Raw genomic sequence first — 105,000 nt, forward strand, 5'->3', positions numbered from 1 at the left:
GGAGTTCTATCCATGCTGTCATCCATCTGGAGATGAGAACCTCACCGCTGGCTCACCCACCGCACAGTAGACAGATGCTTCCCAGGTCACGTCTCAGCTAGCAAGCATTGTATGGTCGACTGGTCGGCCCACTGGTCAGGCACTACTCCTTGCCTACAACCACTGTCTGACAGCTCCACTCTCAAACCAACCTGGACTCATCGGAAAAGCCTGGTTAGAGCCAGCCAGACAGAGGCTGGCCAGGGGACAGAGGGCCTGGGTTGCCTGGCTGTTGGTGTCTGACTAGGCCTGCCCTTGAGCCCCATCACCCTGTTCAAATGGTAATTTACATGGCCCAGGAAGCAGGCTATTATGGCCGGTGTGATGAGAGGTGTAGCTGTGGGTCGCAGAGCAGACCAGCCAGGCAGGGAGCAGTGAATTAACTGTCTGGGAGTTAAAAATGGATTTTACTGCTGCTCCAGAGACCTAATGGCACTTCCCAATGAGGTCTAATGCATTTATGTATTTGTGGATTTATTGCAATTCAGCTCAATAAAACAGAGAAACATAAGGGCAGAAGTTTTCTTTGGAAAGATGATACATACATGTAGAAACCACAAGACATTAAAATTAGAAACGAATGAAGTTTTCCTTGCTTTCAGCCTCAAGACGCTAATTGATCAAACATAATTCCGGCAACTGACCCACACATTGAAAGACGATGCAACTGCAGTGAAAAGCATCAGTTTGAACTTGAAAGTTGAAAGTAAATTGGTCTGTCAACTTTTTATTTTATTTTCACAAATAGCTTGAAGCATTCATTTGACTTGCTGTGTTTGTCTTAATTTTTTTTCTTGAATTTTCTCCCTCTTTCCAGCATAAGGTGCTAGTCGATTCAGGCGCAACTGGGAACTTTATGGATTGCGGACTCGCCTGTAAGATGGGAATTCCACTGGTGCTGATAGATCCCCCCCTTCCCCATTAGGGTCAAGGCTGGTCAGGGAGGCCACGGTTCCACTGGCCACGGTTCCACTGGACATGGTAACGCAGGGGAATCATAAGGAGCGGATTAGTCTCTTCTTTATCGATTCACCTGTGTTTCCAGTGGTGCTGGGGGTTCCCTGGCTGGCCAGTCACAATCCCAGGATTTCGTGGAGACAGGGGGTTCTCCAGGGGTGGTCAGAGGAGTGTTCAGGTAGGTGTATGGGAGTTTCCATCGGTGCCTCGTCGGTGGAGAGTCCAGACCAGGTGTCCACTGTACGCATTCCCTCTGAGTATGCCAATTTTGCTATCGCCTTCTGTACAAAGGGGGCGACTAAATTACCACCCCATCGACAGGGGGATTGTGCGATAAACCTCCAGGTAAATGCTGCACTTCTCAGGAGTCACGTGTACCCATTGTCACAGGAGGAGACGTTGGCTATGGAGACATATGTCACGGAATCTCTGCGACAGGGGTACATTTGGCCCACCACGTCACCCGTCTCCTCGAGTTTCTTTTTTGTGAAGAAAAAGGAGGGAGGTCTGCATCCGTGCATTGATTATAGAGGTCTCAATTCCATCACAGTGGGGTTTAGTTACCAGCTACCTCTCATCGCCACGGCAGTGGAATCATTTCACGGAGAGCGTTTTTTGGTGCGTATTCGGGGAGGAGACGAGTGGAAAACAGCATTTAGTACCACATCAGGTCACTATGAGTACCTCGTCATGCCGTATGGGTTGAAGAATGCTCCAGCCGTCTTTCAATCGTTTGTAGACGAGATTCTCAGGGACCTGCATGGGCAGGGTGTGGTTGTATATATCGATGATATTCTGATCTATTCCGCCACACGCGCCGCGCATGTGTCTCTGGTGCGCAAGGTGCTTGGGAGACTGCTGGAGCATGACCTATACGTTAAGGCTAGGAAGTGTGTGTGTTCTCCAAACGAGCCGGCGGTGCGTTTACGGTGGTTGGCAGAGGCTGACAGAGCCTTCAATCGGTTGAAGGCACTGTTCACTGATGCGCCCGTGATGGCGCACCCGGACCCCTCTTTGGTGTTCATAGTGGAGGTGGACGAGTCCGAGGCTGGGATTGGGGCCGTGGTATCACAGCACTCGGGTACGCTACCGAAACTCCGCCCCTGCGCTTTCTTTTCGAAGAAGCTCGGTCCGGCGGAGCGTAACTATGATGTGGGGGACTGGGAGTTTTTAGCTGTAGTCAAGGCCCTGAAGGTGTGGAGACACTGGCTTGAGGGGGCTAAGCACCCTTTCCTCATCTGGACTGACCACCGTAATCTGGAGTATATCCGGGCAGCTAGGAGACTGAATCCGCGTCAGGTAAGGTGGGCCATGTTCTTCATCTGGTTTAGGTTTACTATCTCGTATACACCGGGATCCCTTAACACAAAGGCCGACGCGCTGTCTCTATGACATGGAGGATCGGCCCATCGATCACATTCCTTCCAGCTTCTAAGCTGGTGGCGCCGGTGGTATGGGAGGTGGACGCAAACATTGAGCGGGTGTTATGGGTGGAACCTGTGCCTCCGAAATGTCCTACAGGTCGTAAGTACGTGCCGCTTGGTGTCCATGATCAATTGATTCAGTGGGCTCACACACTACCCTCTTTGGGTCATCCTGGGGTGGCGAGGACAGTGCGGGGTCTTAGGGGGAAGTACTGGTGGCCCACCTTGGTTAGGGACGTGAGGTTCTATGTCTCCTGTGCCTGACTCCGCACCCACTACGCTTAAGTGCATCACACCCATAATGATGAAGCCACTTGTTTCTCCTTGATTTACATTTACAACACAATTGTATTGATGTGTTATAATCTCTCACCCACAGAATTTAATAGACTAAACAAATAAGTAATTTGAGATTCCAGACAGACTTGACTAATTTGCAGGCTTTCCCTGACTCAATCTTTGGTGTACCTCTTTGATCGAACAGTCTATTGTTAAGCTGTCAGAGCACCACAAGTTAATTTAACTTCAAATAGAGATATAGGGCCATGATTACTGGATGTGGTACAAGATTTAAGGAAATAATTATTGTGGAGGATGTGAAATAGTTGATTGTGAGTTCACCCATCACTGGGTGGCCCTCTTTGTGGTCCTTCGAACCAGATGGTCTTATCCTGCCAGAGCAATACACAGAAACATGGAGCGGCTCACTCCCCTATTGAATGACTCTTGAGTGTGTGAGGGTTCACATACTGTATCATGTAGGCTACTGCTCAGTTCATGATATCTGTGCACCTGAGTTCCATTCAAATGATCTGTTTCTTTATTTTTCATTGACCCCCCCCCCCCCCCTGTAGCAACCAGGTGGGGCTGATAGGGTCACAGTCTGCCTTGTCATAGCAGTGTCTGCTGTGCCAGAGAAAAAGAGTGCTGTGGGGGGGTTAAACCCTGAGATCAAAGGCCCAGTGATGGACCAATAGGCTCTGCTAGATCGTCAGTGCGACCTCTGTGCATCCATCAGGCATAAGGGTTATGGATTGTGGCTAGAAGTGGACCGTTTGGTGAGGTTGGGCTGGGGGGGACTAGGACCAGCATAAACAAGAGGGGAAAACTGTGAGGAGGAGGAGGAGGAGGAGGAGGCAGAGGAGTGTTGGATTAAAACCCAACCATCCTTTCACTTCTACGAAACCACATGACGTTCATGTCCAAAGCCCTACATATTCAAAGGCATGGACTCCAGCCAGCTCCAACCCTGTGACACAGATGGAGACCGAAGTATACAAGTGCAGGCCGACCGGTCTCTCTGATGTTGCCATCGGTGTGGTGTGCTCTGCTGACAGAAGGAGTTAGCCATCAATCCTCTGAAGATAGAGATAGATACTGTAAGTCCACTCCTATTTACATTCATACGGTACACTGCCAACGTGCTGAACCAGACAACGGCTGTGAATCAGAACGATGTCTGTTATCCTAAACGTATTGATGGCAGGGGAACCTTGTATTATAGTGGATCAGTTGTCCTGTCACCCAGGATAAGAGTTAAATGGTGAGATGACACAAACCTCCTCTATATTAAAAACAAAAGCAAAGTTTTAAGTGCCAAGTAAGTATTGGTATTCATGAGCACCACAATGTGTACTTCACCAATGCCCTGGTGTGTCTTTGGCTATGCCGGATTAAGTGATATGACATGCTATTCTATAAAACAATTTCTCCGTAATTAATATTACCCGATTGAGCTAATCATGTAAATGTAATTAACTAGAGAGTTGGGCACCATGAAAGAATATTTATAGAGCTGATCTTCTGAATAAACTCTTAAAGACCTAGTAACATTTTACATCAATAGCAGTCAATATTAATCGTCATCTTAATTCAGTCTCATCTGAAAGTTGTAAATTCTTGGTTATCTGCACGAACCCTGGCTAACAAGTTGAATCAGCAATACAAAATTGGGTTTAATTATTTATTTACTAAATACCTAACTAATCACACAGAATTACACATACACATAATTAAATCATTACTTGATTACAAATGACGTCATAAAAGAAAACGTCCCTAGCGGGCAGAACAGATATGACAGCTTGTTACACAAAAGAAAAGGGTCTGGGTTTGAGTGAAAGAGCGGGAAGACTGAGGAACAAAGGGAGAAGCGGTGCTATCGTAAATACAGTGTCTTATGCATTCTAAATTACCGCCCATTTGGAAAATGCAATAAATATTTACTCTGAGCTGCTGGTGCCGACATGGATAACAATATCCCTATACTCTCTGCACTCGTCAGTTTTAGCCTTAGCCAGCACCATCTTCTGTTTGTAGCCCTGCCCCCTGGTAAACAGTGTATGATCGCTGGATGATACTTTTTAAGTCTAATACTGTGGGTAATGGAGTCGCCAATGACTAGGGTTTTCAATTTTTCAGAACTAATGGTGGGAGGGTTCGGTGTCTCAGACCCCGTAACGGGTGAAGGAGAGACCAGAGAAGGCTCGGGCCTCTGACACCGACTCGTTGCTTAATGGACAGAACCGGTTGAAAGTTTCTGTCAGCTGAATGAGTGACACCGGTTGAGGATTCCTACAGCATTTCCTTCCAGAAGCCATGAGAAAATTGTCCAGTTGCAGGGACTGTGCGACGGGATTTATACATCTGTACTAATTTGTGGCACAGACGCTATAAAACGGTAATTAAAAAGTACAAATCATGAACTTGGCAGGTAGCAAAGTAATGCTGGCAGCAAAACGCACAGCAGTATGTAAACAAGTCCAAGTTGTGACAGGAAATTATGTAATCTCTAGGGATTACTTGTCCACCAGGTAGTGATGTAACCCATCAGGATGCTCTCAATGGTGCAGCTATAGAACCTTTTGGGGATCTGAGGACCCATGCCAAATCTTTTCAGTCTCCTGAGGGGAAATATGTTTTGTCGTGCCCTCTTCACGACTGTCTTGGTGTGCTTGGACCATGTTAGTTTGTTGGTGATGTGGACGCAGCTCTCAACCTGCTCCCCTACAGCCCTGACGACGAGAATGGGGGCATGCTCAGTCCTCCTTTTCCTGTAGTCCACAATCAACTCCTTTGTCTTGATCACGACGAGGGAGAGGTTATTGTCCATGCACAACACGGTCCGGTCTCTGACCTCCTCCCTATAGAATGTTTCGTCATTGTCGGTGATCAGGCCCACCTTTGTTGTGTCATAAGCAAACTTAATGATGGTGTTGCAGTCGTGCTTGCCATGCAGTTATGAGGAGTCCAGGAGGGGACTGAGCACACACCTCTGAGGGGCCCCTGTGTTGAGGGTCAGCATGGCAGATGTGTTGGTACCTACCCTTACCACCTGGAGGCAGCCCGTCAAGTCCAGGATACAGTTGCAGAGGGAGGTGTTTAGTCCCAGTGTCCTAGCTTAATAATGAGCTTTGATGGCACTATGGTGTTGACCACTGGGCAGTAGTCAATGAATAGCATTCACACATAGGTGTTCCTTTTGTCCAGGTGTGAAAGGGCAGTGTTGAGTGCAATAGAGATTACATCATCTGTGGATCTGTTGGGGCTGTATGCAAATTGGAGTGTGTCTAGGGTTTCTGGGATAATGGTGTTGTGAGCCATGACCAGCCTTTCAAAGCACTTCATGGCTACAGACATGAGCGCTATGGGTTGGTAGTCATTTAGGCAGGTTACCTTAGTGTTCTTGGGCACAGGGACTATGGTAGTCTGTTTGAAATATTTTGGTATTACAGACTGGGAGAGGTTGAACATTTCAGCAAAGACAATTGCCAGTTGGTCAGCACATGCTCGAGTACAGGTCCTGGTAATCTGTCTGCAGGGTAATCTGTCTGCAGGGCATTACCTTCTGAATGTTGACCTGTTTAAAGGTCTTACTCACATCGGCTGCGGAGAGCGTGATCACACAGTTGTCCGGAACAGCTGAAGCCATCAAGAATGTTTCAGTGTCATTTGCCTCGAAGCGAGCATTGAAGTAATTTAGCTCGCCTGGTAGGCTTGTGTCACTGGGAAGCTCTCAGCTGTGCTTCCCTTTGTAGTCTGTAATAGTTTGCAAGCCCTGCCACATCCGACAAGCATTGGAGCCGGTGTAGTACGATTTGATCTTAGTCCTGTATTGACCCTTTGCCTGCTTGATGCTTCATCGGAGGGCAGAGCAGGATTCTTATAAGCTTCCGGGTTAGAGTCCCTCTCCTTGAGAGCAGCAGCTCTACCCTTTAGCTCAGTGCGGATGTTGCCTGTAATCCATGGCTTCTGGTTGGGGTATGTACGTATGGTCACCGTGGGGATGACGTCATCAATGCACTTATTGATGAAGCCAGAGACTGATGTGGTGTACTCTTTATGGTCAGATTTGCCAAATGGAGGGCAAGGGAGAGATTTGTGTGTGGAGTAAAGGTGGTCTAGAGTTTATCCCTTGGGTTGCACAGTTAACATGCTGATAGAAATTAGGTAAAACGAATTTAAAGTTTCCCTGCATTAAAGTCCCCGGCCACTAGGAGCGCCTGTTTGCTTATGGCAGTATACAGCTCATTGAGTGCGGTCTTAGTGCCAGCATCAGTCTGTGGTGGTATGTAGACAGTTTAAAAATACAGATGAAAACTCTCTAGGTAGATAGAGTATCTCATGACAAGCTGTAGACCACACCATCTCAGGCGAGCAAAACCTCAAGACTTCCTTAGATATCGTGCACCAGCTGGTGTTTACATGTAGTCTGCCACCCCTTGTCTTACCAGAGGGCGCTCTTCTATCCTGCCGATACAGAACATAACCAGCCAGCTGCATGTTGATTATGTCATCGTTCAGCCACGACTCCATGAAGTATAAGATGTTACAGTTTTTAATGTCCTGTTGGTAGTTTAATCTTCTTCGTAGTTTGTCAATTTTATTTTACAATGTTTTCATGTTAGCTAGTAGAACGGAAGGCAGGGGGTTTTATTCGATCGCCTACGAATTCTCAGAAGGCAGCCCGACCTCCGTCCTCTTTTTCTCTGTTGTGTCTTCATGCAAATGACGGGGATTTGGGCCTGTTCCTGGGAAAGCAGTATGTCATTCACGTCGGGCTCGTTAGACTCGTGAAAGGAAAGAAAAGCTTATGCCAGTTCATGGTGAGTAATCACTGTTCTGATGTCTAGAAGTTATTTTCGGTCATCAGAGACGGTAGCAGCAACATTATGTACAAAATAAGTGAAAAAAATAAGTTACAAACAACAACAAAAAATTTACATAAAAACACAATCGGTTAGGAGCACGTAAAACGTCTGCCATCTTCTCTGGCGCCGTCTTACAATTGTTCCATGGATTGTGTATGTGTGCCATTCAGAGGGTGAATGGGCAAGACAAAAGATTTAAGTGCCTTTGAACGGGTTAAGGTAGTAGGAACCAGGCACACCGGTTTGTGTCACGAACTGCAACTCTGCTGGGTTTTTCACACTCAACAGTTTTCTATGTATATCATGAATGCTCCAACACCCAAAGGACATCCAGCCAACTTAACACAACTGTGGGAAGTATTGGAGTCAACATGGGCCAGCATCCCTGTGGATGCTGTCAAATTGAGAAGGTTGTGAGGGCAATAATGTATGTTATTTTAATAGAAGGAAACTTTAAAGTCCATTATCCCTCTGAAGAGTATGAATTAGGCTGGTTGAGAAGGTTTGAATCCCAAGCAACCTCGCTACACAATGTTGGAAGTACAATAGACCAACATAGCCACTGTAGTAGTACAAAGCTGTGTGCTGGAAAACCTTGGTAGAGCATGGGTGAAATACTTATTGTGGTGCTCATGATTTTCCTTTCTTTTTCGGCTTCAGACCAGTGCCAACTTCTCATTTAAAACGTTGTTTTTTCATGTTTTTAATTTCCATGGTTTTGACACCGGACAGTGATTATGCAACATTGTAATACAGCATAACACAGCAATAAAACCACACAATAATGACAAATGGCAACAGAAATAATTTGTAGTTATTCGTTTTAATGTCATTTCCCACACAACATACATAGGTGCTACTGATAGTGTGCCATGTACTGTGTACATATGGATGAGCGTGTCGTTTGTCAGTTCCAAGTGGACCAACTTGTCAAATTTAGTAGCTTCTCACATGACAGAAAGTGGCGCCTGAAAAGGAGAAATGTTTACAACCTGTGCAACTTATGGCATGCATTTGTACCGTAGGGGCGGCTTGCAACTGATGGATGAGGGCAAAGACATGAGGGCGAAGACTTGAGAGTTTGAGAGCTATCTGTGACTGATCTCTCCACTGCTCTCTCTTCCTTAGTAGAAAGACGCACACACTAGTACTAGTACACGTCACACTCCCTGTCCCTAGCTAGCTAGCAAGCTTCTTTTTCCTTCTCATCCAACTGGTGTAAGCTAGACAGACAAAGGCAGGGAAAGATGATGCTCAGTACTGGATTTTACCCACCAGCGTACACAGGCAGGCAGACAGACAGACAGACAGACAGACAGGGGAGGATGATATTCAGTACTGGAGTTGACCCAACTCTGCACACAAGCCACTGTCTACTCCAACACAGCAACAAGGCAATGGCATGTAGCGCTGTCATTTACAATACTTTCTAAATAAATGTATATTTTTTTACTGTTTCTGAGTGCGAGTTGAACCGTTGTGAAAAGTACCTCATTGAAATGATTGTAAAGTCTGATCTCTTCTCACAGTTGGCAGATCCTTTCTTAGCTTGGTGACAACATCTTGAGTGCTCTGAAAGCTAACCAAAACGTTCAAAATGCAAAACATTTTCCAAATGTCCAAGGAATTGGGCTGTGGGGTATCGAGTTCTGTGGTCTCAGCTGTGTAGCACATTGATGTTTTATCAATTGAGAACAGATCACTCAGAGCATGGCATTCTGGGCCATTTTCATGTTTCCGGCTTGGAACAGGTTTGTAAATGCAAGAAAACAATGCTCCTCTCTTTCTTCAATTCTCTCTTTATTATTCCCGCAAGAGGATTATTACCATTGACAAAATGGCGTTTGCTTTCTTGTGTTTTACATGCCTGTTACTGTTCAAACAGTCACCGATAAGTTCCAAAGCATTTTGTCCTCTGTTCCTTTTGAGGAAAAGGGTCCAGTTTCACATTGAAACTTTCAATGAATGTGCTAAGAAAAGCTGTGAACGTTTTCTCTGACTTTTCCCTAGGTGGAGTCTGCTTTTAGAACCCCAACCTCACATAATCAAAAAAAATATGCTTGGAAGAAAATATCCTCAAGGAAAAGCCGTGGCCTAGTCAACCACCGGACACCGAGACACACTGCACAAAGAGCATGTGGGCTGTCTTCGAACTCTCCCCACCATTGTCTCCATGTAGAAACCCACTTCCCTATGTGATCTGTCTGTCTGTCTCTGAAAGACACACACTAATTCATTCATAGCAACACACATACATTGAACCTTTATTTAACTAGGCTAGCCAGTTAAGAACAAATGTATATTTACAATGACAGCCTACCCCGGCCAAACCTGGATGACACTGGGTCAATTGTGCACCACCCTATGGGACTCCCAATCATGGATAGATGTCATGACACCTCTTGCACTGAGATGCAGTGCCTTAGACTGCTGCGCCACTCAGGAGCCCATACAGACACTCATACATAAAGTACAGACACTAAGAGTTAACCAACAATTCAGTTTTAAAACAATTACCTAAAAAAGTAAGAAATTAAAGTAACAAATACTTAAGAGCAGCAGTAAAGTAACAATAGCAAGGCTATATACAAGGGGTACCGGTACAGAGTCAATGTGTGAGGGCACAGGTTAGTCAAGGTAATTGAGGAAATATGTGGATGTACTGTAGGTAGAGTTATTAAAGTGACTATGCATAGATAATAACAGAGAGTAGCAGCAGCGTAAAAGAGGAGATGGGGGGTAGGGGGAGAATACAAATAGTCTGTGCAGCCATTTCATTAGATGTTCAGGAGTTTTATGGCTTGGGGTTGAAGCTGTTCAGACGCCTCTTAGACCTAGACTTGGAGCTCCGGTACCGCTTGCCGTGCGGTAGCAGAGAGAACAGTCTATGAATAGGGTGGCTGCAGTCTTTGACAATTTTCAAATCAAATAAAATTCAATTTTATTTGTCACATACACATGGTTTGCAGATGTTAATGCGAGTGTAGCGAAATGCTTGTGCTTCTAGTTCCGACAATGCAGTAATAACCAACAAGTAATCTAACTAACAATTCCAAAACTACTGCCTTATACACAGTGTAAGGGGATAAAGAATATGTACATAAGGATATATGAATGAGTGATGGTACAGAGCAGCATAGGCAAGATACAGTAGATGGTATCGAGTACAGTATATACATATGAGATGAGTATGTAAACAAAGTGGCATAGTTAAAGTGGCTAGTGATACATGTATTACATAAGGATGCAGTCGATGATATAGAGTACAGTATATACGTATGCATATGAGATGAATAATGTAGGGTAAGTAACATTATATAAGGTAGCATTGTTTAAAGTGGCTAGTGATATATTTACATGATTTCCCATCAATTCCCATTATTAAAGTGGCTGGAGTTGAGTCAGTGTCAGTGTCAGTGTGTTGGCAGCAGCCACTCAATGTTAGTGGTGGCTGTGTAACAGTCTGATGGCCTTGAGATAGAAGCTGTTTTTCAGTCTCTCGGTCCCAGCTTTGATGCACCTGTACTGACCTCGCCTTCTGGATGATAGCGGGGTGAACAGGCAGTGGCTCGGGTGGTTGATGTCCTTGATGATCTTTATGGCCTTCCTGTAACATCGAGTGGTGTAGGTGTCCTGGAGGGCAGTTAGTTTGCCCCCGGTGATGCGTTGTGCAGACCTCACTACCCTCTGGAGAGCCTTATGGTTGTGGGCGGAGCAGTTGCCGTACCAGGCGGTGATACAGCCCGCCAGGATGCTCTCGATTGTGCATCTGTAGAAGTTTGTGAGTGCTTTTGGTGACAAGCCAAATTTCTTCAGCCTCCTGAGGTTGAAGAGGCGCTGCTGCGCCTTCTTCACGATGCTGTCTGTGTGAGTGGACCAATTCAGTTTGTCTGTGATGTGTATGCCGAGGAACTTAAAACTTGCTACCCTCTCCACTACTGTTCCATCGATGTGGATAGGGGGGTGTTCCCTCTGCTGTTTCCTGAAGTCCACAATCATCTCCTTAGTTTTGTTGACGTTGAGTGTGAGGTTATTTTCCTGACACCACACTCCGAGGGCCCTCACCTCCTCCCTGTAGGCCGTCTCGTCGTTGTTGGTAGCCTACCACTGTTGTGTCGTCCGCAAACTTGATGATTGAGTTGGAGGCGTGCGTGGCCACGCAGTCGTGGGTGAACAGGGAGTACAGGAGAGGGCTCAGAACGCACCCTTGTGGGGCCCCAGTGTTGAGGATCAGCGGGGTGGAGATGTTGTTGCCTACCCTCACCACCTGGGGGCGGCCCGTCAGGAAGTCCAGTACCCAGTTGCACAGGGCGGGGTCGAGACCCAGGGTCTCGAGCTTGATGACGAGCTTGGAGGGTACTATGGTGTTGAATGCCGAGCTGTAGTGGATGAACAGCATTCTCACATAGGTATTCCTCTTGTCCAGATGGGTTAGGGCAGTGTGCAGTGTGGTTGAGATTGCATCGTCTGTGGACCTATTTGGGCGGTAAGCAAATTGGAGTGGGTCTAGGGTGTCAGGTAGGGTGGAGGTGATATGGTCCTTGACTAGTCTCTCAAAGCACTTCATGATGACGGAAGTGAGTGCTACGGGGCGGTAGTCGTTTAGCTCAGTTACCTTAGCTTTCTTGGGAACAGGAACAATGGTGGCCCTCTTGAAGCATGTGGGAACAGCAGACTGGTATAGGGATTGATTGAATATGTCCGTAAACACACCGGCCAGCTGGTCTGCGCATGCTCTGAGGGCGTGGCTGGGGATGCCGTCTGGGCCTGCAGCCTTGCGAGGGTTAACACGTTTAAATGTCTTACTCACCTCTGCAGTGAAGGAGAGTCCGCATGTTTTCGTTGCAGGCCGTGTCAGTGGCACTGTATTGTCCTCAAAGCGGGCAAAAAAGTTATTTAGTCTGCCTGGGAGCAAGACATCCTGGTCCGTGACTGGGCTGGATTTCTTCTTGTAGTCCGTGATTGACTGTAGACCCCGCCACATGCCTCTTGTGTCTGAGCCGTTGAATTGAGTTTCTACTTTGTCTCTGTACTGACGCTTAGCTTGTTTGATAGCCTTGCGGAGGGAATAGCTGCACTGTTTGTGTTCGGTCATGTTACCAGTCACCCTGCCCTGATTAAAAGCAGTAGTTCGTGCTTTCAGTTTCACGCGAATGCTGCCATCAATCCACGGTTTCTGGTTAGGGAATGTTTTAATCGTTGCTATGGGAACGACATCTTCAACGCACGTTCTAATGAACTCGCACACCGAATCAGCGTATTCGTCAATATTGTTATCTGACGCAATACGAAACATCTCCCAGTCCACGTGATGGAAGCAGTCTTGGAGTGTGGAGTCAGCTTGGTCGGACCAGTGTTGGACAGACCTCAGCGTGGGAGCCTCTTGTTTTAGTTTCTGTCTGTAGGCAGGGATCAACAAAATGGAGTCGTGGTCAGCTTTTCCGAAAGGAGGGCGGGGCAGGGCCTTATATGCGTCGCGGAAGTTAGAGTAACAATGATCCAAGGTTTTTCCACCCCTGGTTGCGCAATCGATATGCTGATAAAATTGAGGGAGTCTTGTTTTCAGATTAGCCTTGTTAAAATCCCCAGCTACAATGAATGCAGCCTCCGGATAAATGGATTCCAGTTTGCAAAGAGTCAAATAAAGTTTGTTCAGAGCCATCGATGTGTCTGCTTGGGGGGGATATATACGGCTGTGATTATAATCGAAGAGAATTCTCTTGGTAGATAATGCGGTCTACATTTGATTGTGAGGAATTCTAAATCAGGTGAACAGAAGGATTTGAGTTCCTGTATGTTTCTTTCATCACACCATGTCTCGTTAGCCATAAGGCATATGCCCCTGCCCCTCTTCTTACCAGAAAGATGTTTGTTTCTGTCGGCGCGATGCGTGGAGAAACCCGCTGGCTGCACCGCCTCCGATAGCGTCTCTCCAGTGAGCCATGTTTCCGTGAAGCAAAGAACGTTACAGTCTCTGATGTCCCTCTGGAATGCTACCCTTGCTCGGATTTCATCAACCTTGTTGTCAAGAGACTGGACATTGGCGAGAAGAATGCTAGGGAGTGGTGCACGATGTGCCCGTCTCCGGAGTCTGACCAGAAGACCGCCTCGTTTCCCTCTTTTTCGGAGTCGTTTTTTTGGGTCACTGCATGGGATCCATTCCGTTGTCCTGTTTGAGAGGCAGAACACAGGATCCGCGTCGCGAAAAACATATTCTTGGTCGTACTGATGGTGAGTTGACGCTGATCTTATATTCAGTAGTTCTTCTCGACTGTATGTAATGAAACCTAGGATGACCTGGGGTACTAATGTAAGCAATAACACGTAAAAAAAACAAAAAACTGCATAGTTTCCTAGGAACGCGAAGCGAGGCGGCCATCTCTGTCGGCGCCGGAAGTAACAGGGCCTTCCTCTGACACCGCCTGATATAGAGATCCTGGTTGGCAGGAAGCTTGGCCCCTGTGATGTACTGGGCCATACGCACTACCCTCTGTAGTGCCTTGCGGTCGGAGGCCAAGCAATTGGCATACCATCAATCAATCAAGTTTATTTATGAAGCCCTTTTTACATCAGCCGATGTCACAGGGTGCTATACAGAAAACCAGCCTAAAACCCCAAACACCAAGCAATGCAGATGTAGTAGCACGGTGGCTAGGAAAAACTCCCTAGAAATGCAGGAACCTAGGAAGAAACCTAGAGAGGAACTAGGCTCTGAGGGGTGACCAGTCCTCTTCTGGCTGTGCTGGGTGGAGATTATAACAGTACATGGCCAAGATGTTCAAACGTTCATAGATTACCAGCAGGGTCAAATAATAATAATCACAGTGGTTGTAGAGGGTGCAACAGGTCAGCAACTAAGGAGTAAATGTCAGTTGGCTTTTCATAGCCGATCATTCAGAGTTAGAGTCAGCAGGTGCAGCAGAGAGAGAGAGTCAAAAACCTCAGGTCCGGGAAAGGTATCACGTCCGGTGAACAGGTCAGATTTCCATAACCGTAGGCAGAACAGTTGAAACTGGAGCAGCAGCACGACCAGGTGGACTGGGGACAGCAAGGAGTCATCGGGGAAGGTAGTCCTGAGGCATGGTCCTAGGGCTCAGGTTCTCTAAGAGAAGAGAGAAAGAGAGAAAGAGAGAAAGAGAGAAAGAGAGAAAGAGAGTAAGAGAGAGAGAAAGAGAGAATAAGGCAGGAGAAATACTCCAGATATAACAGACTGACCCTAGCCCCCCGACATAAACTATTGCAGCATAATTACTGGAGGCTGAGACAGGAGGTGTCGGGAGACACTGTGGCCCCGTCCGACAATACCCCGGGATAGGATATAACCCCACCCACTTTGCCAAAGCATAGCCCCCACACCACTAGAGGGATATCTTCAACCACCAACTTACTACCGTGAGACAAGGCCGAGCATAGCCCACGAAGTTCTCCCCCATGGCACGAATCCGAGGGGGGCGCCAACCCGGACAGGAAGATCACGTCAGAGACTGAACCCACTCAAGTGACGCACCCCTCCTAGGGACGGCATGGAAGAGCACCTGTAAGCCAGTGACTCAGCCCCCGTAATAGGGTTAGAGGCAGAGCAACCCAGTGGAGAAAGGGGAACCAGCCAGGCAGAGACAGCAAGAGTGGTTCGTCGCTCCAGTGCCTTTCCGTTCACCTTCACAGTAAAACCTTGAAATCAGCCCTAGCCTAACAGAAAGCCAGTGTAGAGAGGCTAGCACTGGAGTAATATGTTTACATTTTTTGGATCTAGTCAAGATTCTAGCAGCCATGTTTAGCCCTAACAGAAGTTTATTTAGTGCTTTATCCGCGTAGCCGGAAAGTAGAACATTGCAGTAGTCTAATCTAGAAGTGACAATAGCATGGATACATTTTTCTGCATCATTATTAAACAGAAAGTTTTGGATTTTTGCAATGTTACGTAGAGGGAAAAAATACATCTTTGTAACAGTCTTGATATGTATGAGGTCAGGTTCCAGAGTAACGCCGAGGTCCTTTACAGTTGTATTTGAGACGACTGTACAACCATCAAGATTAATTGTCAGATCTAACAGAAGATCTCTTTGTTTCTTGGGACCTAGAACAAGCATCTCTGTTTTGTCCGGGGTTAAATGTAAAAATGTTCCGCCATCCACTTTTTTCTGTCTGAAACACAGTCTTCCAGAGACGGTAATTTTGGGGCTTCACCATGTTTCATTGAAATCTACAGCTGTCTATCGTCTGCAAAGCAGTGAAAGTTAACATTATGTTTCTGAATGACATCACCAAGAGGTAAAATATAGAGTGAAAACAGTAGAGGTCCTAAAACAGTACCTTGAGGAACACCAAAATTTACAGTAGATTTGTCACACGAAAAACCATTCACAGAGACAAACTGGTATCCTTCCAACAGATAAGATCTAAACCAGGCCAGAACTTGTCCGTGTAGACCAATTTATGGTTTCCTAACGCTCCAAAACAATGTGGTGATCGATGGTATCAAAATTAGCACTAAGGTCTAGGAGCACGAGGACAGATGCAGAGCCTTGGTCTGACGCCATTAAAATATAATTTACCACAGCTATGATGGGGTCTAAAACCAGACTGAAGCATTTCGTATACATTATTGGTCTTCAGGGAGGCAGTGAGATATTGCGCAACAGCTTTTTCAATTTTGTTTGAGAGGAATGGGAGATTTCAGCAATTGAGTTGTGAGACTCTACTGTAGAGCTCACCCTTAACTGTGAGGGGGCCAGATACAATTACTCGATGCCGACACATCTGTTTTGCTGATTTACACACTGAGGCTATGTTGCGCTTGGTGACCTCTGACTGTTTCATCCTAATATCGTTGGTGTCGACATGGATAACAATATCCCTATACTCTCTACACCTGCCAGTTTTAGCCTTAGCCAGCACCAGCTTTAGATTAGCCTTAACGAGGGTAGACCTGCCCCCTTGTAAACAGCGTATGATTGCTGGATGATTCTTTTCAAGTCTAATACTGCGGATAATGGAGTCGCCAATGACTAGGGTTTTCAATTTGTCAGAGCGAATGGTGGGAGGGTTCAGTGTCTCAGACCCCGAAACGGGTGGAGGAGAGACCAGAGAAGGCTCGGCCTCTGACTCCGACTCATTGCTTAATTGTGAGAACTGGTTGAAAGTTTCTGTCAGTTGAATGAGCGACACCGGTTGAGCATTCCTACAGCCTTTCCTTCCAGAAGCCATGAGAAAATTGTCCAGCTGCGGGTACTGTGCGAAGGAGTTAATTAAACCATCTGTACTAATTTGTGGCACAGACGCTAGCAACAAAACGGACAGCATCACGTAAACAAATCCACAAGTTATGACAGGAAATTACATAATCTCCAGGGAAAACCCGTCAGGATGCCCTCGAAGGTGCAGCTATAGAACCTTTTGAGGATCTGAGGACCCATGCCAAATCTTTTCAATCTCCCGAGGGGGAATACGTTTTGTCGTGCCCTCTTCACGACTGTCTTGGTGTACTTGGACCATGTTAGTTTGTTGGTGATGTGGATGCCAAGGATCTTGACGCTCTCAACCTGCTCCACTACAGCTCTGTCAATGAGAATGGGGCCGTGATTGGTCCTCCTTTTCCTGTAGTCCACAATCATCTCCTTTGTCTTGATCACGTTAAGAGATAGGTTGTTGCTCTTGCACCACACGGTCCGGTCTCTGACCTCTTCCCTATAGGCTGTCTCGTTGTCGGTGATCAGGCCTACCACTGTTGTGTCATCGGCAAATTTAATGATGGTGTTGGAGTCGTGCTTGGCCATGCAGTTATGAGGGAACAGGCTGTACAGGAGGGGAGGGGCCCCTGTGTTGAGGACCAGGGTGGCAGATGTGTTGTTACCTACCCTTACCACCTGGAGGTGGCCCGACAAGGAGTCCAGGATACAGTTGCAGAGGGAGGTGTTTAGTCCCAGGGTCCTTAGCTTAGTGATGAGCTTTGATGGCGCTGTGGTGTTGAACTCTGAGCTGTAGTCAATGAATAGCATTCTCACATAGGTGTTCCTTATGTTCAGGTGTGAAAGGGCAGTGTTGAGTGCAATAGAGATTGCATCATCTGTGGATCTGTTGGGGCGGTATGCAAATTGGAGTGGGTCTAGGGTTTCTGGGATAATGGTGTTTATGTGAGCCATGACCAGCCTTTCAAAGCACTTCATGGCTACAGACATGAGTGCTATGGGTCAGTAGTCATTTAGGCAGGTTACCTTAGTGTTCTTGGGCACAGGGACTATTGTGGTCTGTTTGAAATATTATATTACAGACTCAGACAGGGAGAGTTTGAAATTTTCAGCAAAGACAATTGCCAGTTGGTCAGCGCATGCTCAGAGTACAGGTCCTGGTAATCTGTTTTGGCCCTGCTGCCTTCTGAATGTTGACCTGTTTAAAGGTCTTACTCATATCGGCTGCGGAGAGCGTGATCACACAGTCGTCCGGAACAGCTGGTGAGCTCAAGATTGTTTCAGTGTTACTTTGCTCGAAGCAAGCATTGAAGTAATTTTGCTCATCTGGTAGGCTTGTGTCACTGGGCAGCTCTCAGCTGTGCTTCCCTTTGTAGTCTGTAATAGTTTGCAAGCCCTGCCACATCCGACAAGCGTAGGAGCCGGTGTAGTACAATTCGATCTTAGTCTTGTATTGACCCTTTGCTTGTTTGATATTTCGTCGGAGGGCAGAGCAGGATTCTTATAAGCTTATAAGTTAGAGTCCCGCTCCTTGAAAGCAGCAGCTCTACCCTTTAGCTCAGTGCGGATGTTGCCTTTAATCCATGGCTTCTGGTTGGGGTATGTACGTACAGTTACTGTGGGGATGACGTCATCGATGCACTTATTGATGAAGCCAGTGACTGATGTGGTGTTCCCCTCAATGCCAGCGGAAGAATCCTGGAACATATTACAGTCTGTGCTAGCAAAACAGTCCTGTAGCTTAGCATCTGCTTCATCTGACCACTTTTTAATTGACCGAGTCACTGGTGCATCCTGCTTTAATTTTTGCTTGTAAGCAGGAATCAGGAGGATCGAATTATGGTCAGATTTGCCTAATGGAGGGCAAGGGAGAATTTTTTACGCGTATCTGTGTGTGGAGTAAAGATGGTCTAGAGGTTTTTTCCCCTCTGGATGCACAGTTAACCTGCTAATAGAAATGAGGTAAAACAGATTTAAGTTTCCCTGCATTAAAGTCCTCAGCCATTTGGTGCACCTGTTTGCTTACGGCGGTATACAGCTCATTGAGGGGGGTCTTAGTGACAGCATCGGTCTGTGGTGGTATTTAGACAGCTTTGAAAAATACAGATGAAAACTCTAGGTGGATAGTGTGGTCTACAGTTTGTCATAAGATACTCTATCTCAGGCGAGCAAAACCTTGAGACTTCCTTAGATGTCGTGCACCAGCTGTTATTTACAAATATACAGTACATAGACCGCAACCCCTTGTCTTAACAGAGGCTGCTGTTTTTCCTGCCGATACAGTGTAGAACCCGGCAGCTGTGTGTTATTCATGTCGTCGTTCAGCCACGACCCGGTGAAACACAAGATATTACAGTTTTTAATTTGTCGTTAGTAGGATATACAATCTTTTAGTTCGCCCAATATATTATCCAGCGATTGTACAATAGTATGGAAAAGGAAGATTAGCCACTACTCACAACGCACCCCGATCTCCTTCCGCAAAATGTATATTTCTCCTGCGAATGACGGGGATGAGGGCCTGTTCGGGTGTCTGGAGTAAGTCCCTCTAGTCCGACTCAAAATTCTGCGTCCAATTCAAGATGACAAATTGTTTTAATTTAAATTTTATTTTTTTTATTTTTTTTACACCTTTATTTTACTAGGCAAGTCAGTTAAGAACAAATTCTTATTTTCAATGACGGCCTAGGAACAGTGGGTTAACTGCCTGTTCAAGGGCAGTTAACCCACTGTCCAGAAGCTCTTTTCGGTCATAAGAGATGGTAGCAGCAACATTATGTGCAAATTAAGTTACAAACAATGCGAAAAAAATAACAAAATAGCACAGTTGGTTAAGAGCCAATAAAATGGCAGCCATCCTCTCCGGAGCCATCACAGCAAAACTCCTCGCCATTACAAATGTCCTCATTTCTCTGAATTGTTGTTGATTTACTATTCTTGTGAGGACTTCTGGTACGCACAAGTATCGTAAACGTGTACACACACACACACACACACACACACACACACACACACACACACACACACACACACACACACACACACACACACACACACACACACACACACACACACACACACACACACACACACACACACACACCCATCTGCTCAGCCTGGAGTTGGACCCATCCCATCATGTAAGAGTACTGATGCTCTCCTAACTGTAGCTGTGGGGCCTGACTGAAGTGATCACCATATAAGTATTAACCTTGCCTGTATTTTACGAGCACCGCTTACCGCCCCTGTCCAACATAAACAGGTGTGCTGGCAAAATGACTCCCTAGGCTAATGTCTCATCTCCACATACAACATTCTCATTCACATTATCTATTCATCTGAAATGATTAAAGTTTCACTTTCGTATAGTTAGTAAATATCAATTGTCTAACACATTTACCCTGAAGAATATGAGTAAATCATCTCTAACTAATACTGCTGAAAATTCAATGAATAAGCAGGTGTGCTCAAATTTGTCACAAACAAATACATCAACATTTGCTTGTAAATTATGTCCCCTATCTTTGTCTTTGTTAGTCTCAATAAGGTAGTGATTAGGTAGTGATGATTAAGAATGAATATGCAACTAATAGATATTGGTTAACCATTTCCTGGAATTATGCAAATGTTATGTAGCCTCCTGAACCGGCCTCTAACAAGTAATGTGTGTTAAAGTTAAAGTTTGAAGCCAAGAAGACTACATATAGTAAGTTGTACTGTTGAATAAATGAAGGTAATTGGAATCATTCTAAAGGGGGGAATCCAAGGTGAATCCCATAGATGAAGACTACACCAATACAACAATGTAGAAGATGCAGGGTAGTGGGTAGTCAGGTATACTGAACGCAACATACAACAATTTCAAGGATTTTACTGAGTTACAGTTCATATTAGGCCCTAATCTATGGATTTCACTTGACTGGGCAAGGGTTCAGCCATGGGTGTGCCTGTGAGGGAATAAGCCCATCCACTTCGGAGCCATGCTCACCCACCCGGGAGCCAGGCCCGGCCAATCAAGATGAGTTTTTCCTCACAAAAGGTCTTTATTACAAAAATAAATACTCCTCAATTTCATCAGCTGTCCAGGTGGCTGGGCTCAGACAATCCCGCAGGTGAAGAAGCCAGATGTGGAGCTCCCGGACTGGTGTGGTTAAACATTACATTTACATGTAACCTTTATTTAACTAGGCAAGTCAGTTAAGAACAAATTCTTATTTACAATGACGGCCTACACCGGCCAAACCCGAACGACACTGGGCTAATTGTGCGCCACCCTATGGGATTCCCAATCACAGCCAGTTGTGATACAGTCTGGAATCGAACCAGGGTGTCTGTAGTGACACGTCAAGCACTGAGATGCAGGGCCTTAGACCGCTGCTCCACTCGCATGGTCTGCAGTTGTGAGGCCGGTTGGGCATACTGCCAAATTATCTACGACGTTGAAGGCGGCTTATGGTAGAGAAATGAACATTCAATTATTTGGTAACAGCTCTGGTTGACATTCCTGCAGTCAGCATGCCAACTGCATGCTCTCTCAAAACTTGAGACATCTGTGGCATTATGTTGTGTTACAAAACTGCATATTTTGTCCCCAGCACAAGCAGCACCTGTGTAATGATCATGCTGTTTAATCAGCTTCTTGATATGCCACACCTGTCAGGTGGATGGATTATCTTGGCAAAGGAGAAATGTTCACTAACAGGGATGTAAATACATTTGTGCACACAATTTGAGAGAAATAAGCTTTTTGTGAGTATGGGAAATTTTTCGATATCTTTTATTTCAGCTAATGAAACATGGGACCAACACTTTACATGCTGCGTTTATATTTTTGTTCAGTATATATTTAAGAAGTTTCTGACTGGGGTCTGATGTTTACGATCCCGGCTTCGCCATGCGGTCTATGATGTCACTCAGGCCTCTGCCTTTGAATAGCCATGTGTTCCTCGCCACTAATATCAAACAGATGATGCGAAACCTCAAAATGACGGTCTTTCAATAAGACGAGCAGTCAAAACAATGTAAAATAACTGATGAGAAACACCATTCTAACCTAACAGCAGATAAAAGGCCATGTGATTTTGGAACTGGGTACAGTACTGTGTTGCAACCTTTGATGCACTAGAGGAATAGGTCCTGTTGACTTGGCAAACATAGTTTGCACCTATTTTCTATTGATTCCATTTACTGGAAGAACACTTCATGAGTTTTGGTGTGTTGTTCTTAGATCACAGAAAAGGATAACATGCATTTTAGAAATAGATTTTAGAGCCAATAGAGATCCTTGAACATCAGCTGATTTACCTCTCAGGAACACTGAAGTCAGACTAAGCGACATATTCAACCTGTATGGCGTTACAGCGTGGTTTAAATGTAAAGACAATGTTCCTGCGTTAGCAGTAAATGCCGGCTCAATCGTAAATTACCGTAAAATGTATAATACGCAGTCTGTAACGCTTTAGCGATACAGATTGAATAGAGTCTAAGATTACAATCAAATGACATTTTATACTGTAAAAATTCTTACATCACGTTACAGAGTGCTACCATACCAGGACAGACGGTTTCAGCAGCACAGTAGTGCCTCAGGACTTTCTGATCAGCTCATCAAAAGCCATCCTCCCACTGGGCAGAGACGTCAATTCAATGTCTATTCCTATCACGTTCTGACCTTTATTTCCTTTGATTTGTATTTATTTAGTATGGTCAGGGCGTGAGTTGGGGTGGGCAGTCTATGTTTGTTTTTCTATGATTTGGGGATTTGTATATTTCGGCCTAGTATGGTTCTCAATCAGAGGCAGGTGTCATTAGTTGTCTCTGATTGAGAATCATACTTAGGTAGCCTGGATTTCACTGTTTGTTGGTGGGTGATTGTCTATGTTGATTGCTTGTGTCATCACAGTTCTCATTTAGCTTCACGGTCATTATAAAGCTTGTTTTCGAGTTGCTGTGCGTTTTGTTGCTAACCTGTTTTGCTACCTGACAACTTTACGGTTTTCACTTTTTAATTACCGTTCATATATTTATTTATTTTTTCCTCAACTTTTTCACTCCGGACGCTTTATCTGGTCACGATTCGTCAGGACCTCCAACAGCCGAAGCTAAGTAGTAACATTAACATGATGACTTCTAATTGCAGCCGCTGTACTCGGCTTACGGCGAGGATAGCTGTGCTGCAAGCCCAGCTTCAGACGCAATCGTTAGGCAAGGGTAATTTCAGTGTAGGAAAGGATGAAATAGCGTCTGTGGCACCAGTAAGTACAGATAGTAGTGTAAATCCCCTGGCACAGTCCCCGCAGCCGGACAACTTTCTCACGGTTTCTGGAAGGAAATGCTGTAGGAACGCTCAACCGGTGTCGCTCATTCAGCCGACAGAAACTTTCAACCGGTTTTCCCCATTAAGCAGCGGGTCGGAGTCAGAGGCCGATTCTTCTCTGGTCTCTACTCCTCCCGTTACGGGGTCTGAGACGCCGAAGCTTCCCACCATTAGCTCTGACAAATTGAAAACTCTAGTCATTGGCGACTCCATTACCTGCAGTATTAGACTTAAAGCGAATCATCCAGCGATCATACACTGTTTACCCGGGGGCAGGGCTACCGACGTTAAGGCTAATCTGAAGATGGTGCTGGCTAAAGCTAAAACTGGCGAGTGTAGAGAGTATAGAGATATTGTTATCCACGTCGGCACCAACGATGTTAGGATGAAACAGTCAGAAATCACTAAGCGCAACATAGCTTCTGCGTGCATATCAGCTAGAAAGATGTGTCGGCATCGAGTAATTGTCTCTGGCCCCCTCCCAGTTAGGGGGAGTGATGAGCTCTACAGCAGAGTCTCACAACTCAATCGCTGGTTGAAAACTGTTTTCTGCCCCTCCCAAAAGTTAGAATTTGTAGATAATTGGCCCTCTTTCTGGGACTCACCCACAAACAGGACCAAGCCTGACCTGCTGAGGAGTGACTCCATCCTAGCCGGAGGGGTGCTCTCATCTTATCTACCAACATAGACAGGGCTCTAACTCCTCTAGCTCCACAATGAAATAGGGTGCAGGCCAGGCAGCAGGCTGTTAGCCAGCCTGCCAGCATAATTGAGTCTGCCATTAGCACAGTCAGTGTAGTCAGCTCAGCTATCACCATTGAGACCGTGTCTGTGCCTCGACCTAGGTTGGGCAAAACTAAACATGGCGGTGTTCGCCTTAGCAATCTCACTAGGATAAAGACCACCTCCATTCCTGTCATTACTGAAAGAGATCATGATACCTTTAATCTCAAAATAGGGCTACTTAATGTTAGATCCCTTACTTCAAAGGCAATTATAGTCAATGAACTAATCACTGATCATAATCTTGATGTGATTGGCCTGACTGAAACATGGCTTAAGCCTGATGAATTTACTGTTTTAAATGAGGCCTCACCTCCTGGCTACACTAGTGACCATATCCCCCGTGCATCCCGCAAAGGCGGAGGTGTTGCTAACATTTACGATAGCAAATTTCAATTTACAACAAAAAAAAAAGACATTTTCGTCTTTTGAGCTTCTAGTCATGAAATCTATGCAGCCTACTCAATCACTTTTTATAGCTACTGTTTACAGGCCTCCTGGGCCATATACAGCGTTTCTCACTGAGTTCCCTGAATTCCTATCGGACCTTGTAGTCATAGCAGATAATATTCTAATCTTTGGTGACTTTAATATTCACATGGAAAAGTCCACAGACCCACTCCAAAAGGCTTTCAGAGCCATCATCGACTCAGTGGGTTTTGTCCAACATGTCTCTGGACCCACTCACTGTCACAGTCATACGCTGGACCTAGTTTTGTCCCATGGAATAAATGTGGTGGATCTTAATGTTTTTCCTCATAATCCTGGACTATCGGACCACCATTTTATTACGTTTGCAATTGCAACAAATAATCTGCTTAGACCCCAACCAAGGAACATCAAAAGTCGTGCTATAAATTCACAGACAACACAAAGATTCCTTGATGCCCTTCCAGACTCCCTCTGCCTACCCAAGGACGCCAGAGGACAAAAATCAGTTAACCACCTAACTGAGGATCTCAATCTAACCTTGCGCAATACCCTAGATGCAGTTGCACCCCTAAAAACAAAAAAAATGTCTCATAAGAAACTAGCTCCCTGGTACACAGAAAATACCCGAGCTCTGAAGCAAGCTTCCAGAAAATTGGAACGGAAATGGCGCCACACCAAACTGGAAGTCTTCCGACTAGCTTGGAAGGACGGTACCGTGCAGTACCGTAGAGCCCTTACTGCTGCTCGATCATCCTATTTTTCTAACTTAATTGAGGAAAATAAGAACAATCCGAAATTCCTTTTTAATACTGTCGCAAAGCTAACTAAAAAGCAGCATTCCCCAAGAGAGGATGACTTTCACTTTAGCAGTGATAAATTCATGAACTTCTTTGAGGAAAAGATTATGATTATTAGAAAGCAAATTACGGACTCCTCTTTAAACCTGCGTATTCCTCCAAACCTCAGTTGTCCTGAGTCTGCACAACTCTGCCAGGACCTAGGATCAAGAGAGACGCTCAAGTGTTTTAGTACTATATCTCTTGACACAATGATGAAAATAATCATGGCCTCTAAACCTTCAAGCTGCATACTGGACCCTATTCCAACTAAACTACTGAAAGAGCTGCTTCCTGTGCTTGGCCCTCCTATGTTGAACATAATAAACGGCTCTCTATCCACTGGATGTGTACCAAACTCACTAAAAGTGGCAGTAATAAAGCCTCTCTTGAAAAAGCCAAACCTTGACCCAGAAAATATAAAAAACTATCGGCCTATATCGAATCTTCCATTCCTCTCAAAAATTTTAGAGAAGGCTGTTGCGCAGCAACTCACTGCCTTCCTGAAGACAAACAATGTATACGAAATGCTTCAGTCTGGTTTTAGACCCCATCATAGCACTGAGACGGCACTTGTGAAGGTGGTAAATGACATTTTAATGGCATCGGACCGAGGCTCTGCATCTGTCCTCGTGCTCCTAGACCTTAGTGCTGCTTTTGATACCATCGATCACCACATTCTTTTGGAGAGATTGGAAACCCAAATTGGTCTACACGGACATGTTCTGGCCTGGTTTAGATCTTATCTGTCGGAAAGATATCAATTTGTCTCTGAATGGTTTGTCCTCTGACAAATCAACTGTAAATTTCGGTGTTCCTCAAGGTTCCGTTTTAGGACCACTATTGTTTTCACTATATATTTTACCTCTTGGGGATGTTATTCGAAAACATAATGTAAACTTTCACTGCTATGCGGTTGACACACAGCTGTACATTTCAATGAAACATGGTGAAGCCCCAAAATTGCCCTCGCTAGAAGCATGTGTTTCAGACATAAGGAAGTGGATGGCTGCAAACTTTCTACTATTAAACTCGGACAAAACAGAGATGCTTGTTCTAGGTCCCAAGAAACAAAGAGATCTTCTGTTGAATCTGACAATTAATCTTAATGGTTGTACAGTCGTCTCAAATAAAACTGTGAAGGACCTCGGCGTTACTCTGGACCCTGATCTCTCTTTTGAAGAACATATCAAGACCATTTCGAGGACAGCTTTTTTCCATCTACGTAACATTGCAAAAATCAGAAACTTTCTGTCCAAAAATGATGCAGAAAAATTAATCCATGCTTTTGTCACTTCTAGGTTAGACTACTGCAATGCTCTATTTTCCGGCTACCCGGATAAAGCACTAAATAAACTTCAGTTAGTGCTAAATACGGCTGCTAGAATCCTGACTAGAACCAAAAAATTTGATCATATTACTCCAGTGCTAGCCTCTCTACACTGGCTTCCTGTCAAAGCAAGGGCTGATTTTCAAGGTTTTACTGCTAACCTACAAAGCATTACATGGGCTTGCTCCTACCTATCTCTCTGATTTGGTCCTGCCGTACATACCTATACGTACGCTACGGTCACAAGACGCAGGCCTCCTAATTGTCCCTAGAATTTCTAAGCAAACAGCTGGAGGCAGGGCTTTCTCCTATAGAGCTCCATTTTTATGGAACGGTCTGCCTACCCATGTCAGAGACGCAAACTCGGTCTCAACCTTTAAGTCTTTACTGAAGACTCATCTCTTCAGTGGGTCATATGATTGAGTGTAGTCTGGCCCAGGAGTGGGAAGGTGAACGGAAAGGCTCTGGAGCAACGAACCGCCCTTGCTGTCTCTGCCTGGCCGGTTCCCCTCTTTCCACTGGGATTCTCTGCCTCTATCCCTATTACAGGGGCTGAGTCACTGGCTTGCTGGGGCTCTCTCATGCCGTCCCTGGAGGGGGTGCGTCACCTGAGTGGGTTGATTCACTGTTGTGGTCATCCTGTCTGGGTTGGCGCCCCCCCCCCCCTTGGGTTGTGCCGTGGCGGAGATCTTTGTGGGCTATACTCAGCCTTGTCTCAGGATGGTAAGTTGGTGGTTGAAGATATCCCTCTAGTGGTGTGGGGGCTGTGCTTTGGCAAAGTGGGTGGGGTTATATCCTTCCTGTTTGGCCCTGTCCGGGGGTGTCCTCGGATGGGGCCACAGTGTCTCCTGACCCCTCCTGTCTCAGCCTCCAGTATTTATGCTGCAGTAGTTTATGTGTCGGGGGGCTGGGGTCAGTTTGTTATATCTGGAGTACTTCTCCTGTCCTATTCGGTGTCCTGTGTGAATCTAAGTGTGCGTTCTCTAATTCTCTCCTTCTCTCTTTCTTTCTCTCTCTCGGAGGACCTGAGCCCTAGGACCATGCCCCAGGACTACCTGACATGACTCCTTGCTGTCCCCAGTCCACCTGGCCATGCTGCTGTTCCAGTTTCAACTGACCTGAGCCCTAGGACCATGCCCCAGGACTACCTGACATGATGACTCCTTGCTGTCCCCAGTCTACCTGGCCATGCTGCTGCTCCAGTTTCAACTTCCACCTGACTGTGCTGCTGCTCTAGTTTCAACTGTTCTGCCTTATTATTATTCGACCATGCTGGTCATTTATGAACATTGAACATCTTGACCATGTTCTGTTATAATCTCCACCCGGCACAGCCAGAAGAGGACTGGCCACCCCACATAGCCTGGTTCCTCTCTAGGTTTCATCCTAGGTATTGGCCTTTCTAGGGAGTTTTTCCTAGCCACCGTGCTTCTCCACCTGCATTGCTTGCTGTTTGGGGTTATAGGCTGGGTTTCTGTACAGCACTTTGAGATATCAGCTGATGTACGAAGGGCTATATAAATAAATTTGATTTGATTATTTGTTTATTGTTTTGTATAGTGTGTTTCAATGTTCAGTGTTTTCTTTATTAAATTTCATCATGAACACATACCACGCCGCATTTTGGTCCTCCGATCCTTCTCGCCTCTCCTCTTCAGATGAAGAGGAGGACGCCCGTGACAATTCCCACGTTGGTTCAACTTAATTTAATTGAAATGACGTGGAAACAATGTTGATTCAACCAGTGTGTGCCCAGTGGGATGTTGCTCCAACAACAAACAAGACATAGTCGAATGGTTTAGAATGGTGCATCACTCTGCAGACTTTTACATATGTTCCCTACGTGTCTCCCAGGCACACTGTAATTGATGTTCAGTGTCTGGAAGACAACAGTCCTTCCTTTCTTCTCTCTTGATCCCTGGAAAATCTCAAACGTCAACTCCAACGACTCCTGACTCCTTGAATTTACCCCCCCCCCCCCCCCCCCCCCATGGTTTTGAGGAAGAAAAAAAAACATTTTCACCACCCTCACCTCTCTCCCCCACCGCAGCTGTGTCTTATCTGTGATGGCCAGCCTCTGATCCTAAGGTTCTCGTTTGTTTCACAGAAGTTATAAATGACTGGGTGGAGCCAGATCCCCAGATCCCCCGAGCCAAGCTGGAGGAATCTATAGTGCTTTTGTCAATTCTTAAATGTTAAGGGAAAAGACAGAGGAAACCCTAGCCCCTACATTGGGGTTTTTCCGGTAGTTCTGTGCAAGGCAGGACTAGCTAACGTCTTTGTTACCTCTTTAGTGACCACCCCATATCTATTCTACATAGAGCTGGTCTGATACTTGAAGCTAACAGTTGGTTCTTGTGCCTCTGGGCTGACTCAGGCCCATTAGACCATAGTAACTAACGCTGCCCCATTTCTAGAAGCAGTGAATGAGGATGTTTGTCAGCTGAAGCAGGACAACACTGCATGGTCAATCTGTCCAGGCACTTCAATGGGTCTGAGCAGCAAAGACTTCCAGAAAAAATGGAGAGAAAACATTCAGTAGAATTGATCAGGAACTCACGAGGGAGGGCATCCAGCTTCCTGTCCTCTCTTCATCCTCTCTTTGCTCTGTGCTGTGGGCAACCAACTGGTCTCAAATGAGACTTGGCAGCCTTTTAGGCCTCTCTTATGTTCTTTAGACTCCGACTGTGTCTCAAATGGCACCCTATTCCCTATATAGTGCATTACTATTTTCCAGAGCCCTAATAGGGTGCCATTTTGGACAAACACTCAGTCATCTTTAAGTTAACGGATCTCGTTCTCTTGCCAAAGTCATGTACATTGGATCAGACCTCCCCCTCTTGTTTGTCCCCACTCTAAACTCTTAATCATGACCATAGATGTGGGTTGGTTACAGATACAACCACTGTTCATCCATTCCCCACTAGTTTTCAATGGCTGTTACTTTGCAACTCTCTCTCCCATCCCGGGCCCTGATTTGGAAAAGCAGACACGTCGCTCTCTACTAGTGTGAATTAGACCAGAAGGATTAGCTTGCAGAATATAACCCAATGAACTAATGATTCTGACACCTGAACAATAGCTGGTTTACAAGAAGGCACACACACAGCAAAGTCTGTTTTTCTATCTCATATTTTTTAATGACAAAATGTTTGTCAGACACAAATGGATTTATTTTTCTCAATCCAGGGTATAGTATGGGGAGCTTATGTGGTTCCGGTCCCCAGGGTTTCAGACAACTAACAAAACACATCTTACTTCTGCTCTGGTGCCCGGCTGTAATGCTTTTCACATAAAGGAGTGGGAGCGCCCACTAAATTAATAAAGTAGCATGGCCCTTTTCACAGTTATGTAGCGCCACTTTACATTAAGATCTGGATGTCCAGTTTATCACACAGCAACCATTTACACTTTTCACATAATAAAAAAACGATCATTTACGAGATTTGTTTTCAATAGCTGTAAGTGTGAAAGCTCTTTATGTACACCGGTCAAAATATACCCTAGTAATGTAATTATGCATTCATATTGTTTGTCTTTATACCAATTCACCCATAATCTTTACAAATATAGACAGACACTTGTCTGTTTAAAAGCTGTAGATATACATATGTCACATGTCAAATATACCATAAAACTCAACAATAATACCCATGGAAATATTGATTTTGACTCATAGTCATGTATAAAAATAGCAATGTTGACACCATTGATTTTTTATTTTTATGTATTGGATTTAAATAGAAATGAAACAATATTTTGTTGTCTATATTATCTGGTAATATCTTCATATCTGAATTGTATTAAATACTTGCTGGCCCAAGTGAATTTCATGTTTATTTTAGTTCTCTTTATTTTTCAGGGCTAACTAATTTGTTATATCAATCATATTGCCAATGCTAAAATACCAAGTTTTCAATTTTAAAGGCAACATTCACCCAAATTAGTACTTCACTAGGAAATGACTAGACAAATTGTTCTCAACTCCATAGATGTGGTGTAGATTGTGGAGTTGATGACTGTGGGTGTACCTCCAACGACATCGAGTCTCTGTAAACTCTGAAACCCTTACCGCGTACCTAGGTTTGTCCCCTGTAGCTGCGCACCTGTCTTTGTTTGCTGGAATCCCAGACTTTTTAATAAAACCTATCGACTGAGTTGAGAAACCCATCTAGCAAATGACATGAACTTGTTAGCTCCTACAATGCTAATTTGAAGCTGTGGCTACGTAAACAAACCCAAGTCTTGCTCACTGACTTTCCTGAGTCCATTTGAGAATCCATAGAAAAGTTGATTTAACCATCCACAATGAACAAGGGAACTAACCAACACATGAATTGGTTCATAGATGACTAGGCTATGGGTTTCTTCTTACTTTTTGATCTGATCTTAATCTTAAATGATCTTAAAAAATGTGAATATTTTGTATTTATTTAACCTTTATTTAACTTATTGAATATTGACTATTAGAGAACACATGATCCCAGTTGAGGAAAAGACAGCAACACAAATCAAACATTTGTGATTCACACCATTTGCTCTCCGCCACACAGACCTGATAGGTTAATCCTAGGGTTGTACCTCCTGAACAGTATCCCCACACGTTCGCTCCCTCTCCCAACCCATTTTCACCAGCCCCTTTCTCTGCTAGCCATTCTTTTCACTTGCTGTTTCCGGCTGCACATGCACATCCTTGTTCCATCTAGCCATCCCATCCATCTAGAAAAAACACTCAAAAGAACTAAACTCTCGTTTGTGTCCAGAAACAAGAGGCAAACTGAGGCACTGCCTATTCAGCACAGGTCATTTGCATGGAGCTCCACTTCCCCAGTGACACTGGATGCCAATGCTGCCAACACAGAGAGTATGGAGAGGGTCCAGAGAGTTAAGATAATCACTGTACTGGTACTCTATCAACATATAATGGTGGCCATAACACTTGAGAGATAACTTATTGATGTCAATAAGTTATCTCATATCAAATGGTGATATATTGACGTACCGCAGGCCTACATCCAGGAACCTGGGCAATGCATGGTGACTGAGTTAGACCAATTAATCAGATGATAGCGTGAGAAGGTTTATCTTCAGTGGCAGCTCTGACAATCCAAGCCAGACCTTCACAAAGCCCCAAGACCACAGGTGGCTGGTGGAAGCATAATTAGGGAGGACAGGCTCATTGTAATGGCTGGAAAGGGAAGAATGGAATGGTATCAAACACATGGTTTCCATGTGTTTGATACCAATCACTCCATTCCAGACATTATTATTATTACTATTATTATTATTACTATTATCCTCCCCTCATCAGTCTCTCTCAGACTCGCATGTGACTGACTGACTCGGAGATGGGCTTCGAGAGATAATTCACTTTTGTTCCCTGCGTGCCATAAAGAAGACAAACAAAGCACAGATTACTATGAACATGTGCTGTGTACAAAATAATGTATTAACAATATTGAATGATTTATGCTTCCTTCATATCGCCAATAGCCATATTAAGGGTGGTTGGAAGTTCTGAATAAGGGGTATGTTTTATATAAATGTTGGCGGCTCAAACCTCTACATACAATGGCCAGACATGTAAAGCATGTGTTGAATTTCAGGGAGTCAGAGGCCAAATAAGGGCTTTGGGTATTTGGTGGAACAGTTGACATGGGCAACTGAGATGAGCACTGACATTATGTGGATTAACATGCACTTGGCCCAAACAATATTCAGTTGAAGTCGGAAATGTACATACACCTTAGCCAAATATATTTAAACTCAGTTTTTCACAATTCCTGACATTTATTCCAAGTAAAAATGTCCTGTTTTAGGTCAGTTAGGATAACCACTTTATTTTAAGAATGCGAAATGTCAGAATAATAGTAGAGAGAATGATTTATTTCAGCGTTTGTTTCTTTCATCACAATACACTCAATTAGTATTTGGTAGCATTGCCTTTAAATTGTTTAACTTGGGTCAAACGTTTCGGGTAGCCTTCCACAAGCTTCCCACAAATAAGTTGGGTGAATTTTGGCCCATTCCTCCTGACAGAGCTGGTGTAACTGAGTCAGGTTTGTAGGCCTCCTTGCTCGCACACGCTTTTTCAGTTCTGCCCACAAATTCTCTATGGGATTGAGGTCAGGGCTTTGTGATGGCCACTCCAATACCTTGACTTTGATGTCCTTAAGCAATTTTGCCACAACTTTGGAAGTATGATTGGGGTCATTGTCCATTTGGAAGATCCATTTGTGACCAAGCTTTAACTTCCTGACTGATGACTTGAGATGTTTCTTCAATATATCCAGGCCTTGCCTGGTTCACCAATTACTTTGCAGACAGAGTTCAGTGTGTCAAATCGGAGGGCATGCTGTCCGGTCCTCTGGCAGTCTCTATGGGGGTGCCACAGGGTTCAATTCTCGGGCCGACTCTTTTCTCTGTGTATATCAATGATGTTGCTCTTGCTGCGGGCGACTCCCTGATCCACCTCTACGCAGACGACACCATTCTATATACTTTCGGCCCGTCTTTGGACACTGTGCTATCTAACCTCCAAACAAGCTTCAATGCCATACAACACTCCTTCCGTGGCCTCCAACTGCTCTTAAACGCTAGTAAAACCAAATGCATGCTTTTCAACCGATCGCTGCCTGCACCCGCATGCCCGACTAGCATCACCACCCTGGATGGTTCCGACCTGGAATATGTGGACATCTATAAGTACCTAGGTGTCTGGCTAGACTGCAAACTCTCCTTCCAGACTCATATCAAACATCTCCAATCGAAAATCAAATCAAGAGTCGGCTTTCTATTCCGCAACAAAGCCTCCTTCACTCACGCCGCCAAGCTTACCCTAGTAAAACTGACTATCCTACCGATCCTCGACTTCGGCGATGTCATCTACAAAATGGCTTCCAACACTCTACTCAGCAAACTGGATGCAGTCTATCACAGTGCCATCCGTTTTGTCACTAAAGCACCTTATACCACCCACCACTGCGACTTGTATGCTCTAGTCGGCTGGCCCTCGCTACATATTAGTCGCCAGACCCACTGGCTCCAGGTCATCTACAAGTCCATGCTAGGTAAAGCTCCGCCTTATCTCAGCTCACTGGTCACGATGGCAACACCCATCCGTAGCACGCGCTCCAGCAGGTGTATCTCACTGATCATCCCTAAAGCCAACACCTCATTTGGCCGCCTTTCGTTCCAGTACTCTGCTGCCTGTGACTGGAACGAATTGCAAAAATCGCTGAAGTTGGAGACTTTTATCTCCCTCACCAACTTCAAACATCAGCTATCTGAGCAGCTAACCGATCGCTGCAGCTCTACATAGTCTATTGGTAAATAGCCCACCCTTTTTCACCTACCTCATCCCCATACTGTTTTTATTTATTTACTTTTCTGCTCTTTTGCACACCAATATCTCTACCTGTACATGACCATCTGATCATTCATCACTCCAGTATTAATCTGCAAAATTGTAATTAGTTGCCTACCTCATGCCTTTTGCACACATTGTATATAGACTCCCCCTTTGTTTTCTACTGTGTTATTGACTTGTTAATTGTTTACTCCATGTGTAACTCTTTGTTGTCTGCTCACACTGCTATGCTTTATCTTGGCCAGGTCGCAGTTGCAAATGAGAACTTGTTCTCAACTAGCCTACCTGGTTAAATAAAGGTGAAATAAAAAAATAACAAAAATAACAAAAAAATTATCTTCCCTCATGATGCCATCTATTTTGTGAAGTTCCTGCAGCAAAACACACCCACAATATGATGCTTCCACCCCCGTACTTCACGGTTGGGAGGGTGTTCTTCAGCTTGCAAGCCTCCCCCTTTTTCCTCTAACCATAACGATGGTCATTATGGCCAAAGAGTTCCATATAGTTCCATTTTTGTTTAATCAGATCAGAGGACATTTCTCCAAAAAGTACAATCTTCTCCAAAAAGTACAACCCCATGTGCAGTTGCAAACCATTGTCTGGCTTTTTTATGGCGGTTTTGGAGCAGTGGCTTCTTCCTTGCTGAGCGGCAATACAGGACTGTTGATATAGGACTCGTTTTACTGTGGATATAGATACTTTTGTACCTGTTTCCTCCAACATCTGTACAAGGTCCTTTGCTGTTGTTTTTTCTTGAGGTCTTGGCTGATTTCTTTAGATTTTCCCCTGATGTCAAGCAAAGAGGCACTGAGTTTGAAGGTAGGCCTTGAAATACATCCACAGGTACACCTCCAATTGACTCAAATTATGTATCATAACCTTCTAAAGCCATGACATAATTTTCTGTAATTTTCCAAGGTGTTTAAAGACATAGTCAACTTAGTGTATGTAAACTTCTGACTCACTGGAATTGTAATACAGTGATACAATAATACAATACAATATAAGTGAAATAATCTGTGTAACTTGTGTCATGCACAAAGTAAAGTCCTAACCGACTTGCTAAAACTATAGTTTCTTAACAAGAAATGCGCGAGGTGTTTGAAAAATGAGTTTTAATGACTCCAACCTAAGCGTATGTTAACTTCCGACTTCAACTGTATGGTTTTCTGCCAAAGAGGTTTGAAATAACTGATTCAGGATGAGTTTTTCATATTGTTTGTTTTGGTGTCGCTAAATGTGTATTAGTAATATTATGAGAAACTGTTTGAGAGATGGTTTGGATCATTTTCACGCTTTTGTCCCCTTGTTGCTGAGTTCATACTGTATCTAGAAATAGCAACATGCCTGCGGTGGTTTTAATCAAAATTAGAACGCATATAAATTAGCCAAGAAAGAAACTGGCCCATCTGACAGGTAAACCTTGGGTCATCATAATCTTAAATAAGCAGAAAGCAAATATTCTCTTATCAACATATGAAGGTTAAAGCTAAAATCCACTGTTGAAACTATACCAAAGTGGTCACCCGCCTCCTTTTAGTGAAAAAGTTGAGGGATGGGCCTGGAGAAATGTAACCACTCTCAAATTCATAGACAGAGCTATGGATGCAATGACTGACCATCTGACCAATTATAGTTTCAATCATGTTTTAAGGCTATACAGTGTTTGTTTACGTTGTTTACAGACATTGGAGTAAAACAGGCTTATATTTGGGATTCTGATAGGATGAGACAGTTGAACTAAGCTCATGAGGCATTTACAAGTTATATTCTTCAAAAATCAATGGGTATATACCATTAGTTTATAAGTCCAAAAATGGATGTTGCAACTAAATATTCTAGCTTTAAGCATGATGAAAAGATGCTGAAAATAATGACTGCTTTTGATCAGTGATGTATACTGATGGTTTACGTCAATGGAACTCTACATAGCCTGACACTTGGTATAGTTTAACCACAACCAATGAATACAGATGAGAATGCCAACACAGCTTTGGAAGCAGTGAATTACCGAAACTGTTGGCTAAAACCTAACATTTCCTCTCACGACCAGCAGACTTCACTCACTGACTATCAGTCTTGTTTTTCTTTGATTCTCAGTCTTGTTTTTCTTTGCAATAAATTTCAAAAAGCAGTCAAATGGGAGATTATTTCTTTTTCATTTTGGTTGTTTCTGAATAGAAAATAATATCAGTGCACCACTCTACAATACATCCAGCAATATCATGTTTAAATAATTGAGGAAGGATCTTTGCGGTTAAGAGATGAGTTCTCTTGCTACTGTCTATGCTAAATAACCCAGACAGGATGTAGGCCTAACGTCTGCTGCATAAATGACTGCAAACAAAAGCTATGCTACAGCAAAATAGAACCAATGTGATTGATTGTGATGTGAAATACCCTGTATTGTTGATGTTTTATGTAGTCAACACACCAGTAGCAATGAAACCATTTTAGAAAAAGGGGGATTGATAGTGGGATAGTGGGATAGGGCCATATTCTAAAAGACACGCATTATCTTCAGTCAAAGTTTTCTAAAAAGTAATTTTTACACTTAGTACAAAAAAAGACATTTCTACCCGTTAGTGCTTTGTTTTAAGATACTATAACATAAATAAACAATTTATTTTCAGTGTTCAAACAGACAGTTCCAGTGTGACTGGAAAACTAACATACTCCACCGTATTCCAGTTGGCAGCAGAGGGCTTACTATAGAGACTTCTCCACTTTCAATGCGCCCCAAGGCACCACACTTACACAGCGTTCTTCATGTCTACACAGCTCCAAAAAGAAAACACCTCCAGTTTGGGGGCTCAAATATTCACCTCTGCCCTCTCCCTCTGTGGAAAAAGAAAGTAAAACTCAAAGTTCTCACTAAAAGACTTTTAGAGTCTCATGCCAGTCTCATCCCTCAACAGTTACTGTCATTTTCTACCACATCTCCAGAGTCTGTCTCTGTCTTTCTGTTCCATGAAGAAGCCATTTTGTGAAAAAAATAACTACAAATCCCAGAGTGCAATGCACAGTTCCCATCCAGGCACCATTTGCTTCCTGTAGTCATAACTTTTACATCAGTACATGATCACACATTATTCTGTCTCAGTCAGTCAAAGATTTTAGTATTATTATCTATTGATATTTAGCCCTCACTTTTCTTTTAAAAAGCTCATATAGATTCTGCTGTGCAAAACGATGCCATGAAGAGCTGATATTGAACATTCCATTCCTTTTTATTTTTAAATCTCTCACTATTCCTGTTCCAAGACATGTCCTTTTATCTTTTATCTGGGGTCTTCCTTGTCATCCAGGTAGTCCTGCCACACCCCTCCCAATCATAGTACCGTACTGTAGGTCCATTATGTCATGCCCCTTTATTTGCAGGTAAACACCTCCGTCCTCTCGCTGCATGTGTTGCACTTGACGAAGCAGCACCACTGGAACTTACAGTTGCACTGCCACACTTTGGTGTACTGGTGCGTGTTGTAGCCCCGGCCACAGCACATGAGGTCGCAGCCGTCTGTGTGGGGCGAGGTGCGGTTACACAGCCTCCCCTGGGTGCCAACGCTCCCCGTGGCTGCGTCCTCCTCGCAGTAGTTGGGCGACCTCTCGATGTAGACGAGGTCGGTCTCCATGGGCTTGCGGTAGCCCTGGGTCTTCTTCACCTTGAGGAAGGTGGGCTGGCGTAGTCGGCTGGCCCGGACCACTTCCACGTGGACCGCCTGGTTGTACTTGTCTTTCAGGACATAGCCGATCTCTCGGAACTTGGGCAGGGTCGTCCAGCAGGTTTTGGTGGTGCAGGAGCCTGACACACCATGACACTTACACTCCAACTTCATCCGCTCCTCCAGGACCTGCATGGACACACAGGGATAGAGGAGGTTACATGGCATTAAATTACATTACTAAACATTACATGACATTACATGGACACACAGGGATAGAGGAGGTTACATGGCATTAAATTACATTACTAAACATTACATGACATTACATGGACACACAGGGATAGAGGAGGTTACATGGCATTAAATTACATTACTAAACATTACATGACATTACATGGACACACAGGGATAGAGGAGGTTACATGGCATTAAATTACATTACTAAACATTACATGACATTACATGGACACACAGGGATAGAGGAGGTTACATGGCATTAAATTACATTACTAAACATTACATGACATTACATGGACACACAGGGATAGAGGAGGTTACATGGCATTAAATTACATTACTAAACATTACATGACATTACATGGACACACAGGGATAGAGGAGGTTACATGGCATTAAATTACATTACTAAATATTACATGACATTACATGGACACACAGGGATAGAGGAGGTTACATGGCATTAAATTACATTACTAAACATTACATGACATTACATGGACACACAGGGATAGAGGAGGTTACATGGCATTAAATTACATTACTAAACATTACATGACATTACATGGACACACAGGGATAGAGGAGGTTACATGGCATTAAATTACATTACTAAATATTACATGACATTACATGGACACACAGGGATAGAGGAGGTTACATGGTGTTAGATTACATTGCTGAACATTACATGGACAAACAGGGAGAGAGAGTCATACATGACCATGTTTTACTGGGGTAGGCCCAGTGTTGAAATAGAGAGATGACCTGACTTGGGTGGAAAGAGAAACCCATAGAAACCCAAAGGGTGAAGAGGTTGCTAGCTAGCTCTGCTGCTGAATGAATGATGGAAAAAACAGTCCACAGAAGGTCAGTGAGAAAAGATGGTCCTTGGATAATATCATTTTTTTCTATAATAAAAGAACATTAGACAAGACCAAGCTGTTCTCAAATGTTGGTGAACCACCACACTTTTCTAAAAACTCCCTACGAATTACCTCTTGAGCCAACAACTGTCCTTTGAAGGGATATTATTTTAGTTAGTTTGGCAATAACTACTGAACTCCTAAACCAAATGCAAGGTGAAAACATGACATGATGCTGTCCAACAATCCTCTATTGGGCTTGGTAACATTGATGATGTTTCTTTTTAAAAAGTACAAGAACATTTAATGATACTAATGAATCACACTGCTCCAAAGTCTTCCCTGACACTTTAAAAAGGACAAACTCAGATAACAATCAGGAACCAATTTTTACAAGACAAGTCTGAGAATACGTGAAAGCATAAAGTTTCAATGTCTCTAACCGTCTTAATATTCTTTAAATTAAATGTGTCAAAACATGGAGCGATACCACACTGTTGCATGGACCAAAAGACAACTGTTGTCTGTGATGTATTTGGAGTACTTTTAGCTAATGTCTAAGTACAGTATACACCATGGCCCTGTGGCAAAATGACACTATATAGACTACTGTTCAAAAGTTTGGGGTCACATAGAAATCTCCCTGTTTTTAAAGAAAGGAAATTTTTTGCCCATTAAAAAAACATCAAATTGATCAGAAACACAGTGTAGACATTATTAATGTTGACTTGTAGCTGGAAAAGGCAGATTTTTAATGGAATATCTACATAGGTGTACAGAGGCCCATTATCAGCAACCATCACTTCTGTGTTCCAATGGCATGTTGTGTTAGCTAATCCAAGTTTATTATTTTAAAAAGGCTAATTAATCCTTAAAAAACCCTTTTGCAATTATGTTAGCACAGCTGAAAACTGTTGTTCTGATTAAAGAAGCAATAAAACTAGCCTTCTTTAGCCTAGTTGAGTATCTGGAGCATCAGCATTGGTGGGTTCGATTACAGGCAAAAAATGGCCAGAAACAAAGACCTTTCTATATATATATATATGACAGAACCAGTCAAAAGTTTGGACACACCTACTCATTCAAGGGATTTTCTTTATTTTGACTATTTGAATGATAGAATGGTAGTGAAGCCATCAAAACTATGAAATAACACATACAGTGGGGCAAAAAAAGTATTTAGTTAGCCACCAATTGTGCAAGTTCTCCCACTTAAAAAGATGAGAGAGGCCTGTAATTGTCATCATAGGTACACTTCAACTGTGACAGACAAAATGAGAAAAACAAATCCAGAAAATCACATTGTAGGATTTTTTATTTGACTGGTACTGTATATACAGTTGAAGTCGGAAGTTTACATACACTTAGGTTGGAGTTATTAAAACTCGTTTTTCAACCACCCGACAAATGGCTTGTTAACAAACTATAGTTTTGGCAAGTCGGTTAGGACAACTACTTTGTGCATGACACAAGTAATTTTTCCAACAATTGTTTACAGACAGATTATTTCACTCATAATTCACTGTATCAGAATTCCAGTGGGTCAGCCATTTACATACACTAAGATGACTGTGTCTTTAAACAGCTTGGAAAATTCCAGAAAATGATGTCATGGATTTAAAAGCTTCTGATAGGCTAATTGACATCATTTGAGTCAATTGGAGGTGTACCTGTGGATGTATTTCAAGGCCTACCTTCAAACTCTCTATTTTGCTTGACATCAGGGGAAAATCTGAAGAAATCTGCCAAGACCTCAAGAAAAAATTGTAGACCTCCACAAGTCTGGTTCATCCTTGGGAGTAATTTCCAAACGCCTGAAGGTACCACATTCACCTGTACAAACAATAGTACACAAGTATAAACACCATGGGACCACGCAGCCATCATACTGCTCAAGAAGGAGATGCTATCAGTCTCCTATAGATGAACGTACATTGGTGCGAAAAGTGCAAATCAATCCCAGAACAACAGCAAAGGACCTTGTAAAGATGCTGGAGGAAACAGGTACAAAGGTATCTATATCCACAGTAAAACAAGTCCTATATTGACATCACCTGAAAGGCGGCTCAGCAAGGAAGAAGCCACTGCTCCAAAACCGCAATAAAAAAGCCAAGCTACAGTTTGCAACTGCACATGGGGACAAAGCTCATACTTTTTGGAGAAATGTCCTCTGATGAAACAAAAATACAACTGTTTGGCCATAATGCCCATCGTTATGTTTGGAGGGAAAAGGGGGAGGTTTGCAAGCGAAAGAACACCATCCCAACCGTGAAGAACGGGGGTGGCAGCATCATGTTGTGGGGGTGCTTTGCTGCAGGAGGGACTGGTGCACTTCACAAAATAGATGGCAGCATGAGGGAAGAAAATTATGTGGATATATTGAAGCAACATCTCAAGTCATCAGTCAGGAAGTTAAAGCTTGGTTGCAAATGGGTCTACCAAATGGACAATATCCCCAAGCATACTTCCAAAGTTGTGGCAAAATGGCTTAAGGACAACAAAGTCAAGGTATTGGAGTGGCCATCACAAAGCCATGACTTCAATCCTATAGCAAATTTGTGGGCAGAACTGAAAAAGCATGTGCAAGCAAGGAGGCCTACAAACCTGACTCAGTTACACAAGCTCTGTCAGGAGGAATGGGCCAAAATTCCCCCAACTTATTGTGTGAAGCTTGTGGAAGGCTACGCAAAATGTTTGACCCATGATAAACAATTTAAAGGCAATGCTACCAAATACTAATTGAGTGTATGTAAACTTCTGACCCACTGGGACTGTGATGAAAGAAATAAAAGCTGAAATAAATTATTCTCTCTTCTTTTATTCTGACATTTCGCATTCTTAAAATACTGTGGTGATCCTAACTGACCTAAGACAGGGAATGTTTACTAAGATTAAATGTCAGGAATTGTGAAAAACTGAGTTTAAATGTATTTACCTAAGGTGTATGTAAACTTCCGACTTCAACTGTGTATATATATATTTAAGCAACAAGGCCTGAGGGCTGTTCTTACGCATCGTGGAGTGCCTGGATACAGCCATTTGCCGTGGTATATTGGCCATATACCACAACCCCCCGAGGTGCCTTATTGCTATTCTAAACTGGTTACTAAAGTAATTAGAGCTGTAAAAATAAATGTTTTGTCATACCCATGGTATACGGTCTTATATACCACGGCTGTCAGCCAATCAGCATTCAGGGCTGGAACCACCCAGTTTATAAATATATATATATAGTACTTCACTGTCAGTGTACAGCTGTTGTTTTTAAAACGTGTCAAATAGAAATATATTTATTTATTTTTGTTGAAATTGCTGACGATTTCATTGATTGAATAGACATTTGGATGGCATTGCTCTATGGATGGTATTTCTCTGATATAACGTCAGCTTCACAGTTCACACCAATGCTTTGTTTTCTCTTCAGTGTTACATGCTGACCAGACCGGACACTTTGCGTGCGCGAGCATCGCAAAATAAATGTAGAAATCCATGTTATTCAATTATTGCACCCACACTGCTCGCGGGCGCCAACGAGCGTCTGCGATGCCGAGGGCTAAAATAGAACTCCTTTCTATTTCTGACGCAGATCGCGCTGAAAGTCCTGCCTCTCCCATCTCCTCATTGGTTTATAGAAGCAGGTACCCACGTGCCATCTCCTCAATTGGTTATACCCACGTGGGTGATTGAAAGACGAACTGTTTTGCCGGTTGTCGTGGTAATACTATGAAAGTGTAAATGTGATCACCATATAAGTACAAAGATGAAAAAGCCTGGAAGGAGGAGAGATGACTAGAAACGATTCGGTTGGCCGTTTTATGTGTGGATTAATTGTCGGAGTAGAGGACATTGTGCATTTCGAGTAAAATAACAACTCAATGTTCATATCCCAGGACAAATTAGTTAGCAAGTGCAAGCTAACTAGCTAAATTGCCATACATGTTTAATGCTTTTCAACCTGTCCCCAAATTAATGTCATTGGTTCAGAGTTTGTTTTGATATTTTAACCTGCGTGTCGTGATCACGTTTGGTGTAGGGGGACAAAATAAATGTATGTACGATAGCGCATGATGGCGCACACGCGCAGCCGGTTTGGGTTCTGTGTTACATATACATTAGGAACATTAGGAACACCTTCCTAATATTGAGTTGCACCCTCTTTTGTCGGGGCATGGACTCTATAAGCAAGGTGTCGAAAGTGTTCCACAGGGATGCTGGCCCATGTTGACTCCAATTCTTCCCACAGTAGTATCAAGTTGGCTGAATTTCCTTTGGGTGGTGGACCATTCTTGATACACACGGGAAACTGTTGCGCTGAAAAACCAGGCAGCATTGCAGTTCTTGACACACTGAAACCGGTGCGCCTGGCACCTACTACCATACCCGCTTCCAAGGCACTAAATCTTTTGTCTTGCCCATTCACCCTCTGAATGGCACACATACACAATCCATGTCTCAATGGTCTCAAAGCTTAAAAATCCTTCTTTAACTTGTCTCCTCTCATTCAACTACACTGATCTATCTCAAAGGACATCAGTCTGTTAAATAGCCATCACTAGCCGGCTTCCACCCGGTTACGCAACCCTGCACCTTAGAGGCTGCTGCCCTTTATACATAGACTTGGAATCATTGGCCACTTTAATAATGGAACACTAGTCACTCCAATAATGTTTAAATAATGTTTACATACTGTTTTTCTCATCTCATATGTATATACTGTGTTCTATTCTACTGTATTTTAGTCAATGCTACTAATATTTATATATTTCTTTATTCCATTATTTTACTTTTAGATTTGTGTGTATTGTTGTGAATTGTTAGACACTACTGCACTGTTAGATACTACTGCACTGTTGGAACTGGGAACACAAGCATTTCGCTACAACCGCAATAACATCTGCTAAATATGTGTGGCCAATAACATTTTGATTTGGTTTGATTGAAGTTAATTTAACAGTGACATCAATAAGGGATCATAGCTTTCACCTGGATTCACCTGGTCAGACTATTTCATGGAAAGAGCAGGTGTTCCTAATGTTTTGTTCACTCAGTGTAAATTCTTTAGCGAGAGACCAAGAAACATTCTGAGTGAAGAGGACGTATTTATTTGAGTTCAATATTGTGTTTATTAATGAATAACAAAGAGTTTTCAGCAGACGGTTGGTGAATGCCCTCTTTGTCTGGAGGAGTCCCTGTAAGTGGAAACGGATGTTCACAATGACAGATGCGTGCCATTCCAAAGACAGTTGTTTTGATTTTAAAGTATTTGAGTACATTGTGTTATAGAATAGAGAGTTGTGTTTGATCTGAATTCACACTGGTTGTTTGTTTTGTGCGTTGTGCCACATCCATTTACATCTGAGGGTCAAACATTCACAATCTGGCGTAGAGTGACTGTTCCCTATGAAGTAGACCAAACCAGGCATATCTGACATTCTAAGAGGGACACTGATGCCAGCTATATGTCAAAAACAAGGGAAAATGCACTTACTGGTAATATTCAACCTTATAATTATCCCTACCTTCCTGAAGACTACATCAATAGCAAGGGAAAATAAATATAAATCTCATATAACCATACACCATTACGCTTGAGTTAAATGTGGATCATTCAGCTATTTAATGCGTTGCAGATACGACATACTCGACAGATGTTTATTAACTGTTTGCATCTGGATCAGTGTGAATGCTGGGATCATGGTTTGGTTAATTAACTAAAGAAACATGACGTTTGAATGAAATAAGTATTAAATACTAGATTTCACAATATAACAGATCACGCAAATCAACACTTCAAGGCCTCTTATCTTAAATCAAAACACTCTTACATGTTCAGATAGCAGTCATATATCTTAGAAACGGAATCGTTTCAAAATGCACTGGTACCCATTCATTACCAAGTTCATCTCTGACATGTGGCACACAGTGTAGTAGAGAACTCCTCTAAATGCCTAATCCTAGGGCACCTGGGAAATATTGTGTGGTGTCCTCAGCAGTTTAGTGTCAGGACCAAGTCAATCCTTGTTCTACAACAGGCCTCTACTTACCTACTGTAAATCTGCATTCTGTCACTACAGTACATGTTGTATTCTGTGACTACAGTACGTGTTGTATTCTGTCACTACAGTACGTGTTGTATTCTGTCACTACAGTACGTGTTGTATTCTGTCACTACAGTACATGTTGTATTCTGTGACTACAGTACGTGTTGTATTCTGTCACTACAGTACGTGTTGTATTCTGTGACTACAGTACATGTTGTATTCTGTGACTACAGTACATGTTGTATTCTGTGACTACAGTACGTGTTTTATTCTGTGGCTACAGTACGTGTTGTATTCTGTGACTACAGTACATGTTGTATTCTGTGACTACAGTACATGTTGTATTCTGTGACTACAGTACATGTTGTATTCTGTGACTACAGTACATGTTGTATTCTGTGACTACAGTACGTGTTTTATTCTGTGGCTACAGTACGTGTTGTATTCTGTGACTACAGTACGTGTTTTATTCTGTGACTACAGTACATGTTGTATTCTGTGACTACAGTATGTGTTGTATTCTGTGACTACAGTACGTGTTGTATTCTGTGACTACAGTACATGTTGTATTCTGTGACTACAGTACGTGTTGTATTCTGTGGAGAATAGAGTGGATGAAGTCATTGAGAATAAAGAGACAGTGGCGCTTGTATAGGACATGGGATACATATAGTAGTCCTAACATGACTCTTCCAACCTAACTGGGTGCTTCTACTTGTAAGAACCAAGTATGTATTCGTTATATAAGCTGTTCAGTTTTGTTGGCAGGGCATTTTTCCAGAGCAGTTTTTTTCCTGGCATGACGCCTTGCCAGCAGTAGACATCGTTTCTGTCAGACACTTCCACAATGTACACAATGTACACAATGTACACAGAGCTATGGATCAATAAATGCTGCCTGATTCTTACATTGACACTGTATGAGTTTTGAAATCCCTCATTAGCAGATATTCAATTGAAAGTGTGGGGAGAAGGTACATAGAATACTTGAGGGTCAACCGACAATCTCGTTACAGATGATGATTCAGAACGAGGATTTCCCAAAATATATGGTGGTATAAACCACAATGAATGTCTGTGTGAAACAGAATTACTGAATGGTTGAAAACATTTACTTTACACTGTGTCCATCAAAACCTTGTCTGCTACCAATTAGTCAGATATGACCAGAATTGTCAAACTCACTGGTTCCCAGTATACAGAGAGACTAAATCATTCCATGGGTTTGTCTGTATTTATTTGGGATTCACATAACTGGAGCCTACAGTGTTTGTGTCGGAATGTTCTAGATACAGAGGGATCTTTGTAGTGGTAGAGTAGTAGTCTCGGGCCAGCATCAATCAAACCACAAACACTGTGAAGAAAATCGCGTTATTCCTGTGCTGTGAAAATGCATCCTTTCAAACAAAAAAATGTGTTTAGCTGAGTTTCCCCATTGTCTCGTTAATCAACAGATTGCACTTAAAAATGTACTGATCCCCCACAACGCCCCGTTTCCACAGCGTGTGTTTGATTGAATCCCATCCTCTGTACCAAACCTCTGCCAGGCTTAACTCAGACTCAGACAGGTCATCTGACTACGATCCCCTCATATCAGTCTGCCTGCGTTAACTCCGGCATTGTCGCTGTGCTTTCAGAAACTGAATGGGCGCAGTGAAATGGCAGTGCTGTGTTTTTGGTACGGCTGAGAGACCTGCAATAATATCCTGTTCCTGACTTTACACTTCATAATTCCATGAAAGGGCTGGATGGAGGGCCATGGCAGAACTCCATCTGGCAGCCGGCTACCGTCCTCGATCCGCTCTGCTTATTCATTAGATCCATTTATCACCAGAACGCCAGAGAAGCCCAGGCAGGCATGCTCTCTCTTACTCTCTCTTGCTCTCTCTCTCGTTCTCTCACTTTCTTGCTCTCTCTGTCTCTCTGTTATGATTCATGTTGTTCTTTGTTCTGGGATGACTAATAACAAACAAACATAGTCCAGGACCACACCACCACCACCACCACCACCACCACCACCACCACCGCCACAGGAGAAGTGTGCCAGATCTCCAAGAGAAAAACACCCCACATTATAGTAGGAAAAAAAACTGTAATTGAGCTAAAGCAAAACAGGCTGCTGAGAGGCTAACTGTCAATCAGCACGTTTAGGGGTTGACGCCACCACTCTGTAGGTTCCATTCTTTATCTGGGCTGGGGTGTTTACACATGGATGCGCGTGCACACACACAAACCACAAATACACACACACACACACACACACACACACACACACACACACACACACACACACACACACACACACACACACACACACACACACACACACACACACACACACACACATTGATCTAAAAAGATAAAGATGTATTTCTTCTATGTGGTTGTTTACCTTTCTCCCTGCCTCATTGTTGTGGAGGTTCATCAGCCGGCGCGTGGTCTTCTTGATCTCGCGGGCGTCCACGAACCTCCTGGAGAACTCCACGCCGTACTTGATGTCTGCCGAGCAGCCTCCCCACTTCCAGCCCTCTTCCTGGTTATAGTAACCCTGCTTCTCCCGGTCACAGCCACACTGGCTCAGGTTTCCCTGGCTACACGCCGCCGTGATGGCATGGGCTACGCCGGCGGCCGTGATGGCGTACGTGAACGCAGCTTCCCGGCTACCTGAGAAGAGGTAGAGAGGTTAGGGACGTTAAATAATTGTAGAATTACAGCGATGACAACAGAACGTCATAGAAGCTTGTGTACTATGACCTTGTTGCTCTATTTTGACTTGATGATCTCTAGTTAAAGAAATCAGGCACAATCGTCCAGGCAAGACCTCCCTGGCGTCCCTCCCTCCTACCTCCGGTCCCTCCTGCACCTTGGTAAGAAGATGGTCACAGCATCAGACCACAAGTCCTCAAGGACAGCCTCCAAGTGTGCAGTGCTGTGATTCTAGGCCGAGTGGGGAGGGGAGAGTACTGTAGCTAGGTGCTGTCCACAGTGCTGAATTCCTCTCCTCGAGCACCTTGTACTGCATGCCCACATTACTACAGCTGTGATTTGCAGGTCTGTCTGGCTGTCTGGTGCAGTTACTTCCCTTCTCCCTCTCTCTCTCTCTGGGAGCCTGGTGTTCTCTCTCTCTACAGTACACTTGCAGTGGTTAGCACTTCAGCATTACTTGTATAGGCCATGTATGCATGCACAAGTTCGGACAGAGGACAGTCAACAGACAAAAATGATGCCGGTATGACTTAGTATTTCCTCCAATGAGAGGAACTGTTCAAGACTGATAATACAAATGCTTTTTTCTACCACCCCTTTTGAAGTATGCATCCCCGAGACAGTGCTGTCCAATTGTCAGTAGGGAGTGCTCAATCTTTAAAAGGCTACTGTGCTCCAAAAGGGGCCGTGGATGCTGTGCTGTCACAGTGGGTTACCCAGGTGTCCCCTGAGTAGTCCTTCATGTGGGAGAGAGGGTGTGGGCCTCAGAGAGAGAAAAGGGGGCTCTGGGCCACAGAAAGAGAGAGAGTAGAGGGGCTCTGGGCCTCAAAAAGAGAGGGTAGAGGGGCTCTGGGCCTCAGAGAGAGGGTAGAGGGGCTCTGGGCCTCAGAGAGAGAGGGTAGAGGGCCTCTGGGCCTCAGAGAGAGAGAGTAGAGGGGCTCTGGGCCTCAAAGAGAGAGGGTAGAGGGGCTCTGGGCCTCAGAGAGAGGGTAGAGGGGCTCTGGGCCTCAGAGAGAAAGGGTAGAGGGTGGAAGGAGAACAAATGCTACTAGTGACAAACCAGTGGGTTTATTGGGCCTTAAAGGGGATGTATATATATATATGTTTTACATGGATGTTTCTGTTTCTTTACGTAACATACTTGGCGTGTAACATCACTCTGTAGAATTCATGGTTGTGTTTTCTTCTTACTCAAATGTGTGTTCCATATCATGTAAACAATATTAATCAAGTATTTCAGATATCCAGGAGATTTTATGATCATCAGACCGACATGTACTTTCTGCTGTCTGGTTCAGGCCTACTGTACCAGGCTACCAGCATGAGGGAAGGGAAAATAATATTAATCACTGCATATTGCAATACAGCCAAATTACAGAAAAAAAACATGAAAAATCTCAAATATGAAAAGTTATACGTTATTTGGCTAAGCAAATAAATATTTAACAATTTAGAAACTTGCTAGATGCAAAATCATTGCTTATTTTACAGCCCCAAACAACTGTGGTTGTCTGAAGGCTAAGGCTGCTAGTCTGTGCTGCTGGAGATAAGCCCGGCCATGACTGCTGCTAATGCCCTGCCTGCTCACTGATGCTGTATGTACTGTATGGGGACTGACTCACAAACACCAGCCTTACTGGTTACCAACAGAGTTATGCCCTGCCAGCTTATGGTCACTCTCAGCCACCTTCATCTCACACATACAGACACACACACACAGAATCGCATACAGACACGTGCACACAGACACACACACACACACACACACAACGAACACTCGCTAAACTGCCCCAGGGACACTAAGGCATCTCTCTAAACTGCCCCAGGGACACTAAGGCATCTCTCTAAACTGCCCCAGGGACACTAATGCGTCTCTCTAAACTGCCCCAGGGACACTAAGGCATCTCTCTAAACTGCCCCAGGGACACTAAGGCATCTCTCTAAACTGCCCCAGGGACACTAAGGCATCTCTCTAAACAGCCCCAGGGACACTAAGGCATCTCTCTAAACTGCCCCAGGGACACTAAGGCATCTCTCTAAACTGCCCCAGGGTCACTAAGGCATCTCTCTAAACTGCCCCAGGGACACTAAGGCATCTCTCTAAACAGCCCCAGGGACACTAAGGCATCTCTCTAAACTGCCCCAGGGACACTAAGGCATCTCTCTAAACAGCCCCAGGGACACTAAGGCATCTCTCTAAACAGCCCCAGGGACACTAAGGCATCTCTCTAAACTGCCCCAGGGACACTAAGGCATCTCTCTAAACTGCCCCAGGGACACTAAGGCATCTCTCTAAACTGCCCCAGGGACACTAAGGCATCTCTCTAAACAGCCCCAGGGACACTAAGGCATCTCTCTAAACAGCCCCAGGGACACTAAGGCATCTCTCTAAACAGTCCCAGGGACGCTAAGGCATCTCTCTAAACAGCCCCAGGGACGCTAAGGCATCTCTCTAAACAGCCCCAGGGACACTAAGGCATCTCTCTAAACAGCCCCAGGGACACTAAGGCATCTCTCTAAACAGCCCCAGGGACACTAAGGCATCTCTCTAAACAGCCCCAGGGACACTAAGGCATCTCTCTAAACAGCCCCAGGGACACTAAGGCATCTCTCTAAACTGCCCCAGGGACACTAAGGCATCTCTCTAAACAGCCGCAGGGACACTAAGGCATCTCTCTAAGCAGCCCCAGGGACACTAAGGCATCTCTCTAAACAGCCCCAGGGACACTAAGGCATCTCTCTAAACAGCCCCAGGGACACTAAGGCATCTCTCTAAACAGCCCCAGGGACACTAAGGCATCTCTCTAAACTGCCCCAGGGACACTAAGGCATCTCTCTAAACAGCCCCAGGGACACTAAGGCATCTCTCTAAACAGCCCCAGGGACACTAAGGCATCTCTCTAAACAGCCCCAGGGACACTAAGGCATCTCTCTAAACAGCCCCAGGGACACTAAGGCATCTCTCTAAACAGTCCCAGGGACACTAAGGCATCTCTCTAAACAGCCCCAGGGACACTAAGGCATCTCTCTAAACAGCCCCAGGGACACTAAGGCATCTCTCAAAACAGCCCCAGGGACACTAAGGCATCTCTCTAAACAGCCCCAGGGACACTAAGGCATCTCTCTAAACAGGCCCAGGGACACTAAGGCATCTCTCTAAACAGTCCCAGGGACACTAAGGCATCTCTCTAAACAGCCCCAGGGACACTAAGGCATCTCTCTAAACAGCCCCAGGGACACTAAGGCATCTCTCTAAACAGTCCCAGGGACACTAAGGCATCTCTCTAAACAGCCGCAGGGACACTAAGGCATCTCTCTAAACAGCCCCAGGGACACTAAGGCATCTCTCTAAACAGGCCCAGGGACACTAAGGCATCTCTCTAAACAGTCCCAGGGACACTAAGGCATCTCTCTAAACAGCCCCAGGGACACTAAGGCATCTCTCTAAACAGCCCCAGGGACACTAAGGCATCTCTCTAAACAGTCCCAGGGACACTAAGGCATCTCTCTAAACAGCCGCAGGGACACTAAGGCATCTCTCTAAACAGCCCCAGGGACACTAAGGCATCTCTCTAAACAGCCCCAGGGACACTAAGGCATCTCTCTAAACAGCCCCAGGGACACTAAGGCATCTCTCTAAACTGCCCCAGGGACACTAAGGCATCTCTCTAAACAGCCCCAGGGACACTAAGGCATCTCGCTAAACAGCCCCAGGGACACTAAGGCATCTCTCTAAACAGCCCCAGGGACACTAAGGCATCTCTCTAAACAGCCCCAGGGACACTAAGGCATCTCTCTAAACAGTCCCAGGGACACTAAGGCATCTCTCTAAACAGCCCCAGGGACACTAAGGCATCTCTCTAAACAGCCCCAGGGACACTAAGGCATCTCTCTAAACAGCCCCAGGGACACTAAGGCATCTCTCTAAACAGCCCCAGGGACACTAAGGCATCTCTCTAAACTGCCCCAGGGACACTAAGGCATCTCTCTAAACAGCCGCAGGGACACTAAGGCATCTCTCTAAACAGCCCCAGGGACACTAAGGCATCTCTCTAAACAGCCCCAGGGACACTAAGGCATCTCTCTAAACAGCCCCAGGGACACTAAGGCATCTCTCTAAACAGCCCCAGGGACACTAAGGCATCTCTCTAAACTGCCCCAGGGACACTAAGGCATCTCTCTAAACAGCCCCAGGGACACTAAGGCATCTCTCTAAACAGCCCCAGGGACACTAAGGCATCTCTCTAAACTGCCCCAGGGACACTAAGGCATCTCTCTAAACTGCCCCAGGGACACTAAGGCATCTCTCTAAACAGCCCCAGGGACACTAAGGCATCTCTCTAAACTGCCCCAGGGACACTAAGGCATCTCTCTAAACAGCCCCAGGGACACTAAGGCATCTCTCTAAACTGCCCCAGGGACACTAAGGCATCTCTCTAAACTGCCCCAGGGACACTAAGGCATCTCTCTAAACTGCCCCAGGGACACTAAGGCATCTCTCTAAACTGCCCCAGGGACACTAAGGCATCTCTCTAAACAGCCCCAGGGACACTAAGGCATCTCTCTAAACTGCCCCAGGGACACTAAGGCATCTCTCTAAACAGCCCCAGGGACACTAAGGCATCTCTACAAACTAACCCAGGGACACTAAGGCATCTCTCTAAACAGCCCCAGGGACACTAAGGCATCTCTCTAAACAGCCCCAGGGACACTAAGGCATCTCTCTAAACTGCCCCAGGGACACTAAGGCATCTCTCTAAACTGCCCCAGGGACACTAAGGCATCTCTCTAAACAGCCCCAGGGACACTAAGGCATCTCTCTAAACTGCCCCAGGGACACTAAGGCATCTCTCTAAACAGCCCCAGGGACACTAAGGCATCTCTCTAAACTGCCCCAGGGACACTAAGGCATCTCTCTAAACTGCCCCAGGGACACTAAGGCATCTCTCTAAACAGCCCCAGGGACACTAAGGCATCTCTCTAAACAGCCCCAGGGACACTAAGGCATCTCTCTAAACTGCCCCAGGGACACTAAGGCATCTCTCTAAACAGCCCCAGGGACACTAAGGCATCTCTCTAAACAGCCCCAGGGACACTAAGGCATCTCTCTAAACTGCCCCAGGGACACTAAGGCATCTCTCTAAACAGCCCCAGGGACACTACCTCTATGTGTACTGCTTTTTTTTTATGGGGCATAAAAACTAAAGGCCAATTTACCTAACTCTGAAGAACCCAAAGGAGTCTCCAGAGTTAACCAATCCTGTGAACATACTTTTAAATCTTAATAGTGAAGTTAAGTAAGTCGGAAGCTTGTGGAACAGGGCTTTGTGAACAAAAAGAGCGTAATGATGTGATCTACATGACTTCAAAGAGGTTCAGCCAACCTTTTGGTAAAGAATACAGTGATGAGTAATAAATCTGTCTCCTGTGATAAAAAGATGACAAATGGCATCCAGGAGTTTAAGAGAAGAGGCAGCTGTACTTTAATAAATAGTATCACCATAAGCAAGAACTGATAGAAAGTTTGACAGCACAATCTGCTTCCTGCTGACTAGAGAGAAAATATCTGTTTTTGTAAAAGGCCACTTTAAATCTTAGTTTCTTAACACGCTCATTCGTATGTTTTTTAAACTATAAATCATTGTCAATCCAAATACCAAGTTATTTGTATGACAGACTAGTTGAATTATAGAACCAGCCAACGTCTGAAGACCTAATCCATCTGAGACAATCTTACGAGAACTTGAAAACAACATGTATTTTGTTTTTCCTGTATTAAGCACTAGTTTAATTAGGGCTTTCTGCACTGCTGTAAAGTTGGACTGTAGCCTTGTCACAGCCAGGTCAGCAGTTGGAGCAATTGCATACATTGTAGTATCATTGACCAAGCATGTATATACATAGTGAAAAGACCAGGTTCTTGAATCGACCCCTGCCGAACATCTACATGTAGTTCAACCACGATGGCCTGAGTTCTGTCACTTAGATCAGTGGTTCCCAAACTTGACTACCAGTCTGAATGAATTGTTTGGGGCAGAGAGGAGGAAGTGCAACCCTTTAGAGATTAGACAGTTTTCCAGATTTTAGCTGAGTTTCCCTTGCAATCATAAAGAGTGGTTACATAATAATCACATTTAGCCTTTTTGGTCAGTCTTACACATTGACTCCTCAGTTGCCTAAAAGAAAAAAGCGGCTGTAGTACTGTTTGTCCATGAGATGAGATGAGATGCCGTAGCCAGTATACACATCCTCAAAATAGTATAACTCAAGAAATCTGTCATTAATTTTGACGTTTTTGCCGAGGGGATCTTAGTCGCACAATTTTGCTTCTAACTAGGATGTTTGGTGTAGTATTTTTATTGAACCTTTATTTAACTAGGCATGTCAGTTAAGAGCAAATTCTTATTTACAATGACAGCCCCTCCTGATGACATTGGGCCAATTGTGTGCCGCCCTATGGGACTCCCAATCACGGCCGGATGTGATACAGCCTGAATGACAACAGGCACTTCAATGAAGAATCTCTACTGTAGACCAATCACCAATGAGGGGGCGTAGACTTCAGCTACTGACTTCAGCTTGCCTCAAGAAAAAATGTTGTGTGCCCGATCGGCCCCAAAAATACTTGTTGTAAATCCAAATTGAACAAAAACGTCACAAAATGTCATCATAATACTTGCAAGATCTGTTCCAAACTGTTTTGGCTGTGAGGCATGTGGATGCCTTAAGAGGGCTGAACCTAGTAATGGTAGGAGAGAAGTACACTCATTGTTAAATAAAGGTCAAATAAAGGTTCAATAAAACATTTCTATAAAAATATTATTCTGCAGTGATTCTAAGCACAATGGAGAGCACTGTTAGTGGTAAACTGCCCTTATCCACTAGACAATGATATCAACTGGGAATCTACATTATCCACCAGACAATGATATCAACTGGGAATCTACATTATCCACCAGACAATAATAGTAACTGGGGATCTGCATTATCCACCAGACAATGATATCAACTGGGAATCTACATTATCCACCAGACAATGATATCAACTGGGAATCTACATTATCCACCAGACAATGATATCAACTGGGAATCTACATTCTCCACCAGACAATGATATCAACTGGGAATCTGCATTATCCACCAGACAATGATATCAACTGGGAATCTACATTATCCACCAGACAATGATATCAACTGGGAATCTACATTCTCCACCAGACAATGATATCAACTGGGAATCTGCATTATCCACCAGACAATGATATCAACTGGGAATCTGCATTATACATTAGACAATGATATCAACTGGGAATCTACATTATCCACTAGACAATGATATCAACTGGGAATCTACATTATCCACCAGACAATAATAGTAACTGGGGATCTGCATTATCCACCAGACAATGATATCAACTGGGAATCTACATTATCCACCAGACAATGATATCAACTGGGAATCTACATTATCCACCAGACAATGATATCAACTGTGAATCTGCATTATACATTAGACAATGATATCAACTGGGAATCTACATTATCCACTAGACAATGATACCAACTGGGAATCTACATTATCCACCAGACAATAATAGTAACTGGGACTGCATTATCCACCAGACAATGATATCAACTGGGAATCTACATTATCCACCAGACAATGATATCAACTGGGAATCTACATTATCCACTAGACAATGATATAAACTGGGAATCTACATTATCCACCAGACAACGATATCAACTGGGAATCTACATTATCCACCAGACACTGATATGAACTGGGAATCTGCATTATCCACCAGACAATAATATTAACTGGGAACCTGCATTATCCATTAGATACTGATATAAACTGGGAATCTACATTATCCATTAGACAATGATATCAACTGGGAATCTGCATTATCCACTAGACAATGATATCAACTGGGAAGCTGCATTATCCATTAGATAATGATATCAACTGGGAAACTGCATTATCCACTAGACAATGATATCAACTGGGAATCTGCATTATCCATTAGACAATGATATCAACTGGGAATCTGCATTATACATTAGATAATGATATCAACTGGGAATCTGCATTATACATTAGATAATGATATCAACTGGGAATCTGCATTATCCATTAGATAATGATATCAACATTTACTACTGCTGGACAACTTTCGTTATATCATGTTTTGACTTTGACTGCTTTAAGTGTCTCAAAATGAAATGTGATTGTTCCACAATGTGATTTCTAAAATCTGTATTTTGTATTGCATTTTTATTAGCACATTTTCTTAATTTTTAACTCTGCTTTGTTGGAAAGGCCTCTTAAGTAAGCATTTCACAGTAAAGTCTACACCTGTTGTATTCAGCATTTCACAGTAAAGTCTACACCTGTTGTATTCAGCATTTCACAGTAAAGTCTACACCTGTTGTATTCAGCATTTTACTGTAAAGTCTACACCTGTTGTATTCAGCATTTCACTGTAAAGTCTACACCTGTTGTATTCAGCATTTCACTGTAAAGTCTACACCTGTTGTATTCAGCATTTCACAGTAAAGTCTACACCTGTTGTATTCAGCATTTCACTGTAAAGTCTACACCTGTTGTATTCAGCATTTCACTGTAAAGTCTACACCTGTTGTATTCAGCATTTCACTGTAAAGTCTACACCTGTTGTATTCAGCATTTCACTGTAAAGTCTACACCTGTTGTATTCAGCATTTCACAGTAAAGTCTACACCTGTTGTATTCAGCATTTCACAGTAAAGTCTACACCTGTTGTATTCAGCATTTCACAGTAAAGTCTACACCTGTTGTATTCAGCATTTCACTGTAAAGTCTACACCTGTTGTATTCAGCATTTCACTGTAAAGTCTACACCTGTTGTATTCAGCATTTCACTGTAAAGTCTACACCTGTTGTATTCAGCATTTCACTGTAAAGTCTACACCTGTTGTATTCAGCATTTCACAGTAAAGTCTACACCTGTTGTATTCAGCATTTCACAGTAAAGTCTACACCTGTTGTATTCAGCATTTCACTGTAAAGTCTACACCTGTTGTATTCAGCATTTCACAGTAAAGTCTACACCTGTTGTATTCGGCGCACGTGACAAATAAATGTGATTTAATTTGTATAATTGTGGAGTGACACTTTAATACACGTTTCAAACTCTAACTCTACAACTGATTTACGTCCTCATGAATCTGACTGTTTTACGACAGACGCAAGACCCAACCCTAGGGTTTTAAAGGTTGTGTTTTATGCTGCGTGAGTGAGTGAGGGAGTTGCTTGATGCTTGGACTAGCAAGCAGTGAGAAACTTTAATACTGCTTCCATGGAGGAGATGTTCGATGCTACAACTGTGAGATTTCTGATGCACCATTTCTGTGTTTGAGCCTCTGCGTCTCAGTGAGTGAAAGGTTTGATGTAGTTTGATGAGTAGTTTCATCATTGACCATCATTGGTTGATTGTGTATTGAGAAGACAGATGTTTCATGCTGTGTTGGACATGATGCTCCAGTACATCTACTCTATGATTGGGAGTTCTGTACTGTACTCCCATGCCCTTGGGGAGCTCCTACTTGTTGAACAGGCATGTGGTTTATGAAAGAGAAAAAGGCTAAAGAGGCACCAGGCCCCATCGTCCTGACAGGATTCCAGGAGGAACCACCCTGGGGTAGCCTTGTAGGCTGCCAGTGGAAAATTGGACTAACCATAAAAACCTCAATGAACTTGGAATGGTCTGGGGAGAAGAATAGAGAAATATTAAACCATCTGTCTAATGGAGTTTAGTGGCAAGTGTCTGTGACAGTGTCCAATATGGACAGAAGGAGAAGGAAGGAAGGCTCAAGCTCTTCCCTGAGAACAGTTATCAGTCAACATCCTGTGGCCATACAGGATCGCTCACTACACCCTGTACGGAGGAATACACCCTGTATGGAGGAATACACCCTGTACAGAGGAATACACCCTGTATGGAGAGGAATACACCCTGTACGGAGCTATACACCCTGTATGGAGGAATACCCCCTGTATGGAGGAATACACCCTGTATGGAGGAATACACCCTGTACAGAGGAATACACCCTGTATGGAGAGGAATACACCCTGTACGGAGCTATACACCCTGTATGGAGGAATACACCCTGTATGGAGGAATACACCCTGTATGGAGGAATACACCCTGTACGGAGCTATACACCCTGTATGGAGGAATACACCCTGTATGGAGGAATACACCCTGTATGGAGGAATACACCCTGTATGGAGAGGAATACACCCTGTACGGAGCTATACACCCTGTATGGAGGAATACACCCTGTATGGAGGAATACACCCTGTTTGGAGGAAAACACCCTGTACGGAGCTATGTACCCTGTACGGAGGAATACACCCTGTATGGAGGAATACACCCTGTACGGAGCTATACACCCTGTACGGAGGAATACACCCTGTATGGAGGAATACACCCTGTATGGAGGAATACACCCTGTATGGAGGAATACACCCTGTACGGAGGAATACACCCTGTATGGAGGAATACACCCTGTACGGAGGAATACACCCTGTACGGAGGAATACACCCTGTACGGAGGAATACACCCTGTATGGAGGAATACACCCTGTATGGAGAGGAATACACCCTGTACGGAGCTATACACCCTGTATGGAGGAATACACCCTGTATGGAGGAATACACCCTGTATGGAGGAATACACCCTGTACGGAGGAATACACCCTGTATGGAGGAATACACCCTGTACGGAGGAATACACCCTGTACGGAGGAATAGACCCTGTATGGAGGAATACACCCTGTATGGAGGAATACACCCTGTATGGAGGAATACACCCTGTATGGAGAGGAATACACCCTGTATGGAGGAATACACCCTGTACGGAGGAATGCACCCTGTACGGAGGAATACACCCTGTATGGAGAGGAATACACCCTGTACGGAGGAATACACCCTGTATGGAGGAATACACCCTGTATGGAGGAATACACCCTGTATGGAGGAATACACCCTGTATGGAGGAATAGACCCTGTATGGTATGGAGGAATACACCCTGTATGGAGGAATACACCCTGTATGGAGAGGAATACACCCTGTATGGAGAGGAATACACCCTGTATGGAGAGGAATACACCCTGTATGGAGGAATACACCCTGTATGGAGGAATACACCCTGTATGGAGGAATACACCCTGTATGGTATGGAGGAATAGACCCTGTATGGTATGGAGGAATACACCCTGTATGGAGAGGAATACACCCTGTATGGAGGAATACACCCTGTATGGAGGAATACACCCTGTATGGAGAGGAATACACCCTGTATGGAGAGGAATACACCCTGTATGGAGGAATACACCCTGTACGGAGGAATACACCCTGTATGGAGGAATACACCCTGTATGGAGGAATACACCACCCTGTATGGAGGAATACACCCTGTATGGAGGAATACAACCTGTATGGAGGAATACACCCTGTACGGAGGAATACACCCTGCATGGAGAGAGTGGGTGTGAGAGTATGGCCTTCACATCAGCTGACCACTGCCTGGTCTCCGCGTGTCCTTCATACGTCCCAAATGGACCCAAACATTTCTGGATGTGGTGGCCGGCCGCTTTTACGACAATCTGTGTTTAAAGCGGAGGCGAGCGCACCACTAAAAAAATGTACATGACACAGCAAAGGAGATTTACAACCTGAGAGAATAGTGCTAGGCTACACTAGCAACACTCTCCTTGTGACCCCTCTGGGCTCAGCGTCCCTGCCAAGCCAGGCCTATGTTGATGTTGCTGACCAGGGAGGAAAAGAGGGTACAAAAGGACACAGAAAGGACACATTGGGGAGAGTCACCGTAGAAACGACAGCTGGTTCATACGTACTGAGGTTACAGCCAGCCCCTTGCCTGTCTTTTTGGTGAGCTCCTGGCCTTGACACTGGACTGCCTGGGAGTGGAAACACGACAACTAACCATTCCTCTGCTCTGGACTGCCTGGAAGTGGTAGTGAGTGGAAACACTACAACTAACCATGCCTCTGGACTGGTAGTGTGATGTCTCTGTAGATCCTGTGTTTGGAGCTCAGTAGGTGATGGGGGACAGAGGATCAGAGGACCAGACAGAGAGCTGTCCCAGTAAGTCACAGAGCACAGCGATGACTGCTCTGGGGTGGAGCACCGGGAGAGGGGGAGAGGATGGGGAGCAGGGGAGCAGGGGAGAGGAGGAGAGCAGAGGAGGGGGAGCTGGGGAGAGGAGAAGAAGCTGGGTAGAGGGGTAGAGGAGGAGAAGCTGGGTAGAGGGGGAGAGGAGGAGAAGCTGGGGAGAGGAGAGTTTGGAAAAGAAAGAGAGCTGGGTAGGGGGGAGCGGGGAAGAGGGGGAGAGGAGAGGGAGCTGGGGGGAGGGGGAGAGGAGGGGTAGTTGGGGAGAGGAGAGCGGGGTAAGGAAAGAGAGCTGGGTAGGGAGGAGCGGGGAAGAGGGGGAGAGGAGAGGGAGCTGGGGAGAGGGGGAGAGGGAAGCGGTCCCGGACGGAATCAGGGTGGGAACCCAGGCAAAGCAGAGGCAGAACACACAGACACACACACACACACACACACACACTGAGCCCAGCAGAGTAGACCAGTGGCCTCTACACACAAGCCCAGCATCTGTAAAAGAGAGGGGGACAGCCTTGGCTTCTGGAGAGGAAAGACTTTTTTAAGACCCTGTCTCTGACATGCACTCAGAGAGGAGGAGGAGGTGGAGGAGGAGAGAGAGAGGAGAGAGGGAGGGAGGGAGGGAGGGGGAGGAGAAGGAAAAGGAGAGAGGAGGTGGAGGAGGAGAAAGGGAGGAGGAGAGAGGAGGAGGAGGAAATAGGGAAGAGGAGAGGAGGTGGAGGAGGAGAAAGGGAGAATGAGAGGAGGTGGAGGAGGAGAAAGGGAGGATGAGAGAGGAGGAGGAGGAGAGGGAAGAGAAGGAGAAAGGAGGAGGATAGAGGGAGGAGAAGAAGAGAGGAGGAGGGAGGGAGGAGACAGGGAGAAGAAGGAGAGAGGAGGAGTGTGTTGCTTATAGCATGGACGCATTACAGTTATAGAACAGTTATATCGTTGTTGTCACCCATTAAAAGGTACACTATGCAGAAATTTCTCCCCCATTTCCTGGTTGCACATTTTTTTTATAGTTCACCTAATTTCAGTTTATGTGACAAAACAGGCAAGTATAGTGTAGAGAATAATTTTACCATCTAAATCTCACTGAAATATATTTTCCAAAACCAAAAATATTGTATTTTCAGCTGTTTGAAGCTGGTGTACAAAACTGAAAGTAAAAAACACAAAACTGAAACTTAAGAACAGGAAGCATAGAAATAGCGCACATAGAACTTCTTAGACTTTACTTTCAAATAGAATGACAGATCTATAACTCACATTTCTATGTGAATTTCGATTAATTGCCCGAAAAGTTACATATTGCAGCTTTAGGCACAGAGAGAGCCCATAATGTACAGCACAAATGTAATCATTAATTTGGAACAAAGAAAAAAGTGGCACCTGCTGGTTGTCACGAGGTGCTGCAGTTGAACAGTATGGTTCACGATTCTTTAAAGGAAAACCCCTGCTTTGTATACCACCCCCCCCCCCCCCCCCCCCCCCCCTCCGACTAATATACCCTGTACTACTGTTTTCCGTTCCGCTTTATGTACAGTTGCTATGAACCTATGCTCAGAGAAAATGATAGACAATGTGGTCCTTGAGGTTTGCAGCCAGAGGAATTAGCGCAGCCATGTTCCTTTACAATAAAATAATATCTTGTTTTACCAGAACTACATACTGGATGTACTCACATTGTAACACACTTCGGCAGTCGAAAAAATAATGAGTCTTAACCTATGTTCCATAGAGTGATGATGAGGAGAGAAAGAGTTAAGTTGTAATTAGAACTGAACAACAATATGGGGTCATTTGGGTTCAATGGTTTTAAATGCTGGGAAGCCAACCAATCTGCCTCCAAGACATGGACATAAGACTTACAGTTTGAACACTGTTCATGTGCCTTGCCTACACTTCTCCCATCTGTCTTCCCCCAGGTGAGGATAAAGATTTCGACACAATGATGACACTGTCAAAAAACAAGCCAGAATCCATCAAACTCCTTTAATGGAAAATCCTATAATGAGTCAGTACAGTTCAAGACCTCATCTAACTGTGCAACTTAGAAAGAAGTTAATTTGAGGTCATTGTTAGAATGATTGTTTGTGACATCTTGTTTATTGACATCTTGTTTGATATGGAACAGTAGTATGCTGCCTAGATATCCAATGTACTGGTTGAACTGTAACTCAACCACTCATTCAAGTCTCAGAGGATATCTGATCGTCCCAACATTAACAATATGCAAAGCCTTCCATTCTCATATCCTCATCTTAATAAGGGGTTAAAGCCTCTTTAACAGTTCCTCATCCTAACCTCTCTGTATCTGTCTCTCAACTCTCTTTAATGGCCAATAGTACTGTGATTCTTGGCACATGTAAATGTGCTCTGCTGCCCTGCGGTAGTGAACACAGTTAGTGCTGGGATTGTGTGGAACAAAGCACACTTTGAGATTACAGTTGATCCTCTCACATCCTGTTCCCCCGCGTCTAGCGGCCAGGCAGACATAGACGGACACAGATCCCAGCGGACGATAACGCCACGTGGGTTATCCACCCACCCCGGCCCACGGCAACAGGCCCCCAGGGGGCAAAGGGGCGGGGCAGGCCGGGAAACCCAGCCCCTGTCAGCAGACAATATAATCTGTAGTGGGAGGGAGGGAGGGAGGGAGGGAGGGAGGGAGGGAGGGAGGGAGGGAGGGAGGGAGGGAGGGAGGGAGGGAGGGAGGGAGGGAGGGAGGGAGGGAGGGAGGGAGGGAGGGAGGGACCCCATGCTGTCAGAGAGCAAGAGGTAGGTGGAGAGACATAGAGAGATATTAACTTTTGGGAGTGCAATGTGTAAATGTTTTATGGTTTATTTCACTTTTGTTTATTATCTATTTCACTTGCTTTGGCAATTTAAACATATGTTTCCCATGCCAATAAAGCCCTTACATTCAAATTGAGTTGAGAGAGAGAGACCAGAGTACCAGTCACGAGTTCTACAATGTTGGACATTGTAGAATAATAGGGAAGACATCAAAACTATGAAATAACACATATGGAATCATGTAGTAACCAATAAAGTGTTAAACACATTTTTAGATTCTTAAATTTCCACATATGCTGAGCACTTGTTGACTGCTTTTCCTTCACTCTGTGGTCCAACTAATCCCAAACCATCTCAATTGGGTTGAGAATAGGTGATTATGAAGGTCAGGTCATCTGACGTAGCACTCCATCACTTTCCTTCTTGGTCAAATAGCCCTTACAGCCTGGAGGTGTGTTTGGTCATTGTCCTGTTGGAAAACAAATGATAGTCCCACTAAGCGCAAACCAGATGGTATGGTATATCACTGCAGAATGCTTTAGTAACCAAGCTGGTTAAGTGTGCATTGAATTCTAAATAAATCACTGACTGGATCACCAGCAAAGCACCCCCACACCATCACACCTCCTCTTCCATGCTTCATGGAGGGAACCACACATGAGGAGATCATCCGTTCACCTACTCTGCATCTCACAAAGACACGGTGGTTGAAACCAAACATGTCAAATTTGGACTCATCTGATCAATGGACAGATTTCCACCGGTCTAGTGTCCATTGCTTGTGTTTCTTGGCCCAAACAAGTGTCTTCTTCTTCTTATTAGTGTCATTTAGTAGTGGTTTCTTTGCAGTAATTCGACCATGAAGGCCTGATTCACACAGTCTCCTCTGAACAGTTGATGTTGAGATGTGTCTGTTAATTGAACTCTTTTTTTTTTCCTCGTCAATTTACACACAATACTCCATAATGACAATATGTTTTTAGAAATGTTTGCAAATGTATTAAAAATAAACAACAGAAATACCTTATTTACATAAATATTCAGACCCTTTGCTATGAGACACGAAATTGAGCTCAGGTGCATCCTGTTTCCATTGATCATCCTTGAGATGTTTCTACAACTTGATTGGAGTAAATTCAATTGATTGGGCATGACTTGGAAAGGCACACACCTGTATATTTAAGGTCCCACAGTTGACAGTGCATGCCAGAGAAAAAAACAAGCCATGAGGTCAAGAGAATTGTCTGCAGAGCTCCGAGACAGTATTGTGTCGAGGCACAGATCTGGGGAAGGGTACCAAAAAGTGTCTATGTAGCCGATGTGAAATGGCTAGCTAGTTAGCGCTAGAGGCGTTTCAATTGGTGACGTCACTTGCTCTGAGTCCTTGAAGTAGTGGTTCCACTTGCTCTGCAAGGGCCGCGGCTTTTGTGGAGCGATGGGAAAAGATGCTCCGAGGGTGACTGTTGACGTGTGCAGAGCGTCCCTGGTTCGCGCCCAGGTCTGGGCGAGGGGACAGACATAAAGTTTATACTGTCACATCTGCAGCATTGAAGGTCCCCAAAAACACAGTGGCCTCCATCATTCTTAAATGGAAGAAGTTTGAAAGCACCAAGACTCTTCCTAGAGCTGGCCGCCCGGCTAAACTGAGAAAACGGGAGAGAAGGGCCTTGGTCAGGGATGTGACCAAGAACCCAATGGTCACTCTGACAGACCTCAAGAGTTCCTCCGTGGAGATAGGAGAAACTTCCAGAAGGACAACCATCTCTGCATCTCTCCACCAATCAGCCCTTTTCTGGTAGAGTGGCCAGACGGAATCCACTCCTCTGTAAAAGGCAAATGACAGCCCGCTTGGCGCATGCCAAAAGCAGACTCTCAGACCATGAGAAACAAGATTCTCTGGTCTGATGAAACCAAGATTGAACTCTTTGGCCTGAATGCCAATCGTCATGTCTGGAGGAAACCTGGCACCATCCCTACAGTGAAGCAAGGTGGTGGCAGCATCATGCTGTGTGGATGTTTTTCAACGGCAAGGACTGGGATACTAGTCAGTATCGAAGGAAAGATGAACGCAGCAAAGTACAGAGAGATCCTTGATGAAAACCTGCTCCCGAGCACTCAGGACTTCAGACTGGGGTGAATGTTCACCTTCCAACAGGACAACGACACTAAGCACACAGCCAAGACAATGCAGGAGTGACTTCGAGACATTCTCTGAATGTCCTTGAGTGGCCCAGGCAGACTTGAACACGATCGAACATCTCTGGGGAGAACTGAAAATAGCTGTGCAGCGACGCTCCCCATCAAACCTGACAGAGCTTGAGAGGATCTGCAGAGAAGAATGGGAGAAATTCCCCAAATACAAGTGTGCCAAGCTTGTAGCGTCAGTCCCAAGAAGACTCGAGGCTATAATCTCTGTCAAAGGTGCTTCAACAAAGTACTAATTAAAGGGTCTGAATATTTACGTGAATGTAATATTTCTGTTTGCTAAATACATTTTAAAAAGAGGCTTTGTCATCATGGGGTATTGTGTGTAGATTGATGGGGGGGAACTATTTAATCAATTTTATAATGAGGCTGTAATGTAGCAAAATGTGTACCAGGTCAAGGGGTCTGAACACTTTCCAAATGCACTGTATATATATAGAGAGAGAGAGAGAGAAACAGAGAGAGAGAGTGGGTGGGTATACAGAACGAGAGAGCGAAAGAGAGAGCGAGAAAGAGGGAGAGAGAGAGAGGAAGAGAGACCAGCCATGGGGATCAGACATTACTGTTTCCCTGACGTAGGTGTTGGGCCCCACCTAGCCAACAAAAGCATTAGGGAAAACACTGCACACTGTCTAAAGGGAAAAATAACTGACCTTTGCCCTGCCTTGGGTACTAACAACCCACTCTCTGTAGGTCGACTCACAGCCAGACTACTGTACCTGATAAAGCCTAAAGATACTGCCCACACTGTAGTGGAACCCACAGCCAGACAACAGTACAGTACCTGATAAACTCTAATGATCCTGATAAAGCCTACAGATGGTGATACACATCCTGCATGTTTCCATTAGGAGTCCCTCATCCCACTCTGTTTCCCCTGGCCTCAGCGGCTTGACAGGGAGGAGGCCAGTGGATTAGGCCTACCCACATGATGATGGCTCCAAACATAGGTATGTTATTTGCTGCCACTCTAGCATAGCACAGTGTATGCATCACTTGCATAGGGTTATCCACATGATATCAATTACTTGGCTATGGGTGACTCCATTTTCTGAGAGCTTCATGGACATTATGTTGTTGCACATTAAATCAATAGATACTATATCTATCCATAATAATGCTGTAGATAGTATGATAGCATAATTATCAGATTTGATTACAATAATTCACTTGAGAATAACATAGCCAACAGGAAGAGGAGAAACAGTGATGCTGAAAGGAATAGCTCAGTAGCTGTATTATACGAAGGTGAATAATGATATTTTGGGAGAGTGTCAAAGCATCAACTTATAGTGCTCTTCCAAAAAAATAATTCTTTAAAAAATCTCTCCACAATAAACAAGGATTGGTTGGTTAAAGTACTTGGCTGTGGAATGGAATGTGCAATCAGATGCGGCATCAAATTATTATTCTAGCAAGAATTGAATGACTTTGTTTCCCTACACACTCGTCATGTTGGATGTAGAATTATGGGAAGAGAACAGGGAAATAGATGACCACTGTCACATGTGATAATGTACTGGGATAATGAGATTCAAAGACTAATTTATAGCATTTCCTTTTCCGCATTGTTTATAACCTTCTTCCAAATTCATCATTTACTTGTTGTATTTTATTGTTTTTTTTTGGGGGGGGGGGCAGTGCCAATAGTTAATATTTTAAAGAAATATGTTTATTTTCAGATTTCTATATGACTTTTCCATTTCAATGTCTGTATCAAGATATATCTTGGAAAAAAAACTTCCAGCAGGACATAATTAATATTGAAAAATGCCTTTCTTTCAATTTGATCAAATTGGAAGAAAGCATAAAATACATTAATATATTAAATCATATGTGTATGATTTTGATTTTGGCAGTGCATTTTAATACATTATTAGATTTAGGAGGATAATCGCTCATTATTAGGTAACCAATAAAGTGTTAAACAAAACAAAATATATTTTATATTTCAGATTCTTCAAAGTAGCCACCCTTTGCCTTGATGACAGATTTGCATACTCTTGGCATTCTCTCAACCAGCTTCATGAGGTAGTCACCTGGAATACATTTCAATTAACAGGTTTGCTTTGTTTGTGGAATTTATTTCCTTCTTAATGCCTTTGAGCCAATCAGTTGTGTTGTGACAAGGTAGAAGTGGTATATAGAAGATAGACCTACAGTTGAAGTCAGAAGTTTACATAGACTTAGTTTGGAGTCATTAATACTCGTTTTTCATCCACTCCACAAATGTCTTGTTAACAAACTATAGTTTTGGCAAGTCGGTTAGGACATCTATTTTGTGCATGACACAAGTAATTTTTTCCAACAATTGTTTACAGACAGATTATTTCACTCATAATTCACTGTATCACAATTCAAGAGGGTATGAAGAAAACATACACTAAGTTGACTGTGCCTTTAAACAGCTTGGAAAATTCCAGAAAATTATGTCATGGCTTTAGAAGCTTCTGATAGGTTCATTGACATCATTTGAGTCAATTGGAGGTGTACGTGTGGATGTATTTCAAGGCCTAAATTCAAACTCAGTGCCTCTTTGCTTGACATCATGGGAAAATCAAAAGAAATCAGCCAAGACTTCAAAAGAAATTGTAGACCTCCACAAGTCTGGTTCATGCTTGGAATAATTTCTAAATGCCTGAAGGTACCACGTTCATCTGTACAAACAATAGTACGTATGTGTAAACACCCTTGGACCACGCAGCCGTCATACCGCTCAGGAAGGAGATGTGTTCTGTCTCCTAGAGATGAACGTATCTTGGTGCGAAAAGTTGTGAAGACGCTAGAGGAAACCGTTCAAAAGTATCTATATCCACAGTAAAACGAGTCCTATGTTGACATAACCTGAAAGGCGGCTCAGCAAAGAAGAAGCCACTGCTCGAAAACCGCCATAAAAAAAGCCAGGCTACGGTTTACAACTGCACAAAGATCATACTTTTTGGAGAAATGTCCTCTGGTCTGATGAAACAAAAATATAACTGTTTGGCCATAATGACCATTGTTATGTTTGAAGGAAAAAGGGGGAGGCTTGCAAGCCGAAGAACACTACCCCAACCGTGAAGTACGGGGGTGGCAGCATGATGTTGTGGGGGTGCTTTGCTGCAGGAGGGGACTGTCACCAGAAGCTCCGGACTGGGGACTGTCGCCGGAAGCCCTGGACTGCAGCCCGTCGCCGGAGGCCCCGGACTGTGAAACGTTGCGGAAGCTCCGGACTGGGTACTGTCGCCAGAAGCTCCGGACAGGGTACTGTCGCCGGAAGCTCCGGACTGGGGACTGTCGCCTGAAGCTCCGGACTGGGGACTGTCGCTGATAGCCCCGGACTGGGTACTGTCGCCAGAAGCTTTGGACTGCGGAGGCGCACTGGATAACTGGTGCGTGGGGCCGGCACTGGTGGTACCGCGCTGAAGACACACACCTCAGGGCGAGTGCGAGGAGGAGGCACAGGACGTACTGGACTCTGGAGGCGCACTGGAGGCCTGGTGCATGGTGCCGGCACTGGTGGTACCGGGCTCGAGACATGCACCTCAGGGCGAGTGCGGGGAGGAGGCACAGGACGTACTGGACCGTGGAGGCGCACTGGTGATCTGGAACGTAGAGCTGGCTCAATGCGTCCTGGCTGGATGCCCATTCTAGCCCGGTAAATGCGAGGAGCTGTTATAGAGTGCACCGGGCTATGAATGCGAACTGGAGACACCGTGCGCATCTCTGCACAACCCAGTGCCTGACCGGTCACACGCTCCCCACGGTAAGCACTAGGAGTTGGCTCAGGTCTCCAACCTGACTTAGCCAATCTCCGCGTGTGCCCCCCCCCAAAAAAAATCTTGGGGCTGCCTCTCGTGCTTGCCTCGTTTGTATTTCTCCTCGTAATATTGCCGTTCCGCTTTCGCTGCCTCTATTTCTTCCTTCAGAAGGCGATACTCCCCCGCCTGCGTCCAGGGTCCTGCTCCATCTAGAATCTCTTCCCATGTCCATTCCTTCTGAACACGCTGCTCGGTCCTTTTGTGGTTGGCTCTTCTGTCACGTTCGTCGTATGAATCGGACCAAGGTGCAGTGTGTGGTATGCGTACATTCTTCTTTATTTAAGAATGAACACTGAACAAACGAACAAAATAACAAAACGAACCGTGAAGCTAATATGAGTAGTGCAGACAGGCAACTAAACATAGAACAGGAACCCACAAACACAAAAGGGGAAATGGCCACCTAAATATAATCCCCAATCAGAGACAACAATAAACAGCTGCCTCTGATTGGGAACCGTATCAGGCCACCATAGACATAAATACCTAGAACTACAAAACCCCTAGACATACCAAAACCCTAGACAATACAAAAACTAGCATACCCACCCTCGTCACACCCTGACCTAACCAAAATATTAAGAAAACAGAGATATTAAAGAGCGTGACAATTACCCCAAGCATACTTCCAAAGTTGTGGCAAATGGACAACAAAGTCACGGTATTGGAGTGGCCATCACAAAGTCCTGACCTCAATCCTATAGAAAATGTGTGGGCAGAACTGAAAAAGAGTGTGTGAGCAAGGAGGCCTACAAACCTGATTCAGTTACACCAGCTCTGTCAGGAGGAATGGGCCAAAATTCACCCAACTGATTGTGGAAGGCTACCCAAAACCTTTGACCCAAGTTAAACAATTTTCTAGGCAATGCTACCAAATACTAATTGAGTGTAAACTTCTGACCCACTGGGAATGTGATGAAATAATTCTCTCTACATTACTCTGACATTTCACATTATTAAAATAAAGTGGTGATCCTGACTGAGCTAAGACAGGGAATTTTTACTTGGATTAAATGTCAGGAATTGTGAAAAACTGAGTTGAAATATATTTAGCTAAGGTGTACGTAAACTTCCAACTTCAACTGTATGTAGATACCATCGGCATTTGCGCTCTTTCACAACAAATGACCATCAATTGATTCTGAGAAAGGGAAGGAACTCTTACCAATTAATTTATAATTGGAATGGAGTATTAGTTGTCCTCCAATTGTGAGCTTCGGCTATATTACAGTCCATGAGACAGAGCTATACTTTCTTTGTTTGCGCTCAAACCCGCTAATTAATAATTTACACTATCACTTGCAACTCATCATCAAGCTTTGATTATTTGAATCAGCTGTGTAGTGCTAGGACAAAAACCAAAACGTGCACCCAGGGGGGTCCCAGGACCGACTTTGGGAAACGCTGATTTATTTGAACCCCTATGAGCCTAGCACAGGGCTCTCATACCCTGTTTCTGGAGCGCTACCTTCCTGTAGGTTTTTGCTCCAACCGCAATCTAGCGCACCTCAGACTTTATCTGACCAGAGCCATTAACCTTTCTAGGGCAGGCATTCCGCTAGCGGAACCCCTCCACAACATTCCGCTGAAAAGGCAACGTGCGAAATTCAAAAATATTTTTTTAGAAACATGTAACTTTCACACATTAACAAATCTAATAAGGCAAATGAAAGATAAACATCTTGTTAATCTACCCATCGTGTCCGATTTCAAAAATGCTTTACAGCGAATGCACAACATATGATTGTTAGGTCATAGCCAAGTCAAAAAAACACAGCCATTTTTCCAGCGAAAGAGAGGAGTCACAAAAAGCAGAAATATAGACAAAATTAATCACTAACCTTTGACGATCTTCATCAGATGACACTCATAGGACATCATGTTACACAATACATGTATGCTTTGTTCGATAATGTGCATATTTATATCCAAAAATCTCAGTTTACATTGGCGCATTACGTGCAGTAATGTTTCGATTCCAAAACATCCGGTGATTTTGCAGAAATACTCATAATAAACATTGATAAAAGATACAACTGTTATTCACAGAATTAAAGATAGACTTCTCCTTAATGCAACCGCTGTGTCAGATTTCAAAAAAACTTTACGGAAAAAGCATAATCTGAGAACAGCGCTCAGAACCCAAAACAGCCAGAGGAATATCTGCCATTTTGGAGTCAACAGAAGTTAGAAACAACACCATAAATATTCACTTACCTTTGATGATCTTCATCAGAAGGCACTCCCAGGAATCCCAGATCGACAATAAATGACTGATTTGTTCCATAAAGTTCCATAAAGTCCATAATTTATGTCCAAATAGCCACTTGTTGTTAGGGTGTTCAGCCCAGTAATCCATCTTCATGAGGCGCAGGCACTTCGTCCAGACAAAAACTACAAAAGTTCCGTTACAGTCCATTAGAAACATGTCAAACGATGTATGGAATCAATCTTTAGGATGTTTTTAACATAAAACATCAATAATGTTCCAACCGGAGAATTCCTTTGTCTGAAGAAAAGCACTGGAGCGAGAGGTAACTCTGTCGGGAGTGCGCGTCATGAGACCAAGGCACTCTGCCAGACCACTGACTCAAAGAGGTCTCATGAGCCCCTCCTTTATAGTAGAATCCTCATTCAAGTTTCTAAAGACGGTTGAAATCTAGTGGAAGCCGTAGGAAGTGCAACTTTATCCATATCTCAATGTGTAGGCCAAGCTTTGAAAAACTACAAACCTCAGATGTCCCACTTCCTGGTTGGATTGTTCTCAGGTTTTCACCTGCATTATGAGTTCTGTTATACTCACAGACATCATTCAAACCGTTTTAGAAACTCCAGAGTGTTTTCTATCCAATACCACTAATAATATGCATATATTAACATCTGGGACAGAGTAGGAGGCAGTTCACTCTGGGTACGCTATTCATCCAAAAGTGAAAATGCTGCTCCCTATCCCAAAAATAGTTATTAATACAAAAACATAAACACATAATATATCCAATTCAATCACGACTGCTGAGCAATTAGTGCTTTTGAGGTTGGTTTGTTTTTGGTTCGATTATTTAAAAGAATCATGGTTTCTACTTTGGTTTCGATATTATTATTTTTATACATTAAATGCACGATGCATGATGTTGGTTGAATGCTGTAACAACACAGAATAAAACAATTAAATAAAGTCCTGTGATGGTAGTGACTGTCCATTACTGCTTATTAATTACTTAAAAACCTTACATGTGATTTTCTGGATTTTTGTTTTAGATTCCGTCTCTCACAGTTGAAGTGTACCTATGATAAAAAATTACAGACCTCTACATGCTTTGTAAGTAGGGAAACCTGCAAAATCGGCAGTGAATCAAATACTTGTTCTCCCCACTGTATCTCTAGAGAATCTGAGGAATGTTGCTTATTGAGCTCACAGAAGAAAAAAAGAACGAAACTGAATTCAAATAATGGAACTAACTTGGGTCAATTCATTGTTAAAAATAAATAAAAAATAACCAGAATTTTGATTAATCCCTCAGCACTATAAATCACAGATATTACTTTGGAATGACCTGTATAAGTCAAACTCTCCTCCAACACAATGCCAAAACATGATTCACCTTCCTCTGTGCAGCCCACTTCTAAACAGGGATAAAAACACACTCTAATCACCGTGACTTATGGAGCGATGTGATCTATTGACAGTGACCTTGTCTGATCTGGGTCGGGGCGGGGGAGCTGGTCTGTTTAGGGGCGTAGTAGTTTCCATCTTCAGCTACTGATCTAGAATGTTCCACTCAAGTGGCTTTCAATGAACCTGCTGACTTGCTCATCATTTATCTGGCTAGACGTCTGTTTGGCTCGGCCTACCCCGGCAACCCTGCACCCCTATCCTCCCCTTCTGAACCCCTCCCCATCTATACCTCTCAGCGCACTCTGTCTACTGTACACCTCTCCGCCCACCCTGTCTACTGTACACCTCTCAGCCCACCCTGTCTACACCTCTCAGCCCACCCCGTCTACACCTCTCAGCCCACCCTGTCTACACCTCTCAGCGTACCCTGTCTACACTTCTCAGCCCACCCTGTCTACACCTCTCAGCGTACCCTGTCTACACTTCTCAGCCCACCCTGTCTACACCTCTCAGGCCACCCCGTCTACACCTCTCAGCCCACCCTGTCTACACCTCTCAGCCCACCCTGTCTACACCTCTCAGCCCACCCTGTCTACACTTCTCAGCCCACCCTGTCTACACCTCTCAGCCCACCCCGTCTACACCTCTCATCCCACCCTGTCTACACCTCTCAATCCACCCTGTCTACTGTACACCTCTCAGCCCACCCTGTCTACTGTACACCCCTCAGCCCACCCTGTCTACTGTACACCTCTCAGCCCACCCTGTCTACTGTACACCCCTCAGCCCACCCTGTCTACTGTACACCTCTCAGCCCACCCTGTCTACTGTACACCTCTCAGCCCACCCTGTCTACTGTACACCTCTCAGCCCACCCTGTCTACTGTACACCCCTCAGCCCACCCCGTCTACACCTCTTAGCCCACCCTGTCTACACCTCTCAGCCCACCCTGTCTACTGTACACCTCTCAGCCCACCCCGTCTACACCTCTCAGCCCACCCTGTCTACTGTACACCTCTCAGCCCACCCTGTCTACTGTACACCTCTCAGCCCACCCCGTCTACACCTCTCAGCCCACCCCGTCTGCACCTCTCAGCCCACCCCGTCTACACCTCTCAGCCCACCCCATCTGCACCTCTCAGCCCACCCCGTCTACACCTCTCAGCCCACCCCGTCTACACCTCTCAGCCCACCCCCCGTGCTGTGTGGGAGTGAGACAGAGCTTCCTTTGGGAGATGATACTGTTTGCTATGGGCCAAGGGGAGAGAAAATAGAGATGGAACCACCCCCCACCAGCTCCCACATTCCACCCCTGTTTGTTTTCGCCTCTTCCTAAAGCACCGGACCTCTCGTTTGCTTGGTAACCAGGCAGTTGGAGCTGGTCGGGATTTCTCTTGTAGTCCGTTCGCCCCCTACCTGGTCGTGCCTCGGAGTGCCTCTCTCCAGAGCTGTACTCATGGAGTCAGGCTCAGCTCTATAACTCAACTCACAGCATGCCTGCCTGCCTGCCTGCCTGCCTGTCTGTCTGTCTGTCTGGTTCAACGCAATGTCAGGCTCAGCGCTATAACTCAACTCACAGCCTGTGAGAACTGCCTGTTAGTCTGACAGCTTCTCCTCTCTGATAATTGGTCAAAAAACCAAGGGATAGACATCTACTGTATTGCTTTGTCATTGAATCAAAGCCTGTGGGTTGAGGTCTCCAGTCTCTAATAGATTCTATAAAGTGGATTCCCCAGCCCAACCCAGGCTTTTAGTGTTGGTATGAAATAATAGCAGCATTCCTTTATTCTGCAATGAGGTTCACCAACCCCTTTGCTGCATCCATTCTCCATTATTGTGTAATGAGCCAGGGGGTAGAGTGATTGAGCCAGGGGCCAGACTGATTGAGCCAGGGGACAGAGTGATTGAGCCAGGGGCCAGACTGATTGAGCCAGGGGACAGAGTGATTGAGCCAGGGGACAGAGTGATTGAGCCAGGGGTCAGAGTGATTGAGCCAGGGGTCAGAGTGATTGAGCCAGGGGACAGAGTGATTGAGCCAGGGGACAGAGTGTTTGAGCCAGGGGACAGAGTGATTGAGCCAGGTTCTTTTAACTTATTGATGACAGGGGGCAGTATTTTCACATGCATGAAATGCATGCCCAAATTCAACTGCCTGCTACTCATCCCCGGAAGATAAGATATGCATATTATTAGTGGATTTGGATAGAAAACACTCTGAAGTTTCTAAAACGGTTTGAATCATGTCTGTGAGTATAGCAGAACTTATTTAGCAGGCGAAACCCCGAGGACAAACCATTCAGATTTTGTTTTGTTTTGAGGTCACTCTCTTTTCAATAACTTTTCATTGGGAATCCAGATTTCTAAGGGACCTTCTTGCAGTTCCTATCACTTCCACTGGATGTCAACAGTCTTTAGAAATTGGTTGAGGTTATTCCTTTGTGTAATGAAGAAGTACGGCCATCTTGAACGAGGGTCACTTGAAGTGTACTGTTAGATACAGGCGCGTGACCAGAAAGCTAGCTACAGATTGTTTTACTCCTGTATTGAACACAGATCATCCCGTCTTCAATCTTATCGATTATTTACGTTAAAAAATACCTAAAGTTTTATTACAAAAGTAGTTTGAATTGTTTTGGCAAAGTTTGCAGGTAACTTTTGAGATATTTTGTAGTCACGTTGAGCAAGTTGGAACTGGTGTTTTTCTGGATCAAACGCGCCAAATAAATTGACATTTCGGATATATATAGACGGAATTAATCGAACAAAAGGACCATTTGTGATGTTTATGGGACATATTGGAGTGCCAACAAAAGAAGCTCGTCAAAGGTAAGGCATGAATTATATTTTTATTTCTGCGTTTTGTGTCGCGCCTGCAGGGTTGAAATATGGTTTCTCTCTTTGTTTACGGAGGTGCTATCCTCAGATAATCGCATCGTTTGCTTTCGCCAAAAAGCCTTTTTGAAATCTGACATGTTAGCTGGATTCACAACAAGTGTAGCTTTAATTTGCATGTGTGATTTAATGAATGTTTGATTTTTATAGTAATTTATTTGAATTTGGCGCTCTGCATTTTCCCTGGCTTTTGGCCAGGTGGACTAGCGTCCCACATATGCCAGAGAGGTTAACATCAACTACTACCAATTGAAGATGCCATTAATAATCTTAACTGGGGCATCCCGGGTGGCGCAGTGGTTAAGGTACTGCAGCTCTGGGTTCGCGCCCAGGCTCTATCGTAACCATCCGCGACCGGGAGGTCCGTGAGGCAATGCACAATTGGCCTAGCGTCTTCCGGGTTAGGAAGGGTTTGGCCGGTAGGGATATCCTTGTCTCATCGTGCACCAGCGACTCCTGTGGCGGGCCGGGCACAGTGCGCACAAACCAAGGTTGCCAGGTGCACGTTGTTTCCTCCGACACATTGGTGCGGCTGGCTTCCAGGTTGGATGCGCGCAGGGTTAAGAAGCAGTGCGGCTTGGTTGGGTTATGTATCGAAGGACGCATGACTTTCAACCTTCGTCTCTCCCGAACCCGTACTGGAGTTGTAGCGACGAGACAAGATAGTAGCTACTAAAAACAATTGTATACCATGAAACTGGGGAGAAAATGGGGTAAAATAAAAAAATATATAAAATATGTATATATATATATATATATATAATCTTAACTGACCAGCAACAGGCCAAAGTAGACAGCAGTGTTAAAACTGACAAGGTGTTGACTTCCCACAGGAAACAACCCACCATTCATTCTTACTGTATCAGAAAATTGCTGCTGAGTATCACTCTCTTGCCATTTATCCTGGCTTTTTCCATGTCTCTGTCCAACCCTACTGCGTCAATTTGCTTTGACTATCCATAGCCCCACCCTGCCTTGATGATGGATCTGACTTCAATTGTGTTATTAACTGAGAGAAAGATACCATTCAATAACACAGGATAATTCACTCCATATTTTATTGGCTCAACTGTCAGAGGGTGCCAATATCATTGTACTGTGGCATACTACAACGTGAGTGGGTGAGATTGCTAAATCTACTGTGTCCATTGGAAGAAACACAAACATGTTTTAATACCCAGGTTTCAGTGTTTATGGCCTTGTTCTCCAACGTGTCATTTAGAACATAACAGGAGAGCCAACGACTCTTCGCACAATAGAGGAACTGTTGAAGGACATGGCCGTAATGAGCATGTTTCCATCCATCCTTTAAAGTCCCATGGAACAGAACTGCCAGTGTTGAGGAGCGCGGCGTTAGCCAACAGCACCCTTTTTCTCCAAAGGATCTATATTTACAGTGTAACACAGAAATAAATATCAAATTACTGGCCTTTTCTGAAACAGAATCTTTCCTTGAATCAAGATATTTGGGGTTCTGTAATTCTCAATAACCCAGCTATTAATGTGTGCTTTCTTGGAAGGCGAATGTAATACCACGGAACCCGGCCAAACTGACCGACTCCATCCCAGTGCAAGCAGCGCAGAGAGAAAGCATTAGGCTTGTGGTTCCCTGATCTTTAACTCTTCAGAAAACGACGGCATCTCCCCTGATCCAAAATGAAGACTGGATCATTGAGAAGAGGAAAGGTTTAGTGTTCATAATTTGGGGATTTGAATGAAAAACTTCAGCAGGAGCAGAACAGGGATCTTTTCCTAGGAGTTGATTATGTGGGAGGAGAAGGAAAAGGATTGGAATGTTTGTCTACTAAGGAGGTGTATTCCATGACTTCATATCCCACACCGAACAACAGTACTGTCATAAATACAACAGAATTAGAGAGCACGGCTACTCTCAATGTTCACTAATTGTAAATATCAAATTAGTATAAAAAACAAGCAGCATTGAAAAACCCAATGGCAGATTGACAATAAGGTGTTTACGGAAACCACTAAATAGGGCCACTTTTAGAAGTGGAAGTTGACATGCAGCTGTGCTGATTGATGTGGTGCCCCATGATGACCTAGTAAGGGACATGAAATCCCTGAGCTGAATACTGACTGAATGGCCATCCAATGACCTTTCTACCTACAGTACTGGAGCAGGTGACCTCACAGGTAATTCGCCCATGGAGACCCTGGTAGCAGCCAATCACTAACCAGTGTGAGTCATACTGTACAGTTCCAGTACCCATGGTCTGGCTCCAGTTCTGAGAGAGTGTAGTGCAACATCCCTGGTTTCACTGCCACAGATTATCATAGAGGACAGTATGGCAGTATTGTAGAGAACAAGGACTCTATCTCTCTCTCTCTCTCTCTCTCTCTCTCTCTCTCTCTCTCTCTCTCTCTCTCTCTCTCTCTCCCTCTCTCTCTCTCTCTCTCTGTCTCTCTCTCAGCGTATAGGAGAGAGGGAAACATCCCTCTAAAGTTAAAGTACATGCCTGACTAAGTTAAGGCTTTGACCATAGATGGGGCCGGGTTCATGAGTAAAATAAGAAGAAGAAGTCATACAAATTGTCTAAAAACATAAGCAGCATAGTTGTTCAGGGACTAAAGAAAAGAAGAACCAGTAATCAGAGACATGCAGTAGCCTGATCATGTTCTCAGTGATAAGCAAGGCATACCCTGCGGTGCTGTTCACTTCACGTCTCTCTGAAGCTTTGCAAAAAAGAAAAGATGAAAAAGAAGTGCAAAAGAGATGCTGAAAACAGAAGAAAATGAGACGAGATCCATTACCAAAGCGCCAGAATTACAACAAAGAAAAATGCTTTTAGAGGGGTTGGAGCTAAGTCAGCCGCTCTTAAATAGCAGTGATTGTTAACAGAGCTATTGGATTAAATGCATAGTCAAACCGCACTTTAACAGCAACAAAACATTTCTAAATGAAAGGAAATGTATAAAAGTCCTTGTAAAAAAAAGGCCATGCAGAAGAGCTCTGCAGAATGCCATTTCCAACGAAAACACCGTAAATGTAAATGTAAATGTTTGTCTGTTTGTAGCTTGTTCTGACTGTATGTACACACACACACACACACACACACACACACACACACACACACACACACACACACACACACACACACACACACACACACACACACACACACACACATACACACACACACACACACACACACGCACACACACACACACACGCACACACACACACACACACACACACACACACACACATACACACACACACACACACACACACACGCACACACGAACCAAGCAATGGACACAACCAGTTTCCTAAGATGAACAACAGATGTGGCCATCTACAGTATTTTGGTTCAACAACGTTCTCTACAATAATATCATTGGTTGTCTCCTCATTTGCTATATCATTTTTCCACCATACTTTTTCCCCATTAGACTTTAGTGCTTCTGGTAACCTTTCCATAACTTTGGTACAGCCAGCAATGTACGGCATACTTTTAACCAGAAGTTCAATGCAAATCTTACATCAACAGAAACCAAGCCATGCTGCAGAAAAGTAACAGTGTTAATTGAGATGAGGATACACCGGACTGGAATATGTTGGAATGGTAACATAATGAAGCCGTCTTGAGCAACCATTGACAATATGTATGGTTATACAAAAGAGTTGTGCTCAGTTGGTTAAAGTTTGACTCTGATGTGTACAGCTTGGGTTTGGCTTGTGAAGAGCCATTTTTCACAAGGCTACAGGGGTCGGGGCTTGGTAGTGTATTGAGTTCCACTCTAAGGCTACCATTTAGAGAAGGCTACCATTTAGAGAAGGCTAACATCTAGAGAAGGCTACCATCTAGAGAAGGCTACCATTTAGAGAAGGCTACCATTAAAATGTAACATGTTTTCAATCACAGCTTCAATGACCGATGACTACCATTGCAATCAGGGTGGGAAATGTCCTCTTTGGTCCACCAGTCACTGGTGGATGCCCTAATTTTACCAGCCACTCAATTTGTTTACCAGATAAATAACAGAAAACACTCTACCCCATCCCGCTTTCACCACTGTAGCATTGAGATTCTCTTTTTCAGAGATGACACACACATGTTGTTGTTGCTTTTTACCACGTGGGCTTTGGAGACATTTTGTTTTACTACTCCCAAATGCTCTGTGTGACCCACCCTCCAATGTGGCTGGTAAGAATAGACATTCTACCAGCCAATGCCAAAATCTACAAACATTTGGCTGGTGGCTGGTGTTAATTTCCCACCCTGATTGCAATCCAGTCCTCCCTGCAAATAAGATTTGCAGTAACTATTAAAATGTCAGCCTCATGCCTCCCCACAAATGTAGCAAACTTATTTTAGTTTTATTATAATTTGTATTGTTTTTATCTCAAATGGTCCCCACACCCCCCCAATGGTCATGCTGCTCCCCCTATTGTCACCCCACCCCTCAACTCCAATGGACATGTATTTATTCATCACTGCTACAGTTATTTCTGTTTCTATTGTTGTTGTTTTTTATTACCATTTTCATTCTTTCATTCCACTCAGTCCTGCATGTTGGAGCTCGGAGCCTAAGATTTTCACTGTACCCTGCAATCACACCTGCAACCCTGTCCATGTGACAATTAAACACTCAATCTAAATCTGGCATACATGTCTTTCTGAGTTGAGGAAATTACAGCGTCAGACCCTAGTGCAGCAGACAATGATCTCCCCCTCCAAAGCCAAATCCTCCCCAGCCTTGAGACATGCCCAAGGTGCCCAGACTGACCTACTCGCAGCTCCTGTCCAAAGACAGTCCTCTCCCCCAGGGCGGAGCAATTCCAGCGGCCATAGCGGAACTGGTACTGACACTCATTGATGCCCAGCTGGGCGCCCTCCCCCACCACGATGATGGCATCCGGGCGGCTCTGGCAGATGGCCCTCTGGCGAGGGGCCAGCCCAGGGATCTTGTTGCAGATGATGTTGGCACCCAATGCCACCACGGAAGACAGGGCCCTATGGATCGGGAGGTAACACACACACACGCGCACACACACACACACACACACACACACACACATAGTCGGTCAGTGCTACTGCAGGATAGATTACATGGACTTTAGGCCTCTCCAGACCAGGAATAAATTAAACCAAAGCCTTGATGAGCATTCCTTAATTACTTAGTGCTGTTTTACAAAAAAGATTACATTTGAATGGATTAGAGGTGAGATAGCAAAGAGAGCATCTGAAACCAATATCTGATGCTGCATAGGATTGTAAAACAGATCCAAGGCAGAAAATGACATTGTGTTTATTTTCTTACTGACAATGCCTCTCCGCATTGGTTTGGCTCGTGATCGTAGAGAAATAAGTTGGGAGTTTTGCGTTAATTGTTAGGTAACATGGCTAGAATTGTTTCCAGGGATGAGGGAGCTGGGCAAGCCTTGCACCGGCACAACCGTGCCTTCAATTTGTAACTGGGCTTCTCAACCAAGAAGTCACACACAACTATGTTATCCCGATGAATTTGAGATTGATCTGTTTAAAGCATGCATGCAGTGTACTGCACCGCCTATAAATATATTTCCTGTGTGAGATTTCTTTCCTTTATCCACATTTTGATAGCTATGCTACAGTATGCCTGGCTAATAGCAAGGTTTCTGACACCAGCCTCTCTGCAAGCCCAATGAGGTGCAAGTCCTCGAGGGTTAACCCTAGATCAAGCAGCCATTTAACCCATGACATGACACCTTGGAGCTTCTGCTCCTCAGAGGCTGTTCTGTAGCACCTCTGATCACTGCCTTGGGACTTAATATCATCCCTGTTCCTGACACATGTTGGATGGGTTTGGAACAGTCATGTACCAGAAAACAGACGGCTAAACAAATGGGGTTATTTCTCTATCAGAGTGTTTATAGCCATCCAAACCCTGCAGATACATGCCTTTCAAACATGTCAGTAGGAGCCGTAAAAGAGCATGAAGACGAATGCCAGCTTTGATGTCTGACGTAGGCCTTCAAGGGCTTTACCACAAGCAGGGCAGGCTGATGCAGGCAAGTTGTGTGTCAGCGAAAAACGACAGTAGGGGTAGAGAGAGAGAGAGGGGGGGGGGAGAAGAGAGGGAGAGAAGAGAGAAAGGGGGGAGAGAAGAGAGAAAGGGGGGAGAGAAAAGAGAGAAAGGGGAGAGAGGGAGAGAGAAAGGGGAGAGAGGAGAGAGGGAGAGAAGAGTGAAATGGGGGAGAGAGAAGAGAGAAAGGGGAGAGAGAGGAGAGAGGGAGAGAAGAGAGAAAGGGGGAGAGAGGAGAGTGGGGGAGAAGGGAGTGTGAAAAGAGGGAGAGAAGAGAGAGCGGGGTCGACTGCATTTTGTGGATTCCCCTTCAAAACGATTATGGAACAAAACCATACTGCCCCTCTGACTCAAACAACCCAAAGAGTGGATGAATATTGATTGTAAATTGGTTATGGCCAACCATGTTCATCTTAATTGTTTGGCTCTCTTCAGATAAAAAATAAACCTTGAATGTAAAACCACATGACATGTTGAAATTAAACCATAACGGCAACCAGTCATCTCTGGCAACAAGAAATACTTCTGTCTAATTCAGGATCTTTGGTACTTCATCTGCACTAGAGGATGTAGTATGGATGTGTTGTGGGTAAGCTTCAGTTGCAAAAGTTGTTTAAAATTCTTAAAGATTCAAACATTTAATTAAGCCCAGTGAACTCAAATGAACTGCAAAGGATTTCATTAGTTGAAAAGAGATGATTCAGACATCCCTGCTTGCTTCTAAACTGCTGTGCATCCTAAGCAACATATACCTCTCTGTTTTTCATATCCAAAACCATATGATAAATGAACCTCACCCATGCTTTGATCTTTGCAAAGATAACATAATCACCATGCAGGCGTAAAGAAATCAGGTGCATAATCAAAGTCTGGCAAATGCCATTAGAAATCTCTCAAATGTCATTCAAAATCTCAGCTTCATATCCATCCAAAACTGAAATTGAGATATAAAGCAAATAATTTGTGAAGCACAGAGCACTAAAATAACTATGCATACCTCTCAAACCTGTTGTTTCTTGATGTCTACCAAACAAAACCATCCAAATGCTCCACCAACCTTCTCTACTGTAAAATAACCCCCATGGAGTTTGTGGTTTAAATGTATGTTGGAATCATATACTGCATTATGCTAATGCAGCAGGGTGGTTAGAGCGTTGGACTAGTAACCGAAAGGATGCAAGTTCAAATCCCCGAGCTGACAAGGTACAAATCTGTCGTTCTGCCCCTGAACAGGCAGTTAACCCACTGTTCCTAGGCCGTCATTGAAAATAAGAATTTGTTCTTAACTGACTTGCCTAGTAAAATTAAAACATAAAAAAAAGTTTATGAGGTCAGGTGCACTGTAACTGAAGCTCTAGCAAGGTAAAGCGATGCTCTGGATTACATCACGTGACACAGTCAGGAGAACAAAAGAGTTTGGCAGACATAGATCCCAAATATCCTATAACAACAATAATAACAGTAATACCTGTGTGTCGCGTCTCGGGCAGCAACGAGTCACTGTGCACCTCACTGACTATTAAAGTGATTATGAGGAGCTTAATGATATTGCTATTATTCTGCTGGGTAATAGTATCCTTGCCATTTCCAGCTGCCAATTCCCAGTATCACTGTCTAACATGGGCTTGCAAAAGCAGCAGACAATGCAAAACAGAGCGTTCCTCAGTTAAGCTGTTAAATCCCTGCATCATCAAAGTGCACAAATGCGATTCTGTTTGCTTAGTGACAACTCTGTGTGCACAGTAGCAGTTTGCGACAGAGAGCACTGCAATAGACACAGCTAGGAGCCCCATTGCCTGCTCAAATGAGATATTGTGAATATGTGTTAACCAAAGAATGTGTTAACCAAAAATGTGTTATCCGGTCTACATGTTGAAAGTGTAAGTACTTTTGGTTTTTAAGGAAAAAAAAGATCTACAATATATACTAAACAAAAATGCTGTATAAACGCAACATGTAAAGTGTTGGTCCCGTGTTTAATGAGTGAAAAAAAGATCTCTGAAATTTTCCAAAAGCACAAAAGCTTATTAGTCTCAAATTTTGTGTACAAATTTGTTTACATCCCTGTTAGTGAGCATTTCTCCTTTGCCAAGATAATCTATCCACCTGACAGGTGTGGTATGTCAAGACGATGATTAAACAGCATGATAATTACACAGGTGCACCTTGTGCTGCATGGGGACAATAAAAGGCCACTCAAAAATTGGCATGCTGACTGCAGGAATGTCCACCAGAGCTGTTGCCAGATAATTTAAAGTTCATTTCTTTACCATAAGCGCATCCAACGTCATTTTAGATCATTATTTCAGCACGTCCAACCGGCCTCACAACCTCAGACCACGTGTAACCACGCCGTCCCTGGACCTCTGCATCATCTGAGATCAGCCACCCGGACAGCTGATGAAACTGAGGAGTATTTATGTAATAAAGTCCTCTTGTGGCAAAAAACTATTTCTGATTGGCTGGGCCTGGCTCCCTAGTGGTTTGGCCTATGCCCTGTCATGAGAAATCCATAGATTAGGGCCTAATGAATTCATTTCAATTGACTGATTTCCTTATATGAACTGTAACTCAGTCAAATTGTTGCATGTTGCATGTTGCATGTTGCATGTTGCATGTTGCATGTTGCATGTTGCATGTTGCATTTATATTTTTGCTCATTATAGAAACAATTCTGCTACCAGAAATGTACAGTAGGCTATGTAGGGATGTTAACTATAGCAAATCCAGTGATTCCCACAGTGGATTATTGTGCAGGCAAAATAACCTTCCCACAAACCTTCCATTATAAAATGGTGGGTTGGATGGGGCTACACACACACCAACACACACACACCTATTCCATCAGAGAGAATGCCTTTGATATGACACAGCATTAAGCTCACAGGTATGTCTCACTGAGAAATAAGATGTCAGACACAAAGTGCTCCAGTGGAAAATTGCTGGAATATCAATTGTGAAACGAAATTAACCTGTTTTGTGGATATTTACGATATCAATTTATAATATTTACCTTAAGTAAAAACAAATAGTTCTCTAATGAAAAGCTTTTAAAACTTGTGTAATATATGTAGGCTTATTTGAAGGCAAGATAATTAAGTAGAACAGCAAAGGAGCTCGTTTTCATGTCTTATTCCACGTTGATTTGATTAGGGTTTAATATGGTAAAAGCGTATTTCTAAAGTTCCCAGTCTTAAAAACGACATAATGTTCCTATTTGGAGACGTGGTGCAATAAAGGCAACTTTAAAATGTGTGATTGACCTTAATTGAATATTATTTAATTGAATTATAGCGTACTCTGACTAATCCCTCTGTGTGTGGATGAGTGATTTGCCGCCCAGGCAGTTCACCAAATGTCAATGTGAGTTCCACATATAATACATATAAACATTATTTGTAATGTAATGAGAGAGAAAGGATCACTTTGGAGGATGGGGATCACTATCCTCTCTTTTCTTTTTCCACTTTATAAACAGCCTCATCCCTAAAACCTATTTCATTTTCTGTACTGTAGCTAAGCATGTTTAAATTATGAATTCAAACAATGGTATGTGGTTTATAATGTGCAAAACATAGGCATAGCCACTTTTAACTGCAACCATGAACCACATATATTTTAACATCAAGTTTGGGGTCTCCAGTAACATCAAGTTTGGGGTCTCCGGGATGGATTCAAAGTATGGTTCAGTAATTATTTTTAAACCGAAAATAAAACGTTATCTTGCCAGAGCAACTGATTCAATGACGCAAGTATTATGACTAGTGTCAATCACGTGCATACATGTCAGAGACCGATGTTTTACAGCCACTTTTCCAGGTGTGGCTTTAAATTATACCTTGGTAGATCTGCATAAAACCATGGGTGATGTAATGTATAAATGCGAATCCATATCCACATCTGTGACAGGTAATAATCCAATGCATGCGTAAAAGCTATTCATACCTTCGGGGTTTGCTAACATAGGGGGGAAAATGAAATAATGTTCTCTCTCCATTTAATTGTCTTGAACATCTCTGCCACTCTGTGGCCAAATGAAACCGTGTCCAATCGTCATTACAATGTTGTAAGGAGGATTTGGGTCTTTAAGAAGAATAAATAGACCTAACAAAAAAAGTATTTATATTACCTCATCAGAAGCAAGTCCTGTGTTACAACCTGCCCATAAAATAGGACTTCGGGTAATTGACATCGACGTAAAACTCGATCCGTTATTTACCACGTGGACCGGAGGGATTCCCCAGCTACCTGAAGCATACATGTATGCTTTGATAACGAATAGATTTTGAGTATAATTTTGTCATTTTAAACGGTAAAGTCTTTAGAACACAATCGAATGTCTGGAAATACCCAATATTCAATCAAATTCGGTGCGTAAAATGCACACCCAAGCAGAAAAGCGCTGACATCGAAATAATGTTGAATCTTCATTTTGATATACCCTAGTTGTATTAAATGACTTGTTCTATATTCAACTATGTTGTATGTTCTATATTCAAACCGTTTTTAGCAGGGACGTACACTGTGGAAGCAAACAACCATACCTTAACCAACAACCTGCGCCAATCTTTCAGAGAGAGATTTTAACAACAGAATTATCCAACAAGTATCTCGAAAATGAAATTCATATAGGCCTACTCAGTATGTCTTTGAACACAAAAGCACACAAGTGAGCTAACTAAGGGGCCCGTTGATTGGGTCAACTTACAGGTAGCTCCCACTCGTAAGGATGAGGAAGATCTGTGGATAGTAGACTGATAGCAGTACACTGCGCGACGAGAATATGATCATGATGACATTGAACAAATGGCCGCTTTCTGATGGAGTGAAACGAAATAATGTGATAAACTCCTTTTTAATTCCTTGATGTCGCTCGTTTTAGTTCCCCTTTGCTCCAAAATCAAACAGCTGACTCCCCGTTTGCTGCGAAGCGTTTGCGGTGCTCGCTTGAGTGGCGGTGCTATGCAGCTCCTAGCTCCCAGTCCCAGGGCCGTGAGTGTGCAGCGGGCGCGGAGATTGGCTCTGTCATCTCTCAGCGGTAGAGGCTGTTACAGAGTGTGGTTTCCGAGCCGGAATGATGATGGTTTTAGGGATTTTGGATGGCAGAAAAGTGCCTTTCTTCACTCTCATGAGAGTCGTGGCTGCCATTGGGCAGAGAGACACTGCTATCCGCCCACTTCTGCGCCACAACAGGACCATAGGGTGATAGTGATCCGCTGCAACCCTGGAAAGCTGTATTTCATTCATCAAATCAAACTCCAAAGTAAACAAACACTGGCGCACTCACTGACGGTTTCATCTTTAGGCCTACTGATTCACACACACATCATCAGGTTGAAAAAAAAACGTCCGTGCGTAATGGCGTAAAGCAAATATATTAAATTGTATTGCAAACATTTTTATCCAAAGCTTGTTAAAAAAGTGAATGTGATCATATCGTTATTTAATTAATAGGTATACATTGTGAAAAGCCTAATAACTAACTGTATATACATTATCAAATGATATGATGTGTTATTAATGGCTTCAGTCTATCTATAAAAGAGTACTGCAGGTTAAGGTGTTAATACCAACAAGCTCTCACAGTCTCACTACAGAATTAGACGTTTTAATACTCAGGATCCGCAAGGTGCATCTTTGCGTTGAACCCGGTGAATGAAAGGCTCTGTCTGCACAATCGCTTCAGCCCAACGTGATTTCACTCGTCACCTGCAGACTCCACTTATTGTGTGTGAAGAGGTCATCGTGAAAGATTTTCCCAGGCTGATGGAGGGAGTAGTAGGCGCGGGAATGAGCTAACTGGTTTGGCTTGATGAAACCATGAGATATCTGGTGACGCTTCACTTGGAGTGATTTTTTCCTATTTGAACTGTTTTAGATATGAATACCTGTGGAGGTTATCCGTTAGGCCAATTTCACTCAAGGATCACAGCAATGGAACGAGCTGGGGAATGACACCTGTTGTTTTGATAACTATGACATGGCTATGGATTCTTGTATGAGGAGCAACACTAGTCTGAAAGTCTTACCTCTGTTGAAATAGATGTGTTTTATGACTATTTTTTATGAACTGGTTGCATATAATTATTCTCTATGAGGTATGGCATCTCTTCTTGTTTTTGCAAACACAGAACATGTATAAATCATCTCTCTTTATGCATCAAGGTGAGCTATTGCAAAACAGGTAAAAACTCAGTCTAGGCTGTGGAATGTGGAAATACAACTCAACCAGGCTGCCGCTATTAATGAAGGTATGCAGCAGTGAGCCGGAGCGGTGGAGACAGACAGCGGGTCAAATTATCTCGCTATAGAGCGACAGACCAACCAGACTCTGAGCAGATGAACAAAAACTCAAATTGAATATGGATTAATCTTCTTTGGGGGTTTTTGCAAACCGCTAAATAATTGGACAGCTTTTACGCACGCGTCCAGCAGTTGTCCCTGATGGCTATGGGTGTCAGGTTTATTTGAACACTGACATGGACGGAACACACAGAGTTTTTTTTTGTTAGTTTGTTATATATCATTTAGGTCAAAAGGGCAGGTTGGTCGAATTACTGCCCGAATTACACTGCATTTGTATGCATCCAGAATATCCATAGCCGTATGTGGTACAGCGTGTTGTAGGCTATATTTTAAATAATAATACACACAACAAAGCAACATAAACATATTGACAGTTGCAATAAGTACATTTACACTTACCCAAGCCTTAAGTAGATGATGCCAAAACACAAGAAGACGTAAAAACTCCACCTTCGGAGGGGTCTGTGCATGATCATAACCGCTTCTGGGACTGGCCATTCACTAGAATGAAATGGTCACGCTTACGTTCACATTGGCAACACTACAATACCTAACCTTTCCAGATGCAGATAGGCCTGTAACTTCTGTTTTCCAAAATGTAAAATCTAAACACCTTTGAAATATTTAGCCGTCTGAAATCCATTGTCAACGCGTCACAGGTGAGAGTCGCAGAGTGATGTTGATCCAAAACGTGCGTGTTAAAAAACGAAACACTTATGAGAGTGAGAGAGAGGGGTCGAGGAGAAAGATGAGTTCTCGAGTGAAGCGTTCTTATATTTCGTCCTTTGTATCAAAGTAGGGCAAGTTATGTATTCTCACTTGTTCTTGCTAGCGCCAGGTACATTTACACCCGGTGCAATGTCCTCTTTTTCAATAGAATCTCGTCTGTATTGAAGCCGTGACACATCGGTTGCAGTTCCTCTCCCTTGACGACATCTTAAATTCTTTCCATGTAGCTGCAGGTACTCTAATACAGGTAACAACAGTTCTATCCACGCCTCCTCCTTTGAACTGGTATGGATATGCAGGGGATGGGACGGGCTTCGGGGTTGAGCTGAACACGTGCAGTTGTTGTACAGTAACACAGATAGCCGAAACGAAACGGCCTTATATACTGTAGGCTAGTTGAGGTTGCAACCGTGGGTATTGCCCACCAGGAGATAGACTTTCCTCATCAAGTAGCCAATCAATGGTAGCGATTAGTCCACCAGTTTACATTGTGACTAGTGAGTAGAAGAGTATTCTGCATTTAATTCGTATAGCAACAAAAACAACTTTTATGGCACATTTTGTGAATTATAGACAATATGTAAAGCTCATTAGGGAAATGTATTTCTTATTTTTCGATAGATCAAATCATAGGGCTCGTTTTCAATAAATACGCGACAGATTTTCCTACTATGATGAATGCGTTTTAGAACAATTCATAAAAATGCCTCCTTGAATGTCTGTCCCCTGGGGTCCCTTCCTGCTGTATAATACTCCCCCTGGTGGCTAAAGGAGACAACTGCTGTCTTACTGCCAGAAGTCTTCTGTGTTACTGTTCTGTCCTATATGATGTGAGTGGGTGTGCCTCTGAATGTGTTTCTGACTGTGGGTCAAGCTAGGTCTTCTAGTTATATCACTACTCTTTTCACATCAAGATGCCATCACACTTGACATTACAGACAGTTTGGTGGCTCATTTCATGTATATTTTAATATGATGTGCGCCTGTGTATTCATTAGAAAGTGTAAATCACCATCAATATGCAATATGCAATATGCAAATGTATTTAAATTGAGTTTAGTTAATTTCTGTATTTTTTGGTTGCATTTGAATTGTTTAAATGACAAAGAAATGTAATCCATTATTCAATATTCCATAAGGTTTATGAATCATTAATGCTCTTTGTTAAAACAGCACATAAACTGTAAGTCATACCCTATTTGAACAAAACTGTCCGCATGAAAACATCTAAACTGGAATAATAATTACAGTTTAAACAAAAATTACAGACATGACCCATCTCTGTGCTGCTGAGAGTTATTGTTAACCACGAGAAACAGACAAAACAGCAGAAACCTTTGTTTCAAGACATCCTTGCTTTGTGGTTTCCAGGCATTTTCCTTCAAAACATGTCCATCAAAATTCCAGATGGATTTTTTGAAATAATGAACGTCAACATAAAGACCCAGGGCGACATAAAAATACACGTATTTGATGTGTCCCTGTAAAAGATGGATTTGTTTCTCTCTCTTCAAACATAACTCTTGGTAGAGGCTGGATGGGGATGGTCCTGTTTAGTTTAATTAAAACGTTCAAAGGAGCTCCCATGTTTTATTAGGCCCGATCCTCAAAGACCAGGGACAAAATACGTCAGCGCCATTTGTCACCCGCCACTGTCATTGCAGACAGACATGTCACACACATAGGCTTACACAGGCACACACACACACACACACACACACACACACACACACACACACACACACACACACACACACACACACACACACACACACACACACACACACACACACACACTCATGACACTGTGGTGGCTGGCATGTGGAACATCTTATGACATAGTGTTTATAGTGTTTATTCTACTTTAAAGAGCTTAGGGAACAGGAGCAGAGATGAGAGCATTAGGGACAGGGATGACTCATCAATCAAGCCAAGTCCTATGCCACAGCACACAATGCAGTCAGTTGTTTCAAGCAGAAAACTCTAGTGATACTCATGTGATTGTAATTAATTAGATAATTAATTAAGACAGTCAAGACAGTTGCAGACACCGAAGAATATTTAGATATTGATGATGTTCAAATTAGGTACATATTTAATTTGCATAGTGTACATAAATAACGTCTACAAATAGTAAATAACATAAATAGACTACTAAAGCAATTAGGCCCGAGGGGGTTTGTGGTATATGGCCGATATACCATGCTAAGGGCTGTTCTTAAGCATCACGCAACGTGGAGTGCCTGTATACAGCCCTTAGCCACACTATATTGGCCATATACCACAAACCCTGAGGTGCCATGTTGCTATTATAAACTGGTTACTAACCTAATTAGAACAGTAAAAATAAATGTTTTCACATACCCGTGGTATACGGTCTAATATACCTTGGCTTTCAGCCAATCAGCATTCAGGGCTCGAACCACCCTGTTTAGAGAATGCTTTAGAATGTAACCTACTACTTGCTTGTAATTGTAGACTGGGAAGAATTGACATTCGCAATCATCCCCTATCTGCAAGCATGACCAATGGCATAACACCTTATTGATATGTAAATTCAACCAGCCAATAGGAATACATAAACATTATACTGCATATTTCTGCAAAGGCAAGTGGAAACATCCTGTTACAATAGCATATACAGTGCCTTCCGAAAGATTTCATACCCCTTTACTTATTCCACATGTTGTTGTCTCTCTCTAAGAGCTTTGCACACCTGGATTGTACAATATTTGCACATTATTCTTGTTCGGGCGACCCTCGGCGGTCGGCTTCGCCGATCGACTAGCCATCGCCGATCCACTTTTCATTTTCCATTTGTAATGTCTTTGTTTCTACACACCTGTTTTTCATTCCCCTAATTATTGTTCATGTATTTAACCCTCTGTTTCCCCATGGTGTTGTGTGGGATTGTTTTATGTCATGTTCGGTAATGTTGGTGACTGGTTATTTCGACGGGTGCTGTTTCTTGCCCGTGCGTAAAAGTTCATGTTTGTGTGTTTATGTTTGGGCATGTGTATTGTTTTACCTTGCACCATTCATTATTCTGAGTAAAGTTACGTTGCTCCCAATTCTCTGCTCTCCTGCGCCTGACTGCATACACCAGCTACACCCACCATTCTGACAGGCACTCAGGAACATTCAATGTTGTCTTCGTAAGCAACTCCAGTGATGCGTTGTGTGGGATTTTCCCCAAACATAATGCTTTGTATTCAGCACATGAAGTTCATTTTGGGGGGTTTTACTTTAGTGCCTTATTGCAAATAATATTTTTTATTCCATACAGGCTTCCTTCTTTACACTCTGTTATTTAGGTTACTATTGTGGGGTAACTACAAAGTTGTTGATCCACAGTTTTCTCCTATCACAGCCATCTGTAACTGTTTTAAAGTTACCATTGGCCTCATGGTGAAATCCCTGAGCAGTTTCCTTCCTCTCCGGCAACTGAGTTAAGAAGGATGCCTGTATCTTTGTAGTGACTGGGTGTATTGATACACCATCCAAAGTGTAACTAATAACTTCACCATGCTCAAAGGGATATTCAATTTCTGCTTTTTTTTACCCATCTACCAATAGTTGCCCTTCTCTGCGAGGCATTGGAAAACCTCTCTTGTCTTTGTGGTTGAATCTGTGTTTGGAATTCACTGCTCGAGACCTTACAGATACAGTGCGGCAAAAAAGTATTTAGTCAGCCACCAATTGTGCAAGTTCTCCCACTTAAAAAGATGAGAGAGGCCTGTAATTTTCATCATAGGTACACTTCAACTATGACAGACAAAATGAGAAAAGAAATCCAGAAAATCACATTGTAGGATTTTAATGAATTTATTTGCAAATTATGGTGGAAAATAAGTATTTGGTCAATAACAAAAGTTTATCTCAATACTTTGTTATATACCCTTTGTTGGCAATGACAGAGGTCAAACGTTTTCTGTAAGTCTTCACAAGGTCTTCACACACTGTTGCTGGTATTTTGGCCCATTCCTCCATGCAGATCTCCTCTAGAGCAGTGATGTTTTGGGGCTGTAGCTGGGCTACACGGAATTTCAACTCCCTCAAGACTTTTCAGCTTTTAATTTTTAATTAATTTGTAAAGATTTCTAAAAACACAATTCCACTTGATATTATGGGTTATTGTGTGTAGGCCATTGAAAAAAATTTGGAATTCATGCCATTTTAAATTCAGACTGTAACGCAACAAAACTTGGAAAAAGTCCAGGGATGTAAATACTCTCTGAAGGCGCTGTATAGGGGCAGGAGTTTTTTTTGAGATTGAAAACCTTGGGCCCCAACTACATGATCAGGAAAACTCCTGGACCAAACGTTTTTATTTAGTTTGGTCTATTATCACTTTGTATTAACTGTAGCTAAATCCGTCACTATTTGACCCAATTATAGACATTATGTTACACATATAATACCTGTATTATAATCTTACACTAAATTGTATTGGCAGTTTTGTCCCATTTACATCGTGTTACGAAAGTTCAAAGTGTCCACTTAAAAGTTCCTGATATCTCTACAGTATGCTCCTCTGTAACGGTCAGTGATTATTTATTTTTTGAATATTGCACAATTGTATCTGCTTTTCATTTGCGATCTTTTCAAACTGCAGGAGGGAAGAAGGAAAGTTGAAAAAAGATCGGCCTGTGTTTTGGCAGAAGTCAGATGATATGTTGTACTGTCTTCTTGAATATTATTAAGTACTCTTGACCAACAACTAAACAAGAAAACCCAAGAAAACTCACCGGACATCCATGTGTTTGTGTGGGAGTTCTGTCAGCTGGAAAGCGGCTGCAGCAGTGCAGTGAAAGGGATAAATGCAGCAGCATGCCAAACCAAGGCCCCAGGCAGATGCAGCTCAAGGGGGAACCAACCGGCTATTATGCTGCTCCCTGGTGTCTCCGGCTCTATCAGCTCCACACTCTCTCTCCAGATTTTAACACTTCCCTCAATTAGCCCAGGGAAGATTTAGGTTGGCACGGAGATGGTGTGGATGAAAGAGGACTTCCTATTCCTGAAAGGGGGCCCCAGCTCACGGTCTGTCTGAGAGAGAAAAAACTGAGACCAGGATATGGATCACAGCAGAGAGGGAAAGTGAGAGCGGGAAAGAGAGAGAGGGAGAGAGGGTGAGAGAGGGAAAGAGAGAGAGAGGGAAAGAGAGAGAGAGGGAAAGAGAGGGAGAGAGAGGGAAAGAGAGAGAGAGAGGGGGAAAGAGAGAGGAAGAGAGAGAGAGAGAGAGAGGGAAAGAGAGAGAGGGAAAGAGAGAGAGGGAAAGAGAGAGAGAGGGAAAGAGAGAGAGAGGGAAAAAGAGAAAGGGTAAGAGAGATGGGGAAAGAGAGCGTTAGAAAGGGACAGAGAGACTGAAAGAGAGAGAGGGAAAGAGAGGGAGAGAGGCTGAAAGAGAGAGAGGGAAAGAGTGGGAGAGAGAGAGAGAGGGAAAGAGAGAGAGGGAAAGAGAGTGAGAGGGAAAGAGAGAGAGAGGGAAAGAGAGAGAGGGAAAGAGAGCGAGAGGGAAAGAGAGCGAGAGGGAAAGAGAGAGGGAGAGAGGGAAAGAGAGGGAGAGAGAGGGAAAGAGAGAGAGAGAGGGGGAAAGAGAGAGGAAGAGAGAGAGAGAGAGAGGGAAAGAGAGAGAGGGAAAGAGAGAGAGAGGGAAAGAGAGAGAGAGGGAAAGAGAGAGAGAGGGAAAAAGAGAAAGGGTAAGAGAGATGGGGAAAGAGAGCGTTAGAAAGGGACAGAGAGACTGAAAGAGAGAGAGGGAAAGAGAGGGAGAGAGGCTGAAAGAGAGAGAGGGAAAGAGTGGGAGAGAGAGAGAGAGGGAAAGAGAGAGAGGGAAAGAGAGTGAGAGGGAAAGAGAGAGAGAGGGAAAGAGAGAGAGGGAAAGAGAGCGAGAGGGAAAGAGAGCGAGAGGGAAAGAGAGAGAGAGGGAAAGAGAGAGAGAGGGAAAGAGAGAGAGGGAAAAAGAGAAAGGGTAAGAGAGAGAAGGAGAGAGAGAGGGAAAGAGAGCTTTAGAAAGGGACAGAGAGACTGAAAGAGATAGATAGGGCGTGACCTGTATGACTAGTGCAGAAAACATCACACAATTAGGTATTCTAACCATTTAAAGGTATAAAAAAAAAAATCTACTTCCTAACCTGATGGATGCGACTGAACTCCTCATTTTCTGGTCGGACACAGCTGTGGATAACCGTACAGGGGTGTGGAGTGGACCAAGGCCTGATTAATTCCCCAACATGCCCACTGATATTGGGGCCTGAGAGGAGAGGCTTGACTGGGTGTGTGTAGATACGACAGACTGTGTCCACATGTGGCCCGGCTCGCTCCACTGGCTGATTAGAGCAAGCTGAAATGCTCCACCATGCCCTCTAGATGGAAAGCAGGTTTTCTGAGGTCCACTGTTGCTTGCCAGAGCCCAATGCCACATCAGGGGTGCTTGGATAAAGATTTAATCAAAAAACTCAAAAGTGAGCGGGGGTTTTCTAATGTTAAACCTTCAAATGCTAATTTGCGAGGTTGCTATTTTAAATAGGGTTCACTTCTCACTTGGGCCTCTTGCCAACCTGTCAAGTGTGTTTTCTGATCAGTCTGATCACTCAGACATTGCATAGAGTCCCCAGATCAATTTACCCAGATCTGACAGTTTTGGACTCAAAGCTATAGCCCTTTTTGTCAAGAGTACATTTCTATATTGTCTAGTGGCTTAGAGAGAGAAAATCATTCAGTTTCTAACAGGAGAGGAGCTTCCTCTGTCTGAGAAGAGATTAGGATGTGCTGCCACTACTCTGTCTGGGTCATGGTGAGCTGTGTGTGTTGAGTAAGGGTCAGGAGTTTTTCCACAACAAATTCCACACACAAATGACCTTATTAGCAGAATACACCAATCAAGTGAAGAGTCCATCTGCAGATGTGAGCGACCAGTGATTTCTCAACTCTGTTAAACAGCTTAAGATCACTTTATTTGTCTATTGTACACCAACTGAAATGTATCCCAAATCAACACACAGCCTGTTAAACAGAATGGTGAGATAATTAACTGAAGGCCACATACGTAGAGTGGTGACTCTATAATGATGCACTGATCACATCCCACATTACACTGGCCTGTCATGGTGATTACAGGGGACAACAGTCTGTTGATGACTTATGATCCCATCTGGGACTTCATTGTGTGACGTGTCCTCCCCAAAGCCCTGAGACAATAGCGCTCAACAAACATTTTGGCCATGTGTAATATTGAGTGAATCCCACTCCCCTGCAGAGTACTCTAGCATACCAGACCTCCACTTAATCATTGTCTCCTGGCCAATGCCGAATATGTGAGCGCCCGCCGCATCCGGACACAGTATGCCTCTCTTAAGCCCCTTAGATCCCGTCATTATGTATCAATACTCTCTCCAATTCATTCCAGGGATAGAAGGCCTGTTGCAATAGTTAGAGAAGCAATTTGTATGCAGATGTTTGAATTGAAATCAGATGCACAAGAGGCCATCACCACATTTGTGGACATGGATTGTCAAATGAATGGAGGACAGGCTGTCCATAAATGAGCATGTGTGTTGTGTTTTGGAATGTGCGGTAGACGAATGACTGCATTAAGCTTTAGTGTTTTCACATGCTGTCTGTAGACAAGATCCAGTTCATCTACTAGGTGACAAGGACCGGGTACAGTTCATCACCTAGCAGACAAGGACCGGGTCCAGTTCATCTACTAGCAGACAAGGACCGGGTCCAGTTCATCTACTAGCAGACAAGGACCGGGTCCAGTTCATCTACTAGCAGACAAGGACCGGGTCCAGTTCATCTACTAGCAGACAAGGACCGGGTACAGTTCATCACCTAGCAGACAAGGACCGGGTCCAGTTCATCTACTAGCAGACAAGGACCGGGTCCAGTTCATCTACTAGCAGACAAGGACCGGGTCCAGTTCATCTACTAGCAGACAAGGACCGGGTCCAGTTCATCTACTAGCAGACAAGGACCGGGTCCAGTTCATCTACTAGCAGACAAGGACCGGGTCCAGTTCATCTACTAGCAGACAAGGACCGGGTCCAGTTCATCTACTAGCAGACAAGGACCGGGTCCAGTTCATCTACTAGCAGACAAGGACCGGGTCCAGTTCATCTACTAGCAGACAAGGACTGGGTCCAGTTCATCTACTAGCAGACAAGGACCGGGTCCAGTTCATCACCTAGCAGACAAGGACCGGGTCCAGTTCATCTACTAGCAGACAAGGACCGGGTCCAGTTCATCTACTAGCAGACAAGGACCGGGTCCAGTTCATCACCTAGCAGACAAGGACCGGGTCCAGTTCATCTACTAGCAGACAAGGACCGGGTCCAGTTCATCTACTAGCAGACAAGGACCGGGTCCAGTTCATCACCTAGCAGACAAGGACCGGGTCCAGTTCATCACCTAGCAGACAAGGACCGGGTCCAGTTCATCTACTAGCAGACAAGGACCGGGTCCAGTTCATCTACTAGCAGACAACTCATATTTGAGTTCACCATTCAAAAACAAAAGAAAAAATGATTGTAGTTACCCCAAAAAACATAAAAACATTCTGGTCTGCAAATGGAACTGAAGGATTTGCATTGATAATAAAATCAGACAGACATATTGCTTGTATATGGCCCGACCAATGACAGTTTGATAATAAACCAGACGATGTGAGAAAAACTTTTAGAACAGACTAAGAAATCTAATTTAGTTTTTGGACATGATTTTTTTCTGTAATATTAGCATTATAAAAGTTGTCTTTACATCCAGAGGAAACTAGTCCTCTAGTACATCTTAGTTTTGTTTTCAAATAGACGGCATGATAGAGATAGACAATAATAGCCTCCATTTATTAGGTTGTGCTTTTTGGCGTAGTATAGATTGTGCTTTTTGGCGTAGTATAGATTGTGCTTTTTGGCGTAGTATAGATTGTGCTTTTTGGCGTAGTATAGATTGTGCTTTTTGGCGTAGTGTAGATTGTGCTTTTTGACGTAGTATAGATTGTGCTTTTTGGTGTAGTATAGATTGTGCTTTTTGGCGTAGTATAGATTGTGCTTTTTGGCGTAGTATAGATTGTGCTTTTTGGCGTAGTATAGATTGTGCTTTTTGGCGTAGTATAGATTGTGCTTTTTGACGTAGTATAGATTGTGCTTTTTGGCGTAGTATAGATTGTGCTTTTTGGCGTAGTATAGATTGTGCTTTTTGGCGTAGTATAGATTGTGCTTTTTGGCGTAGTATAGATTGTGTTTTTGGCGTAGTATAGATTGTGTTTTTTGGCATAGTGTAGATTGTGTTTTTTGGCATAGTATAGATTGTGTTTTTTGGCGTAGTGTAGATTGTGTTTTTTGGCGTAGTGTAGATTGTGTTTTTTGGCATAGTATAGATTGTGTTTTTTGGCATAGTGTAGATTGTGTTTTTTGGCGTAGTATAGACTGTGTTTTTTGGCATAGTGTAGATTGTGTTTTTTGGCGTAGTGTAGATTGTGTTTTTTGGCGTAGTATAGATTGTGTTTTTTGGCATAGTATAGATTGTGTTTTTTGGCGTAGTGTAGATTGTGTTTTTTGGCATAGTATAGATTGTGTTTTTTGGCATAGTGTAGATTGTGTTTTTTGGCGTAGTGTAGATTGTGTTTTTTGGCGTAGTATAGATTGTGTTTTTTGGCATAGTGTAGATTGTGTTTTTTGGCATAGTGTAGATTGTGTTTTTTGGCATAGTGTAGATTGTGTTTTTTGGCATAGTGTAGATTGTGTTTTTTGGCGTAGTATAGATTGTGTTTTTTGGCATAGTGTAGATTGTGTTTTTTGGCGTAGTGTAGATTGTGTTTTTTGGCATAGTGTAGATTGTGTTTTTTGGCGTAGTGTAGATTGTGTTTTTTGGCGTAGTATAGATTGTGTTTTTTGGCGTAGTGTAGATTGTGTTTTTTGGCGTAGTGTAGATTGTGTTTTTTGGCGTAGTGTAGATTGTGTTTTTTGGCGTAGTATAGATTGTGTTTTTTGGCGTAGTGTAGATTGTGTTTTTTGGCGTAGTGTAGATTGTGTTTTTTGGCGTAGTGTAGATTGTGTTTTTTGGCGTAGTGTAGATTGTGTTTTTTGGCGTAGTGTAGATTGTGTTTTTTGGCGTAGTATAGATTGTGTTTTTTGGCGTAGTATAGATTGTGTTTTTTGGCGTAGTGTAGATTGTGTTTTTTGGCATAGTATAGATTGTGTTTTTTGGCGTAGTGTAGATTGTGTTTTTTGGCATAGTATAGATTGTGTTTTTTGGCGTAGTGTAGATTGTGTTTTTTGGCATAGTATAGATTGTGTTTTTTGGCGTAGTGTAGATTGTGTTTTTTGGCGTAGTATAGATTGTGTTTTTTGGCGTAGTGTAGATTGTGTTTTTTGGCATAGTATAGATTGTGTTTTTTGGCGTAGTGTAGATTGTGTTTTTTGGCATAGTATAGATTGTGTTTTTTGGCATAGTATAGATTGTGTTTTTTGGCGTAGTGTAGATTGTGTTTTTTGGCGTAGTGTAGATTGTGTTTTTTGGCGTAGTATAGATTGTGTTTTTTGGCGTAGTATAGATTGTGTTTTTTGGCGTAGTATAGATTGTGTTTTTTGGCATAGTTGTGTCACCATTGCAAGTCATAAAGCTTTCCAGTAAAGTAATGTAATGCAACAAACCTACTGTCATCCAAGTGGCATATTAGTATTATGTTTTGAATATTACTGCATTGCTTAATTGTTATTGATTTATTTCAGAGGATATTGCCAGGTAGGTCACAGTACTAACATTCCTTGGGCAAATGCTACGGAAACAGCAAACTAATGGGAGTTCACGTGAGTTTACATACCTGTAAAAACTTAACAGACTGCATTGACTCGTTTGTTCCAGACCGCAGTTACGGACAGACCCATCTACACACACACACACACACGCACACGCACACGCACAGGCACAGGCACACACGCACAGGCACACACACACACACACACACACACACACACACACACACACACACACACACACACACACACACACACACACACACACACACACATATACACACACACACACACACACACACACTACGCTATTCTTCCTCTGAACAGCTGGGTGTGTTTGCTGTGTGAGTGGGTCACCCATTTTCCTCTCCTTTTGCTCACTGAATGACCCTGGGCTTGAAACAGGCAGGCAATGTGTCCATCCCCATCCATCCCCAGCTCATTCTACCACACTCAAAGCCTATCTTTTGTTATGAACAAATACTGCAGAGAGAGGGAGAGAGAGAGAGAGAGAGAGAGAGATGTACCTTGTGTGTTCTCCCAATGTTCTGTGTCATCATTCATTGACATTGTGTTAGTATTCCAAGCAGTTTCACACACATGATGAGCATGATGAGTTTGTCTTGGGTGACAATAGCAGCATAATGATGCTGTACACACTGGGTGCTCTGTAGAAGAGAGATGTGGTCAAATACATTCAAAAGATTTCAAGTATTTAGTGTGCACTTGTTTCAGCTTAGAGTTTGCACTCTTTCACCTCCACCCCAATCTCTCACCATTACATCTACCATGTCCTTCAATGATTCCCACTGTTTATCTTTAACATTGTATTCGGGTGTTTTTAAGGCTCTTATTTCAACATGGCATGGGCTGATATGTTCAGCTATAAGATTGGGGTTTTCATTCTTGGCACTACGACAAGGTCCTTTCATATATAATCATAACATCTAGCACAGAGTATTGATATCACGGCAGGCAGGTCCTCTGTTATTTCCTCACATGTCCATCGATGGCTTGGCAACACAGCAAGAGTGTGAGTCTAATATCAGACTAATGTATTACCGTGGCATTGAGAAAATACAACCAGTATTTCCTGACTCCTGAACCCATGCCATTCTGAAAGCTCAGGGGCACATTAGGTCATATACATTATACTGCATACCTAGTTGACAATTTGTTTAACCAGTCAATGTCAAAACCCTTTGTCATGATGAAGCCAGCTTTTATGCTATACTATTGCCACACGCCACAGGATATAGCCTACATTATAGCCTACATAGAGACCAACAGTAATGGTGTATTTTTATAGCCACTAACGGAGGCTAACTATTCATGTCTTGGGGTAAACACTGAAAATATGGTATGTGGTAAACACAGGCTTAGGAGATCTTATAGGTTTTGTTCTGAGATAATCTTCAGCAGCTAACGTCACTTTTTGTGAAATTTGAAGCATTTATGTAATCAAAACAAGCACATAAAGCACATGAAGGCTTCATAATTCATGAAGGTCATGTTAACTGATTGATATTATCTCACAGAACAAAACGTATAAGAGATCCTAAACTGGTGATAACCTCAGACCTTATATGGCTGAACAAACCTGGGCAAAAAAATACTAATTAATATACTGTGCCTATACATGTAGTTTGAACTTATTGTGCCATACTTCACAGCTTTGTACACTGCAGTATATGACTCATGTGTTATTGTGCTTCTGACCCACAGTATTGTATGTGAGGTGGGTGTCCTGTCCTCCTTGAGTTAGTGTGTCTTAGTGCAGGGATTTTCAAACTTTTTGAGGCTGGGGAGCCCTTTTGAAATAGCAAATTCATCAGGGACCCACTCATATCAGAACACAATTCCAGTGAGATAAATAGCATGCTAAAGAGTTTTACAATGGCTTCGGCAATGCATGGTCAGAAGAACCAAGTCTTGGGCCCTGGGAAGGAATATTTTAAAGGCCTGCCTTTTGTCATCGGAGATAACATTTTTGAAATTTTCAAGCAAATTTCCTGAGGCAGAAAGAAAAAATGGCCGTTTTAAAATCACAGTGCATTTATGTAAAAAAAAAAAAAAATGGGGGGGAATACTAGAAGTATTGATTTGAATCATGTATGATTGGTGGAGTACTCTGGATACCAATATCCCTGTGTGCCTCCCAGCCCCTTGTTGTCCAGAGTTAAGAACATATGTTAGATTAATACAATTATATTGTATTGTAATACACCCGCTAGACATATTCCACATATCCCTTGGCCAAAATTGTATCTGTTTTTATTAATATTAATAATATTACATTTATGTATATAAATATACAGTACCAGTCAAAAGTTTGGACACAACTACTCATTCAACGGTTTTCATTTATTTTTTATATTTTCTACATTGCAGAATCAATAGTAACCAATAAAGTGTTAAACAAATCAAAATATATTTTATATTTCAGATTCTTCAAAGTAGCCACCCTTTGCCTTGATGACAGCTTTGCATACTCTTGGCATTCTCTTAACCAGCTTCATGAGGTAGTCACCTGGAATGCATTTCAATTAACAGGTTTGCCTTGTTTGTGGAATTTCTTTCCTTCTTCATGCCTTTGAGCCAATCAGTTGTGTTGTGACAAGGTAGAGGTGGTATATAGAAGATAGACCTACAGTTGAAGTCGGAAGTTTACATACACTTAGGTTGGGGTCATTAAAACTAGTTTTTCAACCACTCCACAAATTTCTTGTTAACAAACTGTAGTTTTGACAAGTCGGGTAGGACATCTACTTTGTGCATGACACAAATAATTTTTTCAACAATTGTTTACAGACAGATTATTTCACTCATAATTCACTGTTCACAATTCCAGTGGGTCAGAAGTTTACATACACTAAATTGAATGGCTTTTGAAGCTTCTGATAGGCTAAATGATGAATCAATAAATAATGAATCATAAATTAATTAATAATCATTTGAGTCAATTGGAGGTGTACCTGTGGATGTATTTCAAGGCCTACCTTCAAACTCAGTGCTTCTTTGCTTGACATCATGGGAAAATCAAAATAAATTAGCCAAGACCTGTACACCTCCACAAGTCTGGTTCATCTTTGGGAGCAATTTCCAAACACCTGAAGGTACCACTTTCATCTGTACAAACAATAGTACGCAAGTATAAACACCATGGCCGTCATACCGCTCAGGAAAGAGACGCGTTCTGTTTCCTAGAGATGAATGTATTTTGGTGCGAAAAGTGCAAATCTATCCCAGATCAACAGCAAAGGACCTTGTGAAGATGCTTGAGGAAACAGGTATAAAATGATCTATATCCACAGTAAAACAAGTCCTATATCGACATAAGTTGAAAGGCGGCTAGCAAGGAAGAAGGCCACTGCTCCAAAACCACCATAAAAAAGCCAGACTACAGTTTGCAACTGCACAAAGATCGTACTTTTTGGAGTAATGTCCTCTGATGAAACAAAAATAGAACTGTTTGGCCATAATGACCATCATTATGTTTGGAGGAAAAAAGGGGAGGCTTACAGCCAAAGAACACCATCCCAACTGTGAAGCACGGGGATGGCAGCATCATGTTATGGGAGTTCTTTGCTGCAGGAGGGACTGGTGCACTTCACAAAATAGATTGCATTATGAGGGAGGAAAATTATGTGGATATATTGAAGCAACATCTCAAAACAGCAGTCAGGAAGTTAAAGCTTGGTCGCAAATGGGTCTTCCAAATGGACAATGACCCTAAGCACACTTCCAAAAGTTGTGGCAAAATGGCTTTACGACAACAAAGTCAAGGTATTGGAGTGGACATCACAAAGCCCTGACCTCAATCCTATAGAAAATTTGTGGGCAGATCTGAAAAAGCATGTGTGAGCAAGGAGGCCTACAAACCTGACTCAGTTACACCAGCTCTGTCGGGAGGAATGGGCCACAATTCACCCAACTTATTGTGGGAAGCTTCTGGAAGGCTACCCAAAACGTTTGACCCAAGTTAACAATTTAAAGGCAATGCTACCAAATATTAATTGAGTGTATGTAAACTTCTGACCCACTGGGAATGTGATGAAATAATTCTCTCTACTATTATTCTGGTATTTCACATTCTTAAAATAATCCTAACTGACCTAAGACAGGGAATTTTTTACTAGGATTAAGTGTCAGGAATTGTGAAAAACTGAGTTTAAATGTATTTGGTTAAGGTATATGTAACCTTCCGACTTCAACTGTATTCGTTAAAACACCAAGTCAATATTATGACAAGAACAGCTCAAATAAGCAAAAAGAAATGACAATCCATCATCACTTAACGACATGAAGGTCAGTCAATGCGAAACGTTTCAAGAACTTTGAAAGGTTCTTCAAGTGCAATCACAAAAACCATAAAACACTATTATGAAACTGGTTCTCATGAGGACCACCACAGGAAAGGGGGACCCAGAGTTACCTCTGCTGCAGAGGATAAGTTCATTAGAGTTACCAGCCTCAGATTGCAGCCCAATTAAATGCTTCACAGAGTTCAAGCAACAGACACATCTCAACATCAACTGTTCAGAGGAGACTGTGTGAATCAGGTCTTCATGGTCGAATTGCTGCAAAGAAACTACTATTAAAGGACACCAATAATAAGAAGAGACTTGCTTGGGCCAAGAAACACGAGCAATGGACATTAGACCAGTGGAAATCTGTCCTTTGGTCTGATGAGTCCAAATTTGAGATTTTTGGTTCCAACTGCTGTGTCTTTGTGAGACGCAGAATAGGTGAACGGATGATCTCCGCATGTGTGGTTCCTACCATGATGCATGGTGGAGGAGGTGTGATGGTGTGGAGGTGCTTTGCTGGTGACACTGTCAGTGATTTATTTAGAATTCAAGGCACACTTAACTAGCATGGCTACCACAGCATTCTGCGGCAATACGCCATCCCATCTGGTTTGCGCTTAGTGGGACTATCGTTTGTTTTTCAACAGGGCAATGACCCAAAACAGCTCCAGGCTGTGTAAGGAATATTTTACCAAGAAGGAGAGTGATGGAGTGCTGCATCAGATGACCTGGCCTCCACAATCACCCAACCTCAACCCAATTGAGATGGTTTGGGATGAGTTGGACCACAGAGTGAAGGAAAAGAAGCCAACATGTGCTCAGCATATGTGGGAACTCCTTCACAACTGTTGGACTAGCATTCCAGGTGAAGCTGGTTGAGGGAATTCCAAGAGTCTGCAAAGCTGTCATAAATGCAAAATGTGGCTGCTTTGAAGAAATCTAAAATGAGAAATATATTTAGATTTTCTTAACACTATTTTGGTTACTACATGATTCCATATAAGTTATTTCATAGTTTTGATGTCGTCACAATTTTTCTACAAAGTAGAAAGTAGTAAAACTAAAGTAAAACCCTTGAATGAGTAGGTGTGTCCAAACTTTTGACTGATACTGTATATATATTTTAGTTCTGGTTGCGGATCCTATGCAGTACCTCCGCGGACAGACCCCACTTTGAGAACCCCTCTGCTAGTGCCTGTCCTAGATCTAGTGTGTGTCCTAGTGTTCTTTCTGACCTCAGGTTTGGCATGGTGCTGCCTGTCAAACACAGGTGCCCTTTGTTGTGTCTGTCTGCAGTCCAGGAGAGTGCTTCTGCCTCCACAGGGCCTCACACACAAAGGAATGTTTAGTAGGATACATTACACAGGGACTGCTTGTTTGTTTGGGACCTAACAACAGTAACCCGATGACATCTTAGTCAGGTCAGAGGAGGATTTTAACCTCTACAGTAAAGTGAATGCTGCACTTCTTTCCAACAGGATTATATTTTTAGTTAGAGGACATGACTTATAAAAAGTTAAAAGAAGTTCTCAATGTCTTCTAGCTACTGTTTGTACTCAATACACTCTGTTTCAGCCCCCATCTTGTAGCTGGCCCGTGGTGAGCCCCATGTTCCTCTCCCGGTGTTTGTGAGTTGATGAAAAGGCTGCTTTGTTGTGTTTCAGTAATGGACCATCACATTGAGCTTGACTTCCTCACAGAAATGACTGTTATATGAAGTCAAGCCAGTTTGGGTGCCTGTGGTTTGTCTGTCTGCCTGTCTGTCTGTCCTCCTGTCTGTCTCTCCGTCTGTCCGTCTGTCTGTGCGTCTCTCTGTCTGTCCTCATGTCTGTCTGTCTGTCTTCCTGTCTCTGTCCTCTTTAATGTCTGTGCATCTCTCTGTCTGTCCTCATGTCTGTCTGTCTGTCTATTTGCCCCCTGGCTTTCTCTCAGCCCATGTGAGACGGGATGGGAAGTGGACAGTTTCCACGGCGATAGAAGAGTGACAGTCAGTCACCATGGGTGACCCAGACGCCCCCGCTGAGTGGCTGAACTCCAGTGGAACTGCAAGCAGAAAG

At 43.5% G+C, this 105,000-nt stretch overlaps 1 protein-coding gene across 2 annotated transcripts; it reads right to left on the reverse strand.

Annotated features, from left to right (window-relative positions):
* Nucleotides 1-34,905: 34,905 nt before the first annotated feature.
* On the reverse strand, nucleotides 34,906-88,182 carry LOC109897464 (protein Wnt-7b). Of its 2 annotated transcripts, none has more exons than XM_031833217.1 (4): nucleotides 87,547-88,182; nucleotides 79,564-79,790; nucleotides 47,029-47,300; nucleotides 34,906-37,678 (listed from the first exon to the last, which is right to left on the reverse strand). In XM_031833217.1, the coding sequence occupies exons 1-4, from the start codon at nucleotides 87,621-87,623 to the stop codon at nucleotides 37,199-37,201; spliced, it is 1,056 nt and encodes a 351-aa protein (XP_031689077.1). In that variant the 5' UTR covers nucleotides 87,624-88,182; the 3' UTR covers nucleotides 34,906-37,198. The 2 variants fall into 2 exon arrangements, with proteins under 2 accessions (XP_031689077.1, XP_031689076.1); XM_031833216.1 differs by lacking the exon at nucleotides 87,547-88,182 and adding an exon at nucleotides 85,550-86,001.
* Between the last annotated feature and the right edge of the window lie 16,818 nt (nucleotides 88,183-105,000).

The sequence above is a fragment of the Oncorhynchus kisutch genome, linkage group LG10, assembly GCF_002021735.2.
Source record: "Oncorhynchus kisutch isolate 150728-3 linkage group LG10, Okis_V2, whole genome shotgun sequence".
Taxonomy (NCBI): Eukaryota; Metazoa; Chordata; class Actinopteri; order Salmoniformes; family Salmonidae; genus Oncorhynchus; species Oncorhynchus kisutch.

Excerpts from the sequence above, each read along its gene's own strand:
- LOC109897464 (XM_031833216.1), bottom strand. The coding sequence starts at position 85,632 with ATGATCATATTCTCGTCGCGCAGTGTACTGCTATCAGTCTACTATCCA. Across the intron at positions 79,791-85,549 it reads CTTACGAGTGGGAGCTACCT|GGCCCTGTCTTCCGTGGTGG; the intron begins GTAAGTTGACCC and ends CCCGATCCATAG. Across the intron at positions 37,679-47,028 it reads ACAATGAGGCAGGGAGAAAG|GTCCTGGAGGAGCGGATGAA; the intron begins GTAAACAACCAC and ends GTGTCCATGCAG.